The sequence below is a fragment of the Myzus persicae genome, unplaced genomic scaffold (assembly GCF_001856785.1).
Source record: "Myzus persicae strain clone G006 unplaced genomic scaffold, MPER_G0061.0, whole genome shotgun sequence".
NCBI classification, from domain to species: domain Eukaryota; kingdom Metazoa; phylum Arthropoda; class Insecta; order Hemiptera; family Aphididae; genus Myzus; species Myzus persicae.
Window position 1 is genome coordinate 13,854 of NW_019104101.1, and position 139,052 is coordinate 152,905.

Here is a 139,052-nt window from a genome sequence, read left to right on the forward strand (position 1 = left end):
CTTTTTTTGTGGGATTTTGGTATGTCTAATAATTGTTCAGATGAACGCTTTGAAGGTAACAATAATAAACCATTTTCTTTATTTATCATAGAATTCATTTTCGAATGAACACCATTTAATTAATAATTTTTACTACCATAATAGTAGGACTTTACACTCTGATTACTGTATTGTTTAAGCACCTTTATTAAATTTTTAAATTTTTTAAGATACTATATTTATATTAATGTTCCATTTCAGTTTATTAATAACATATTAAATAGTTAATACTAAATATTAACTATTTTAAATAGTTCCATTTCTAAGGCCAGAAGTAATGGCCATATTGTAATATAGATTACATGTGTTAAGAAAATTGCAATTGCTGTATATGCAAAATATGCGTCAAATTCTACTAGCAGTTAAGTATGGGTGCCTATATTATAAGATAAAAGATTTATTATACAATTTATATAATAATATATTAATATGTTATTATATTATATTATATGAAATAATGTAATGTATGTATTTATTATAATGGATGATACGATATGATAACAACTTTGTTTTTGATAATAACAAAATGATAACGACGGTGGTGGTCTAATCGACTGCGTATAGACAGACCCAATATTATCAATTATTTTATAATTCAATATTTAAACGCTTGGAGCGCCAATGCTCGGTTCTGCTAGTCGTTGTGATAACAAGAAAACTCTGAGAAACACTTTATTATGGGTCGTTGTGCAACCATACTATCTTTAATCGTGCTTATGAGCTATGCGAGAATTGGGATTATTTCTAACTTTTGGAGGTTGGCATGAGCCATTTATTTTTTTTCTTATCATGTTCGCTGTTATCAAAATCGGGAAATCTGTACCCGTCCCTTGAATTATATTATGAGGCGGAATCACGATGTAGATAATATCACAGAAGAAACTGTGATAATATATTATTATTTTCTACTACATCGTGGCCCGTGGGTGGGATATAAAAATTAGACACAATTTACAAGTTTAAAAAAAATATATTTACAATTTAAACATTTTAAACTTTAAAGTATATAATATACAAATAATATATTATAATATGTGTTATGTAAAAATGGTATTATAACAAAAAAAAGGTAAAACAATATATTATTTTTATGTTACTTATGATATTTTATTGATGAATCGCTTATGATACTGTTTATATCTTAAATACCGCCGCATTCCACAGATGGGTGTGTCAGCTAGACATTAAAATAGTTGCATTGATTAATGTTAAATATATAATAACGTCTAGACAAGTAATTAATATTTAATAGCATAACGTTTGAACATTTTTGGAAAATGTTTTTTTACTGTAACCCATCGGTGATAACCGATGTGGTGTTTATATCATCTCACGGTCGAATCGTTTTATTATTATTATAAAAACTACAAAGCAAGATAAAACTATCAACCAGCGCTGCGAGCGCCACTGCAAACCCTATCCCTGTGTGCAAAATATGTTCTCATAGATATTACATAGTAGTCACATTGAGACATGTGAAGTTAATAATTTTGCCTCGGAGACTTCTCGAAGACTAAAAATGAACCGTTTTGTATTTAAGTGTTTTTAAATATTATTTAAAAAATAGTAAAAATAATGCAAAAATAATCATTTAATTTGTCATTATAGTTACTAAGTATTTAATTATTTTGCATAAATAATAGATAAGGAGAAAAAAGAATATGCACTCAATGTCTAAAAGAAATATTTTATGGCACATTAAAAGTAAAGTAACTGAGCAGCCTCCGCCTGACTCAAAATATTTCTGAACTGTTTTTGCAGCCTCACATACTCAATGATTCGAATAATTCTCATCAAAACGTGTATACAGAAACAAATAGCATTGATAATATTTGGCAACCTTCTGTACAATTATTTGATATTTCCAGGATAACATTTAGTAGTGACAATAATATTAACGATAATGGTATTTGAAGTATAACGAATTTTGATCATTTTGATGATGTAGAGAAAACTTCCTTAGATTTAAATTAAATAAATGGATAATGGAATACCATGTATCCCATAACTGTGTGAATTCACTTTTATCAATATTGATATCAGAAGGCCCGAACTGCTGGAACTTTACTAAAAACACTAAAACCTAAGGACCATAGCATCACAAATTCACAAGTATACATCCAGGGTAATATATTCATTTTGGTGTTGAATTTATGATGTCTAAGCATTTATGATGCATCTTGATAGTTTTGATACAGACTTTATTATTTAAAATTGAGAATGAACGTTGATGGCTTACCTCTCACATCTAGTTCTAAATTAAGTCTTTGGCCCATACTTATTTCTTTTGTAAATATCCAACATTTATCACAAGTGGTTATTCCTGTTGGATTATATCATCGTGGTAGTATAAAAAACCTTCTTCAAGCCATGAATACTTAAATCAATATACAAGTGAAATGAAAAATATTTTATCATGTGGTATAACTATACATAATTAAGTATTAAGATTTAAGATTGGTCAAATTGTATGTGCCGCTCCTGCGAACGCCTTTATTTTAAATGTTAAAATTCATAATTCATACCACGGGGGTAATTCCTGCACTGTTGAAGGTGATTACATAAACAATCGTATGACATATTCGGATATGGATGCTCCTTTGGAAGATTCGCCTGTTGATATACCATTTGTAGTTGTATTAGAATATATGCATAATGTATATTTAGGAGTTATGAAAAAATTATTAAGTTTTTGGGTGAAAGGTAAAAAACCGGTACGGCTTTTGAACCCTGAAAGTATTTCCGAAGAATTATGTAACATCAAATCTTTTTTGGCGGTTGAATTCAATCGCTTACCAAAGTTATAAGACAAGTTTGTGTACTGGAAAGCTAGATTAGGTTAAGTTAGGTTCTTACTTACCAAACGGTTCATTTTTTTTCTCGTGATTGCCAAAGACTTCCATTTTTTAAACAGTTTTTGACTCTACTCTCAAATTCTAGTACACTCACTTTAAAAATCTTTAAGCAAACATCTGAAAAATAACATAAAGTAAGATTAAATTAATTATTTATTGGAAAAATAATAATTAATACAATTTGACTCTCCAATACGCATTTTTTTTTTAAACTAATGTATATGAGCTTATGAAAAATCTTGTGTTCAATTTCAATCTAAAATAACTTTAAAAATTGTAGCACAAAATGTTTTTTCTTTTCTGCGAATGTACATAGGTTAGCCCTTCATTGCATTTGCTGCATATCTGCTACAACAAATAAAATGTATGAAAACTAAGAAAAAAAAGTCAGTATCGGCATACCACTCGTATTATCATATTTTCACAAGCATACCTGCGTTTATTTTATATTGTGATGATGTTACCTTACAGCCTGCCAACCACCATAAATCAGCTGTTTAATATAACGTATATCGTAACATCAGAAAACTGTTGACAAGCATGTTTTTATCACACTAATTTTATTAGAAATATAATAAACAAGTTGAAATTTTTAAACAATTGCAATGATTATCAAGGGAAAATCTGGTCATTTAGATATGCTGAATATCTGCTACATATGTGTACAAGGTGTAATAAAAAAAATCATGCAGTGAAGGGTTAGGTTAGGTTAGCCTAGGTTAGGTACCTTCTCCTCATCTTTGATATCAGTAGTGGACTGGTTGGTCCTAACGGAGAGCAAGCATTGTGGTTAGAAGATTTTCAATCCACGAGATGGAGCTGAGACAGGTAAAGTCTCTGAGAGTGATCAGTGGTGTGTTGGCGTTAATGGTTTTAATCATTAATCGCGAGCCGTATAGGTTTAGTTGTTCGTCAAGTTCTGGGTTAGTCTCGGGTGTCTCTGGTGTAGTCCTGGTTGTAGAAGGAGGGAGCGGTCTTGTGCGGTCCATTTTCCTAAAGGGAATGTCCGTTCAGTGTGTGTGCTGTATCATCTCAATCTAAGGTATTCCTCCCTCCCCACGGGATCCGCCTTGACGTGGCGGGGAGGCTTGCGGGCTCTTAACTGAGTCTTACCAAGCGATCCCGGTCTTACTAAGACCAAACACAGAGTCTGACCTTAACTGGTTGGACAGGCCTTGTCCACCGGAAAGCGCGTGCAAACGGACATAGGTGAAGGCAACACTGATCTCAAATCCCCCTGCCAGCAGGGCTAAAATGGCAGGGAAAACTGTAAACGCAATTTGTATAGCAACACTAGAAATATTGTTACCACCCCAGGGGCCTCGGAACCTCAGAGGTCGTTGATAGTAGGTGGATCCGGGTTAAAAGCCGGATCCAATGAAGCGGGCCTGCTATCTTCGTCACCGTTCAACTGCGACAAACAGAAGGAGGGGGTGCCCAGCATGGCCCCTGAATCCTGCAAAAATGCAATTGCTGAGACAGTCGTGTCTTCGGGCACGCACCAGACCCAGGTCCCGAGTGATACAACAGGAGCAGCGGAAGCTGCGAGGTCTGCAACTAAGCAACTGGAGTCGAAGCTAATCACCCAAGAGGAAGGATTCGACCTCCTGTTCGAGAAAGCTTCACACCTGGAACACGTCTCCAAGAAGAGCCAAAGCCAAACAGTTAGCTCAGCCATCCGGGAAATACTTGATGTGATCAAAGGGCTCCATAAATGCCGAGCCGAAGTAACCACAGCGTTCAACTTGTCGGTGCAATGCGTTAGGGCGCTGACGACGAGTGACTCCGGCGTACTCGCCACCCGTAACACGGTCAAGACTTCCGAACGGTTCGTCGAAAAACCGTGTCCACCAAGGCTGGTCGTGTGGTCAGGGATGTAGCAACCAACACCGTTCCTCCCCTAGAAGAACCGAAGCAGCAGCAGCAGCAACAACAAAAGCAGCTGCAACAGCAACCAGGGCAATTTGGGCAACCCGGAACCCGAGGACGTCATGGCCGGTATTGCCCAGGCAGAAATCACTGGAATCACATCCGAAAATGTGATCATCCGAAAGAACTCCGCCGGGCGAGGCGAATACGTGGCGAGCCTCAACTTGCCGGTCCAGGACGCCATCACACTTTCTGAAAGGAAAAAGATCACCGTGGAGTGGACGAAGTGCAGGGTTAAGCTGCTTTACAGTAGGCAACTCACCTGCTTCCGCTATCAAGGCAAGGGTCACCTTGCTGTAGAATGCCAGTACCATGATAAAAGAACATGGTATGATGACATTTATGTGATACGCAATCGTGTGACGTAGGCATCGCGCCGTTCAGTTACGTTATCATCAATAACCGTTATCATTAATTTTTATTAGATGTTTTCATTTAGTATTCAATTTTATATTTCCGTATTAAAAATTACAATAGTAACGTTTATAACTACAGTTAACCATTAACTGTTGAGGAATATTAAGATTTTAGTGATACCTGTATTAAAATTTATATTTTTTATTTTCTTGTTGCCCCAATAAATTTGTTTGAGCCAAATAGTTCTTAGCTGTTCATATTTTGGGAAAGAATAGATATGCACCGAGGTATCCTTTAAAATTCATTTTTTTTTTTGTTGCTAACGGTTGTACAGCCATAATACACGCAAACAGGCATGACGAAGGAATAACTAATAAACTTGTAGCTTTACACAATAACTTATTCCGTGGTTATTAAGTTAAAAATCAAAAATATAGAAGATAATATTAAGATCTAAGTTTTTTTTATCATGATTAAGATAATAATTTAATAGTATATTAAATGATAGCAATTTACAATTTATTTTAGATAAATGATGATAAACTGTTTAAAATTAATACATTTGGGCGGGAATCTATTGACCAATCAAAACAACCGTGATTTGTGTGCGCAGTCCGTTAATTATTTGGAAAATATGTCATCATACCATGTTCTTTTATCATGGCCAGAACGAAGCCAAGCCGCGCTGCTGCTACAAGTGCAAAAAAGATGACCACCTGGTCAAGGATTGTACTCAACTCAGGCAGGCAGGCTACACCCACAGCCCTCCACATCCAGTCGTAAGGTGGCGGAAGAATCGTATGGAGCCGCATGATGGAGTTAAGCTTCATTCAGAGCAACCTCAACCATTGCTGTGCAGCACAAGACCTGATCTCGCAATACATGGTTGGGGAAAAATTAATATCGTGCTCTTAAGCGACCCTTACAGAGTGGCTATCGACTCAAACGTCTAGCTCACGGGCACAGGACAATGCAGGGCAGTCATCTACGTTGCGAGTAACGGCGTGACAATAAGCAATGTGCTGCGTGACACGGAGTTCGTCTCTGCAAGGCTTAATGGTGTGCAAGTATATTGCTGCCGGAGGTTGCGAGAATTTGGTGACATGCTCTACCGCCCGAGGGACAGCATAATGGCTACCCAATGAGATGCACCCGTCCTCATTACAGGGAACTTCAATGCCAGATCTGCTGCTTGGGGCGTTTAGGTGAACAACCAGAGATGCGATGAGCTTGGATCACTGTTTGAGTCCCTCAACCTTGTCATCCTGAATGAAGCCTCCACACCCACCTTCGCCAGAGGCGCTGGGTCGATCGTTGACGTCTCAGCAGCGACGGAATCCTTGGCTGGCCGCGCTCGCAATTGGAGGGTATTGGATTCAGTTTTCTATTACAGCGACCACCATATATCTGCTTCTCCTTAACCCACAATCAAACTGTCGACCCGGCGAACACCGATCCTGCCCCTCCCCCTGTCTTCTGCGGCTGGGATACTTCTGATGGCATCGACAGCGACACACTCCACACCGGCTTGCTGCTCGCCGAATGGCTCGATCAAGGCAACAACTACGAAGAGCAAGTCCCCGAGCTAAGATCAGTATCCTTGCGGTCAATGATCACGGCTGCATGCAATTTTTCCCTACCCGCCAGGTGAACCCTTAAACAGGGTAAGCCATCCGCACACTGGTGGAACAACGAGGTCAACCTCGTACGCTCGGAATGCATTAGGGCCAAACGCGGCATGGTTAGGATGGAGTCTCGCATTGCCCGCCTACGGCAACACGCGCGCGTCGACTTTGACGAAAACCGAGCTGGCAAGAACAGGAGATGCGTACCACGAAGCCAAAAGCTACTGAAAGCTGCGATCCTATGCAGCAAAAAGGCCTCTTGGAAAGAGCTGATCTCCCCGGTTGATAACGATTCCTTTGTGAAACCATTTAAACTTGAGTTGCGGAAGTTGAGGGATCCCGCTGCGACAACCACCATGGAATGGCAGACCCTGTACGGTAACCAGTGCTCTGTTTCCCTCCGTCACTGAAGCACCCCTGCCGCCTACCGACCGCACAGTACTATTCACTGAAGTAGAGGTCGACGCGGCCATCGCTAGTGCTAAGAACAAAAACAAAGCGCCCGGCTCTGACTGCATTACTGGCAAAATACTCGCTGCTGTCCACATGGCTGATACGCGGATCAAGGTAGGTCTATATAACGACTGCCTCCGCCATGGCATTTTTCCCTCGTAGTGGAAGACTTTCAAAATCGTGCTGCTGAGGAAAGGAAACAAGCCTGAAGGACAACCGTCCTCTTACCGCCCTCTCTGTCGGCTCAACGATGCTGGGAAGGTGCTTGAATTCCTCCTAGTACAAACATTCGAGGACCACATCATACTGAATGGTGGCCTATCGCCGAACCAGTTTTGGTTTAGGAAGAAGTTGTCCACCGATGATGCAGTTCCAGAACACAGTTGTCCAGGAGCTGAACGACGGGAACTTCTGTGTTGCGATCGGAATTGACATCAAGAATACGTTCAACTCCATTAAATGGCCTGATATCCTGTCGGCCCTCAAGAGATGGGACGTTCCACCATACTTATACAATTTCACTCTTATTTTTCGACTAAATCGGGCACGGTGTCTTGCGGCAACACACAGGGGGGAGACATTAATGTCGAAATAACAGAAGGTGTCCCACAGGGTTCAGTCATCGGTCCCCTTCTCTGGAACATCACCTTCGACACTGTCCTTAGGGAGGAACTACCACGCGGTGCTATGCGCCTGGGATTCGTGGACGACACCCTCATCGTTGTCTCGGCAAGGACGGTCGCTGAGTTGGAAGCCGCAGCAAAACGGGCACTGGCGCAGGTCAGCGAGCGGCCTCAGCATTGCTGTTGACAAGACAGAGGCGGTTTTATTCACGTACAAATACAAGTACGTCTTGCCGAAATTGCGAGTGGGCGGAAGCCCCATCCTTCTGTCATCAGAAATGCATTATCTGGGAATGACTATCAACAAGTCACTCCTCTTCAAAAGCCACATCCGGAAAGCCGCACCGAAGGTCGAAAAAATCGGCACTCAACTGTCAAGGATAATACCCAACGTTGGTGGCCCTCGCGAGGATAGACAGAGACTTCTGTCATCAGTCGTACATTCGGTGTTGCTGGATCCAGCTGGACCTATACCCTCGACGTCAAGTTGATGAATAGGACACAGCGCAAGATCCTCTTGCGATGTACCAGCGCCTATTGCACAGTGTCAGAGGTAGCATCCAATGTCCTCTCGTCGACTCCGCCCGCTGACCTCCTCGCTAGGGATCGTGAAGCCGAGTTTGACGTAAGACGGACGGGGCAAGATGGCCTACCTCGTAACGAGCTGAAGAGGCGGACCGTCGCTAAATGGCAGGCGAGATGGGACGGCGCTAGCCCCGAGAGTCCTTGACAATGGACAAGGAGGCCGATACCGAACCTGACTAAGTGGTGCGCCAGTGGCTTTGGTAGAGTAGACTTCCACCTATCCCAATTCCTCTCCGGGTACGGCTGCTTCCGCAAATACTTCTGCCGGATTGGAAAAGTCGTCCATCCAGTGTGTATTGACTGCCAGGACCCATTGGACAGCGCCGAGCACGCCTTTTTTAATTGCGATAGGTGGCGGTGAGCAAAAAGGGAGTCGTCGGTCAACTTCACACCTGATACCGCGACCGCTTCAATGCTGGTAATAAGTAAATAATAAACCTAACCTAACCCTCGGTAATAATAACTCAATTACCTAATTTCACCTTTATTAGTTATTATTATTCAGTACTTATAACCTAATAATTACCGATATTTGATGGTTTATATATTTTCAGTACCATAATTGTATATAACTTTTCATATAATATTGATATTAATGTTTTACCTGCGTGTTGTACCTGATTTTCACCACAACGAAATCGTGCTGACCATTAAATGCATCGTGTAAAAGGGAAGATAATAATAATAATATAATATATAATGGACCACACAATGTAGATATTGTTGTATAGAAGTCGACCACCATACCTACATCGATGGCAAGGCGAAGGTAAGTACCCATGCAGTGAGGCGATGCTATCGTCACGAAAACCGATCAGGAAAGACAAAATATTTTTAGAATTTCGACTGTTATAAAATACCTATAAGATAAATAATATTATTTTTATTAATTTTTTTTTTTTATTGTTAAAATGTTGATAACACAACTTTATGAAGATCTGAGTATAAAATAATATAGATCATCATATTCTGTAGTGGTTCTAGAAGTTGTAGTTGGACGAACGGTAGTAGTTGTTGTAGTGGTAGTTGGACGACTGGTAGTATAAGTTCTATTCCTCCTACTAAATCTGTAAATATAATAGCATAATATTCATCATTGAACTATGACAATTTAATTTTAATTTATATGATTATCGAAACAAACCGGGCAAGTCTCTTTGTTGTATAGACTGTGTCACTAGTACAACGAGTAAGCCACTATAATAGATAATTTTGAATTATACCTAACTTAATAGTTAATAACAAGAACTGTTAAGAATAAATCGTTACTATATGCATCAATATCTTTTGTCATCAAAATTTAACATGTTAAGCACGCTTTTGAGAAAATTAAAAATCCAAGTACCTACCTACGTTTAATAGTTTTTTTAATATTAAAATAAGAAAATCGTTGTATGAGGATTTGTTAAGTTCCGAGTGAATAACCAATGTTTAAATTTCAAAAATCGAATGATGTAGAGACATTCTAATTTAAATATTTTGTGGTTGTTTATATTATGTAATTTGTTTCAGAACTTTCACTAAAAACAAAATTTCAGTTTTTAATTAATTTTAAAAATATTATTTTTACCCTTTACGTGTTCCTGGACAGTTCGGTATTAAGAAATGTTCGCTGCATTCCTTCACACAGCATTGTCTTTGAAGACATCCGTGTTTTTCTTCTCTAATTTTGAATATTCCAACTTCAGTATCTGAAACAGATCACATAAACAATTACATTATAATTATCGATGTATAATAATAATGTTGTTTTTATTGATGGTCACTATAGTAAATAACACTTTCCCTCACTTGTTTGATTCCTTTGTTGTTTCTTTGACAGCTGGAATACGAGCATTCTCGATATATATACACAGATTTTTTTTATAGTCCTATCGAGCACTTCTCCACAAAATTTTTGTTTTGCTTCTAATACATTTATATCACCTTTTTAGAAGGTTTATTTTCATTAATACTTTAAAATTGTAGATATATAATGGAAACATACTATACTTTTTTCCATTTTCAAATAGTTTTATTCTGTAAGTATTCCAATCATCTAATGGTTCCATAGCCTCTTTTAGTACATCACTTGTAACATGTAATGTAGCAGTTGGCAACATACATTTTACTATTGCATTGCCATGTCCATCAACAGTTTTTAAAACCCAATTAGTTGGTATGACACTATACTCCTGACTGTCAGGAAATGTACCTATCGCTCAACGTTTTTTGCTAAGTATCTATGAAAATGTATGGAAAACGAATAATTATTAATTAATTATAAATATTAATGTGTGTACCAGGTACCTATCCATTTCTTTCCGTAGAGACGTGAAATAGGTTAAAATGAAAATAACCAGAATGAAAAAAGGTTTGTAAATTTATAGATAATTTATACCACTATTTAAATTAATGAATTTTCCATCAATATTAGAACCAATTTGCATTAACTACTTATTTCTAATATCCTCATTTTTTGGAAACCTATGTAAATGTACGTTAGGTTCGTTAGGTCGTAATTCCTTTTTACGAGAGCCGCTGTCACAATTCGGGAACACACACACAGGCATTTCGTGCAGTTTAGTTTTAAATTAATATTTATAATTTATTATAACTCAAAAGAAAATCAAGTTAATATACATTTCATAGGAAAATGGACAGGTAATTGAAAAAACACACTAAATAAGAATTAGAAAATATGTTTTTATTAAAATCACAGTCTACATATTTTGATATATCATTGTATCAATTACAAATTAAAATGTATAAGCTACCTAATCAAATAATATAAATTATATTTGTATGTGTATTGTATTATTAATTGATATAATATTGATCATATAAATACAAAAATCTAAGTATATTTAATATTTATTATTTATACATAATATATAAATTACATTTTTATAATACATATATGCCGTTATTAATAATATAGATACGAATATAAAAGTATAATAAATTATACATTTAACAATGTTATTGTAATAGAACAAATGTACAATACGATAATAAAAATTCACTCTTTTTATAATATCATTATATCTATTTTGTCATATTCTACAACTAGAGTGTACGTTTGTAGGGAAAATACAGGCCAATCAAATCAGTAGAATGGCTTACGTCACAGTTCCAGATGAAGTGCGGGAGGGGTGCACGTTCTCGTCCAATAATTGTTATGTTGATAGCATACCTATCTATTTTGTCATGAATAATGTTATGTTAGTTGATGATACATTTATATGTTATTTTTATGTGATCGAATCCTAATATAGCGGTAACATTTTGTAACTTAGAATGCGCAGTGGGATTGCACTAATTAGCATTTAAAAAAATATTTGTTCGATAATTTGAATGTATTTTTAAGTCATATTGTAGTCTGAGGATTTTTTTTCCGGAAAATTTAATTTGGACATAACCTTTTTTTGAACTCAAGTACAACTTTAAAATTTTGGATTAGGTGAGGATTATAGTTCGACTCAGTACCATTTACTTAAACTTATAGAAATATGGCAACATTTTACAAATATCTTAGTAAATAACATGTAGGTATAAATCATGTCAATAAAATGTACACAATTCCTTTCATTTTTAAGGGTGTGCGGATCATATTATATAATAATAAATACATATAGGTACCCTGCAGAGCTACTCCCTCGGTTTATTTATCTTGTCTCTTGTTAGATGGCTGTCCTAAACATCATAAATCAACAATGATATCGGACAAAAAAATCGTGTTTCCGGGTTTATATAATACAATATACAACAAAAGAAAATAATTCGATTATTGGTACCTCTAAGGGACGGTGGCAACAATCCGTAAAGGTATCTTTATTGATTTCGTTAAATTCCGAAAACTGATTCTCGTGGTATGTAACATTCCACATGACCCACATTATTACAATTTATTAACACGTCAATAGTGCAATAATTGAAATTTATCAGCCATGTAGACACGGATCTTTTCATATTATACCTAAATACAGATTTCATATTTGCTTATACGAGTAAAATTTACGATTATGTTATATAAAGGTGATGTTAAAAATATATTGTTATTAATTGCTGTAAAGGCTAATTTAATATGGGAAATAACACATTGATAACAATTATAAAATTATATTTATTTTGGTATAAAGGGTTTCAACTGAGAATTTCGACAAAATAATCCCAAATCGCCATAATTTGAAAATTGTTTTGTAGTTAGAAATTCAGAAAACAATTTTTTTCATGCTTATAAATAATACAGAATTTCTCATAATTGTTTCCAACTTTTTCAACGTAGAACTATGGTGTAAAAATAAGTAAATATACGTTGAATCGAATTAATAATAAAATATTTTAATACAGGTAATAAATGGATAAATACCTAATATGAATAATCATTAATCGCACAAATATGTGAGTAAAAAATCAGTTTAATACTTTTTGATAAGCTTTTTACAGGTGCCTTGTCATTTAATTTTAATTTGTTTTTTTTTGCCGATTTCATTTCAAGTTGGATATAAATCATTTGAGAAACAATATCCATGTTTTTCATAATAATTTATAGCATTATACAATATATTTACCTATTTTGCAACAAATTATAAAGCCTTGAAGGAGCTCTGCACAATATACACCATGATGAACCTTTAAAAATGAACAATATGATTACCTACTACCCGACCATTATGTATATTATAATGTTTTACAAAGTAGGACGCAATTCGTGTATAGTATATTTTTTACGTAAAAAATTTGAATGATACTTTATTTGTAGGTCTAACATAAAAAAATAATAATAATGTGTTTACAAAATCAATATGAAAAATGTTGACACTTAAATCCCCCTCCCATAATAACACTACTGCATCATTGGTGAGTGATGGCTACACAGGAGGTACACTTAATGAAACATACATCTACACACACCAAACATCAAAATCGATTTATCTTACTATTATCCTTCGTTTTACAATGTCAAGATGTGCATTCTGATATTAAATAATATTGGCGAAGTTTCATCGTTTGGCCGTCCTGATGTGCAATCGAATGCACCCTGCAGTCTTTACAAAAGTAATATTTATTGTTAACTAAAATATAGATATAACAATAAGATGAAATATAACTGCTTATAGGTGTACATAATTTCACGTTTTGCATTGAAAAAAAAATGAACAAATAAATATTGAACAATAAATTTAAGATATTCCTATTTGCATTTCGGTGAGTCTGGGAAAATGTAATATGAATTTAGTAGAATACAATTAAGAGAGGTGTGCTATTATGAGGCTGGTCAGAATGGATATAAACATCGATGCAGTAGTAGCCTACCAGCAACTGGTCACGTGATTATTACCCTACTGCTAAACATCAGTACCATGTAAGTACGGTGGCTTAGATTTGTTGCAGGCATTTCACCAAAACAGTGCATTTTGTAATCGCTGTAAGATGCTGGACCGAATTACGAGAATGAGTTGAATGAGCAGAAAATGACTGGTTGTTGCTTGCTCCTTGTTTATATAGTGATAAGTGATTGTGATCGTTTTATCCTCACTTAATTGTTGTTGAAGTTAAGTTAGAATTGGTTGGTTGTTCACATTTGCTACGTTAATCGTGCATCAACGTGCATTTGTATTTGTATTTTTTTTTTTTGCATTATTCGCACAAAGAGCGTGTTTTGTTAGGTCTTTTATTCCTGTGAAGTTGTCGTTATTTCCTCTTTGTATAATATATTATTGGTTAAGTGAATGTTGTATTGTTGAGCACATGTTGTAAGTTGTGCATTAGAATATACGTAATACTTAATACATATAAGGTGTGTATAATATCATACACGATTAATATGAGTAGGGGTGAAATGTTTGACATAATATTTGTTATTCATTTTGTAAATTTATCTGTATTACAATATAATAGTATATAGTATTATGTCCATGTGTGTACGTTGTTCGTGTACGGAATGTGTACTGATTTCGTTTTATAATTAAAGTGCAGGCGTTGTGTAGTCTCTTCTACGACGCATTGTTTCTTTATGTCCAAATATGGGCATAATTTTAGTGTGTGGACGGCTAAGGATTTTAATAGCTTGCTAGGAATGTTGATTGCCTAATATTATTTTATACTGCTTAATATATTTTAATTGCGTTTGATTTTTCACACCCAAATATGTTCGTATTTGGTATATTAATTTTATAAATTTATTGAAGGATGGAATATATTATTCATACATCACATGAATAAAATGTATAAATACAAATACTAACCGTATGCAAAACTGTAATTTTTCTTTATGCAAATACTTGAATTTCGACAACGATTTTAAGAACAGATCCATTGTTACATCCCGCAGAGTAACGGTACTGTTTTCACCCTTGCAGTCAACCACAACCTCGTTTGAAAGTAACACATAATACAATATCAACCCCCAAAGCTATATATGTGATATATTCATCGCTTCGCTCAGAATCTAAAAATCAAATGCACTCTTACTCATTAGGTATCGGTATAAGTAAATTGTACTCAACAGTCAACAATACGTCTAATTTAAAATTTTTTTAGTAAAGCCCATTTCATTAGTATTATCATATACGTAGTACATAATATTATAATATTAATTTAGTATTATGTAAATTTAAAATTATTATTTTGTCCAAAACGCACAGTTATCCATTTAAATGTATAGGAATAAAACTGTGCGACTACTATAACTGCACAGTTTTTTTCAGGCATCGCCTGAATTCGCACAGTCCAAAATTTTGAACTTTGCAGTCATACAATTTTCATTTACACATACAGTTAGTTTGCGAAAACTTGAGCTCATGCAGTCCGTTAGCGCAGTTTAACTGAACGTGTAAACCCACCTTCACCTGGGAAGACAAAGAAAAGGCTTGGGAAGAGATTGCTACTCAATATAATTATAACATTATATTGCTTATAATAATAATATGCTTACCCGAACACCAACTTAGTTGCGCCCCACTATCACCTAAGTCTTAAAAATATAGAGGACTAGCTGGGTGTGCAGTGGTGTAGTATCTCGAACCGTAGTGGTCGGGATCGCCGGGAAAATACTGTCGAACAACGTAAAGGTGCGTATCCACCAAAACGCACGGCCGCACGAACGGCTTCGTACGGTGTTCGGGCGTACGAACCCGTACGTTCAGAGCCATACTGTGACAATGTCTACACCTAATCGTACGAACATGTATACGTATGTCCCTCCTGTTCGCTTGATTTTCGCCAGTTAGCTCCGAACGCTTGAATAGAAACCGTGTTCACTTTTTTATTTTAACTATGAACAATAATTTAGTTAATGGAAGTCATGACTTTGATACTATGGCAGCTTGCGCTGGTTATATTATTATTCATTCTTTACTGAAAAAGAAAATTGAGAAGAAAAAAAGGAAAGCACCACGTTGGTGGATGACGTCTGCATTAAAAAGTAGGGAGATATACAGTGCAACCGATTTTCTACACGATTTGAATAAAGAAGACGGGGCAAATTTCAATAATTTTTGTAGAATGAGTTCAAGTACTTTTAACAATCTACTTGAAATGATCTCACCTAGTATTGAAAAACAGGATACCAATTACAGAAAAGCAATCCCAGCTAATGAAAGATTAGCTATAACTCTTCGATACTTAGCTACTGGAGACTCATACATAAGTCTGGCATACACATTTAAAGTGTCCAAACAATCAATTTCTAGAATTATACCTGAAGTTTGTTCTGCAATAATAGAAGTTCTCAAGGATTATGTCAAGGTTAGTAATTAATAATTATTATGTATTATAATTGTGTATAATAATAATAATATCAGTGTAAATGCATGAGGCATGACTTTATTACTAAATAACTCAAAGATAATATTAAAACAAATATTATAAATATTAAGGGAAAATAAACTTAACTTCCATACGAAAAAACATTATTAAATATGAAAAAATAAAAATAAAAATAAAATCAACTCGATAAATCCAAATAATAACATAATAATTATGTATAAATGTAAATTAAACGTATATAAGGAAAAACAATTTTTAATTAATCCATACTTGTATTCGGTAATGGTTGAAAAACTTCTGTATCACACAAAGAATTTTGTTCTGGAGGTATAAATACTGACTGAAGTTGTTGATTTGAAGTGTTTTCAACATTTGTGAATGGCATATTTTGGTATGAATATTGTGCTGGGATTTGTTGATAGGTGTGATTATTCTGGAGACTGTTATGAGGAAGGTAATTAGATGGCATTTGAGGATTTTGAAAGAAAAAAGGCTTAGTATGACCTGGCTGAGTATGAACAGAGTGAGTACTATAATGTTTCATTTCAGCATTGAAAATTAGATTCTGTATTTGATTTTCTAATATTGCCTTTTCATGTGGGGAAAATATTTTTAATTTGGTATCAATATATGTGGCAAATGGTGAATATTCATGATTTACGGCAGGTTTTTTTTCACTAATGGATTTCATGATCACAAAGGCCTCATTTATTTTAACGTCTGCATCATCTATGTCACATATACGTTTTTTTTTTGGAAATTTTTTTTCAACGGGTGGATTTTGTTTTGGTTCATTCTAGATATCATGCGTAATATTATGTTCTTCTATTGATACCGTCGTAACATCTAAATCATTTTCTGAAGAATACGAAGGTTCTTCAGTATTAATAGTATCATCAACCTAAAAGCATATATTATACAATGTATAACTACAGAATGACTCAACAAATGAAATAATTTTTATTCTAATCAATACTGATTTAATGTTTTTAAAGTATTTTATATAGACCCACGTGTGTTATAAGTACAGTATAATTTTTTTTTTTTTTTACTATTAAACATTTTAAATTAAATTACATTTTTTTTCGAATAATTCAAAAAAGTCAAATTGTAATTTTTAATTAAACAAATTTTGTCAAAATATGAACTTTAAATGGTTATAAAAAAAAACGTGCCTATGTATTTTTAATATATTTTTTTTTTATTAGATTTATTTGAGTTCTTACACTATAATTGATTATAATAACACATGTTTAAACTTAAAACAACAATATAATTTAAAAATATAGGTATTACATAAAATATGTACGTTTTCAGTTTTATAGTCGTATATAAACGTACCTACCTTCTACTTCTGATTCACAAACTCTTAAATTGTATATACTTACTTTTTCTTGGATTAATACATTTTATTGTGAAGTTTTTTTACATATTTATTTGAGTAAATACATTAAAAATTATATTGACATATTTTAAATAACATAGTATAATAATAATATTAAATATTAAAATATATAATATTAAAAATTCATAGTCACAATTTTTTTTAATAAGCATTGAAAGTTCGAATTTTAACAAAATACGTAAAAATCACGAAAATTAGCAATTTATTTTGAGTTAGAAATTCATAAAAATTTTTCTTTTTAAATCTAAGGTTTGAAAAATCTATACAAGATTCTTCATGAGTTTTTCTACATTTATCAAAAAAAAAATTCTACCAGAAAGTCAAATTAAATTTTTATGAGCATTTGAATTACAATATTAGATATTTACTCAATTTCTGTTGTACCAATATTCTTATTTTATTGTTATAAAAAAAACGAATAATTGTAGAAACTTGAAATTTACACCAAATATTTATTTCATCATTTCCTATGCTTGATAAAATTTTCAAAATATTCCAACAATTTTTAAGTTATTTATAGACGTTTGAAATTTTCCGTTTTTTTAGTTTTTTATTCTATAAATGTCAATAAAATTTTATTCGTTGTGTCAAAAAACTTGAAAATTTAATACAAAGTTCCCCATAAGTTAGTATAACAGCAGATAGAAAATATTAAAAATACATAGGCACGACTTTATTTTATAACCATTTAAACTTCAAATTTTTGCAAAATTTGTTGAATTGAAAATTTACAAATTCATTAGTTGTTAAAAATTTATAAAATGTTTAACTTTTATAGCTAAGGATTTAAAATTTGAAACAAGGTTCTACGTAACATAATGAATCTAATTTGATTAATTTGGAATTTATTTTATAGGTACCGAAATTTTTTTTTGAAATAATATATTTTATATTGTAAAATTTATCCAAGACTGAAAACTCGTCTCAGATCAGAAACGTTTTTCGTATACAATGATATTATATCATTGAATTCAAATTTAATACCATCCATTACAGTAACCCACTTGTAAATCACTGTACAGCAGAGCGACATCCACTTACTTACCTGCTTTTTTTATAAATGTACTTTAATTACTTATAGGTACCTTTAATCAATTTATTTTAGTCGCACTAAATAAATACCACGCGTGTATTTTAGATACTGCCCGTCGCCCGTCGGACGGTGTGATTTTATGACGTCACAAGTAAAACGAGACTTATTTAATATATACCTAAACATGGAACGAATATTGTCTGACAACTTTAAGACCACCAAAATTATTCTTTTTAAATGCACTATATTCTCACAATAAAAAAAAAAAAAAAAATCGATTTTTTTTAGTTGTGTAGTCCTTTAACTGTTAATTTTTACTTTTTATCATTTACTGCAGATTCCGCAATCTGAAGAAGAATGGCTAGCTGTTGCAAAAGGGTACGAAGAAAAATGGAATTTTCCACATTGTCTCGGTGCTATAGATGGGAAACATATACAATTACAAGCTCCCATAAACAGTGGAAGCGAATACTTCAACTATAAATCTACATTTAGTATTGTGTTGATGGCTGTCGTGGATGCTGATTATAATTTTTTATTTGCCGATGTTGGATGTCAAGGGAGAATTTCAGACGGCGGAGTTATTAAAAATACTGAGTTTTATAAATCGTTAGAAAATAAAACATTGATGATACCCGAACCAACATACGTGAAAAATGTGGAAAATAAAATACCATATGTTTTTGTAGCAGACGAGGCATTTCAACTAAAAGATAATATTATGAAACCTTTCAGTGGTGTTCAACAAAAAGGCTCTGTTCAGAGATCATTTAATTATCGGCTTTCGAGAGCCCGTAGAGTTGTGGAAAACGTTTTTGGAATCTTATCTTCAGTATTTAGGGTTTTACGAAAACCAATGTTGTTGGAACCTAATAACGCGGAAACAGTAGTCTTCGCATGTGTTTATTTACATAATTTTTTAAGAAAAAAAGAAATTACAAACAATGGTTTTACATATGATGAGGAAAAAGAAGGAAATATCAATGAAGGTACTTGGAGGCAAGATAATATCGATATGGGATCTTTTACATCATTACCAAGAGTCGGACGAAAACCCACAAGAACAGCTGAAGAAGTTAGACTCGAATTCGCCAAGTATTTTTTTTCAGAACGTTTACCGTGGCAAGATAATTATGAATAATTTTTTATTAAAAATATTAGATAGGTAGGTACCTATTGTTTGATGTTAAATAAAAATTACCAAGTCTCTTAATTCTGTACTATGAGGCATGAGTACAGATTATTCTTATAGTTGTTTAAACTTTTATAACTTTATTTTAAATATTTATCATGATATGTTAATTTAAAAAGTATAATAATTATTCTCTCTTGCTGTAAAATCGTAAAAAAAAAAAAAAAATTTATAAAAGTTAAGAATTTGTATTTAAAACTGTTAGGTATATTAAAGTTACAAAATTATAAATTCAAGGTTATTTTTCAAATACAAAAAAAAATCGCATAGTAAATAATATTTTAAAAAAGCGTAAAAAAAAATATTATAATGATTTTCTTTTATTATAATATGCAAACTAAAATGTATAATAATGTAAAACAATTAGGTATATACAATTATTTGATATGAAACAAACAATGCATCATGAGTTCAGTTTTTATTTAGATTTAGTGTGATACGCTAAAAAATAAGTGTTTTATTTTATAATGACCAATATAGGAACATAAAGCTTATTATTTTTTTTAAATAATTATTATTAAAAAATAATCACAATAGACATAATATGTATTATTATATTATAATGATATTCTGTTTAGATACTTACTATTTGATTTACATTCATCGTATCTTTTGTTTGCCTTGGCTTATATTTGTCGTTCAAGAATTGCATTTCATTGAAAGCAAACCATTTGGATTTATATAAATCATCTGTACCGGCACCTGAACGATGAGATGTATCTTGCCTTTGTCGTTCTCTACGATAAGACCCTTGAAGGCTTTCTATTTTTTTTTTAACATTGGTCACATCTGTGTTCATTTTTGTTGCAATTTCTTCCCAATCATCCATTTTTTTTTTACTATTTTTATAATTTTTGTCCAGCGGATCCCAGAGAATCCTTTTTTCTCTATACAACTGAATAAGTTGCAAAGATTTGCAATCTGGCCACTCCATGTATGCAAATACAATTAGATACAAATAATTTTATAAGTAATAAAATAAAACACACTTCACAGTTGACGCGTAATGTCGAAATGAACGCACGACAACATTTGATCGTATGGCGTCCCAACCAAAATCAAATTTCTTTTGATGTACCGCTACCAGAGCGAACAGGTCCGCACACGTACGAATAGCGTTCGTACGCAAACGGAACATGTCTCGACCAAGTCGTATGATCGTACGTTCGAACGTACGGAGCCGTTCGTGCGGCCGTGCGTTTTGGTGGATACGCACCTTAACGCGTATTGTGAAATTTGAGTATTTGTGTCTAAATGTGTACGAGAGTAGGGGTGTTTACAAATAACTGATTAAAATACAATGGTTACACTGTTGTTGGTAAGATGAATTGCTGCATAATATACGATAGAATAACAATTAATAGCACGGAATATAAAAACAGCAACAAAAAGGTATACAAATATTGTATCAAATCTGTGTCTTAACTACCCTCAGCTCCGTGGCACCCTTGGAAAATTTTATCTTGGAGCTTATTTTTGTTTTATTTTATAGGTATAATTTTTATATAAATGTCATAAATTATTACTCATAATATAACACTCTTACGCGTGTTAATCAAAATAAAGCTATATTTTTTAAATAATTGAGTCTTTATAGTTAATGAGTTATAATAGATTGTTAATATTATGTAGGTAAATCTTAATTTACAAAAAAAAAAACCGAAAAAGTACAATAGATCATTAAAATTAAAATTAAAATTTTATCTTTCTAGCCTTTGTTGCTGCGAAATGGTCTATAATATCATCATAGCTGTTTGAATTACTCCTTTAAATTTCAACTGATAATATTTCTAAATTTGTAAGGCGCTCCTATCCTAACATTGAGCAATGAGCTTCGATAATTTTTTATAATTTTTTATTTACTAAAACTTCTTTCGCAAGAAGCCACTGGAAAGTAAAAAATATTCTTAAGGCTAGGTATTTTTAGTTTTTATTATTTTTTTTTTTGTTTGGTTATATATCTAAAGACTAAAAGTAGTAAACCCTAATAAATAAACATCATCAAAGCGCAATCCAGTATGTAATGTTTGAACATGACACATTTACACTTATTTTTAATAAAACTAAATAACATATGAGAAAAAATGTTATAAAAAAAACCAATTTTAATTTAATTCAAATGCGCCCATGGCAAGTGCCCATGTCGCCAACCTCAAGTTACCGCACTGATAATAATAATAAATCACAGCCCTTATGGCTAGACAGGATAAATCGGTAATATTATGGCCCTTATTGCCAAATAGAATAAATATAATATAAATTTAGTTAGAGCTAAATGACTTAAAATGACTAAAAAATCAAGGTCGGTGCAGCGCAGACTGGCCAGCTGGTCCTATATTTCTATAATAATAAGAATAAGAATAATACACTACAATATTATGTTGAAATAAATAAAATATTATTGACAATTCGCGTCCACAATCTAATATGGCAAAATATTTGGAGATTTGCTTTCACAATTTGACTATTTTTGTGGCGATTAGCACATACATTAAAGAGAATATACTAACTGGCCCGTATGGCTAACAATTATAACAATATAATATTATATGATTAATTCTTCGTTCTATAAAAAAAAAAAAAAGTATAATAATTTTGACATACCTGTGCTTACGCGACAACGTACGGTCCAAGAAAAAACAAGGCAGCCGTGTTATTATTTTATTCTCGCAGCCGGTGAGGCGGAATGCGATATCGCGTTGATTATCTACATGATGTGTGTGTGTGTGTGTGTGTGTGTGTGTGTGTGACGTGACACCATGTTCCGCCGTGACAGATATTATACAATAATTACCTACGTTTGCGCTCCGGCAGAAACAATTATATTAACTTGGGCCGACAGTAAAATTCTACTAACTGATACTTAAAGTCAATTGAAAAACCGTGACTTAGTCAATACAATTTAATATAGTACCTAATACAATATAAAAACGTATTATTAATGAACCTTCGTCATTCCTACTTTTTAAATCAGCAAATGTTTCAATAATATCATCAACATATTTTAGTTGTTCAGTAATTTCTTTTTCTATAGATTTTATAGTAATTTGGTGAATTTTTCATAGATCAGATTGCTTCAAAGTTAGTTTTTTTATAATTTTCAGCTTTGAAAATCGAATTTTAATCATTAACTTGTTTAAAATACTGTACATTAATTTTAAGTCAAACTAATATAGTTAGATAAGAAGTAAAAATTTTAACAATTGAATGTATAAATATAAATGATACATTTCTTTTTTCATTGACCCATAATAAAAAAGCGAGGCCCGTCCAACTGTGGTGAAAGTTGCCCTAGGGACCATGCCCTAGGAACGGAACTGATTCAGACACCATTTAATATTAAAGAAATTAAATCTAATACAAATGCAATGTGATGATTAACTTTTTATTAGGTACATACTTTAAAATATTTACAAAAATGTTTTTGTCTATAGGTACATTTCTTAAACAATTTCAATCAAATAATATTCATATTATGTTGATGTAAGGTACACATATTTGTATATTATACTATAGTTAAAAACTCTAAAAAAATCATTAACCCTAATTAAAAACATTGCTGTTATTTTTTATACAAAACTATTTTTAATTTAAATGTTTTAGAAAAAAAAATCACTATCTGTTTTGCTACTGTGTTTTAACTATTATTATTAGATATTATAAATTCACGAAAAAAATCATCTTAAGCACTATTCTGAGATTTTTCAGTTGAGATGGCAGTTTCAGTTTGATTACAATTGATATACAGTATGTATATATAGTATGTGCAACTTTGGATTTATTCGTTGGGGGTGCTCGGCTTTCTTCCTAATAAGTGAAGGAACATAGACCCGTCGGGCCAATATCGTAACCCCTTGGGTAGTACTGGAAGATCATTTCGTCCCAAAAGAGCCGGAAAATTTTCACAAAGGCTTACATGAAATTCATCTCTTATTTCTGGCTTGCTAATCACCAATCGTATTACTCTAATCTTCATATCGTCATTGTCCGTCACTTTGTACAACTGTTGGCAGAATAGAAAAATACATAATATAGAAGAATGAAAATTAATTAACAATAACTAATATATATATATCAATATGAGTACACTTAAATCTACCCTCCAATCACAATCCACAATTGATGATAAAGTTTTGTTTTAGACCTGCAGATTTCACACTAAGATTAAAATTAATATACGACTATAAACGTGACATTAGTGTAAAGACGTCATAGACGAATGACAATCAGTGATACCACTGATAACTATAAAATAAATTTAATGATTTTTTTGGTTCAATATTTCTTTTTTAACGCCCAAGGATTGTAGATTGCTGTTTATTGATTATCAAACATTTTTAAATTAATATATTATACTTCATTATTAAGTATACAAAATATATATGATAATATGTGAATCATGCAACCGATAAATAGTATTTGGTGAATTTTATGTGCAGAATACAACAGGGAGACATGAAAAATGAAATAACTTATTTCCTAATCAATATATTTTTTTATATATAATATATTGATTAATGCGCTTCGCATATACCTTGTATACACTAAGGCCTAAATCATTTGACTAGGTATGCAAAAATATAAGTTAAATTAGCTAGTGTGCGTATAGTTAGCGTTTGCTGGTGATGGTACCTTTTGCCATGATTATAATTTTAGTGCGTTAGATCTATTTTAAGTATTTAATTATTACAATAAACTACTCCCTGAACATACAAATGTTTATATAATGATCTCAGTACACCAATAATAAGTATTAAACCACCACCAACCACCCAAGTAACAATGAAAAACCTATATAGATTGTGTGTAAGAATGATATTCAACCACGTGCCTCCCTCCTCACCGCCAGTCGAATAATCAAATTTGTTATACAAATTCGTCTACTGCAATAATATACAATATAAAATAACATATAAACAAAGTAAACTCACGGCACATCTGTAGGATTTTGTTGGGATTACATTTATTGAATTATTATCTGCAGCATATTCCAATAGTGATGTATACTGCCAGCCTTTTAGAATTTCGACTTTATTAGTCGGTTTATCTTTTGACAAACACTTGAAAATGAAGTGGTCCATTTCTAGCAGAGCATAATAACAGAACAAAATGTAATAAGTATGATGAATGTTTTTGTTAGGGAATAATAAACGATTGGACCTGGAGTACAGGCCCTGCTATTTTAGGCGCCCGTTGAAAATAATTTTTAATTTTTGTTAGTTATACAGATAACTAAATACTTATTTTAAATATTATAATATTTTACGATGTATGTAATTATTTATTTTGATATATAAATATATTATGCTTTGACTGATGAGGGTTAACCATTGATTACATACAAATTATCATCTATGGGACACCCGTATGGGTTGTAATTATTTTCGATTAGAATAATTAAATTTATATACTTAGGCCCTATGCTCGATGCAATACACTGCGTGATTTACACCGAATCATAATTCTCAGCTTTTAATAAATTATGCTAAATTTTATGATTGGATGTTTTGTATAAGGCTCTTAAAAACATTTAGTACAGGTGGCCAACATTTGATGGGTAGGGAGTGGGAAGTGATTATGAGAGGATTGTCGTAGATTATGCTATACTGGGAAGATAATAAGGAAACAACAATAGATACTATAATAACGTTTAACATTAAACAGGAAATAACGATTTGTACAACTGTATCTGTAATCAAAATTGACATAGGCGTTCGCAAGAAGAGGTGGGGACGGTGGGGTAGATAATGACCTCTCAAAAGTGTTAATTATTTGTCACCAAATTTGGTGTGTACCTATATATAAATTACTGAAAATTGTATAGTATCTTATGTATTGAATCGTGACTGTTAGAATAAATTATTTTTAATTATATACATATTATAACAATTATGCCCCTCCTTTTTATGTAATTTATATACAATATACATCAGTGAAATATAGTGAATTCACTATTCTGTGTATATGCGTATTAATAGTAGTTCTTTTGAAAACTATCATAATAGACGTAATCATCTGCACTGCTTGAAATTACATTAAGAGGTTATTAGTTTATTTTTTTTTCAGGAAGAATATTTAACTGTTTTCTACTGAAAATTCAGTAGATACAAGAAATACATAGACTTATATAATATTATTTTTTATTTTTTGGATTTGATCGTGGATTTGGCCATTAGCTGTTTGTAGGTTTAAATTTTATGGAACACGTATGTGTTTTCCAGAATTTTTAGTGGGCACCCCTAGGTTTCTGTCATGCCCAGGCGGGGGGCGGCGGCCTCTCTCTCCAGGCACCGTGACTGCCCGAAGAGCGATGCCGCCCGTGACCGAGATTCGAACCAGCGCTTTGGTCGACTCGGCCACTTCACCGCCCCCATAATATTATTATAATGTATGATATTCTCCTAGTTTTAGCAAGAGATAGCACTGTTACCACAGACGGAAATGTACGTTCCCCCTCCCCCCCCCACATTGTACATTTATGTTATAAAAATAATGATTAATGATACATACGATACGTGTGGTGACAATTTCCGTGAAAGTTCCCGGAGGTGCCTATCACGTAGTCTGGATCTTCCACCCACAAATGAAAGAGTGGATCAGAACTACTTAGGTTGTCGAATCCTAGGTAGGCGCATCCGTACATTTTTGTCTCAGTTTGTAAAGTCGCTAATTCGAATTTGTTCTCTTTTCCGAGTGGAGGACATAATAAGCCACGGAGACCACGCTTGACTGTAACACATAGGAAGACAAATAAAATAATGCATTATTATTATACTGTTTAAAGTATTAAAAATAATATTTATTTTAAATTATATTGTATGCAATGTATAATAAGTACTAAATTCCTTCTTATTTATTACTAAATAATAATTAGAACCAAATTAGTATTAGAATATTTTAAGAATAATTTTTTAATTTTACTACTGTTGTAAGTCCTGAGTTATTAGAGAATTTATTCTTATTGTTTGAATATGTAGGTTCGTGTTATATCTTTACTCTTATACCAAATGCATCATTACTGCAAAACGACAATAATTTTGATTAAACTGTATCATTATAAATGACATAGATTTTCATACACCAAGGCTTTTAAATTTAACTGTAGGTACACAGGTTTATAATATTGTTAAAATAAAATGTGGGAAGTACATTTTTGCTATTTACATGAATTTCATCAAAATGACATTGAGTGAATCATACAATTGATTATGTAATTAAACTCAACTTTGTTTTCAAATTACATGGTTAACAACTTATGTGGAACTTTGTATTACATTTTAAAGTTTTTTAATCAAGTAAAACATTATGTATCAATTGATTGAAAAATAAATTTAAAAACTTTAAAAATGTCTCTTGGCTATAAATAGCTAAAAAAGAGTCGATATATTATCGTATACAAATTGTATCATAGTCATAGATTAACATTTGGTAAAAATGTTCAAGTTTCTACAGTTATCAGTTTTTGAGTTGTACTCCAACTATATTTAGAATAATTATAATTAAAAAAATTATACTATTGCGTTCCTCTTCTTCTGGTGTAATCGAGTCGACTGAAACGAAGGAAATGACGGCAAGCAAGATTAATATTTTTGTTGTAAATTCCATGGTGTTGTGGATCTCTTGAGACAATTAGCTAAAGTGAACAGTAAGTAAAAATACCGGATGTAAACAGACAGAATAAACACAAACGATCGCGAGCAAGACTGTTACTGTATCGATCGATGACACACGACTGACGATAAATGCTCTGCATTCCAGTATATACGCCATGGCGGTGGCGGTGCCGGCGGCAGCCGTGGTGATTGTTACCACCACCAGTTAGGCGTGGAAGGTATTGTGGTATTATTCATATATGTTATATTGGTACACAAACTCAATACACCATACGTTGAGATCGAACAATACACGCCACTGATACGCGCATGCGCAAGAGTCATAAGAAATACAATAATAAGAAAAGGTAAATGATACTAAATCGGGTTCTACCCATAACAATATATTTTTTCTCCTCATTTTTCTTTAACTTTACGAGTTTACTACACTTAATGCCGGAAACTTTCGTATTTAATATAGTGTACTATACTGTATTGTAACAGTGGCTGTAACCCGATTGAGCTAGTCCTACCTTTTGCATGCAAAAAGCGCAAAACGATTGAGCTTCATGAAAAATAGATATTGTCATTCTAACAATTTTCCAGTATCTACACAATTTAAAAATATAATCGGATTGGTAAACTCCAAGTTGAAGTTTCAAGTTCGCGTTTCGAGCTGTACCTATTTACATTGTATTATAAACATTTGTCATTATTGTTTTCGTAAACCTACTTTTCCAATATGTAAGACATAAGCATAACATAAAGACATGCAATTTTCAAGATGAATTAGTATCAGCGTGTCACTCAAACTTTTAATTTCAACTTTGAGTGTACCACTCTGACTGTTAGAATTGCAGAACGGAGCGCAATCGAGTTCCATTTTTTGATGGTGAAAAGGTAAAATGGGCGTAAACTTGATGAGTTTTTTACATGCAAAAAGGTAGCATGGGTGCAATCGTGTTTCATCAGCATGTGGCACCAGTAAAAATATAATTTCTAAATAATTAGTTTTCAGGTAAGTTTCAAACATACAGTTAGTATTTGGTACAAATATTATAGTGTCAGAGGCTTAAATATTAATAATACATTTTAATATTTTATCTAAAATCAAACCGATCGATCTAGTACGATGTTGAGATATTTAGTATCTACAGCACTCCTGGTAGTTGTGAAACTCAGTAGTAATATAAGTGTATAACACGCGCTAGACGCTCTTTTTTTGGACTACACAAAACCGAATAGTGATATTTTGATCAACTTTGTGAGTTTTTACATATTATTAAGTCTAACACAACAAGTGGTTAAACCTTAAACACTGTACATTTAAGATAAATAAAACGTTAAAAAATATTGAAAGCAAAGCAACTGAAGGCGGGATGGTTCATTAGCCTCCAAAATAACAAAAGGTTAATTGCATTTTCCTCCAAACAATGGGGTTAAAATTATGTCCATTTCCTTGAATGTTGTTCAATTATTAAAAATATTTAACCGATATTTTTATAAAGAAAAACCAAATATATTTATACGGATCAGTATTGTGAGACAAATTTAAACAGATATTTAAGAGAAGCTCTCTACATAATTAGAAGCTACTAAAATGGGTTAAACTGATTATTAAAAATTCGTATTTTTTTTATTAACATGGAAATGTAAACTGCTACCTAAGTATATTATTAACATCTATAATGAAATAATGTAAAAATAATGCTAACGAAAGATTCAGAGCTCTCCGATGAATATATTTTGTGTACCTACATTAAATATATTTTTATTATTTTTTATTTGTAGTAGAAAAAATTTCTCTTATCATCTGCATTGAAGAAGGTTTCTAGTAGGAAATTGGATCTAGTTGGTAATCTAGAGGGGAGGAAAAGTATAAAAATATTGGTACTTTTAAAAATAATTTAGAAAACTAACAAATTCATTAAGGAATAACATGCAGTTTTACGCAGTGGTAAAGCCAGATTTTTGAAAAACCAAATTTAATAAGTTTGTTTTCATCAAATATTTTTAAGTTTACCCAAAGAGAATGGAAACTTATTACATAAAAACGAAAATAATTCTTAAAAATTAAAATTAAAATTATTTCAACTTAATTATTTTATAAAAAACTTAGAAATACGTATACGAGGTTTTTTTCTCGTAGACATTTCAAGTTTATTTATTTATGAAATGTAAATCTTGTCATTGATTAGATCACTGTAATGTATGGGTTAAACATGAATTCAATGATTCATAATTGCATACAAAAAACAAATCTTAGTGCAGTCGCCTAGTAATATGTCAGCCATATTACTAAGTATAATTAAAGTAATGTATATTTCTATTAGTAATACGACATTTGGAATTGATTTTTTTTGAATTTTAATTGAAATATCTTATATGAGTAATTTTGTCTACATTTGAACTTAAAATGTCTATAAGAAAATGGTGCTTATGTATTTTCTAGATTTTTTTGGTTTTGAAATAAACTAATTATGAGAAACTTTTCATTAAATTGTCAATCCTTTGTTAAAAAATATTAGAATTTTATAACTTTTAGAGATAAAATAATTTTATCAAATAGGTAACAATTTTCAATGTTATTGAATTATGGTGAATTTTGTCAAAATTTGAACTACAAATACGTGAATAACGATACAATTCAAAAGTCGGTGTCACATATCCACTGTCCATCTGTCCGCCACTAATGCCTTTAGGAATCCCAAGGTCGGAATTCCAACACAACGTACATCCGGAACAGTTTAGGCTGGCCACCTGCCCGCATTTATAACACATTCCTGTTTAGAAAGTAGAAACACGAAAAATGCATTAATAGTAAGACGATACGGTTTAATAATATAATTATTTATTAGGTACCTATATATTATTTCATAAACATTCGTAAGAGTCGCGTATCGTTGTATTCCAGTGTTCTGAACGTTCACCACGAAAAATAATTAGTTCACCTTCGGTCCTTAAAAAAGGAACTCGTTCATGTTTAAGTTTGTGTTTTTTTTAAATGAACGCGTTCACATTCACGTCAATTGAAAACATTAATACGTATTAATTAATATTATTAATTCGTTCACTATAGGTCATTCATTACAATTTTTAATTTGTTTATAATAGGAATTAAAATTAAAAAATATAATATATTAAATTATATAATCAAAATATTTAAAAAAAGTATTTATTAAATTGCAAATAAATTAAGCTTTCTTAAAATCATTTAATTTCATTAAAATATAAGCGTCGTTCACGTTCACGTTCAATTTAAAAAAAAATTAGTGACGTTCGCTTATCGTTCTCTCAATATGAACGTCCGTTTTGCGTTTGTGAACGACGTTCTTTTCAAACACTAGTGTATTCAGCAATAACTGATCTCAAAATAAATATTTTTTATCGGAAAAAAATGAATTTATAATATATTAGGACATTAGGTATTATAATCAATTTGATAATGGGATGAGTCTTAAATACCTATCTTAATAACCTAGTCTTAATACCTAATAAGAACATATATATTTTAATTTCATATAGATACGCATACATTTTGTATTTGTGACTAGCTGTGCTACAATAGAAAAACAGATAACACAATATCCCAATTTTAATTTTATTTACATCTCACGAGTCACACATTGAAGTAATCAAAATGTATGCTGCATATAACATGTTTAACATAAATCTTTTAATTTTAGTCACTACACTTCAACCTTATAAATTGTAATATTTTAAAACTGATATGTTTTAATAACATTGTACAGTAGACGCCGCTTATAAGACTCACTTTGGGACCAGCACAAAGTGAGTCTTATAACCGAATGAACCTTATAGGCGAAGTGGAAAAAAAAAATTAATTACGTATTTATAAATTTTATTTTATTACATATTTTGCTTTGATTTTATTAATACATACATTAAAATAATTAAACGTTAATACATAATATTACATATAAAAATTATTTTTGAAAAAAATTAAATTTAAATAATTAAACGTAAATACATATTACATATAAAAATTATTTTTGAAAAAAATTTGTAATTTTAGTTTGTTTTTTATTTTCTTCTAATATTCCGAAAATATACTGTTCGTATTCGTATTGTATATTAAAATTATTACCACGGTGATGGACAGCTCTCCTTATCACGTCTAAAGCCACCAGATAATCAGTACACTATAATAACGATAATCGTTGCGATAAATGTGAACTTTTATCTGCGATAAAAATTATTATACGTTATTAGGTACCAACAGAAACTAGAAATAATCAACACGAATATTATTTAATTTTTCAATACCAATTTATTTCTAAATTATAACCAAAAAAGTTTGTTTTCTACTATTTATTTTACGAAATTTGAGTCTTATAACCGAAGTGTTGAGTCTTATAACCGATTTTTTTTAATGTATTTGGACACGTCCGGACCGTTCCAGACGATTTTGAGTCTAATAAGCGACTGAACCTTATATCCGTGAGTCTTATAAGCGGCGTCTACTGTATTATAAATCATGCAATACAGTAGACGCCGCTTATAAGACTCACGGATATAAGGTTCAGTCGCTTATTAGACTCAAAATCGTCTGGAACGGTCCGGACGTGTCCAAATACATTAAAAAAAATCGGTTATAAGACTCAACACTTCGGTTATAAGACTCAAATTTCGTAAAATAAATAGTAGAAAACAAACTTTTTTGGTTATAATTTAGAAATAAATTGGTATTGAAAAATTAAATAATATTCGTGTTGATTATTTCTAGTTTCTGTTGGTACCTAATAACGTATAATAATTTTTATCGCAGATAAAAGTTCACATTTATCGCAACGATTATCGTTATTATAGTGTACTGATTATCTGGTGGCTTTAGACGTGATAAGGAGAGCTGTCCATCACCGTGGTAATAATTTTAATATACAATACGAATACGAACAGTATATTTTCGGAATATTAGAAGAAAATAAAAAACAAACTAAAATTACAAATTTTTTTCAAAAATAATTTTTATATGTAATATGTATTAACGTTTAATTATTTTAATGTATGTATTAATAAAATCAAAGCAAAATATGTAATAAAATAAAATTTATAAATACGTAATTAATTTTTTTTTTTCCACTTCGCCTAAAAGGTTCATTCGGTTATAAGACTCACTTTGTGCTGGTCCCAAAGTGAGTCTTATAAGCGGCGTCTACTGTACTATGAAACTGCAATACAATTTATATTTAAAAATAGTATTAGGTACCTACAATAATAATTATGATTCGATGGAAGGATTTCTACACCAATAATATGATGTTTTTTTCAAATATTTAATAACTACCTGGATAGATTGAAGAGTAGAGAAAGATAACAATACATTATAACAACGTATCACATTATTTATAGTCAGTGGTATCACATATTATATTATTATGTATATACGATGTTGATGTACCTAATCAAGTAACATAATATAATCATATTGGGTTCAATAATCTACACTGGTTACTTACAGGCACTGCTTGAAAGAAGTTATGCGTTTGTTGTACGGAAGGCGTAAGCACACATTACGTGAAAAGTTAGTTAAGTAATTGAATAATTAATTTGATAACGGTTTATAGCATTAAACATAAAGACAAACGGCTAGGTGCTTTAGTGTGTGCATGTGGCATTTGACTTGTTCTCAAGTACGATGTATTTACTACATTTATTTGTTATGCTGGAAATCGAATTTAAATATTCAAACGAATTTACGATATTTGGCGGTATTTGTGACATTTTGTTGTTGTTATAATTATTCATATGTCTTGTATTCTTTTTTTCTAAATTATAAGCCATAGCGTTTAACAATGGCATTATATTATTCATACTATTTTTATTTATTATAATATTTATTATACAATTATTATATTATTATGATTTATTATTCATACATTTTGTTACAATTAATGTGCTTATTGGTTTTTTTTTCTTTTGTTTCTAATTTTTAAACTATGGCGTTTAACAGTGACACTATTTCAGCACTAAAAATTTAATTTCCAATGAATGTTTAAACTTGAAGTGATAGTTAATTACCATTTTCAGTTCAGTGGGTAATACATTTATTTTTTCTGACTAGAAGGTGGTAAATTGGAAATCCCCACTACGCAGTTGTCGAAAAGGTTATTGTCCATAGCAAAATGAATATACATGAGCGTATCGATAACTTATATCTTATATCAAATACTTGCTGGTAGATGAGTTACTCCGATGATAATCTATATGAAACAGTTTGGTATATCTAGATCTGAGAACAGCAAGAGCAGTTTGAGCGGCAATAATGTCGCCCGCTATTAAATTATTAGTTCTTTTCCAGCCATTTCTACGGCCTTAGATTATTAGACACCAACTGGATTCTGTCCTAATGGCTAGAAGTCAGTAACGACGTAACATTTTATTCATAATTTGTTTTTTGTTAATTTTAGTTGTATTATATGTTATGTTGCTTCGATTTGTAAATATGTAATTATAAAAAAAAAATTTTTGGTTACAGTATGAACTACATAATATGATAAATCTTTTTTTCAATTTTCAGTTCTTAGCTATAAAAATTTAACATTTAATATATTTTGAAACACAAAATAATTTACAGACTTTTAAAAGTTACTGGTTTTTCGTTAAAATCTTTTTTTTTCCTGGTCGCACAGACGCTTTAAAAAACTTCTTAGAATTTTGTTAATAAGTATTGTAAACTAGTTTTATTTTTCCACTAGAAAATATTTAATAATCAAACCATTATTTTACTAAAATAAAATGTTTACAGACAGAAAAATAATTATATCGAGACCAACCATCGCCACCAGCTTGAGTTGGAAATTCAGTAGATTTATATCGTAATATAATGCAGGTATTGTAGTGCTGTATTCTTAAAAAATAATGTATTTATAATTATAATATAATTTAAAGCCTTCTTTTTAGTATGTTAAACTATTGTTCTTTCAACAAAATTGGATATTTAAATAAAATATAACGATTTTGGTTATTTTTTTGGAAGAATCCGATGTAAACAAAGTAAAATATAATGTATCTATCTTTACGGTCATTGTAATGAATATGTAACACGCCCATGGAATTAAAACGGTAACCAGAAGATAGGTTAATATGTTAATTAGTGAGAATGCATGGACATATAATATGACCCTGACCGATAAAATGCCGAGTCCGGTCCGTCCCGTCACCATTCCATCGTAGTGCCATTAGATTATAAGAATACTGTGCATATTTCAGGGGATGGGATATCAAATTACTATAGTTCATTGTGTTTTTACACAAAATACAATTTTATAGTTTCAAATTCCTATCTTTTGACTACCATCATGATTCCATGGGTGTGTCACCTATGCATTACAATAGTCCTAATTGTATGACAAGTACATTTAGGACGATGCTTTTGTATCTGGTGGACAAATCAACTGGGAGGTTAGACCAGTATGTAGACCAGATGTTAGATATATGATTTCGTAAAATTGGAATAAAATCGATACGAGGAAGTTAGGTGAGAGTTAGTTGGTACTAAGATTATAGAGCTCTGACCTTCGGAGAAAACTCGAATGGTCACTATACCCCATCTAGTCACTTTATCCTTCTTTGTCCTACTTGGAGCGCAAACAGGGGAAACCAGAAATCAAATTAAAATAATAGAATGTCACAGTTATACAATATTAATTGAAATGTAAGTCTCATAGGTACTATGTTTCGGTAATATACATGATTTGTATGAAGTTGTACTAGTGAAAGACTTAATCTACTAACTAATTTTCCTGTAAAGTACCCTACAATAAAATCAATTAGCTTAAAAACGAGATTTTCAAGCAAAATTGGTTTTCGACAAAACTTATTTTAGTTTTTGGTGAACCCAACTCTAAAAAAATTTCTTCAGATATATCGCACTCTTGGAGCAAGACAGACCGCCTCTTCTTTATTTTTGTAGTTTTGAGAAAAATCAAATTAAAATTTAAAATTTAACCCAAGAATGTAATTTTTATTTTATTTCAGTGAGTTAAACCTTTTATTTAACATTGTTATCTGTACTTTAAACAGGTGTAGATTAGAATATTAATATCTTTTTTTATAAGTAGAATTTAGCATTATGGCGGTTTTCAATTATATTTCATCATACTATACTGCCATATTTTGAAATAGTGCAGTATTACATTGCGGTTAAAAAACAATATCAGCCATAAGACCTAATATGGTAGTCTTGTTTTGGGATATTGATTGACAATTATGCCACATTTTGTTTGTGTCAGTTTAGCATGGTGTAAGGCTACGTAAAATAATGTTGATTTCCAACTTTATACACAGAAATGGTACAATAATTTTTTTACTCTAATGGTTTAGCACCCCACAGATATGACCAAAAAATCAGATACACACAAAATAATAATTATAATAATATCATGAATAATTAATATTCATGATGAACATCAGAAAATTGTATACTTTTAAAACAATGTATTATATTTTAATAATAATAAACAAATTAACTTATAACTTAAAAATCTTCATCATCAGTAGTTATAGGCATTGTATTTGTAGTTATGTTTAACTGCTTAAAAAAATAATGGTATGTATCTGGTATGAATTTAGCATCACACAAATTAATGAGATCTCTTTTTTTTCTTTAGATATACCTGGTGGCTGTTGATACAAAGGATTTAGTTCCAATTCAATACTTTTTTGTTTTGATGTTCTTGTTTTTCTTGAAACTATTATTTCCAAAAAATAATTTTGACCATAGGATGTTTTGTACTGAATTCTATCTGGTAAATCTTTAGACACTTTAATAATTTTGATGTCATTCCATGTAATTTTTTGTCCATTTGTATTTTTGTTAAAGTTGTTTCCAATACTCATACTCATCTTTTTAAAATCAAGAAAGTCTTTGTAAATTAACTCACTGACTTTAAAGGGTTTACCTGTTTTTTTAGCAGATTGAATAACTGTAGTCCATTGCTGAGGACTAAATATTGAACCACCTCTGAGTAATCTACTTTTCTGCTTTTCAATTACAGAATGAACATTATCCCCCTCATTCTGAGTGTGGCCAACAATGAGATATTTATGAGTTATAGAGGGTATGTTCAAATGTGTAACTGCATATAAATAAAGACTAATCATAAATTTATTTTTTTGTTGACCACAACAATTATCTGAGTAAAATATAGTGTGTTTGTTGGTACAATATTCAATTAAAAACTTATAAATACAGGTACTTATTTCATTTGCTCCCCTTTTGGCTTGATCTTCATTCCATAGGTAACAGTTGGCTTCAATTTCACCCATATTGTACACTGTTAAGTTGTAAGTGGCAAATTTTCTTGAACAATAAAAATTTAATACTTTGGCTGATGGCGTTGTTAAAACACTTTGAAGGTCATAACATGCTACTACGATACTATTTTTATTTTTTAATGCTAGCCCTTTATCATTATTTTTTTCAACTCTGGATAATTAAGTTTCTTGTTTATGCAATAACAAATTTTGTTCTAGTTCAACTTTTTCATTGTCATTACTGTTATTAAATTTTTCATATAATCCACACTGATCTTTTTTTGGGATAAAAAATCCAATATTAAATCTGGTATTGAAGATGTAAGAGTATGTAGAAAATTTACAAGATGATACTTTATTAGCTTTACATTTTGCATCAAACAATCTCCACATTTCTGCAATAGTTAGTGATCCGTCAATGAACTCCCTGGATGTTTGATTTCTCAAATAGTGTGATTCTATGCGTGCAAATGAATTAATGTGATCGCAAATTTGATTAATTATTTCTGGAACCTTTTTTTTTGTCTGCAAATGTAATGTTATATATATTATATTTATCAAATAACTGATAGTATTAATAATACAATTATTATAATTTAACAGTGACCTTTTATACATGTCTGTCCAATACCATATAAGTACACTGAGTTTTTATCAGTGTACTAGACACCTTATATTTTAAAATGCGTAAAACGGTTTTTGGTTCGTTGCTATTTAATTTTCTGGGCGAAGTAAAACCGTATAAAAAAAACTATTTAAGATATCGATTTATATTGAGCCCACAAATTGTGAACAATTTTATTTTTTTAAGTGATTATTGTGTATGCGGGATCAGTTGGTTCTCCGTTACCTAAAATGTACTTATACTAGTTATACTTACTACAATATTATTTAATGCTGTGTTGCGGTGGTAATAGATAATATTAACAGGAGTTAGAGCATAATAATATGTTGGTATGTAGGTATACTGTACACAAAAAATGTCAATAATATATAGATAGGTAGATACGAGCAATTGCAGGTATAGTAAAACTATACCCACCAACTTATGTTAATGCATATTATAATTAAGTCTTTTATATTATATTTACTAAAGTAATACTCTATGTCTCTGTAGACCTACTCTGCCTTGTAAGTAAACTTTAATAGAACATAAAGCATACTCACAATAGTTTATTTAAATTCATTATTTTTTAGTTAGAGTTGAGAACGATGTTGATTTAACTAAATTCGAGTAGTTGTTGGGAGATGCGCAGCATTGACCTAAATGTTTTGGGCCAAATGATTGTTCTTTTTTAACCCTTTATAGGGCAGAAGGTGCTAATAGTCCTATCACTTCCAAATTTTGTTTTTCATATAATGTTGATGTTTGTATTCTATATTGGCAAAAAAAAATTTTTTATCCATTGAGTTTTTGATTTACAGGGTGGTAAAATAATGATCGTCTAGGTCAGCGTTCAACACCTTATATGATCGTTGGTAAAATATTTTACCACTTCTTTAAAAATAAGAAAACAATTATTTTCAATGAATAATAATAGTATATTATAGTTCAAACAATGAAATCCTGTATAACAACACAAATAATCATTTTTACAAGGTAAACATTTAATAAAACAAATCAAAGTACAAACAAAAATTAGAAAACTTTTAACAATATACTAAAAAAAATAAAAAGAGACTGTTGTAGTAATAATTAACAATTAGTAAATTATTCTTTATTTATAAAAAATAAATAAATATACTTCATCAAATATAATAAGTAACAAATCAACAAATAAAATTAAACAAAAGGAATACTTTAGGAATAACAATAAAATATTATTAAGACAGAGTACAGTGGTTAGTGCTAACTTTTTGTTTATGTGTAAACTATATAAATCATTGGAAATGATAAATTAACATAAACTCATTATCAAATATGTTATTTCTGCAACTAATATTATTTCAATTTTTGTTTTTATGAATTTTAATCATCTTGGTTTAATAGATAAGTAAAATCAAAATCAAGTTACGAATTTAGTATTAACAGTTCAACAAGTAACAGTTTATAAATAACAATTCCTTTAAATATTACATAATTTACATTTAAATAAACGTTGTGGTTTTCTTATTAGTGTTTTTTGTGAATTTATTAATTTTTTATTATTATTTCATAATAATTACAGCAATTAGTGGTTAGTACTATTTTTTTTTCTAGAAAACTACATCTTAGTCTATTAGATACTTTAAATACATACATTGAAATTTCACAATAGTAAATATTCACCATCTATTCGAAGCTTTGCCCTTACATTACAGTTTTTCTCATCAAAGGCATATATGTTTGTCAGGAAACCATTAAAAAATGTACTACATCTACTTTCAAAACTTGGTATTCAGTAGTTGATGGTGACCCAGGATTTACAAGAGAAGCTTTTGTAGCTATTCAATCACCAATCACGTATGAAACAATCTCCTCAACCAATAATATGGAACATTTGTAATTATGAAATATCAATAAGATACCAAATATCCTATTTAAATAGTACATTATATGGACAGTTGTACTTGGATACTAATGCTGGGGAAGACAATGAAGATTTTGACAATGCACAAGAAGCAACAAATGCTTTGGTTTGCTTTGCAATTTGTGTTAACGGTCATTGGAAAGTACCTCTAGGCTATTTTTTGATACATAGCTTATGTGGGAATGAAAAAGCCGATCTTCTGACTAAGTGCATTGAACTTTTGTATGGAGCTGGTGTAATTTTCCATTCCATCACATTGGATGGAGCTCCTAGTTAATAATCCACGTGCACTTCACTGGGATCGGGATCAGATTTTGATTATAATCCTCCAAAATTTAAGGCGTGGTTTAATCATCCATCCCAATTAATTTTATTTATTTTTTATTTAGTCATTGATACACCTACTGGTAAAAGGTTTGTTGATGATATTAAAACACCTGACCTAGCTATCCCTAGGAGAGCTAAAAGAAATTTCAACGAGGCTCAGCTTCAGATTATGTACCAAAGAAATAAAATTAAAGTCCTGAATAAAACTGTAGCACGGCAAAAAAAATTATCATCTTTAGTAGCGCTTTTCAAGCATTTAAATTCAAAAAAACCTTCTCAGTGATACAGCTCATGATTGAGTGGCGTGGAAAAATGAAATATTTTATCAGGCAATTAATTTTTTGATTAACCTACCACCCACCCAGTGGCTTATCCAGGGGAAAAGTAAAATAAAAAGTAGAACATTCACCAAATCCCATCATTTGCAATATAGCTTTGGACGAAATGGCGATTCGGAATTAAGTTGTATTTTTAAATGGAACATTTTGTGGAGAAGTTGAGTTAGGGACTGGCGGTGAAAACATTACAGATAAAGTCGAAGAAGCTAGCAATGCTTTAGTTTTTTTAGCGCCTTGTATAAATTGACATTGGAAGATTCCATTAGGATACTTTATAATACATAGTCTTGCCGGAACCGAACGACAAACCTCTAAACAAAATGTTTAGAATTGTTTGCAGAAACAGGAGCAAAGTGTTATTCAATCACTTTTGATAGAGCTTCAACAAATATTTCCATGTGCAAAATAATGGGATCCAATTTCGATTATTATTCTGAAAATTTTAGGCTCTTTTTTAATTTCTTCCCAACTTCTAAGCTACAAAACATACCTGTCTATATTAATGGGATGGTTATCACATGCTTAAGCTAGTGCAAAATATATTAGGAGATCAAAAAAATAATAATGGTGATGGCCAATATATTAAATGGGACAACATGGTTATAGAATTACATGAAATTCATTAGAGTAAAGCATGCAGCTAAGCAAACATTGCATGCAGCAGACCAACTAAAAAATAAAATAAAATGAATGTTCGTTTGGCAGCTAAACTACAAACTCAAGTGTGAGCTCAGTTATTATTTTTTGAAGAGGTAGGTTTAATGAAAAATGTAAAACCGACTGCAGAATTTTGTCAATACATGAATTATGTTTTTGATTTATTAAACTGTCGAAACAAATTGTGCAAAGGAGATTATGATTTTACCCATAAATGAAGAAACTGTTTTTAAAGCTAAACAATTTCTTGAACAATTTAAATTGTATGTCGATTGTCTAAAGTTTGAACCATTACCAACCAATTTGGAAGGAGAGCTAATATTAAAAAGCCAAAGAAAACCTGGATTCACGTTAAAGTCTCATCATATGTCTAACAAACACAATAAATTTATTTTAAGTTTTAAAAAAAGAAAGAATGTCATTTTTACCGACTTATAAACTTAGCCAAGATCATATTAAGATATTTTTTAGCGCTATGAGAGCAGAGGTGGATATAACAACAACCCAAATTTGATGCAATTCAAATCTGCTTACAAGCGTTTGTTGGTTCGACATAAAATACAAGGTTCAGTGTATGCTAAATGCTCTCCACTTGATACTTCTAATATACTTTATGTTTAGTGCAAGCAAAAGGACGGACGCAGCCGCAGTTCACACTGAAATCGATGGAAATCGATGTTGAGAAGCACATTTTATATGATGAATTTGATCACGATTACAATTATTACCATATGCCTGAGCTAGAAGAAATGTGGTGGATGTCGAACAGTACACAAGCGGCTTCATTGTACGAAAGATCCAAAAAATTAATCTCTTTGTAAAACATATGATTCATTTCTAACAGTTGATAATGATAACCATCAATATTCTTCCAAGTTGTTTTGGCTAAAAAATAAGGGGAGATTAATAAACGTATCTTCCGTTGCTCTAAACATGTTTAGTGACAGCATATATAATTAGAGTATGTAATGAAGATTTATTGAGTTCTGACAAAATAATATTCAATTCAAGAGAAATAAAAGATCACATAACTATAACAAGATCCGTTAGATATCCACCGTAGCCATTTACTAAAATTAATAGTTGATTGTTACATTTCCCTGCGATTTCATCATTTCGCGAAATCGTATACTTTTGCAATTAGTGGTCTGAACATACTGCATGAGTATACAAAACAAATTTTATTTCATAACCAATAATTCTAATTGTTGATATTTTAATAATAATTTTGTTTTTATTTATTATTAATCATAATGATAATGATGAAAATAATAGAATGTGATCAAATAAATATTATAATATGACCAACGATTCACTGAGACACTAACTACCATTATTTAACAATTATATATTTTAAAAGTATTTTTAATAGTATAATAGGTATCTCCTATATTAATATTATAAATACTAATTAGTATAACAATTAAATAATATAAGCATTAACTATTAAATAAAAGCAAAGCAATCCGAATTCAGTCCCACCTTGAAGTTATTGCTGTCCTTATTGAACTGAGAAACCCTCAATGCATCTGTAATATTTATGTAGCTAACAGCAAAAACTAAATCATACAACTGCTGCCAAAACCTTTTATACTTTTAGGGGACTTCAATAAAACGTAGTGCCCCCGAAACCGATAACAGCCGCAGCATATAAAATGGATCCACAATTGCGAGAAGTACAATAGAAAAAACTGTTTGTAACAAAAGAAATCTGATCCAATATTAGGAGGACACTTTATTGATATGTGTTTGTCGTCGATGCTGCCAAAACAATTTGGAAAATTCCATTTCTTTATAACCGATCTCGGAGTTTTTCCAAGTTTCTTCCGTATGTTTAGGCACATATATGAGTTGTAAGACATTCCAAATTTCTGTACCGACTGCTTTCACTATTATGCCCACAGTTGTACGTCCGACACGAATTGATAAGAACCACATGAGGGCGAGTACCTAAAAAAAAATGACACTGAGAAATTTATATCAAAAAAAATCGGGAACTCACAGTTGCTGTACAGTAGGGGTGGAGTGAGCCTCGGTCATAGAGTACTATATATAGTCACTATATTGGATGTATTAAATTTGAATGCAATGATAAATATCATTAAACATACACGAAAAACGATTCTAAACTGAGATTATTTGTCAGTCTATGATATTTTATTTATTTAATATATATCTTAAACCGTTTTATGGCGAATCATTTAAAATAATAAAATAATGAAATTTTCATATTTTTATTATTGTAAAAATTTAAAATTTAGATGTCACCATCGTAAAATCAATATATTCATCACTCTATTCAGAATCTTAAATAATTATAAATTATATTGTTTTATGAACAGACGAAGTGCTAAAAAAAAATGGAAAAGCCTAAGAGACAACTATTTACGATACAAAAAAGAAATAAAAGGTACAACAGGACAAGTCACTGAAAAGTATCAAAATTGGCCGTGGCAAGTCAGTTACAATTTTTAAACAAAACTTAAGCTCCGAGACTAACGATTTCCAATACTACAACTAAAATTCCATTAGAGATACAGACACAAGAATTAACTTCTCCTCCACGTATAACTACTCCACAGGCATCAACATCATTTTTAGACGTCGAAGAATCGGATGAACCAGAATTAAACACGCTTACTGATTCAACATTACCAGCACAGAAAATAATCGAAACAAAAACGTAAAGAACCTAATCAAACCGGTTGGCGTAGACAAAGTTATTGATTATCTGCAGAATAAAAAGAAACATACATATGCTAGTGTCGACCACTTATTTCTCATTTATGCAGGAACCTTAAAAAGAATTTCAGAGAGGAATAAAATAAATGTTAAACTAGAACTTGCTAAATTATTCAATGACATGGAATTAAAAGAACTAGACGAACGTGGCCCTTCAACTACACTTTCCAAACATACTTCAATGAGCAATTATTCAACTGACTGATTTTCTTCAACCAAAATCAAAAGATTTTCAAAACGTGATGTCATCATCAGAAAACTATTCTACAGGGTATACTTATAATGAATATCATTACCAACACTTACAATAGTTACTAATATTAAGTATAATAAATAATAATTTAATTGATTAAAAATGTAATTTGTTTTTAATTAGTTATTTTTATTGCATACCTGAGGCAAATAAATTACAAGTCTTTCTGTTGCGGTCATTGGATGAATCCAGTTTGTAATTCTTTTTTTAATCCTTGGTAAAATAAGTTCGTACAATTCTTCAAAACTATCTTAGGACATCTAGAAGTACAAATAAAAATGGTCTTCATGTGACTCATGTTCATGACATAAACGGTGGTATTTGGGATCATTTTCTCTTTTTTTATCTATTTAATGAACCCAAATTCGCTTCCTTTTTTGTTGACTTTCAGCTATTGTATATAAAAGTAATAGTTCTTCTTCGTCTGAACTATTGTACAAATTTTTAATCTTTAATGTAAACTGTACCATCTATACCTTGCAAATGTACTAACAACACTGATACACTGCTATATCAACACACAACCTACCTATTTTAACATGACGCTTTGGTTTCTGTGTGACGTATGTAACGTCAGCGGTAGCGTAAATAACGCGAGGTGAATGACGCGCTCTGTCTTACAGAGCCTTAAACCAAAGAAAAATGGAGCAAATTCCTGTGAACAGTTTAAAACAATGAGTCTTCTGACACATACGTCAAAAATCCTAACAAAAATAATAAATCGGAGAATAGAAGGAAAAGCAGAACAGTACTTAAAACATGATTAATATGGATTTAGAAGGCAAAAAGATACACGAAAAGCAACTTTAAGACTGCGAATGTTAATTTAAAAACAGATAGATATAAATAGAGTTACATATTTAGCCTCATTGATCTGGAAAAGACCTCCGACAGTTGATTGGAATACAATGCTGCTCACATAACGAGAAATAGGTGTTGAATAACATTACCTAAGAGTTATTCAGTCTACAAAATCAAACAGTTTGCATGGAAAAAGAAGAAATTACTGCAAATATAAAAAAGTAGTCTGACAAGGGTATACGTTATCACCTCCACTATTTAACTGCTACATCGAAAAAGTTATAAATACAGTGAAAGCCAAGCTAACAAGACATATAGTACTATAATTTGCTTTTTCCAGTTCATCAATTTTGGAAAAATATTTCACCAGGAGAATCATGCAAGAGTGTTCCAATTATTGTGTTCACTATATACCTACCCTCAACATCTGGTTTAGTTAGTCACTGATTTTTTTTTTATTCACTGGTACCTAATTGAGTGATCAAAAATCAATAAGACAATAATAATTAATAGATACGTTCTAAAAACGAAATAATTTAAATTAATTAAATACTATCGACTTTCTTTTATTACATCTTCATTTACTACATGAATATTCATGTCTTCTTTTAGACAAAGTTTAAAAGGTTTAAAAAAAAAATCTATTGTACGTTTCATTTCAAATTTAATAAATTCAAATTAACAACAGTTAAAGTAAGTGAGTGTAAGTAAGTGTAAGTAATACTAGGCAAAATGGTACGAAAAGATGTTCATCGTCTCAAGGAAAGTTATTGGCCGATGACCAATTGTCCATGTACGGCATTTTTCTGCGGTGACCAATTGTCTGCATACCGTGTTATCATACAACAGTAAATGCTAGCGGCAGTAGTAGCAACCTATTGTTTCCCTCTCGAAATGAGTCTCACGATTAAACGGCCACAGGTTGCGCTGCGGTCGCCAAGTCGCTACTATAACCTGTGTACTTATTTTTCAGTACGGATACACTATTGTTTTATAGCGTTGGTTTCTCAAGCCTCGGCGACATTCCGACGACGTTTTGAAACGTAATTCATCGAACTTACATTCTCAATCCGACTAGGTACGACTATTGTTATCACGTGAATACGTGATTTTCATGGTCATGCCGTCGCCGCGTTCGTACACCTCGTCCGGCCTCGACGACGTGAACGACTATGATTTGGACGACCTAGGCTGCACTTTGGATATAGTACACGAGTGAGTGCCGAGTTTTTATTTTTGTTATGAACCACTGACCATTGAGTCATTCTCTATGTTAAGTGTGTTTAAATTTGATTTGATAAACTAAATTTTTGTTTTGTGGTAATTGAAATATAAGTTTGACACATGGGTAGGTCATTCTTTATAATCAAAATAATACTTCTTTGATTTTGACTTAATATACTACTACTTATATGGTAAATACTCAATATTTACTTAACTCTGTCTCAAGAGAATGATAAATGTACTGAATTATTTTCATGTATGCTGTGTTTTTACCACCAACAACCGGGTGTTAGCATGATCACTTGGTCCTTGATGTGTCAACCGCATCATTCGTGATGCGCATAATCTGATTTTTCTCTTTTGAGAAGTATATTTTAGACTGTATTTTCTATACTAGAATACCTTCTATGAATATTTTTAATGCTTTGCGACAATAGTTTTGGTTTTAATTCTGGCCTTTAAAATATTCAATTGTATTCTGAAACCAGTACTCTTTACCTTTTCATAAAAACATCAGTCAATAACATTGTTAATAACCACTAATTTATTTCTGTCAACCTATAATATTGAGTTTTAGACACAATCACACAGTATATTGTTCGATTGCCATCCAAACATTTATGTTCCAAATTATTATTTTGTGCAGCTGTAATTTTGTGCAGTTTTGTAATATTACTGTTGGTCAGCACTACCTATCCAAAACCAAATCATTGGCTACAGTGCACTATTATTTATCCGTGCCATCGCGCAAATTTGTACGATATAAATATTATGTAATAAATTATCTTACTCATTTTTGTTATATATTATTATGTAGTATTTACCTTGGTGTATATAAGTCAACTTGTTCTTGTGAGTTGTCTATTTAAAAAATGACTATATTGTGTTTTTTATTTTTTGTTTATTACCTAGAATTGACAAATTTCTCGAAGGACTTACATCTGATTGTGCCGATTTACCAGTAAACAATGATAAGCAAATTGATAACAATATAATTGATGAAATTCAAACATCCAATTTGGTAAGAATCATTAACCATATACATGAGTATATTCACATTAAAACAATTGAATATTTTTATGCCATCTATTAGTATTTTCATTACCATGTTAATCAATACTACCGCATGTAGATTATGTAAATATTTTTAGTATATTATCTTTGAGGTCTTTAAATTCTTAATCTTTTTATTCTTTGTTTACATTCATATCCAAGCATATACGTATACCTATTATCGGGATTGGTCAGTAAAGTCATCAATAGAATAAACAGAATAGGTATATTGATTGCAGTTATAAATGTTTATGTTACTGCCACAGTTGTAAATTAAGGAATAAACGTTAATAATGTTATTTTTATTTAAATTAGACTTTATAGTATGATATTGACTAGAAAATAACGTAAATATCATTTATTTTTAGGCACTGATATGTATTTAGCATTTCGTAGGGAGTGACAATAATTTCGGTCTTTCTTAGCCATAATCCACAAAAATGTTTATTGATCTTGATTGTAGAATTAGAAACTGACTTGTGTTGAAAAATCAATTTCTCTAATAGTTACTAACAATAACACACTTTCGGGTCCTGTAATATGTCAACAATCGTACAGTATTATATTCAGTACGCGATTATTAGATACATTTATATAGTATATAGTAGTTCTATAATAGAAATCCCGATAACAATATAACATTTGTTGTTCACTTTTTTACTGTAAATTATAATATTTATTGTATATTTACATTGCTTATAATATAGTGAATACCTAATGGTTAACTGTTTGTTTGTATACTGTGTAGTATAATTTTAAATTTCTTACACAATTTGAACATCTTGTTGATCAAAATTATTAAAATTGTCTACCAGTGATAGACATTAATTTAATTTTCTTGTCATAGTCATAAACATGTCAACAAAATATTGTTATGCATTGACAATATGGGCATCATCTTATTGTGGCCCAAAGTAACCTTTTTCATATCCTGATTGCGTCCAATACATATTTTGATATAAATATAATTATTGCATTCACAATTCAAACAATTGCCAATATTTGGCACGGTGATTTACAGTCCACTAGAGATAAAAGAAAAAGGCATATTATTTAATAGATACAACTGTATCGACAACTAATAAAAAAAATTATACAAATCAAAATTGAAAAATTAGAAACAAAGGAAATATGTAATTTTGAGTTATTTAAAATAAAAAGTTATAAAAATCTTCCTATGACACAATAATTTAACTTTTTTACTCTATTATTTATAGACTTGACTATTAAGTCATTTATATATTATTAATTTGTTTCATAAAAAATGATTTACCTACTATAAGTTATTATTATAATATAAAATTATTGTTGAGTATTTCAATATTACTGACAAACTTTTTTTATTGTAAAAATGTTTGCCTTTTTGAATATGACTAATTGTATGGTGCATTTTAATGAAAATATATATTTATACAACTTTATTTCTATTTTATAAATTATACATTATTTTGTGAACCAATGTTTGTTTGGATGCAATCGGGACATTTGTATTTGGTCAATAATGTATTTGGCCTTAAATTACATGATGATGGTAACAGACATTTTTGTTGTCAATACTGATTTAACACTATTTAGTTTTAATACACATTTTTAGATTTTAAAACACATTAAAAATCATAGTATTAAAAATTTTAATTAAACTACATTCAAAATTGAAGGCATTTATCAATTTAGCTTATTTTGCCTTGTAGAATCCTTATAAACTCATCTATTCTTATATTTAGCTTCTGTAGATAACAAAATTAAAGAATCAGTTATAGCTATTTACATTATAAATTGTATTAATTTATAGTTGTATTGTATTAGTGTATAAATGTATTTATTATTCTTATATAATCTTTTTTATATATAAAAATGGACCCTATTCCCCCCTTTGTCACGGCATCCCTTGAGGCGCCTTCACCAATTTCATTCATGTTTTTTTATTAATTAAAGAGGACACTGCAGAGTAGATTTTTAGGCATAAGTTTAGTCCTCTAAGGTTGCGGTTGTGGGAGAAATGTACGGTGGTGATGAAATGTCGTAATCTTTCTAGCAAAAAACTAAACTAGATAATATAATTTTTTGTAACATTCATTAGACATACCTAAAAATGATATTCCTAACACAATTTTTTTGACCAATGTCTGATAAAAGCTAGAGGATTCTAGATAATTTAAATATATCTATGAACTAGATATAACTTTGATACTTTAGAGTTAAATTATACACAAACATATGCACTTCGCTGGGTTTTCAATCTAAGTGCGGGAGATTGCCTACCTGATAATAAACTACTCACTTAATCATTAGTGAGTCTCACAGACAATGCTGGGAGTGGCATTAGATTAAAATATAATATAATTTACACTTAAAGAGACATTTATTGAATCACAAGTTTTTTTTCTTGGCAAGGCCAGAGTGGGCAGCTAGTATATATTTTATATATATTAGTGTTCCTTAGCTATGTGAGAAAAAAAAAACTATATTTTTGATCTCGCAACATAAATCAGTGTGTATTTGTATAAAAAATAAATTACCAGAAATTTTAGGTAAATCAAATAAGATTAATTTGTGCCGACTTGAACTTAATGCATTAGAAAAATATTTGTCATTTTTGATATTTCTTTAAATAGTTTGTAAGCAGTTTAGAAGATTATATTTTTATCTTGAGTTTTTTCAAGTAAATTAAATGTCTGTACATTTTTTGATTAATTCTTTGATTTATGAAATGTATAAGCTTAAAAATGTAAAATTAATAAATTAAATATGTGTACCTTTTTTACAATTGTATTACATTTTTTGATGTTCTTTCACATGTATACTGTAGTAAGATGAACTGTTTTTGCTTCTCATTGAATTTCAATGTTCCATTAAAATTGTCCATCAATTTCGCTGCCCTTTCTGCAATATCATTGACTTTGAATGAGTCAAGCACATTTTATGTGCTTATGAAATCTGTACTTGATTTCAAGGATTTCGGATCATTTTTTAAGAATTCATTGTCCATGGTCCATCAAGAAAATAGTTTTAAACTTCTCTCTGATATAGATCATCTACATTATAATTTAAACCTTCAAAAGTAGCTTGCGGAACATTACAGAACGCTGTTTTTTTTGTATCCATCTAAAGTTCCAGAAAATATGTATTATTAGGTACATATCAAAAATATCTATAATTTTTGAAAAATTTATCAAGTTCACTCTGGCACAGTTAACCTTATTTGGTTCACCTACAATTTCTAGGAATATATACATATTTTTTTTTTATATGATTTGTTACTGTTATATTATTTTTGTTGATTATTAGATTAGATTATAAAGTATTTTAGTTATTAATTACTATTTTTTATTTCAATTGAATAATATTTTCTTTCATATTGTTTAGAAATCTTGAAATCTAACTTGTTAAAAGTTTTTTAACTAAGTTTTTTAATAATATAAATTAAAAAATAAATAAATGTTTTGAAATATTTAAATATTTGTTTTTTTTTATTATTATTTAGGAAGTAGTTGATAACAGCAGAACTTCAACCAATCAGATTGATGTAGAATTTGTTGGGTAACACCTTTTTTGTTTCAATTATTATAAGATTTATTTTTGTACAATGTAAAAATGTTAAAATGTTAAAAAAATATAGTAAAGATTCAGCTGTGTTTCAACTCCTGGAAGACCACGAGAATTTTGGTGTATATGAGCACAATCCAAATGAATGTAACTGGAATGTTTTTTATAAAACACTCCCCCCTGTAAGTTATTTGTCTTAGAAAACAAAATTTTAATTTAAAAATAGCTGTAATATTATGATTTACTGTTTTCTAAACTTCTCATGTAAATAATGTATTCTTTTAGGGTGAACAAAAATTTGTCAAAGTAGAGCCAAAGACTGAAATTGTCAATGGTAATTATCAACTATTTTATATTTTGATAGTTTTTATTTGCAAAATGAATTACTATTATTTTTTTTTTTCAATTGGTTAAAGTACCTTAGTGGTTCTTATTAAATTAATAAGCTTTAGAAAAGCTTACAATTTTATTACAATTATTAGCAGCTATACAGTCATATTTTTATCTTATTTTCTACGCTTGGTAACTAAGAAAAATACATTTTCTTCTGATAAAGGAAATAAAAATGTTTCTAATGCTGGTTTCACATTTAACTATGTGTGGTTAAATTTTATCAAGTTTGAATGTTGCAACCAATTTATCTTGGTGATTTACAATGGTTGTGTTTTTACTTTTAGATTACTTCAACACAGACTCGGAAAATAAATTGGAAACTTTCTCTTTTAATCTTGATAATACTCAGGTAATAATTTATTAATACATATAGATGTTAGGTTAGATTGTGTACTAAAAGTAGATAGTAGCTTACTTAATAAATACAAGGGTGATGTATACACTACCCATGCAAATATATATTTTTTTTTTTTTTGGGGGGGGGGGGGGATACCTATATTTGTAAGACAATGTTTAAACCATCTTTTACATATTATAATAATAATAATATAAGATGTGACCAATGGCTTCCATTTTAATAAACTGAAAATATTATTTTATAGACCCTACCGTAAAGGAGTGGTAAAATGAGCTATAAACACCCTCCAGTTCTGATGAAGTTCATTGATATATCATTTATTGTGAATTTTTCAGTAGTTTCTGAGTTTTAATTCTAGGTAAATTAACATCATACATCTTATATTCATTTTTATACCGAAATGTTTAACCAAAAAAATGTAAATGCAATACTTTTATTAATTATGATAGTTATATAATATGTAGCCAATAGCAGCCCTATTAGTAGACAAAAAAAAATATTCTATTTCTATTTTCCAAATTTAAATTCTTACTTGAGCTACCTATAAGGATTGAAAAGTATACTGTTAACACCCTCCAAGTCCCTACAAATCTATTGATATAACTTTTGATTGGTCAAGCCATTCAAAAGTTACACTACAGCAACAGAATACACTCAAGACTAATATATAATGTATGTATAAGATTAATAAATCAACAACTTGATTAACCACAAATAATATTTTAGCCTATGGTAATGTGTCTTCAGAATTTTTGTTTTAACAATTCTACTCTCAATTCTTTAAAGAATTAAAAATACATTTTTTTAGTAAATAAAATGTATTTTCTCAATTCTTTAAAGAATTAAAAATACATTTTTTTAGTAAATAAAATGTATTTTATTATCAATCAATTGTATTCAAAATATGCCTATTAAGTTCTATAAAATGAATACTAAATTCCTCTTTGTAATAAGTGCTTTCATTTTCTTTAAGTACAATATTCATAATTATGAAATAATAATCATTTCAGATAATCCTTTTACAATGTTTTACAATTTAATTTATTATATTATACTGAATGTACACTTGCCGAACAAGTAGGATACATTAAAAGTAATTTCAAAATGTTGCACATTTTAGTATTTGTCACCCAAATGTTTCTAACTTAACTGTTAGTATGTTGTTTGTTTGCCTATTATCCTATTGTCGGCATACATAATTTAAAGTTGGTACCTATCATATGAATGTTATTACTAATAACTAGAGCTCAGATATAAATGCCCTTTCAAAAAATACATTTATGACCTAAAATTTAAAAAATGTCATAAAAAAATTCGGCAGAACTGACGCCGGATTTCTTCAGAAATTTTATTTAAAAATCTGATTGCTTATGTTATTTTAGTACAATGAATGTATTTATACATTATTATTTTATTTTATTTGACATACTACTAGAAGTAAGTTAAAAGTGACCTATACAAATTGTAAGTGCCCTAAAAATGTTTAAAAGTGTATATAAACACCAAGAACCTTCTGGAAATTCAACAAACATTTGTTGTTAGCATACTATTTATTTGAAACACATTTAGATCTTGGAATTCATCCTGTCAAGCATTCCATAATAAAAGATACAAATTCATTGAAATCTGAGCCTTACTTAAAAGTTAAATCTAAAGATTTGGATGCTCGTGCATTTTCATATCTTTTTCCTTGATTAATAAAAGCTGCAGAGTGGAATAGAAATTTTTTATGACCTATAGAAGATGAAATCAAAAATTTTATACTGCATATACTTGCATATTCCGATCCATTTTTCTTTCAAAGCATATTCATATTTTATTAGTGCATAATAATGCATACTTGGTGTTTTTAGATTTAACTTGACATTTAACATAGAATTATTGCCTATTTCAATTACTAATATAGAAATTTTATCTTTACTGATAAATATTATTGGAAGTTCATAATAGCTAATAAGTACTTTTGGGTACTTTAAGTTTTTTGGAGCATGAACATTAAATACTATAATTTATTATAAAATATTGTTAAAAATTAATTTTAATAAGCCATGTCCCACAATATTTTACCTCGAGTTACAGATGTACAATTTTATCACATAATAATATGTGTGTGGTAATTTTGACTAGGTTTGATAATCAAATTCAATGTTTACAAAGTTTGACTTTATTATTATTGTTACTTTTTTCATTTAAATAGTAGGTTCTCTCAACTTATCAATTTAATGAATAATAATAAGTTGTGTTATAAGATGATTACTTAAAACAGCTTTATGCAGTTGATTGTTATCACTCAGATTTATTAAATTTAATTTATGAATCAAATACTAATTTATAGTTTTAAAACATCAATAAAATATACTTATGATACTTCAAGAATCAAAAGAATTGTGAGCTTTGTATGTTTTCTGTGATTTCATATAATATCCTTTTTTTTATTCCCCACATTTACGTATTTTCACATAAATAAAATTGTGCCGAGTGCAATAAATATTATATATTGTAATTCTATGTATAGCCATACATGGTGATTTTTTTTAAAGACCTGAGATCTATAGTTTGTTGAAAGTATGATGTGCGAATGTATTCAACACTTGCTTTATTACATTTTTTTTTATACATGACTCAAATAATTTCGATACCTAGGCAATCATTATTCATTAAATACCTGCGTTTTGTTATAATTTAATTTAAAGCAGATATTTTATAATTCGTTATTTGTACATATGACATAATTTGTTGAAAAAGGTCCATAATATTTTTAAAAAGTATAACACTTGAATAAATTAATGTTATGTAAAGAGAAATGTATCGTTTTGAAACAATTACAAAAACAAATTGCAGAAAGAATGGTTTTTGTACATAATACATAATGTTGTGCGTTGTACTTTTAACTAAGTAGAATTCTCAGGTCTACAAAAAAAATATCCCTTGTATAATAATTGATTATAGTTCCTATTACATTCTTGAATGTATGTCAGTCTTGGTTAAGAAAAATAACTTTAACCATTATAAATAATCTGATCGTAATATTTCCATACATAATAATATGTACCGTTCAATTATAGTTATAATTAAAGACCAGACTTTGCATAAAATGCATGTTGCTATTTTCAACATCATATACATTCAGTCAATGAGTGTCTACAAATCATTGCTTGATTGATTAAATATCAAAATTGTATAGTGCGTATTTTTACATGTTTTGCATATTTTTTCATATTTTAACAAAAAAACTACAAATATACACCTAACAATCTAAAATGATGTTGAGCAAAAATATCAACAGATTATTGGTGCGTTTATATAATATTAATATCAAATATTTTACATCTCAAAGAATATTCGGATGCGAAAAATAGCCAATAGGTTAGGTTATTGTTTTTCCAATTAACATACTACATACAATTTTTAGTACTTTTTTCCTATTTATATCAGTATATCACTATTGTATCTACTATTTAATTTTAATAAAATATTTTTTACAATGTATGATAAAAAATTAAAGTACAACTTAATAAATTACATTATTGTATTACATATTTGTTATATTATACATCTTATTTTTTGTTTATGAACATTTTAATAAAACTAATAAATAATTATCACTGCAAAATTATAATCAAGAACAAAATATAATAAAAATTGAAATTTTATTTTGCTTGTATTGTATCTTTTTCTTGCACATTTTGACTTTTTTAGTGCATATTTTAAAATTTTAAATGCATATAAATCTGGTCTTTAGTTAAATTGTATTCAAATATTCATAACATTTCTTTTTATGAATGATTAATGCTTCATTTGTTTTTTTTTTTGTTTTATTATTTTTATTATTAGTTGGTCAATATGTAATAACACATAATCAACAAACATTTTGCATAAAGTAATCTTATATTACAATTGTATTGTTCTTTAAAAAATGATAAAGTTCAATATACATTTTTATTCACTTAAAATAGTTTTTATTTATTCATAAATATCATAAACGCCCATAAACTAAATCATTTCATATTTATAGGAAAAATCAATTTTCGAACAACATTCTTCTGAAGTTTTTTCAACTGGTAAAGTAGTTCTTAATTATTAATCTTGTTCTTAAACTACTAAATTTAAACTGATACTTTTAGGTGCTTCCACTAGTAGCATTTCATATGCAGATAATGAATTAGAAAACTTCTCTTTCACGTTGAAAGCTGATAATATCAAAGTAAGTTATAATTATGTACATTGAGTGATTTAAAATAAATAACATAATATCTAAGGGAGTACATAATAAGGTTTACAACTTAATCAATATTAATCATACATTCACTTTGTTAAATTTTATATTTTATGTATCCTAGTCAAATTATATGGACATGATTCTTTAGTTTTTGTGTTATTGTATATGGTTTCTAAACATGGTATATAGCGTGATTTTTTAAGCATGGTCGCCCCCATTTTTCTTTTTAATAATACATGTTTTATTCAAATTCTGATTATTAGATATTTTAAGTAGACCTTAGTACCATATTTTCAAATTACTGATATTTTTTGTACTACTTATGGAAGGAGTATCCTGAGGCTATACAAACTACTATTTTTCAAATGAGAACAACCTTTTTTACTAAACATTTTTTAGTGAATGATTTTTTAGAAAAATTTTATGTAGGTATCTAAATAAAAATTTCAATAAATGGTTTCTGAGTTTTTAAAATGTTTATAATAGGGATAATAATCCTTAAAAATAGTTTTATTTAAATAAAAACTATATGTAATGTTTGATTTAGTATTTTTACTTGTCTCATTTTAACAAATTATATTGGTATATATTATATATTTTTTTATTTACAGGAAACTCCAATTTTTGATCAACATTCTTCTGAAGCTTTTACAACTGGTAAAGTTATTCTTAATTATTATACTTGCTATTTAACTACTAAGTGTGAACTGATACTTTTAGGTGCGTCCACTAGTCATATTTCACATGCAGGTAATGAATTGGCAAACTTCTCTTACACATTAAAAGCTGACAATGTCAAAGTAAGTTATAATTATGTACATTTAGTAATTTAAAATAAATAATATAACATTTTAAAGGAGTATATAACAAGGATCACTTAAACATTCATTCCCCTTGTGTAATTTTATATCTTATGAAATCTACAGTCAATGTATAATAGATACACAATTATTTTATTTTAATGTACATTCTATACAATTTTTAATAACTATTCGCTAAAAGCATATTATTTAAAACTAATTTCCAATTAGAAGGCACAACACAAGCATAATTTTTCTTTTCTTTGTCTGTCTTGCATATGTGAAGAGTCCTTATTTATAAAACAACTCATAAGTATATTCTTCCTGCAAATTGAACATATAGTCTTAATATTTTTATTATTTTAGAAGTCAATTCATTTGTGCATTATTTGTTAGCAAACCTGACTACTTAATTGTTAAATTATAGCTGCAATGTATTCAAATATTCAGAACAATTCATTTTTCATAAATGATAGGAAGTGTGAATTGTATTTCTATGAGTTTTATTATTTTGAAATATTACTTGAATTAAAAAAAAAACCTGTGGTTGAGGAAAACTTATTTTATTTTTAAAAGTGTGAAAAGGTCCATTTGCATTTTTATTAACTTAAAATAATAACATCATTTTTTATTTACAGGAAAAACCAATTTTTGGGCAACATTCTTCTGAAGCTATTTCAACTGGTAAAATAATTTTTACTTATTTATCTTGCTCTTGGACTACTAAATTGAAACTGATGCTTTTAGGTGCTGATACTAATGACATTTCATACTCAGATAATGAATTGGAAAACTTCTCTTTCTCTTTAAAAACTGATAATATTAAAGTAAGTTATAAGTATGTGTATGTACATTTAATGACTTAAAATAAATAAAGCAGAATTTTAAAGAAGTACATGATATAGTTAACAACTTAATCACACATTCTCCATATTTAGTTTTATATTTAAGGAAATCTCAACTCAATGTATATTATTATTTTGTTTTGATACTAGTTTTTTTTTAATGTCTTAAACATTGTATACAATTTTGAATTTGACATTTCAATTTTTTGAGAAGTTATTTATGTTTAAAAATGCAAGATTTAAATAGTATGATACCTGATATTTTCTCCTCTTCGCTAAAATACATAAAATCTTTAATATTTGTATGAAACCATAATTTTAATCTATGAAGTTGGTATTGAAATGTAATTATATTATTCATAAAAATCGGTTAGTTAATGTATTTCAGGCTGTACAAATTGATCAATGCACTGTTAATCAAAATAATTCTGCTATTTATTAATTTATAATACTATAGAAATTTCAAAAAAGTTTATATTTATATGTATTCTTGTTTGATTGCCAATCAATCAATTAATTAAATTTTTTTTCAACAAATACCTAAATTGTTAATTTGTATACACAATGTGTCACTTATGAACAGTAATTCATAATATTAAGTAAATATAAGAATATTATAACTGTTATGTACATTATATCCAATGGTGTATTCAAAATGTTGGTGCTTCGATGACTTGCTCTTTATCCTTTAAAAATAATTCAGTGTACACTCAATTAACTATAAATTACATTCAAAACATTCCTAAAAATACAGTTATTTCATATTTATTTTTAAATTCTGAGCAAATTACAGAATTTTAGAATTATGTAGATTATATCTAAAAACAGACAATTTTTTACTTGAGAATTTAAATTTTTTTTAGTTGCTTTCAAATAATTGTTAATTAAATGACATTGCATAAAGGAAAATTTTTATCTTAAATCATAAAATCATCATCAATCTTAATTTGCCTCAGTGGCCCTCCTAACATTGTACATTTATTGTTGTATAATCTGACCATGAGTAAGAAGAAAAAATCTTTTTAAAAAAAAATGTCACAAACAAAAACATTTTTTTTTCCTTTAACATAATGTTATTAGCTAATTTTAGCCAACAGCTAATTTCGTATAATTTTAACCTCAAAACTAAAATCTAAATCTTAAATCTTATTTAATCAACAAAACATCTATACACAACTGTACTCGGAATACATATTAAGTTGCTATATCACGCTTGAGACAGACAAAAAAAACAAACGTTAGTTTTGTGGGGGTACTAAATAATAAAATTTTTTAGATTAGAAATTAAATGCAATTTTTTAAAGATAATTTATCTAGTATTAATATTAAAAGGTGGAAACTATTAAAAATGTAAATATCTTAGTTCTAACAATAACACCTCTATAACCTTATCTGTTCAGAATCAATAATTATTATGATGTTATTTTATGTTAATTATCATTTTTCATTAAATAATTATTGTTATGTTGTCTTTCTGTTATTTTATTTACTCACAACTAAACATATAATTTTAGAAGAATGCATTTAGAAAACCAAACCCATGGTACCGCAAAGATTCTACGCAAAGAAACAATGTTTTTCACCAAACATTTAAGAATCAATATCATGGAAATGGTTCATTAGTATCGTCTCTTAATAACAACAATAACTATAAGGTTGGTTTTAAAGTTTATTACAGTTTTTCATTAAATAATTATTGATATGTTGGCTTTCTGTTATTTTATTTACTTACATTTAACATACAATTTTAGAATGCATTCAGAAAGCCAAACTCATGGTACCGCAAAGATTCAACTCAAAGAAACAAAGATTTTCCACAAACATTTAAAAATCAGTATCAGGGAAAAAGTACATTACTATCTGCTCCTAATAATAATAGTTCAAAATATTTCCCACCAAGAAATAATAATTTACAAACTAATAGAGGTAATTCTAACAACTTCAAGAAAATGCCAAATGAAATACAAGGTATGTTTATCATTGTGTATTATTTATATTTTTATTTTAATTTATGTATTAGATAACTAGAACTTATGTACTTTTGTTAATATTAAAATTTTTTTTTGTCATATAATACTATGATTTAAATTAATTCTTGGTTTTAAAAATCAATTTCAGGAAATAACAATTTCGTACATAGTTCATCGTTCCCAAGGAATAACAATGAACAGATCAATTTTAAATTTGGAAAAAATAATTCTCAATTTATACCAAAATATATTGAAAACCCAAATTTAAATACTTCAAGACAATCGCATCTTCCACCTGTACCAATAATTAAACCTCATAGTATAGTCGGTGAAGTAAGTAAAATTATTTACAAATTAAACAAATAATCATTTAATTTTCCTATTTATTAAGTTTTATTAATTAATATATTAAATGAGCAGTTATTTGTAATGACAAATTTGGTATAGAAAATTATATTTATACATACAATTTAGATAATTATCTTTACATTAAAATAAATTAACAACTACCTTATGGCTCTAATTATTGACTAATAATTTTTATTTTAATATTATAAAATATAAGAATTATTAAAAGATTTAAATATGTTAATGGAAAGTTAGAAAAATTACCCTATATATTAAAAACTTAAGATGTGAGACAAAATTATTTCATAAAATCAAAATATGATGAGATCTAGTTAAACTATATTTTATTGATTTATGGACGTAATTGTTTCTCATTATCATGTATAACACTGCAATTTTTACAATGAACTTTAAGCTTTTGGTCGTCATTTTCCAAGTAATTATTTTGCAGGCAAAATTCTAGTCAGCTGTTTCTTACAGAATTGTCCATTGCATCCCATTGCCTTATTACATATACCTTTTTAGGATTTCATAAGCAGTTTTATTCTCTCATACTACATTAATAGTTGATAGCAGTCCTAGTAACTATTTGAATAGTTCTAAAAGTTAAAATATACTGATAAAAAATTATTTTTAATGTCTCATAAAAATGTGTATATTTTTTTTCATGTATTTCAATACAATTTTCTCATCCATGAACATAATAATTTATTTGATTTTAGTATTTGTGTCCTGTGTCTTTGGTTGGAACAACTATAAAATTTTTATCAAGAAAACTGGCAAATACAAGCATGCGAGAACAAATTATCATAGAATTAGCCTCACATGGTATCTTGGAGGCAAGTAATTTAAATTCATATAATATTTTAGTTCTTTTCAAAATGTATCGATTGTATAATTATTATGTTTTGGCTAAATCCAATTAAAAAATATCAAAAATATAAAATAATTTAATTAATATTGAAGAGGAAGCGCGCAATATTTGTTTTTTTCTCAGATCAACACGCAACTTAGATAAAACGCTTTCACTTAGTCGTTTTCATTTTTTTTATTTTTAAGTTACCCTCAAGTAAAATCACCCATTACACAATGATAGAGAATAATATTTTTGAAGGTATGACATATTGGTTTTATATTTTATTATTATTTTACTTTCAAGATAAAATTGTTTGTTGATTAATGATATTTATATTTTTCTGACTCAATTCTTAGTCTAACTTATATGACATACCCTCAAAAATGTTATTCTCTATCATTTTTTTATAGGTTTTTTTAATCTAACTTAATTAAAAATTTTTTTTAAAAACAATTCTGTTTGAATGCGGTTTTTTGTATTGTACATGGGCCAGAGAAAAAAACAAATAGTACATTCTCTTAATAATACCTAATTAAATATATCAACTCCATAAAATGATAATGAAAATGATATATATTTATCATAAAATTGCTATGTATGTTTAAGACTTGTTTTAGTTGTTGGAGGTATAAACAAAGGAACCTCAATTATCCGGGGTAATATTGGGGAGGTGGTTAGATATGAATAAATGAAATCCACGGTTAATCAAAACTATGTATGTACATACCTGCAATACACATAGTCATATTGTGATTGTTTAAAATTTCATCTATATGTTTGTTGATGGTGCACAGTAATGCTTGCTTAAGGGGCCCCGGCAGAAGGCGCTGTTTTCCGTCAGTCCCTAAACATTCCCTATACTAGTGCATGTAAAAACCATCATTTTTCAGTATCTAATTGAATGCGATGCTCTTTTGTTCAACGGATTACGATTGATTTCAGTAATTGTGAGATAATAAAAATATTATTGCTCTTTTCTGGGTTTAATCAATGATTAGAATATACAGAAGAGTATTCTTGATATTTCATTCTTCATATTTCAATTTTTGTTTTTCCTTCCAAACAATATTTGTGATAGACAATCATCAGTTTCTTTCTCCGTAGCATCTTTTTATGTATAACTTTGTCTTACACAATGTTTGCATTCAGGAATTCTTTAATATTATCTTTACTCAAATTGTAATCAGTATAACAATTTTACAAAGTTTAAGTACTAATAATTATTAAATAAAATAATAATGTAAACCAATGTACCTTATATTATTTGTACCTCAAACAATAGAAAAATTATCAATATTATGACCGTCAGGTGTCTTCGGCGACATTATCTGCCTGAACTTCTAATAAGTTCAATAATGTTACTCATGTGATTGACTGTTAGCTACACTATCAGCCTCAAACTCCAATAAGTGTGAAAATTTAACATGATATTACAAATAAATATTTAGTTAAATTACAAAAGTATAAACCAATAAGACTTTTCAGCCACACCATCAGTTTCAAATAATGGCAAGTGTTATAATTGTACACATAAATACAATAATATATTAAATATAATAATATAAAACAGTTAATCATTGCCATTATCATCTGAACCATTGTATTTATTCAAGTTATTGAATTTTGTTGTCAGAAAGAGAGATAGTAATGTAATAACAATTTATAATACGTTGGTTCTCTTATTTATTTTACAATAGGTAGTATTGTAATAGTCACCTTTGTTATACCTATGATAATATCATAATTAGTTGCCAGATTTAAATGCCTTTAAAACAATACAAATATGCTCCAAAAAATAGCCAAAAATGTCCTATAATTTTTTTTTTTATACATTCGTTATTTCTAAATAAAGGTTTTATTTCTAATAATTATTATTTCATTTAAAAAAAATTTGAAACATTAAAAAGTGACTTAATACATTATGATATTTGACATACATACCTCTAAGTGTTATTCATTCTAAACACACCAAAATAAAAATGAATGTTAAATTCGAAGTAACTCTATTTCACCTATTCAATTTGAGCATTACATTGAATAATAATAGTTGTTTAATATGTTTAAACACCAAAGATCTTTTTTTATCCAAAAGAATATTTTTGGACTTCGAAAAGCTCTTTTCGATGTTCATAGATGTAATAGGAGCGAATTTCATGTGATAAATATCATTTGTAGTTCTAGTACAAAACTTATGCTTCAAAAATTCAATAAAAGAAAAAAAATTGGAAATAACTACTTTTGAAGTATTGCTGAGTAGCGGTAATTTATAAATAAGAATGATTAAATGTTTTTTAATGTAATTAACATACTAAATAATGATTCCTTGTTTCAATAAAATTACTTATTTAATTTGTTGTGATATTTTTATTATTTCTAAAATATCCAATATTTATTATAACACTCACCATTAAATACTTATCTCTTAATAAATATAACAGTTGTCTGGAGAAATTTTAATCCACATTAATTTAAAAACTATTTTGTTAGTTCTTTTTAATTATTTCAATAAATAGATTGTACTGTTATTTTTTTCAGAACAATTGGTGGACACCAGATGATATGTTTTACGCAACATATACAGAAAGGAGTATTGCTCAACATGTATTTAAAATATATCCTCATAACTCAAAAAGTTCATATTAATACAAAGAGTTCTATTTAATTTATACATGTGTTATTTTTTAGTCCATTCATGCTTTACATAACTAGTAGAACTTTTATAGTAAATATTACATATATTCATAACACAAATAGAATAAGGATAATGTATCTTACATTCAATGTTACAATCCTTAACCCGAATTATAAATATTGCATATTTATTTTAAAAATATGGTACATAGATCATAATTAGCATAGTTAATAGTAGTATATTTAAAGCAATAATATAACAATTTCTACTACACCAAGTACTGTATGTTGTATGTCACTGTAACATTGAATTTTATGAGACAGTGGTTTTAAGATTTTAAATTAATAATAATATAATATTAATAATTTTAGTTGTAGATTTTTATTTTTGGTAGTTACAACTGATTAACCAGTCAAATATTCTTTGAATTACATAAATTAATTACTTTTCGGTCTTAATATTTTTTTAAACAATTATAATATATCTTTTAATTGTAAATGGGACTTGTTATAATAATAATAATAATAATAACAATAACAACAACATTATACAAATTAATGTATACAAAAATCTTATTATGTTTTTGATTCTCTCTTTAAAGGCTGGGCTTGTGCTAAAGAGAGAGAGAGTTCAGTACATTAAAATAAAGAACTGATAAATAAATTAAGATACAAATACAGTAATAACAGTAGGAAAGCAATAACGAGAAAACATAAAATAAAGTAAAAAATAAATAAATAAAACCAGTAAATTAAACAATTTATATAAGAAGATTAAACAATTTGTTGCTGTGAACCCAATATTTTGATGAAGACAATATTATATTAAAAAGTTATTAAATGAAAAAGAATTTACACGCATTTTAAACTGTTTAAAGGAATTAAACTTTTTTACATCTAATTCCATTTTTTACATAATTTAATACCAATATTAATGTGGGGCTATGTTAACCAAATGTAGTACACAAAACAGATCTAATATTATAATTAATTTTAGTCTTAGTATTATAATAAGGATTAATTTTTATAAATTCAAAATTTTGGTAGTACATATTATACAAAATATTTTTAATATAAATAGAATTCAGATTATTCATAGTTAAATCAGAATAAAGTAATCTAACCGGGTGTAGCCTAGGTTTCCCAAATATTATCCTTAAGAGGACGCTATACCCGAATGTGTTGTCTCCGTCTTACAAGAATGTAACACATCAAATTTTACATTCAGCAAACCATGTTTAGCTAAGTTAGCTTAAAAATTAGAATGAATTGACCGCTTATTAAAATTAAAGATAAGATTTATTGCGGAGGGTTAAATTGTACAAACAATTTACAGTTTTAAAATACACATAACTCTTTAAGGGTGTCGGTGCCGGTCATTTATTAAGGAGTAAAATTTAGGCAATTCTATTCACATGTTGTGTCGGCCTCGCGCGGAACGTGCATGTGTGTGAGTATGTAAATCGATATTAGTGTGAGTGAGCTATATTTAGCGTGAGATATTGGTGGTGCATTGGCCGTGCATTTGTGTGAGTGTATAAAAATATTATAAATCTATATTAGTTCGCACGTTATCGTTCCATGGAAATTCTATTAAGTTATTATTATTCATTTCTTATATCAATTATGAACTATAATGATCGTCAACCGGCATTCACAATTGATATCAAATTTTGTGTACTTAATTACGATTTGTATGTAAGTAGTTATTTTATTTTTTCACAAACAATTGAAGATATGGAAGGCAAGAAAAAGTATGCTAATAAAAAAAAAAATGTATCATCTTATAGAAAGATTAAAGGACGAAAAAAAAGACGGTAAGTAAATTATTTTGGTTATAATAAAGAGAACACAGAAACTGTACAGTGAATATTATTGTAAACAAATTAATTAATTAATTTTCACTTGAAATGTGATAATGTTCATGAAATTCTAATTATTTGTTTTATTAATATTTAGTGTTTTGGAAAAAGTTAACAATGTTTCATATGATGAAACACAAAATAAACCATGTTGTTCTAAAACATTAGCTGATGTACAATCAACAAGTACTATTTTTAGAGAAGAAAATAATATGTCTAATGGTTTTAATCAGTTGTACGTTTTTTTTTTTTTTTTAATCTATAAAATCATTATTTATTAAATCAAAATTTGTATTTCATTTGTGTATTATTGCGTTTAGCTATGATCAGTCATTTGGTATAGCAACTTCATCGAACAGTGATATTCCTAATGTTCCTGAACAGACGTGAGTTATTGTTTCGAGTAAAATTACCGTTGTACCTAATTTAAGGTTTCGTTTTTTTTTTAAATTTTAAAATCTTAAAAGTTATGAGGGAGACATTAAACTACAGGGCTATTTGTTGTCTCCGTCTTACAAGTGCGTAACACAGCAAAATAGCAAATTTACGGTCAGCAGATCACGTATAGCTTCATTAGCTTAAAAATTATAATGAATCGACCCATTATGAAACTTGATGCTAAGAACATTATCTATGTTTGTATAAAGGTTTTTTACGATAATTCAATGTTTCGCACTTGTAAGATGCAGAAAAAAAATATCCGTGTAGCGTCCTCATAACTTTTAAGATTTTAAAATTAAAAAAAAAAACTTTTTATCTGAAAAAAAAAAATAAAATCGTCTTATTGTAAATTTTAAATTTAAATTTTAGATTTAATATTGAAGGTCGTCGTATAGTTGATATTGATTATTTGTTTAAAAAAATTGGTCAAATCAATCATCAACCATATGGTTGTAATTTTAGTAATTTACTTTTGGTCGGAGAGCGAAAAACTGGATTTTTAAGTGAATTCTTGTTTACTTGTGAAATGTGTCACAAAAATGAGGTAATTGAATCTGAAAATCCAAGTTCGTCGTTAATGGACGTCAACACAGCAACAGTTACAGCAGTTGTGAATTCGGGACAAGGTTTTGGTCAGTTGGAAACTTTTTCTGCTATTATGAATATGCCAAATATGTGCAATAAGTTGTATCAGCAACTACACGAGAATGTTCATAAGTTTACTAGTAAAACAGCTTGGGAGGCAATGTCACTAGCAGCAGAAGAAGAGGCTAAACTTGCAGTGGAAAATGGTGATGTTAAAGAAGACGGAGTTCCTATGATTACTGTCATTGCAGATGGTGCGTGGTCAAAAAGAAGCTACAAGTCAAATTATAATGCTTTGTCTGGAGTTGTAAGTAACAATGATTAAGCTCATCAATGTATCTATAATAAGACCTTATAAATAAAAAATATTTCCAATAGGGATGTATTATTGGTGAAAAAACCAAAAAAGTTCTTTTTTTGGGAATCAGAAATAAGTATTGTTCAGTTTGTGTGAAAGCAGAGGCAACCTCCAGTGAACCCCCAACACATAAGTGTTACAAAAATTGGAAAGGAACATCAACGGCTATGGAGTCAGATATTATACTTGAGGGATTCAGACAAAGCATAAATATGCATAATTTAATTTACAATAAACTTATTGGGGATGGCGATAGTTCGGTCACAAAAAAATTAAGTATTGATCAACCGTACGGACCCAATTGTTTAATAAAAAAGATCGAGTGCAAAAACCACATTTTGAGAAATTATCTCAGAAAAATTAGTGACATGGCAGCCAAGCGAAAAAGTTCCAGTGGTAAGGTGGTACCAGGGTTTTTGAGAAACCTTTTAAAAGACAAGAAGCTTCGAATTAGGTAAGTTTTTAGCAAATTAATAAATATTTTCGTCATAAAAATTTTGTTTTTTTTTTTTTTAGGTATGGAATAACAAAAGCAATTGCACATTGGAAAAAAAATGGAAATTTAACCCACAATCAAAAGGCAAAATTTTTGAAAAAAGACATCGACAATGGGCCATATCATGTTTTTGGGTGTCACAACAATTGCGATCCGTATAAAAAAATATTGATTACTTTTAGTTTTACATATTTTATAAATAATCAAAATTATAATTGTTTAGATATTTTTGTAAACCTGGACCAAATAACATAAATCATGTGCCCGAGATGGAGAAGTGTGGTTTGTGGCAAGATATTTCTGCAGCTAAAAATTTAGTATCCTTCCATTCAGATAACCTGATTTATGATCTGACCAATAATTATGTTGAATCATACAATAGTGTTGTAGCTAAGTTTGTGGGTGGAAAAAGGATCAATTATTCATTGAGAGGTAATTCGATTTATTATATATTTGTATGTTTTTAATTATTTACAATATATATATATATATATATTAAATATTTACTCTCAATATACCAACCAATTTTGTAGGGTCGTACAATACTAGGTGCATGACAGCAGTATCGTCATTTAACTTTGGCCCTGAATATATACGAAGATTACATAAAACTGCTACAAAAGAAAGCCCTGGGAAATTCACTAAGCGTTTTATTTCCAAGTTGCAAAGGGCAAGAGAAATAAGGTCGAATACAAAGAAGAAGATAAACTTTAAACCATCAATCAAATTGTATGTTTCTAAATATTATGCTCAAATTATTTTTTATTTATACTGTAAAACCAATTTTTGTTTTGTTCTAGACCTCGGGGTAAAACTTTTAGTGGCGCTGATAAGGATTATGGGGATCTAGATGAATTAGGTTGTGCTGAACTTGATATTTCACAGGAAGAACTGGAGACCAAACGTTCAACTGTTTTAAATAGTCTAAAACTTAGTTCCCAAGAAATATTTCAGCTAGAAAGGAACACAATAGACCAGGTTTGAAATATTAATCATAATATTATATAATAATTATAACTGTGTCAATGTAATCCTCAGGGTAAATCTGATACTTGGCATACTGAACGAAAATATCGGCTGACTGCTTCTAACTTCGGTAAAGTATGTAAGCTTAGAAAAAGTACTCCTCGGACTAATACTGTCAAGTATATATTGTATGCAGAAGATTTTACATCGAGGACTCCAGCAATGACGTAAGATTTTAACGCAGTGTATCCACTGTGCAATATTACGATGCATTAATATAATTATGTAAATATATAATTGGATTTTAGTATTGTATATACCTAACTATATGCTTGTCTGAGATTAATAGACTCAAAAATATCCCCACCATTACCCCCCAAACCCGTGTTTTAGGAACTTTTAGTGCAAAAATAAAATTATTTATTGATTTAAAAAAAAAAAAAAACGGTATTATTTATTTCTTGTATTTTTATTGGTACTGGCAATACTAGGTCAGCTAATATTTTAAAGAATATGATTAATCAGTATTACATTTTGTTTTGTTTGCCAATAGATACGGAATACAATACGAACCAATGGCTAAGGAAGCATTTGAATCTTTATTCAATGTTCAAGTTTTACCAGCCGGTTTATTTGTAGACGAGCAATACAATTTTTTAGCTGGTTCTCCTGATGGTTTGGTGGGAGAAAATGAAATTATTGAAATAAAATGCCCACATAACAGTAAAGATATGACACCTCTACAAGGAGTTGTGGCTAAAAAAATTAAATTTTTAAATATTTGTAATAATGGTGATCTGCAGTTGAACAAAAACCATAATTATTACTACCAGATTCAGGGTCAATTAAGAGTAGCCAATAAATTATCCTGTTATTTTATAGTTTGGACTCCTAAAGGTAATGAAATAATGAACAACAATATTATATTATAAGTTATAACCAAATAAACTTCATATTTTGTAAACACGAACATTAAGATCTAAATACATTTGTGTATACAGATAGTACAATACATACAAATATATTTTAATTCAATATGTATGGTTTTTGTTTTTAGATATGTTTGTAGAAATAATAAAGCGTGAAGATGACTTCTGGATGAATAAAATGGAAAAGCAATTAATAGAATTTTATAATTGTCATCTATTGCAAGAAATTGTAGATCCTAAAATTTTAAGATAAATGAAAATTTTGTGAATAATTATTGTTTTATTATTGTTATTGTAATTAGACTTGTAGTATTGTCATGTCGTATTCGTTTATATTTCATGTTTTATTCACGTATTATTGACATAGGTACATGTATATTTTATACGGCAATATTATAAGTTATAACTGAGTAATGACAGCTATTATAATAAAATATGTGTAACTGATAAACGATAGCTGGTACCTACAACGCCGTGTCGTCAAAAACAAGTTATTTATAAATAATTTTAATAATATAATTAAATACTCTTATTTATTTCTACACGCAATATACCGGTTGTGTACGCCGCTGCCGAACGGTAGCGCAACGCACGCGCTGATAAAGATAAGTACGTACGCGCATGCACAAGTCAGTGCTAGATTTCGATGGCTATTGTCGAAGCACTATTTTGATGAATAAAAATGGTTTCACAGGAAAAACTCTCATGCCTTGTAGAAGTGTCGGATTTAGTTAATTTTTTTTTTATCTGAAAGATGAGAAGTTTCTACAGGTCGGATCAAAGCTTGATTTTTTATTTTACTTTGAATAGTAGTAGAAAAATACGTTTGAAAAAGGACAAATATTATGCATTTTTCAAATGCATATTCCTGTTTCTATAATTATAGTTTTTAAAATCGGACTTTGATCCGACCTACAAAATGTTCTCTACTTTAAGATAAAAAAAAAATTAACGAAATCCGACAATTCTACAGGTCGTGAGAGTTTTTCCTGTAAGACATGTTTTTATACTAAAAAACGCACCGGCACCGAAACCCTTAAAATTAAAATATAATAAAAAACCCATGAGAAGCCCTCCGTAATAAATCTTACCTTTAATTTTAATAAGCCGTCAATTCACTCTAACTTTTAAGCTAACTGAGCTAAACATGGTTTGCTGAATGTAAAATTTGATATGTTACGCTCTTGTAAGACGGAGATAACACACGCGAGTATGTCCTCTTAACAAGTTATTAATTGTAATATTAAGAGAATAAAGATGTGATTTATAAGCACACCCCCAAACACAAATTCCATAAGAAATTACAAATTGGGCAAGAGCGCTATAAATTCTAATATTTTTTAAGTTTAAAATCTTTTTTAATATTTTGAATTTATAAGATAATTTTCTCATTAAATTCGAGGCATAGTGTATAAGATCATTCCACTTAAGGTTATGCTTAAAAATGATGCCTAAGTATTTTAATTTGGAGACCTTTTCTAAAGTATAGCAATTAAAAATTTCTAAATTATTTATACATTTAGAATTATGAACGTTGATATTTCTCAATTGAATTATGGATTTTTTTATACTAAAACACATATATTTAAATTTTTTAATATTAAGTTCAAGAAAATTATTATCTAACCAAGGTTTGATATCATTAATACATTGATTCTCTAAGCTATAACCCATCAATATTTTTATGTTCAATTAAAACGAAACTATTATCAGCAAAGCATATAATATTTCCCGAAATGTTAAGGTTAACTATTCTGTTAATATATATTAGAAATAACATGGGTCCCAAGACTGTTCCTTAAGTGACTACTTGTGCTCTATTTGTAAGGAAATGTATAAATAAATCAAGACACCACTTATACCACAATATTCTAATTTTTTTCATCAAAATACTATGGTCAACAGAGTCAAAAGCTTTTTTTAAGACAAGAAACAAACTAATTGCCTTATTACCTTTGAAGACTAGAGTGAATATAATTAGAAGCTAATGACATCGCATCATTAGTTGACGATAGTTCCAAAGATTTGTCAGGTCTCCTTTTAAGCACTCGGGAAATACCCATTGCACATGCAATTGTTAAAGACACTCGCAACTTCAACCGCCCCTTTCAAGGTTTCTACTACTGCCTTCACTACCGTATCGGGTATACCATCTGGACCAGGCGCTTTTCCAGAAGGTTAGGCGTTGGTCAGCTCCACCATAAAGAATTTGAAAAAAATTCATTTTCGGCAGGTGTTTGGTGGTGAAGAGGGATTATGGTTAAGTCGGGCTTATGATTAAAATCTTAAAATTACAAATTAAATTGTTTAGCATTTATTTATAGATGATGCATGTTGGAAAATAATTTAGGCTTATATATGAAAATGTCAGGGAGTCACAACCTCCCCCCTAGTTTTGCCCCTGGTATTTATGATACAAAACCTCCCCAAAATTGTATTCTATGTTCCACACTGCCTGGAAGGATTTGTATATTCTTTTGATGAATTTCCTGTAACATAAAGTACAATTTAAATTTGATTGAAACAAAATAATACATTACTTCTTTCTCTTCTTTCCTGATTTCTAGGTTTAGTATAATTATTTATATAACTATATAGGGACCTATAACTTAAATTAATAGTACAATAAATATAATTACTTAATTAACCACAATTAACATTAATTCTAACTTGTGAAATATTAACTCAGTTTTAATATCACTTGAACTGGAACAGTTAAAAGCACTACAAAAATTCACCATTGTACCTATAAATTAGAACAGCCAGCATTGCCAATGGTACGATAATTATCGTATTTGTAAAATAATTTTGATAAATTATACGATGATTTTGATAATTTTTACCATGTACGATGTATAATTACTATCGTACACGAAATACGATAATTTTATAATTTTCGTTGGTTCTTGACTTTTTGTGGAAATTCAAATATTCAATATTATACCTATTAATACTTATATTATGTTATTTTCTTCTTTCTTGGGGGAATACCAAAGACAATAATAATACATATAGTTTATATTATTATTATTATTATTATTATCCCACAGATATATATAACTCACAGACATATTTTATCAAGTTATTAAACTATTTATAACTATTTGTTAAATAAGAGTTTATTATAAAGTCATTTTGTATATTACGACCAATTACGAGTCATTACTCATTAGTCATTGTTAGACGTTAGTCGTTACTTGGATCAGTCATATTTTTATTACAGTCTTATACTGTGTTATAGTGTTTTGTTCGTAAGTTCGTTGTTGTTTTATAGTGTGACTAGTGTGAGATATTTTCATGGATCATGAAAGTGATATTGGCCCGGCTTCCAGTCCAAGACATAATACACCGACCAAAACTAAACTAAAAAGAGGCAGCGAAGTTTCAAAAAAAAATAGGCCCAAACATCGACTTCAAAAATTTCGAAATGAATGATTAAAACATAAAGATTTTAAAGATTGGCTTGGCTTGCACCTGTTCCTCAAAACGAGTATATAGCGTTTTGCAAATTTTGTAAGGCACCTATGGTTGCGGAAATATCTGTATTAAGGACTCATCAAAATGGAAAAAAACATTCTCAATTACTAATGGGTATTAAAAGTAGACGACAAACATTATTGTCTAGTTTTAGAATACCAGCAGTTGAAACAGAAACAAACATCCAAAAAAAAAAAGATTTCTATAGCTGAAATTAAATAAACTGGCCGCATTTTTCGCAGAACACAATATTTCATTTTTAACAAGTGATCATTTGATTGATTTGTTGAAAGAAACATTTGATGATTCAGATACTGTCCAATGCTTAAATATGAAACATACTAAAACTACTGCAATCATTAAAAATGTTATTGGTGCTATACAAAAAATAGAATTGGCTAACAAACTAAAATCTTGCAAGTTTAGTATTATGACGGATGAATCAACTGATATTGGTACAATTAAAACATCATGTATAGTAGTCAGGTAATATTTCACAATTTCAATTTAATTTCAGTTTAATTTTTTTAAGACAATTACTTGTCTTAGGTTTTTTGATGAAGGTTCCAAAAAAATAGTGAGTACATTTTGGGAGCTAGGTACACAACGTTTTTGATAAATCAAATCCTAATTCAGCAAAATATTTGAAAAACGAATATATCCGTCGTCCACTCAGAATCTAATAAAAACGTACCCAATAATATAAATTCTATTTTTGTACCTGCCACATTTTGGCTTTCTTTCCGGACATAAATATTCACAAAATAATACCAGTTATATTGTGATACATTGGTATTCACTCAATATACCTATTTATAGTTATAATTTATAATGCTTTTATGATAAAGCCCATTCCCCATCGGCCGGCTCATATTTATTGTGCTAATGACGACTTTATGGTAAGATCATCAAATGTTTTAATAATGCGTAATTATTGTACAGTAATAATAATTTAATATACTAATCGTGTGGGCATACGTAAAATCGTAGGATACAACATGTATTATCATAGAATTTATGATAATATATTATTTATTTAAGTATTAATATATTAATATTGGTTAAAAAGGCATTATTATGTACACTTTCCAAAATATGTAAAACGCTAGTCCACTTTAAATTAGTATAGTACCAAGACATCGCTTAGAAGTAGTTCGAAAGTGCTTATCGACTTAAAAATGTTCCTATAGTTATTTGTTTTGTTTCTCTAATTGTTTCTTATTTTTTTGATTGCTTTGTTTTTATAAATAAATAATTCTAAGAATTGAATTAATTTTTTAATGGAATTCGTTAAAAAAATAGAAAGTTGATTCTTAAAAAAGATATCTATATAATTTGATATAACCAATATATTTTTTGCTCTTTCCGAATTAAAAAAACGTTATTATATTAACATTGATTACATTTTCTCATTTCATTGTAAAGTCAATATAAGAATGCAAAAAATGGTCTTACTGAAAGGTCTTTCCATTCCCGTTTTTCAATTCATAAATAAATTATAATTATCTCTTAATGTAAAATCATAGCGTAGGAAGGTTTATATTGTTTTAAAAAAGATAAATATATATTATATTAAGTTTGTCTGTGATAAGTTATATGCAAATTCTTACAACTTAATTTGAACTTTGTAGTCTAAACCCGTAAAGATTGGATAACGGTTGTAACTAAATCCATATGCATGTAATGATATACTTTTTTTTGTGTGTGTCTGTTTTCACGATTTGGAGTTCAATTTTATAACTCAGCACATTTTCTGGTAGGAAAGTGAATCTAGTTGCTATTTTTTTTCAGGGAAGAGAGGAGGTCAAAAGTACAAAATTCCCAATGTTTATCAAAAACTGAGATTTTTATTCAAAAGCAGTTTTCTAAAAAATTGATTTTGTTTTGTTGTAACTCTATTATATTAATATTGGCATAAACATAATTTATTTTAAATATCAGGACTGTTTTTAAGCTATTTCTATGTATGAGAAAATATTGATTTCTATAATTTGTTTTTATTAATTGTGAAACAAAAAATGTTATAAGAATTACGTAAGCATAGTATGTGACATCATGTTTAAAGACAAAAAAAAAATGTTTAAAGCAAAAATTATAATATTAAATAATGACCTTGATAATAATGAAAAAAAACCTTAAAGGTGAACCAAAAAACTATTAAATTAAGCTGTTAAATTGAACAATGCAGGTAACCGCCAACCGGTAGTTGTAGGTAAATCTACTTGTATGGAACTTTTCTTATTTGATCATTCACCTATAAATATTATATTGCATAAAATTAATATTTGAACATTGAAATTTTATATTTCTAAGTAGAGAATGCATCACAATTCCATAAAAAACACAATAATTCTTTGTTATTGGCCCAACAAAGCTAATAATTGAATGATGCAAGTACATTATTGTTTATCATCATTAAAACAAATCAGAGAATTCGATCTGCTGTGTGGAAAGTGTCTCGTGTACCTTGTCATTGACTACTTTAATAAGATATTATGATACATTTGATGAATAATAACTTAATTTGTTATTAAGTTATTATCGGTAGCTTAATATTACTTTGTCAACATTTCTTAACTACCTAATAATATAATAATTGTTTTGAAATATTTAAAAATTTGAAGATGTAATCTGTTTGTTGACGGAATATTTATTTTAATTTTTTTTCATTTAAAATTTAGATTCTAAGCGGAGATATTTACATAATTTATAATAATAGATTGATTTTACAACGATGCATTTTTTTATTTGTTTTTTTTTTTTTGTATCGAATTACTTCGATCTTCAACTATGAGAAGGTTTCTAAAAGATCACTTGATTCAGTTGGTATTTTTGTCAGAGGGAGTCAAAAATAAAAAAAAGTCCATATCATTTTTAAAATAATTAGGAAAAACAATCATTTTTACTCGAAACAGTTATCTTCAAAATCGATTTAAGTTTAAGAGACTAAAGTTTAAAATTTAAAATTTAACACACCTATTAAAGTAGGTAATAGATACGTTAAATTTGTTGGATAAGAACTTAATGACAAGAACCGTATATGAGGATAAATCGTTGTTCTTATACGAATGAATAATCGATGTTCAAAACAACTATTATACTTTTGGGTATTTAAGACTTGTTAACAAAATAATATTAAATTACCTGTATTAAAATTAAAACATGTAATAAGGTTGTGATAAGGTATACCTCATTTGGTTTATATGGCCAGGTATCAGGATTTCTTCCAATCATATATAAATATAATGAGCCATCGGGCCAAGTCCTTTGGCCCTCGGAGACATATGGAAGTTCTTTTTCTCCCAAAAGATTTGCAAGTCCTTCACATTGACTTACATCCAGTTTTTCTTCTCTTTCTTTGGAAATTGCAATGCGTATTATCCTTGTTCTGTCTTGCTTGTTGTCCTGCACATCGTACATCTGTGCGCAGAAAGAAAAACACAGATATAGAGAAAGAAAATTAATCAACCGTATCTTATAATAAAATAACTCGGCTTCGAACTGGTGCAGTTTTGTCTTCAGATCATTACCATTATTAATAACATAAATTGTAATTATTAATACTTATTACTTTTTTGTGTCCGTCTTACAAACGTACAACATGACAAACTGTACATTTACAATAATATATTTTACTCTGTAATTTTTAAAATTATAGTGAATATTACACCTTCTAAAATGTAAAGGCAAGAATATTATGTGGAGCATCTCGGAAGATTTTATTGATGTTATTATTTTTAAGTAAGTTATGACTAGAGCTAGAATTTTAATGACCCAAAAAAAATACAGCACAAAAATGAACTAAACATTTGCAAAAATGACCTAAAAATTCTAAAAAATGTCCAAAAAAGTACTCTGATGAGCGAAAAAAATTAATTTTAAAATAAATATGTATTTTTATTAATTATTAGTTTTTCATTTTTTATGTTACACAAAAAAGGTAAAAATTTGTTTTAAGAAGTAAATTAAAGAAATATATTAAAATTTAAGTTAACTTGTGAGTCTAATTAATAAATATAATTACTTTTCGATTCATACCCACTTTGCCGAATCCCAATTCGCCAACTACTCAGTTTGCCGACAAATATACCACTTTTAAAATATTTTTAATATTATTTTATTAATATAGTTTCATTTTCCCCATTTGCCGACAGGCAACAGTAATTTTATCGGCAACGGGTATAACAGCGATAATATTATTGTATGTTGTCGATATAAGTTCAAAGGTACTATTTTTATAAGGGTACTATAGATACTAATTGAGATTGCCTATACAACACATATAAAAAAAACTTAAGATAAACAAAAATTAGTTTAAATACACAAATTGAACGTAATATTTGTAAAAATTAACTAAAAAATTCAAAAAAATGCAAAAGTCACCAAAATCCTAGCTCTAGTTATGACCATTTTTAAATTGTACATTTTTTAAACATTTTAAAATAATAACAGGCAGTGTACATATTCATAGGTTTTAAATATAGAATTTCTAATGTATTTTCCGTTCAATATTTTTTATTTTTTAAACTATGATGGATAGTTGTTAATTGGTGTTAATTAACGATTGGACGTTATGTATAACATAGTATATTACACATATGTAATTGTTATACAAATATAATATATTATGTGATTCCCCAAACCCTTTAAATAGGGCGTGCTTAATTAATTTCTCTGTGCGAAATTACGAGTCGAGTTACATTGATTAGGCGGGCGGGGGAGGGGGGAGAGCGTGGCCACATATATTTTATCGTTTGCTAGCAGTATTAATTGGTATGATTATAATATTTTCACGCAAGGTCTATTATTTGTTTTTAATTATGATTTAAAATAACGTTAACATAGAATACTCACGGCACACCTGTAGAATACCCTTTTATCTAGGGATTTTTCATCAACTACAAGTTCCAGCAGTGAAATGAACTTAAATCCTTGGTCAGCTAATATTCTGTTGATAGGATTTTCCTTCGACAAGCACTCAAATATTAGGTGATCCATATCTGATAGAACATGACAACAGAACAAATACATACATATGGTTAATATTTTTGCTTAGAAAGTATTGTTATGACAATGGCATTTTGTCCACAAAAAAATACTCTATGAAAATAATGATCCTGTCCTGTAGAACCAACCAAATTTGATCTTTTTTTTTATACTAATAGAGAGTAATATTCTACAGACCGCATTGAACTCTGTTTTTCGATATTTAATTTTAAACTTTATTATGTCTTTAAAACTAAGACAGTTTTAAGCTTTTTAATACAAATTAATTTTTAAAATTATTTGAAATAAAATAAAAATTAGAGTTAAATGCTGCCTGTAATAAGTCTTCTTCTTTCTCATAAAAAAATATTTTCATAAGTTTGACAACTCAACAAGGAATGAGACACTCTTTTGTGAAGTCATTTGTGTTGATGAAATTACTGTATGGACACCACCCGAAAATTATTATAATTAAAGTGATAATGAAAATACAAAAAAAGATTTTCAAATTGTATTGAATTTGAAAATTCTGAATACCGACGCCCTTCCTTTCCCAACGTGTTGTAATAATAATGATTCGTTAAACATACTCCGAATGTCAATGCAATGGCTGTGTTCTATAGTTGACACTGGACGTTCTAACCACAAATGGAATAATGGTGATGCGCTTAGTAATTTGTTCCTTTCCATGTAAGCGCATCCGTACATCGGTGTCACTGTCTGTATAGTAGATACCTCGAATTTATCCCTTAGCCCAAACGGAGGACATAATAGCCCATTTAGACTATCGCGGCCTGAAACACACAAGAAGAAAATACTGCATTACATTATAAACGTATTTTTTTAATTTTTATTATTGAGTTGGGCTTCAACATCCTAGTCATTCGCCTGGGTTATTATGGTTATTCTAGTTATTCGGGTTATTTTCGTTAGGTTATTCGGGTAGGTTTATTTTACCATGGGGATTGTACGGTTGGTTAGAACACATGTATATGTGGCGAATATTTGTCACTAAAAACCCGGTGGTTACCCATCCAGACATCCGAAAAAACTAGTGATAACGGCCGGCTGATGCATGACCTGAGGCTACTAAAAGTATGTAATTTTGTTTGAACCAATACTATTCTTATTGTTTTTCAAAAGGGTTCAAAAGTTCACGCTCACGTTCATTGTCCTATAAAATGGACGCGTTTATAAGAAAAAAGAAGAACGCGTTCATTACACGTTCGGTGTTGCTAGAAAATCCCTAGATATCAAATATCATTAATATGGACATTATCTCCCAAGACTGTGTTCTGAAGTGATAAGAATGAGTGATAACTGATGAGAAAAAAATTCCAATATTAATAGGTGTCATTGATAATTAAATATTACTGTAGTGAGCCGCCACCACATGATTTCCCCCGGAGTTGGTAACATTGTTATATTGTTGGTCACCATGGTTTTCGGCGGTACGTCGACTATCGCGTCCGGCGGCCTGTCCCCTCTCGCCATCGCTCAACGGCATTGGCGACCTTCACGCACGAAAACCTCGTGACTACCGTCGCCGCCCGTATCCGTGGCTTTTTGTATATTATAATATTATATCATAAATATTTTAAATGTAAAATACAAAAGCTTAAAAATTAATAACCATCAAGTTCAATTAATACCCACAATATATTATATTATTATAAAACAATTATTAATACTATAGTTATTTTTTTCGTATATGGCAGGAGAATAAAATTGTGAAATAAAAGCGATCTCAGTAGTAATAATTACAAATTAAATTAAAATCGAATTAACAAAAAATATATATATTAGGATAAAATAAATATCTTAAACATTTGAATGATAAATTATGAAATTTATAAAATAATACATAATGCTCATTAGTCATTACTCACCATGATTGCGAATGCTTATATCTACTTCCATCATAACTTGTGATGTGAAATTTAAATAACGTGGGGCTGCCAACACAGGGTAGGTGATGGCCAACAAAAGGTTGGAATCGACCTAAAGAACGGACGGAATAAATAAACGTGATCAAGTCTGCTGCCGGTGAGAAAAAACGTTTGAGTTAATGGCAATAACACGGTTTAGCACAAGAATGACGAGCGCCGAGCGGTGCACCCTGAGTGTCTTTTTAGTAGCTAGCCACCTCGGTGTGGTGAAGGTGGGAGCGGTTTCCCATCACTGCTGTAACGTTGAAATCATAGGTGTATTGTACCAACATACACAAACTCGGGACGCTCTACATTGAACAAAAAATATTGAACGGAAAATTCATTAGCAATGTTGAGCAATACCTAGGTAAATTATCTAAATAAATTATCTAGATAAATAATGAACTATCTTTTATCTTATCTAGACAATAAATTTTATTGATTATCTGATGAATAATCTTAGATTGTTGATGAATGTTAATTTATAAATTAAAAATAATCAAACATAAATACAGTGTAGTAGTTAGACGGACAAAACATGTTCGTGACGTCTCAACGTTTGTGTTATCGTCTTATCGGTGCGACGCACAGTGGTTCAAAATGAAAGTTTGGCGCGTCAAAAATAAAAAAAAAAAAAGTTGTCTTATAAATATTTTTCTGATGATAAATTGGATGTCTACAAAATACTGATAACAAAAATAACTTTTTGAAATACCCATATCGAAATAACTGCAGATAAGAAATGCATTATCGAGAGTAAATATGTGAACGTTGTTCATTTATCGAGTAAACGCCGAAAAGAAAGTACGTATTATATTTTTCATAAATTGTTGTGTAATTTTTTTTGTTATATTTTTAAAAATTAATATGGACATGGAAATTGAAGGTAAGTTGTTCAAGTTTAAAAATTGCTACTGTTTTAATTATTTAATTGTATTGCAGTATTAAAACTATTGAATAATTGATGATTTCGTGAATTTAAAGAGCTAAGAATGGGAATTACCCAATTTTGCCTTTTTATAAGCTATTGTAGATTATAGTACAAGTTCTCAGCTTTCTAATCATGTATAATTTATCTGCCTTTAGCTGCCTTTGAGACTCTAGCAATTTTATTACCAAAGAAAATATGTTATTACTTTATCAGATAAGTACCTTGAAAATTAAAATATTAAGTATCATATTAAAATTGTATGTTCAACAAGTTAATATAAACGTGTGTGTATGTGTGTATAAGAATAAAAATAGCTTTAATTACATAAATTATACATTTCTGAAATAAAATTCTACAAATTCAATATAATATATTATTTCAGACAATGTTTGTGAAAAAAAATTGACGTTTAAGACACTGTTTTTGAAATTAAGAAATAATGGACCTTTGTCACCTCAAAAACATTGATTCTAGAAAATATTTATTGGATTTTATCATACAAAATTACGGTTTTAAGAATTGGGATACAAGTTATGTAGAAAAAATAGAAACAGAAATCTTGAATTTTTCACATTCTCTCAACAAAAAAATGGTCAGGTTGTAATCGAACTTGGAATATATTTATGAATAAATATAAAGAATGGTTGAAAGTATTTGATTTTGGTTGGTAGAAGCTTCAGTATATTTAAAGACTGCTTCGAAAACCCCAGGAAATTCAAACAATAGTCTAAGATTTTGTTTCATTGATAACAAATGTCCTTGAACTGGTACCATTATTTGTCGATCTATGCATGAAATATTTTTTTTTTCAATTGTATAACCTATCACTATTGTTTTGGGTTTAAAAAACAAATTATTATCCTCAAAAAATTTAAATCTCTGATATTCAGTTTTGAAATTGAAAAAAGGATTAGCCAAAGTATCAAATAAATAATCTATTTCATTTTTTTTCAGAAATACTGCACTCCTTTAAATGAGGCATAACCATGTTTTTTAAAAATGAAACAATACCACTAGAAAATAAATCTGATATTCCATCTACTATTTCCTGCATTAGAGTCTCAGTTACGGTAGGTTTTTTATATAAATTGATGATAAATTGTAAAACACTCTTAGTAATAATATTTTTATAAGATGTATTTAAATTGTTTAAGTTAAACATCACTGAACTATTTATTTGATTTTGCTCACATTCAGATAAATTATTATCAATGGTATCAGATGAATCTAATACAGAAGTACTATAATCAATGGTATCAGATGATTCTAATACAGAATTACTTAAATTATTAATTTCAACACAGGTGGTAGTTACTGGAGAAGTATGAAATTTCATTAAATGTTTCCTAAATTTATCAGACCCTCGAACATCTGTCATACACAAGTCTTGCCTACATGTATATACTGATTGGCTATTATAATGATGATATATTCTTAAATGCAAAATAAGTTGATTAATTGTAAGAATATTTAACGAACAAATGGAACATAAATACAAAGTGAAGTTTACTTAAATTCACTAAAATATATAAAATAATAGCATATAATAATATACATAAACTAATGCTATATAACTGTTTACTGCCTTGTCAATTTGATGTCAATGTAATAAATTAAGAATTCCCTATTCTTAAATAAAAAAAAATTATATATAAATTGAAATTTAAATGATTATGAATTGAGATTAGATGTAACAGAAGTGGTTATAGAAGTTGATTTATCATATTTTGTGAACAATTTAAATAAGTATTGTTGAATTACAAGCCAAGAGTCATAACATTCCGCAGGGTAAGCACAATTAAATACAAAATATGATTTAAAACAAATTTCAAGAGCTTTTAAAGGACAGTCGAAACACCATAACTTTTTATTTACCCTGATGTAAGAAGAATCGATGGAGCTTAAATCTTTTCCAACAAAGATTATATAAGGCTGTATTTTAGCTCCATATTGACTGTATATTGACTGTCTCTTATCAATATCTTCTTGAAGACCAGTCAGATTCTATTTAAATTAAACAATAAACACCAATATAAGTATAAATATATTCATGAACTTATTTTAAATGAGAAACTTACATTACAAAAATAAGCAAATGCAGAAGAAGATTCTAATTAATGAAGGCTTCCAACATTTATTTTTTCCATTATGTAAAATATTTTTCATTAATGTTTTGGTCGGAATCAAATAAGGTAATTTTTTAATTTTTTAATTTTTTTAATAAGTAATTTTATAACATTTGCTGTTTTTAAATCTTAAATAATAGTAATTAGAATAAAAATTAATACAATATAATATGCAAAAATATGGGTACCTACTACAGTACTACTAAATACCTACTAATACAGTAAAATAAATAATGGCCTTATTAAAATATTATAGAATATATATATAGAATTTTTAAAAGTGTAAAAGTTTTTAATATAATATTGTTTATTGGATGTACTTTATATTTAAAAAGACTAGTTGGACTTAGTTGAGTATAGCACATCACTGATTTATATCCAAAATTAAAAACACAAAATTAATCCCAAAATACAAATTTTGGACTTGAAAGCGTTTCTTGTGAACACAGGGAACTTTAATAACTTAACTTAAGGAGTTAAAAATGAGTTAACTTTCCTAAAATTAATACAAAAATAGTTATTCTTATTAGACTCACTTCCATTGAGTTCAGCTGAATCCAAATTTGACAATAGATTAATAGCATATTTATCCTTAATACTGCTTCTTCTTATTTTTAATAGTTTAGTTGAGAACACTTCCCAAAATTGTTTCAAAAAACAATTAAAATCTTTGAATAAATCATGTGATTCAGTATACCCAATACGATGGTCTTCAACAATCTGTCCAAAATAATAATTCGAATACATTAATATTACAACATATTGACATAGGACATAGCAATAACCATATTATGTTGATTGTTAATTTTAGGGAGACATTAATGTTAGTAGACCACTATATCTGACTAACCTAATATTAATGTTATTTAGATAAGACTCAAATATTATAGTTTTAAAAGCATTGAAAAATTTGTTTAGAAATAAACATTATAAGAATGTATTAAAACTAACATAAAAACATACCAATTCATAACCAATCGGACACTGAAGTGCAGGCCAAAATTCAAATAAGTCTGCCAAATATTTATTGCTGGAATTTAAAATTTCAATTTAAAATATATACTATTCATACGTAATAAAAATAAAATAATTTATTTGTATTAAATTATAAATACCAGAAAATGAAATATTTGTAGCTGTAAGTTGTAGGTTTTTTACCACTGAAGAAGAACTTATAGCACCAACTGTCCTTAAGCGCCTAGCTACATTCTTCCACCTTTCTATCAGTTTTCCCTTTGCATGGGTTTGAGTAGGTCCCTCTGACCTTGCTGGTATAAAGTAAACACTCTAAATTCAAACAAAAAATAAATAAAATCTATTTGTCTGAGGTAAAATTAATTGAATCTATAAGAAAGTATTGTGTATACTATTTATTACCTTATGCTCTTCGGGAAATACTTGCACAATCAAATCAGATATTTTACGAAAAAATAAATCATTACCTCTGTAATATTTCAAATTAGTATCAATTTAATTATTTTAAATATAATAAGTATCTATGTTTTATTCATACTTGCTATGATCCTGGAATAGGTGATTTATTAAGAGTTGCGTGAGTATATTCTGAGCTTCGTCAGATAAAAACCCATTATTTTTTTTAGCATCCGCAAGTACATATCTTCCGTCATTTGTTGTATGCAATCGTTCTAATATTGTCTATTATTATAATAGTTTAATTGTTAATATTTATTGTAATGCAATTTCATAAATCATTTATATTTTAACAAGTTCAATCAAATAAGTATCTAATTATTTTAATCAGTTTCATTCAATAAGTGTAGGTAAAAACAAATAACACTTAGTTGATTATTTTTTTGGTAAATATTTATAAATTAGGGTGCCAAAGTAGTTAGTTTATTTTTCAAAACAAAAATACACAAACAATTATGTTTTATTTCAGTTACATACACAACATTTTTTAATAATAGACAATATTAAAATTATTAAAATGTCAAGTGCAAAAAATTATGAAAAACATGATTTTTCACAGCTGACCATGCCATTTCAATGGGGTTTAATTCACATTGGTACGGAGGAAGACGTAAAACGTCTTTATTATACTGTTTCACATATTCGTCCATTACGTACATATCATGCAAATGTTTGATTCTGCGAACTACTGTCATGAGTTGAGATATGACCATAGGTTTGTTGATAACTTCTCCTTTATCCTGGAGCCATTTTATGATATCCGCCTTTTTGGTCCCACTGGTTACGGCTTTGTTGAGTTTCGCAGAATGGTATGGAGCATTGTCCATAACAATTACAGCGTTGTCCTTTAAACGTGGCAATTCACTTTCCAACCACTCAAGAAATACTTCACCATACATTTCATCATGGTAGTCTTTTGTGTTTTTCTACAATTCAAAACACACAAAACCACCTGGCACGAAACCGTCTTCATTCCCTATGTGGACAACAATCAATCGTTTACCTTTTCCGCTAGGGTTAGTAGGACCAGTCGAAAGGCCTTTGGAAAAAGCATCTCTCCGCGATATAACGGTTTTGTCGACCCATGTTCAACTAGTACAGTCTCCGGCATTTACCCATTTCTCGTCTATATAGTAAAAAGGGCGACCTTCTTCTCGGTATCTCTTTATAGTCTCCAGGTAATCACACAACGATTTCGTCCCTCTCAATCATGGCACTGTTACGACTGAGTTGTTGATATTTAAATCCCATTTGACGTAGAAGGGAGTATAAAGTGGTCATGGTGAATTGAGGCAATCCTTCTGTAGTATTTATACGACTCAAAATTTTATCCCATGTTGGAATTTGTTTTTCAAACCAAAATCCATGTATCGTTTTTCGTATTGCATTCTTATCGAAATCGTCGATTTTCGTGAATATGTATTCTTTATTTTTTTCCGATTAGGAGATGAAATTGTTTTAAAAAGTTCATATTGATATATGGTCGTCGATATTGTTCTTTGACCAATTCCTAGCTCATTGGACATTATTTTTCTTAGATCTTCTTTTTTCATGTTTGGTTGTCGTGCAATTTTAGTTCTGTAAGCATTTATTATGAGTTGTTTTAGATCTGATGAAATAAACTGAAAATAATAAGAATAGTTTTTTAACCAAATTACATTGCACAAACGATTAAACATAATAACAAAACATTTTGTTTTAAACTGGATTAAACCGGTTAAAAAATTTTTTTTTAAAAAACATGTTTTAATCGATTAGGTATACGCTTGAAAAATATTTTATATCGAATCTAATGTTGAATTATTTTAAATATCGGTTAAAAGCGTTAAAAAACAAAATCGATATCAAATTGAAAGATAAATCGGAAAAAAATGTTTTCAGTTTCAAGCGCTGCATTTAACTATTTATGTATAAAAAAACTTACTTTTCCTTTTGGGTTCTTTTTAACTGGCGATTTTACGTCCATTTTAATCAAAAATATAAATTCTAGTTGAATACTTAAGTATTAAAAAGTTGAAAAAAATGATGTGACTGGAAAGACGTATGCATTCGAGAACAAGTTCCGTGCGTTCTCTCGTTGAACAGAGTATACATTTGCCGTACCTTGGTCACTAATGGTGGCTAAAACACGCAACCCGGCGTCATGAACATTACGAATAACCTGTAAAATAATTAAATCATTTAATCAAGGAACATATCTATCATTAATAAAACTATTTACTTCTTTCAGCTGACGAACCAATTCGTCTTGTTTTGTTGCACCCTGACAAAAGTAATAGGCAATGGGCTGTTTATATTTTTTCCGTATACCACGAATCATGAAAACAAGAGCATGATCTGCAACATTTAGGCTCTTTAGCCAAAAATCCTTTTCCAGTATTAACAAAACCATCTATTTCGTCCGTGACAGAATTGTATGATAAACCACTCGATAGACACACTTCATCAAACAAAATCGTACAGTATTTAAAATGTTAGATTTGAATTGTTTGATTTTATTAAAGAAAGAAGATGACTAATAAATAATAAATCCTCACCATTCACTTGGTGTTAATTTTTTAACATTGTCTTTCAGGACGTCCATCATCAAAAGACAAATACCAGGGCCAACTGTCACACAACTCAATATATTATTTAATGTCCGTTTACTTGGCAAGACAAACAACTGAGACCTATAACATTTGGGACTCCTATTGTATAAAGAAAGGCTCGGCATTTTCTCATCCAGAGTAAATCCTTTATTTTTCATTTTTCTTTCAAGTAGCTGAAGTTTTGTGAAAAGTGAAGGTGCCGCAGTGAGTTTTATACAAATAAGTGTCAGCAAACTTTTCAGCAGCTTGCAAACGCGATTTAAAAAGATTTTTGTAACTTTTGGGACCCCAATATTTTTTCAAAACAGTTTTAGCAGCCGAATAGAGTTTCCTGCACTTAGGAGTTAATAAGCCTCATTTTTTTACACCAATGCCTTCAAGCAAATCTGGAGTAAAAAAAAACAATTCTTTTAGTATTGTACAATAACGTTAACACATGTATGTGTATACATATATATTTTATATTTAATTTGAAAAATCCAAATTATTAAAATTCTCAGGTGGTGCATTTGCTCCACTTGGCCCACCTCCGGACGTGTTTATATAATTACATATATTACTGTACATACCTAAGTTACTATAAATTGCTAGAATTTAAAAATTAAACTATTTAAAAAGCATGTTGAATAATAAATTTAAACAGTGTCTTTTTAAAAGATATATAGGATAATATAAAATGCTTCTAACAATACACTTTATACAAATATGAATTACTTACCTTTGGATTTACAGCCATGCACTACACACTTCGATGCGTTCTGCGATGACATCATAAACAATGTATAATATAATATATAATAATAAAAATTAAAGACCGACAACCAAAGACAAGTATAATATAATATAATGTAGAGTTCACAGTAGCGATGTATAAAAAAAAAGGTGGACGAGAACATGTGAGAAATGTATAGATAAGTATAATATGACAATAAGATAATAGAGACTTGAGCGCCTAACGGCAAACAGTGACGACTGCCACCGCGACATACTGCGCTAATGGTGGTTGTACAATGAAACTATACTTTACAAAACTGTCCGATAGAGTTGAACCAACCTGTTTGTAACAAAGGAGTGTGCAAAGAAATTGAGCCTGACAGTTCATCAGTCAGACATGCATGTATAAGGATTGGACAAACAAGCACTACATCGATGTCTACGACTTCAGTCAAACTGCATTCTCGAATTGGAGATTTCAACACAAGAATTGATTTATTTGTATTGCCAGTCATAACCAGCAATCTCCCTTCATATCAACTTAATACTACAACATTAAAAATTCCTAGTCATGTAAAAAGAGCACTAACAGATCCTCAATTCAATCAACCGGGCCAAATTTTTATGTAGATGACTTCATCAGTGGTGCTGACAGTGTAGAAGAAGGAGTACAGTTGTTTGCAAATGTATCAGCAGCATTGCAAGGAGCAGGAATACCACTAAGAAAATGGTGCTCAAACTCAAAAACATTATAATCACAAATACCGCATTCTCAGTTAGATCCAACGTTTATACTAAGGCTGAATGAAGAAGAAACCATCAGCACTCTGGGTCGCTGAAGGACTTGATAACCATTTTCAAATATTTTATTGTATATATATCCGATAAGGAAATCAATGCGACCCGAGAAATCGAAGGACGGATCAGCAAACTGTAGATTAGCATAGGTTGGCCTCATTAAAGTACTCAAGACTGCTGAAGGCATGAGACCTGTGATTTTCTATAGTATAAATTACTGAACTTTCTGTTTGTAGAATAGGACTTTGAGATAGGCCCACAACAGTTGCATCGGTGTGACGTCTGTTGAGGCCGAGCATAGTTACGCTTATATGCGTAATAGCTGAGATTTGAGATCCAGAATCCATTAGTGGCCGAACAGGTGTCTATTGTCCAAATCTATCATGTACACGAATCAAGGCCGTGTTCAAGTTAGTAGTATCGACCAAACCAACAAACGCAGTTGAAGCTTGTTTTATGGACGAAGTCAAAGGATTTGGTTGGTTTTTCAATAGTGAATCTGTCATTTAAATCTATAGCCATTGATAACTGTCAAATCGCTTTTACATAAGATTCTTTGCCCTCCGATAAATATTTGGCCCATTAAACACTTTCCAACGAGTAACAAATTTTAAAACATGGGCAATATCAAACCGAATGAAACAAGACGGTAATTTATAGCTTTCAGATTTATTAAAAATAATCATATATCTTTGTATGTGTATCTAGCTCCCTTCACTGCAACCAGCAAAATGTTGCTGATGTTGCAAATGTCATGCAAACCGCGTTTATTAGTGCCATATAAAAATCTATGACAATTTCTTTAGGTGGTAGATTTCTACCATTTCTTTGCCACTCTAAGAGTTAATAAGCTATTGCATTGGTATTATATGCCTCTGACAACATTTGTGCTACTGAAATTTGACCTTCGGATTCATTTGGAAATAAGAAAAATATACCTAGATAATCCGGAGGGCCGATCAATTTTCTTTACATTACCAGTTTCATCTATTGTAATCTTATCAACTCGTTCATTCTTAACAAATGCATTATATACTCTTAGTTGATCCGGAATCCAATAATGTGTAAAAAAAAGGTTGCATACCAATATTTTTTATTATCATTGGATAAACCAAGGATCACAGTTTTGCATAGCATTCAACGATAAAACCATGTTTGAATCAATGCAACTTTCACAATGTTTTTCACTTATAGCTTTTCTGGTAGTTGCTAATCGAAGAAGTAAAGGACTTTGTGCATCAAATAAATCTTTAGATAATTGGTTTGCTAATATTGCTTTTTATTATTGAAAAAATAATCAAAATATGGAGAAAACTTATGAAGTCGTGTCCATAGTGCTTTTGGGTGTATATTCCAATTATTGTTTTCAATCAAAGTTTTCCATAAATAACTTGATGGCACTATTAATTTATTATTTATAATAATTTTATCTTTATAATCTTTCAAAACAGAAGAAATTTCATCATTTGAAACTATGGGTTTCCTACCTCGTTTCATTTTGTATAATACATATATAATGAATAATAATATAATATGCATTTCTCTTACTAACTGTTTCTAAATTATTCGAGAAATGCGTATAAACAAGATTGATGTCTCTTCTAGTATACCGTATATTTTTTTCACCAAACAATTTGGTTTTTGCTGTAACGTGTCTACTATAGATCCCTCAATTAAATCTTCTCATATTATTCATAGCAATTTAGATAAAAAAATAAAATTGTTTAGCATTTTTCTTGACTTTAAAAAAGCTTTGACTCCATTGACTCCATAAGAGGAGCATGGCTCTTTATTTAATCAAAATGTTTATTTCTGAAAGACTTCAGCACACTAGACTAAATGGTCATTTTAGTAATATCAATACAAATTGTTTTTCAGTTCCTAAGTACAGTACTTGGCCCATTACTATTTATTATTTATATAAATGGAATAATTCATATTTCGCATTATATTCCTTTATGGAAAAGTAAGTAACTAGCTTGTATTCAGCTCCTATTATTCTAGTAGGCCCTAAATTTTCAAAGTACAATCCATTTTGTTGTTCGTATTTTGTATATGTATAATAATCCGATGAATTTATTTCATTGGCACCAATAAGTCCACCCATCATCACCAATCTAAAATTAAAAATTATATCTATATTAACCTGCTGTGAGTGTGGAGGTCTATATGGTCTACTATCATATAATATTTTATTCAATTCTTTTTCGTTTACATTTTTTGTTTCCTCAGATATGTTGAACATGCTAACTATTGCTCTTCCGTGATTAACAGTAGATACTGTATTATTACAAAACACGTTCTCCGTAATTTCTTGTTTATGAATGTATATGTTTTTACCTTCGACTACTGGGTCTAGCACTTTTATTTGTACTACTGTTTCAGATCGTGGGTGTAATGAAAGATTTATAGAACTGGTTTCTACGTGAGTAGGGGCGTGTAAAAACGTTTCGGCGTTTTTAATTATTATCTTGTTATTCGAAATGTCTACTATCGCTTTGTTTTTTAATAGAAACTCGTGACCTAATATGCCATCTCTTGGTATAGGGAATTGTGTTCCTACTATGTTAAATTCTGTATCTATAATATTATTATTTAATTCTATGGGTATTTTTATTTTTCCTATTGTTTGAATGGGTTCCTTATGTATACCACGTAATTTAATTTTCTGTGTTTCATTTACTTTTAGTTCTCCGCGTAAACAATTTATTTTGAGTATATTAACTTGGCTACCCGTATCTATTAGTAAGCTTAATTCATTTGTTTTACTAGCGGCTGATTTACATGTTATATGGTTATTATTTATTACTGCGTCGATGTGGAAACATCGTGCATCTCCTCTGCGATTATCTGGTTTATCGAACGGGTACCGCGTTCCTCGTTCGATACGTTCGCGTTTCCCGAATTACCATTTCTACTTTCATCGTTACGTTTTTTATAGCAATTATGTATATTATGACCTATCTTATTACAGTATGAGCACATTATTGCTTGCGAAGAATTATAATTTGTGGGTGGCCTAGTAAAATTATTTCCATTAGGTGGATGGTTGTTATTACGATTATTTGGATTATTTTGTCTTACGTTATTTCTACATTGCGAAGCATAATGATTACCATTACAATGATAGCATTTTATAACCGGTCTATTAATGTTATTTGGTTGCGAATAATTATTTGGTCGCGGACCATTTGTCCTTGTAAAATTATTAGAGTTGTTACTATTATAGTTCCTTGTGTTACCGGTTCGCATATTATTCGTTCGCTGATAATTAATATTATTATTGCGTGGGGAATTATTATAGTTTCTTTCATTGTCATTTCTATACTTATAATTTTCCCTCTCGGAATTATATTCAGCTTCCTCGGCTTTGGCTAACTGTTTTGCTATTTCAAGAGTTTTTGGACATTGTGATTTTACTATCGTTCTAATCGGATTTATTAAGCCCTTAATAAAAATTGCTAATGTTTGTTCTTTTAACGTTTCGTGTATTATTCTCGCTTCCGAATCTATTTTATTAAGTGTACTTGCAGTACATAGTTTATAATATAATTTTTCTACTCTATGACAGTACTCATTTACATCTTCACCATTGCGCATTTTAATCGAATTTAGTTGTATTTGTAAGCTAGATGCAGTTGTTAGATCCTCAAACGCGTCTGTTAAATAACTTTTAATAAATGTCCACTTGGTCACATTTTTATATCGTATCATTTCTAACGCTCTACCAGTTAATCTGGTAGTAATATATTTCACTAACGTTGGTGCACATTTTTCTTCGACTAGACTCACTGCCATGTCACATGCATTAATAAATGGATATATGTCATCCTCGCCTGTGCATAAAGGTATTAATTTAAATGCGTCCTCTAATTTTATAGTAACCATTTTTTTATTTCGTAACTTTTTATCAAATAATAACTCTGTGTGTTCAAAACTATCAGTAACTTTACTGCGTGTAGTTCTACCTGACTTATTATCTAAGCTACTACTTCTAGTTAAAATAGGTTTCTCTTTTTTAGTTTTTACTTTATTTTTATCTGGACTGTCGAAATTTATTAACCTATGTGTAACGTTTAATATTTCTTTTTCAAGATTAGATTTATCTTTTTCTGTGTTATACGATGGATTATCTAATTCCAAAGGAGATGTATCTTTTCCTTTATTGTCCATAAAATGCCTTTAATATTCATTCAATACACCCTTCATTACTTCAATTAATAATTCTCAATATATATATACCCTTTAATAATATTCAATAATAATTCTCATAATAATCTCAATATACTTCAATAATAATTCTCAATAATAAACCTCATAATAATAATCTCATAATAACAATAACTCTCAATAGTTAAATCTCAATAATAATCACAATAATATTCTTCAATAATAATAACCTCAATAGGCTTCAATAATAAACTCAATAGTTTCAATAATAATCTCAATGACTTCAATAATAATCTCAATAGTTTCAATAATAATCCTCAATATAATAACTTCAATAATAATCTTCAATAACTTCAATAATAATCCTCAATATAATAACTTCAATAATAATCTTCAATAACTTCAATAATAATCCTCAATATAATAACTTCAATAATAATCTTCAATAACTTCAATAATAATCCTCAATATAATAACTTCAATAATAATCTTCAATAACTTCAATAATAATCCTCAATATAATAACTTCAATAATAATCTTCAATAACTTCAATAATTATATAATAATAATCTCAATAATAATCTTCAATATAATAACTTCAATGGGTTTTAATAATTGACTGAATGGGCTTTTATATATGTTCTACTCTAACACCTACACTACTATTATACTTGATTACCTTAAATAAATTCCATACGCCTCTATTGTACATACGTCTATGTAACAATATTTAATAAAATATTCACTTACAATAAAGCGGTATTTGCTGATGATGCCATGATCCTTTTGAAATCGCTGCACTTGTTTTGCTTGGAACCTTCCTTCGGAGTTGCTGATGAAGAAGAGTGATCAATTCCTCTTGTCAACGATGGACCTTTGATGGTTTTGCCTCCTTGAAAATCCTAAACCGACTGCGCCAGAAATGTTGTGTGCGTAATCTCAAAGGCTCCAAAAGCCGTAAGCTTTAGAGACAAATCAACAAGTACCAAATTGAACTATAGAATTATGTTTATTCAGCAGAAAATATAGTAATAGTACAATAGCGTGTGCGCGTGTGACGAGAAGTTGCTCAGGTCTCCGTGGCTATGATACATCTGCCCAGGCTGTCCCACGGGCTCCCTTATAAGTGGTGGCGGCTCCTTTGATGTAGCGGCACGTGCAGTTTGTATGTGTTCGTGTTTTCGGTTGTTGTTGCCAATTCTTAGATTAGCGATTAGCGATTCTTAGAATTGCGAATCGTGTCCACGATTTCTAGTCATGTACCTGTCCAGTGTTTTATTACATGGATAGGTGCAGATAGTACATATTCATCATTATAATATTTAATTAATATTTAATCATTATAATATTTTAATTACATATACGGAGTTCAAGACCGTAATAACATTAAGGTCAATATATTCTATATTAATTATAGCGAATAGGGTGCCTAGAGCGTCAAGGCCCGCAACAGTATTAAATATAAATCGTATAAATAAAATGTTGCTCCTCATATTTTTCTTTTCCTCGCCGCGACATCACCTATCACTTATCAGCTATTCTATTTATGTTGCGAAGTGGGAATTTCCAACAAAACAAGCGCAGCCGAACTCTACTCGGCGAACAGACTCAACAGAGTATAATAATGAATTATTATTATTATATATATTTTATATTATTTTCATAAGAAATAGCAAAATATTAGATAAAAATACACGGCCATTTGGAATATTGATGTAAATGCAATGTGTTCAGTCGTTCTGTGTTCACCAATTACAGAATACAGATTACGCTATACGGGCTATTATTGTACAAAAGTGACCAAATATCATTCCATTTTATTTATATAATAATATACTGAGCAAACTTGTATTTGTTAGTATGTGTTTTTTCGATCGTTGCACATGTCCTCGTCATTTTGGTTTACAATTATTACTTATTTTTTGGTAAAGTGTTTTTGTTTTTTTTTTACAAACTAATAAGTATGAGTTCCTTTATTAAATGTGACTGTGGAAAATTAAGTAATTCAATGAATATTCATAATTGGAATAAACACATTAATTCGTGTAAAATACGAAAATCGAAGAGAACCACTTCTGATATTAAATCATTTTTTATTGGAGTCGAAAAAAATTAAATTAAATTGGAACAACAAATTAAAAAAGAAGAACATGGTAAGTAATTTATTTATAAATACATTATATACATTATTTTTAAGTCATAAAAGAGGTAACGTTTGGTTTAAATGGAATAGGTACAATATCAGTCATATATTACTTTAATAATTATGTACCAAAAATATCGAACATCGTTTCGCCAAGTTTAGTTTATAATCATTCCCAGTTTTTTGACAGAGGATATTTTAGTTGGAAATACCAATCAATTAGAGTGCATAATTTATTTGGTAATAGTGTTATAGTATTTAATGCATACCTATATATTCTGATATTTAATATTGTATTTTTTACAAAACTCTTTAAATTTTTAATTTTAATCAAATATAACGTATTTTATTACTTAACTAACGAAATACAATTTTAAAAAATTGGTTTTTACAATTTTTGCACATAGACAGAAATTGTAGATTTTGATAATTTTATGTTTTAAAACTGGTAAATAGTTATGTAAAGGTATTTCAATGATTTATTAATATTTTAAAATTAAAATTTATATGTTACAGGATAAGGGTATAATATATTTCATTAAAAACTATTTAATATTATAATTTATATAGATTATAGACATAATATTTATTTTTATATAAATGCATTAATACATTTTATATTTTTATCTGAATACCATTCAGAAACATGTAAATAATATTTTGTTCTACTAATTTCATATTTGAATTAATCTCTTTAAAATATTAAATACATACAATAACTATACCTAAAGACAAAATACCTAATGTTATAGCGTTAACAGTCAGAAGTGCTAAAGTATATTTTAGGGGATAAAATAAATTGAAATATAGTAGATGATATTGTTTTAGGTGTAAATGGTGATGATTGGCCCAGTTTTGAAAATTCTAATGCAGAAAATAGTATACCGGCAAATTATGATGGCAAGGAAAAAGAGTCTGTAGATATTAACTCAGAAAAGAATAAATCTCCAGAAGATGCAGTTGAATCAGTGGCATCTTTGCCATATGGTAATATAAAATATTAAATACTGAAGTCAGAAATTAATTCAATTATTTTTTAGCTATTCAATTTCCAAATGATCCAGCTTTCATATCCAATATTACAATGTCTCCAGAATTATTTGCTCAAGTAGCTTTGCAACCACCTTGTCAACCAGCACCGTTCGATCTAAAAAATCATAAGTTTCCAACAAAAAAACAAGGTAAATACACTCGTTCATTTCATGAAGGGCATTATTTAAAAAAAATTGCATCTGGCCAATTTGTTAAAAGAAATTGGGTGTCATATTCACCTACAGCTGATAGAGTATACTGTATAGTATGCAAATTATTTGGAACCACAGAATGCAAAAGCTACAAATTAGCTAAATCTGGTTATGATAATTGGAAGCATTTGGCATATGTATTTAAAAAGCACGAAGCTACTCCTGACCATTTACAAGCTGAAATAAGACGGGCAATGTACATAAACAATCAAAGAGTTGATCTTCAATCATTTCAAGGATTAAATTCTAAAGTTGCTGAAAACCGAGAGATTGTGAAAGAAATTATTAAAACATTGTTATTCTTGTCAGGACAAAATATGGCATTCAGAGGACATAATGAAAGTAAATCATCAAAAAATCAAGGCAATTTCTTAGAATTAATTAAATTACTATCAACAAATAATCCTTTATTATCATCTCATTTATTGAAGATTGGAAATGTAAAGGGGAAGAATCGGTTGACGTTTTAATCAAATGTTAGTCAAAATAAAATACTTAAGGTCTTAGGTGAAATGGTTCGCGGTCAAATCCTACAAAAAATCAAAACATCTGGGTATATTCATTCATAATAGATACAACTACTGATGTTGCAAACCTTGAACAATTTTCTTTATTTGTGCGGTTTTTGAATGAAGATAGAGATGTTGAAGAAAGATTGGTAGCTATGAAGGTAGTTTCTGATGTATCAGGACTTGGGATGTTTAATTTGTTATGTGATATTTGTCAACATTTTGAAATAGATTGGGTAAATAATTTATGTGCACAGTCTTATGATGGCGCAGCTAGTATGCAAGGTTGCTATTCTAGTGTAAAGACATTGGTCCAAGAAAAAAATCCAAGAGCCATTTATGTTTGGTGCTTTGCTCACGTACTTAATCTTGTTGTAGTTGATAGATGCGATAAAAATATTGTGACTAGAATTTTTTTTGCTAATTTACAATCACTGGTATCTTTTATGAGAGCTCGAAAACGTACAGCATTATTTATAGAAGCTCAGAAAAAATATTACCCCAATGAAAGAATTTGTAAAATTAAAAACTTTTCAAATACTCGTTGGACATCCCATCACCAAGTATTACGTGTTATTTGTACTAAATATAAAGCTGTTATGAAGACATTAAAAGATTTGTCACTTTCACATGATCGAGAAACTTCTTCCACTGCTAAAAATTTACAAACAGTTATGTCTTCTTTTATGTTTGTAACTAATTTACTATTAATGAAAAATATATTTGAGTATACAACTCCATTATCTATTTACTTACAGTCGTCAAGTATAGATTTTATTCAAGCTCTAACAATAGTAGACAACTGTGCCAAAAGCCTGTCTGATATGAGAGAAGATCATCTAGCAGATAGATTATTAGATGACGCAAGACAATTTGCTGAAGATAATGGATTAAAACAGAGATGTTTTCCAAATAAACGAAAGATAATAAAAAAGGTGATGGATGGTGAAAATAAAGGAAATGAGACAATATTCTTGAGTCCAAATAAAAGATATAAAGTTGAAGTATATAACACAGTTTTGGATCAAATTGTATCATCAATAACATCCAGATTTGAAGGGGCTAGAAAAATTTTAGCAGATCTATCATTTTTTTCATATGAACGACTAATATCAATAAATGAAGGATGTTCTATACCTGAAGATTGTTTTATTTATCTTAAGACTTGGATACAAACTATACAAATTGATGAATTAAAAATGGAATACATTACATTTGCTAAATGTTTTATGGAACTCAAAAACGGTATTAACATTAAAAAGTTACATAAAGAATCAGGTTCAGACAATGAAAACGATGACGATGAACTTAATGATTCTAGCAGTGATACTGAAACTGAAAGTAACACAGATACACAACAAATTACTGCTTTAGATATTATTAAATTATTAAATTCGTATAATTTAATATCTGCACTTCCAAATTTATATACAGCATATAAATATGCATGCACAATACCAGCAACATCAGCTTCGTGTGAACGGTCTTTTTCTAAATTAAAGTTAATTATAACTAGATTAAGATCTACAATGAAACAAAATTTACTGGAACCTATAATGTTACTATCATGTGAAAGAAATATTGATATAAACGAGGATGAAGCTGTTAACAACTATGCAAATAGTTCACAAATATTAAAAGAGGCATTGTTATTTAAATAAAAACAAATGGATTGTATAATATATTATTTTGAGGTATAAAATAAGAAAATGTACTATTATAACTTAACTATATTATAAATTATTTATTTTATATTAAGTACATATGACATATTGGAATAAAAATAAATAAAAATGTATGATGAAATTGCAAGTCATTAAGTCCTAAATCTGCTACCTACTTAAAATATAAGTTTATTTAAATCGAAGGGTAAATAATATATTAATTTACCTTTATGACATTTGTCATTCAACTGCAGTATACTATTCCAGAATTCTTATTTACTATTATTATTGTTATTATTATTATTATTATTATTGTTATAATTATTTAGAATTGGTTAATAATAAAAATAAAAATAATAACTTTTTTAGAGGTTTACCAAAAAAATGTATTCGCCCCTACTTTAAAATCTTGTCGCCACGCCACAGCGAGAGATCCCGTATTAGATATTATTTTAAAACTTAATAAGAAGGTATTAATAGAATAATTTAATTACCAATAGCTAATAATATTGATACTCTAATAATATTGTACTGTACTATCTGTACTACGGTCGAAATTTATACCATTCAAGTTATTCAACTATTGTGTTCGGTGTTCAGACTTAAGTTTGCTCAGATTAGTTTAGTCGTTTACCTAATTATTGTCAAATGTTAAAATGTTAAATATTTATATTTTATACTAATATACCTACTTATAGTTTTAAGTTTTATTTATATTAGTTTATTATTTATTTAATTTTGGGGATAAACTACATATTGAGGTATTAAGAATAATTATGGGTAGAACAATTTCTAACCCAGAACAAAAAATGTACTTCAAATTTAATATTAGTACAAATGAATGTGTCTGCCAAATTCCCAATGTAATAACCCTATTCGGACAGGAAGTCACTCTGGTAACTTAAAAAATCATGTGAAAGTTTTTCACAAAGATGAATATCTTTTACTTTTAAAAGAAAAAGAGAGATTAACAGGATCAAAATTAAAAAGATATGGTTGCTTCAATTCCACAGTTTCAAAAGTAAGTACATTATAACATTTAAATATTTCATACATTTTATCTAGGTAAGTATAGGTACTAAACTACTGTTTATGTAACTACCTAATATTATGTTCTTTTTTTAAATTGAAATAATTGACCCTTTAATTTTAGTTTATATTTTATTTAGATACATAAGTACCTATCTTTATTAATCTACCTTTTACCTAATACAATATACAAATTATATACCTAATATTATAATACAAATAAAATATGAATACAATATTATACTATTTCAACTTTATAATTTTAAACATTTTAATCACACAAGTTTTAAATGAAATGAAACTACTGTTAAAAAGCTAATATTTGAAAGCATTTTCATATACTTAGGTACTTATATAGTTATATCTAATGTATGTTCTTACTTTTTTAATGAAATAATAATAGCATAAAAGATAATATGTAGGACATGTAGGTAGCTTTAAGTCAAAACTACAAATATTTTTTTTGAGCAGTGTCTAAAATATGTATGTGGAGTTGAGTTGTCTACCAGAGAGCGGGTCGGTTCCTGATACAGCTAAGGTGGTGGGTGGAAGCTAAGCGTCAGTGTTGTTTTGACGTGCGAGTGTTCCGTTTGTCGTTAGTTGATTATATTATGTATTTTTGTATTTTGTCATTTGTACATCAATAAAAAGGTAATCCGTTACTAGTGTGCTGTTGATTATTTAAGTGTACATTTTTGGTGCCCAATCCCACATTTTTGGGGGCCTGTCCGGGATACGCTCCGATTTTTATACTTTAATAATCGCATGGTTGTGTTTTTGTACGTGATTCGAGTTTGAACCTAACCTCACATTTTTATCAAGTTTGGTTACGCAGATTATACCGCGGGTATATTGTTGATATCATAGTGTGATAATTGATAATAGTGTTTACTAAAATGTTGTGATAATGCCGCGACCGCGAAAGAATGTGCGAGCGAGTCAAAGGCTTGAAGAAAGTGTTGGCGATCGTGTTGATGATCGTTTTCCGAATGGGCGTAGTGTTAGCGTTACATTCGCAGATGTACAGGACTCATTACGTCCATTCACCGGGGACGATAGTGGAAGTATTGTGAAATGGGTAGAGGATTTTGAAGATTTGGCAGATTTGTGTTCTTGGTCCGAACTACATAAGTTTTTATATGGCAAGCGACTGCTTCAGGGCACGGCCCTTGATTTTGTGCGAGGCGAAAGTGGTTTACGATCGTGGTCCGAGTTACGCGACAGGTTGCTAAATGAATTCCGTTGTCGGCTCAGTACGGCCGATGTTCATCGACAGTTAACGTCTCGTCGGAAATGTGCCGGTGAAACACTGTTACAATACTTATATAAAATGCGGGAAATAGCAGCGCACGGCGATATTGAAGACGAATCGGTCATCGACTAAGTGATTTGTGGTGTCCCCGACACTTCGGCGGACAAAAATGTATTATATGGAGAGGCAACGTTGGGTGAGTTCAAGAAAAAAATTGAATTATACGAGCGGATTAGGAGCCGATCTCAAGCGGGAAATGTACCTCGGGTGACTGCTGATGGTAAACCAAAGCCGACAATCGCGGCAGGAGGCTCATCGGGGGAGGGAGTAACTAGGTGTTTCAATTGTGGTGATCGTGGACACCAGTCTCGAGAGTGTCCTGATGTTAACAAGGGACCAAAATGTTTCTCATGTCGCGCTTTTGGACATAAATCGTTCGAGTGTCCAAGTAAGAGTGACGCAGTGCCGAACGTGTATCAGGTCGACTATGGCAGTAACAACGATCGTATAGTGAAACCAGTGGTGATTTCTGGCTGCAAAGTATTGGCTCTGATTGATACGGGATGTGATATTAACATTTGTCGGCACTCGATTGGGTTGAAATTAGTGAATGCCACCAGCAAGAGGTGTGAACTACGACTAAGAGGACCAGCAGGCGCAAACTTTTTTACAGAACAGATATTGGACGCGGAGCTGCACATTGATGGTCGAACATACCCCATCACCGTGTATACCGTGAGTGACGACAGTATAGGACATGATGTGATCATAGGTCGACCGTTGTTCCAGACCAGTGCCGAGCTAAGGGTGGGACCGAAAGCTCTGGAGGTTGTTGATGCTCGTGAGGTGCGACAGATGATGGCCATTGATGTTGGAGTGCCGGAACTGGACGTAGGCGAAAGAGAGTTCTTGCCAATGATTAAAAAAATAGTCAGTAACTATGTGCCTGAAAGTCGGGTAACGGTACCTATGAAGACAGTTATTATTTTAAGCGACGAAGTTCCTGTGTATCAGAGGCCCAGGCGGTTAGCGCCGCGTGAAAAAGTTGCTGTGGATCGACAGGTGGAAGAGTGGCTGAGTGAAGGTATTATTCGACACAGCTGTTCTGATTATGCCAGCCCAGTGGTCCTGGTAGCCAAAAAAGATGGGACATTACGATTGTGCATCGATTATCGGGCTCTTAATAAAAAAATCGTACGTGACCGTTATCCACTGCCGCTCATCGACGAGCAGGTTGATCAGTTGCGCGATGCGGTTATATTTTCGACGTTAGATTTACGTAATGGATTTTTTCACGTACCGATGGACGAGAACAGTATAAAATACACATCGTTTGTGACGCCCAGTGGACAATATGAGTTTCTGCGAACGCCGTTTGGACTGTGCATATCACCGCCAGTTTTCCAACGGTATGTAAACTTTGTATTCCGCGACATGATCAAAGCCGGTTACCTGTTAGCATATATGGATGACCTTGTTGTGGTGGCGGCTAACGTAGATGAAGGCATTGCACGCCTGGAAGCTGTGATGGGGATCGCCGCTGAATATGGTCTTGACATTAAGTGGTCGAAGTGTCAATTTCTTAAGCGCGCTATTGATTACCTCGGTTACCGTATTCAGTATAACGCTGTCAGTCCCTCCGAGGTTAACATTTTAGCTGTGCGTCACTTCCCTATACCTAAGACTGTCAAAGCGGTGCAAAGCTTCTTAGGGCTCACCGGTTATTTCAGACGGTTCATACCCGGTTACGCCCATGTGGCACGACCGCTGAGTGATCTGTTGAAACAAGATGTGGTATTCCAAATTGGTGTTGAACAGGAAGCAGCCTTTGTAGAGCTGAAACGCCGTCTTACAGAAGCCCCTGTGTTGCGAATCTACAGTCCTGAAGCTGAGGCAACTGAGTTACACACCGATGCGAGTCAATGGGGATTTGGGGCGGTGCTACTGCAGAAGGATAGCAATGATGGTAAGTTGCATCCAGTGTGCTACATGAGTAGAAAAACCACTAAGGCACAGCGTAACTACCATAGTTATGAACTAGAGGTACTGGCGATCGTGGAAGCGTTGAAAAAGTTTAGAGTGTACTTATTGGGTCTACATTTCAAAATCGTAACAGATTGCGCTGCGTTTACGAAAACCTTAGAAAAAAAAGATTTAGCAACCAGAGTGGCCAGGTGGGCATTACTGGTCTCAGAGTACGATTATACCATAGAACATAGGTCCGGTTCAAAGATGCCCCATGTGGATTCTTTGAGTCGTTACCCAGTGTGCATGACCATCCAGAGAAGTGAGTTCCTGTTACGGTTGGTAGCCGCACAACAAGGTGACCCTGACATTCGGACTATCATGAATGCACCAGTGGCTGGGAAACATGTAATTAAAGGTGGCATACTACACGAAGTATGTGATGGTAATGACTTGCCAGTAATTCCCAAGAACATGCAGACTGAGGTGATTAGGAATGCCCATAACATCGGCCATTTTGGAGTCACAAAAACCGAATTGTTAGTACGGCGTGAATATTCGATTGATGGGTTAAAGGAGAAAATTGAGTCGGTAATTAAAAACTGCGTTCCATGTATCTTAATGAATAGAAAGCAAGGCAGGCAGGAAGGTTTTCTCTACCCTATTGATAAGGGAGACGCACCGCTGATGACCTGGCACATTGACTTTTTGGGACCAATGGAAGCGACATCAAAAGGATATAAGCATATATTTGCTGTAATAGATGGGTTCTCAAAATTTTGTTGGCTGTTCCCTACAAAGAGTACTACAGCGTCGGAAGTAATTGATCGTTTGGCACTGTTGGAGGTGACGTTTGGTAACCCTGAACGTATTGTGTCTGATCGTGGAACAGCGTTCACATCGCATAGTTTCGAACAATATTGCAAAGACCGAAATATTAGGCACATATTAATTACCACTGGCATGCCCCGTGGAAACGGACAGGTTGAACGACTCAATGCCATCATTATTAATGTATTGACCAACCAGGAAAATGGTATCGACAAGCGGGAAAAGTGCAGATGGCAATTAACGGCTCAGTGCAGAGGTCTATAGGCATGACTCCATTCAAGCTGACTTTTGGTGTGGAAATGCGTCATGCTGATTTTGTGCCACTGAAGGAAGCTATAGAGAAAGAATACATAAACTGGTATGAAAGTCAACGAGAAGAGGACCATCAGCGGGCCAAAGACCAAATTGCTAAGGCTCAAGAGGAGCAACGCAAGACCTTCAACAAGCGTAGGAAGGAATCTGTGCCATATCGTCTAGGTGATTTGGTAGCAATCCGTAGAACACAGTTCCTGCCGATGTCTAAGCTCGCAAGAAAATATCTGGGACCCTATCGTATTGTCAGCCGAAAGGGCCCAAACCGTTTTGAAGTATGGAAAGTAGGCGACGGTGAAGGACCAAACAAGACATCCACTGGGACTGACTTCATGAAGCCATGGTGTCCAACAATCAACCCTGCGGAAGAAGATGCAGCCGAGGCGGATGCTGTTCAGTCTGGGGAAGATGTGGAGTTGAGTTGTCTACCAGAGAGCGGGTCGGTTCCTGATACAGCTAAGGTGGTGGGTGGAAGCTAAGCGTCAGTGTTGTTTTGACGTGCGAGTGTTCCGTTTGTCGTTAGTTGATTATATTATGTATTTTTGTATTTTGTCATTTGTACATCAATAAAAAGGTAATCCGTTACTAGTGTGCTGTTGATTATTTAAGTGTACATTTTTGGTGCCCAATCCCACATGTATATTATAATTTTAGTCAATAGGGACTTAATTTAAAATTTGATAATTGGTCAGATAAAACAAGATTTTTACGACCATATTATAAACTGAAAATGTTGGCGTTGAAAACATTTTGTAGAGGTCCATATTTCATAGCCCCAATTAAACACGGTTTGACTTAAGGCATCTGCTTATTTTATTTTTTTACCAATTTTAGAAACAAAAGGTTGGACCACTTGATAATATGATTATTGTCACAAAAAGACACTATCAAATGTATCACTAAGCAAACAAAAATTAATTGAAGCTTGTGTACAACTAGTGACAATTAATGGAAGACCTTTTACACTTATGGAAGATAGTGGATTTAAAATGATTATTGACCCTTTATTAGATGCAATAGGTGGAGGTAAGCATTATTTTTTTTTTATTTAAATTTTAAACAAGAACTATATAATCTGTAAAGCTTTTTTACAATAAGCATAAGTGATGTAGGCTAAGTATGTAAAATAAGATAATATGAAAAAAATTAAAATAATTTGTTTTCTTTTAATTTTTTAATTTTAAGTCATTTGAATATTAAATTGTGCATATATTTATACTTTTAAACTTATAAATAACTTAATTATGACCTATAATGGCCAAAAATGCTGAATTAAAAAGGTTGGGCATCAATCCCATAATGGTTAGATCCTACAGGACCAATTGACTCCAATCCATTGATTTCAAAAGTTCTAGGAATATTATGGTCATTTTGTGGTGGAGGACAATACATAAAAATGCCTATTAACATACACACATTTTATGTTACTGTTATTAGTCTTATTAGTGATTTTACAAGAACAATTTTTTATTTGTAGCCTTATACCTTGGTTTTTCTCATATTTTTTAATATAATTGTGTAGTACTAGTACAACTGTTGCTTGTACTATAGCAACTACTGTTTTTTCTCCTACTATAATTGGACGACGAAAGATTCGCCATTTGGCAGCCATAATACCAAATGTGTTCTCAATACATCTGCGAGCCCGGCTTAACCTACAATTATAGTTTTAACTTAGTTATTTATATTTTAAATAGTTAGTTGGGTTATATACCTATAATTAAAAATTGCTTTGTCGACTGGTAAATTTCCTTTAGCTCGGCCAGGATAAGGTCGCATAACATTTGGCAGTAACATAAAGGCTTCATCTGCCACTAAATAGTAAGGTATTGGTCCAACTGCGCTATCGATTGGCGCGGGGTTTGGAAATTTAATATCATTATTAATAATTTTTTTACCCAAAGTACTTTGCCTAAATACACCTCCATCACTATTACGACCTGGTGCACCAATGTCAACTAATAAATAGTTGTAATTGGCATCACAAACAGCAAGAAGCACTATACTATGAGAACCTTTATAGTTGTAGTACACGGACCCAGTATTTGCAAATGCCTTTAAAATATGCGTATATTTTTAATATATAAGATTATTATTATTTAAGTGATATTATTATTTAGATAAGCACCTGGTGTACAACGTGTTTTCCATCCATAGCGGCTATACAATTAGGCATGTTCCAATTATTATGAAATTCATTTGCAATTTGTATCCAACCTTGTGTACTTGGGGTAAATAAAACTTAAATTATTGAAAATAAATATAATTTAAATTGTTAAAGATGTAAGGTTATATACATGTCTATGGTCTAACTAAAAAAAAAAAAATTGATCTTAAGTTGAATTTCGAAATTGTTCTATAAAATGATGACAACCTAAATTTCATGACTGTTCAACCAATAATATGAAAACATCATTTTTTTAATGGAATATTTATAGTTTATTGTTTTATAAAATAGAATTCACTTTTATTTTCAAGACTTTCCATATTGCTAAACAACATTCTCTAACAATAATTGATACTGTTGATTCTCCTATTCAGAAAGCATACATAATACTTGACATGCTATCACCACTAGCCAAATATCTATGCATAATTAATTATTTTATTATAAACTTTTTGAACATTAAAGTTATTTTACTGAAAGTAATATATTTACAGTGATAATTTATATCTATACAATAATATATACAAGGTGATTTTATAAGCATGCTCGCTCAATTTTTAAGCTTTTTTTTATACATTCAAATTCTGATTTCAAATTTGAGAGAGTAGTTTTTGAGCTATATAACTCTATGTATTAAGGATAATATGTCTATGGACTATGGCAATGGGTTATGTAGATTTGGTGGCTTAGATGATTTGAACATTGATCTATCAATCAGGCACGTAGCCAGTAAATAAATAATTTGCAGTAAAAAAGGAGGTTCTCAAATAGGTATTTGTATTGACACAGGACACTCTTTAATATATAGTGCAAAAAATGTCAGGAATTTTAAAATATGATCTTTAGGTACTACCTTATGGTACTCTACTACCAATACTTAAAAATTCTAAAAATCAGAATTTGAATAAATGTAATATTAAGGGAATAATAGGAGTGAGCATGTATAAGAAATCACAATGTATATGAGGCAATTACCTTATAGTTGCAGACAAAATTTCGCCTGGAGACAAAACATCAGGTCGTGTTGGAATTCGGTACACTAATGGACCAACCATACTAAGTAAATCTTCAAAATTGGAAGAACTCATTCTCATATAATTATAAAACTTAGCAGAGTTGTTGAGTTTATATTCTTCAACTAACAAAGTGTGGTGACCCAAGTTCCTTCCTTCTTGAAAAATTGGCCGTACATACCATTTCTTTTCGGAATTTCTATTGAATTAAATTTATTTTATATTTAATAAAATTTAATAAGTAGGCAGAAAAGTTAATAAAGAATAGTTATTAAAATATACACTTGCCTCTTTACCAGTTGTAGTCTCATTGCACAAATTATTATCACTTTTCTTCTCCACAAGGCTTTTTCATATTCATAATTCCTATTCAGTATAATACAATTTAGTATTTACAACTGAACAGTTGAGCTAAATTGTACTACTAATAGTATTCACTGTTCAAATGTTGAACTGTATAATGTTCTACTGTAGAGTGTAGACTATTAATTATTATAGTGCATTATCTAAGTTAAAAGTTTAGTAACTTATTACAAATGCAATAGATAATCTATAGTATTTGCTTATTATATTTAATTATATTTAATAATTATTATAATTTTAAATATAAATAACTGATCGTGATAACAATAAACCAACTACCAGTTACCACTTAACATTATGTTCACCCCAAAAATTAAAGTTTATAATTTTGAGAAATCACAGATTTTTTTCCGGAAATCACGGTTCACGGATCACGGAGCATTATGAATCCACCTTTAGTGCACGAAGGCGCCAGGTGAACAATGCCGGTATGACGCGAAACGTATACGCACGCTTGGGTTTTGATTTTTCCGGCAGTGTTCCGAAAGGAGTCGGTATGACCATAGATAAAAGAATACATAGATAAGCAACTACTCTAATAAACTAGGCACGTGAGAATGCGCAACCGGTGGCATTCTTCAGAACTAATCTTCGGGCGGCGTCTTGCCGCAATAGCATTACTATTTTTTAATATTTTATATTTTTGTAAGAACTGTTAAACTAATTTGTAATTAGTAATAACTTATAAGTAGAGGTCGGATTTTTATGATTTTACATATTTGTTTCTAGTTTATGCAGTTAAATGGGAGTGAGAAATCTTTACGAATCATGAAACACAGAATTCACAGGAAAAAATTTATTTTGCATAAAAAAGCATATTTTAGAGGTTAGAGAATATTTAACACGTTAGAGAATATTTGGGAATATTTTTGTGATACCCAGCATATAATGAACATATTTCACGCATATCAGCATTTGATAAATACAATGTTCACTAAATGATTTATTTCCGGATTTTAATAAAAATTAATCTCCAGGTATTCCTTATCGATTGCGAAAGCACAACGGTTATTTCGTTAGCTGTCACGACTATACATCGAACAATATAAAGTAATTAATTGTTATTGTAAAATTAATTTAATTAAATATTTTTAAAACCAAATTAATAAAAAATTAATTTAAACTGTTTTTTTTTTTATATCAAAAGAATATTTTGCATATTTAAGGACATAAAACATCATATACCTGGTATTTTAAAGGAATATTAAGAGAATATATTGCTTATTTTATGTGACATACAAACATCATATTTTAAGGATTTTAAAAGAATATAAATCCGACCTCTACTTATAAGCTTAATGTACTATATAGCTGTAGATCAAAAGAATAAAACCATTTTACAATTGATTTCACATTTAAATTTATTAATTTTTAATTTTTTTTTTTTGTTGTAGAACATAAAATATATAATTATTAATTACAATTATTACAACATAAATAATGCATAATACATATACATATTATTTTATTTACATAAATTATACATTATATCATAATCTAAAAAACGTGATGACACACGACAAAAAAAAACATACATCATTGTAAAATCAATACATTCATCACTTCATTCAGAATCAGTTATAAAAATAAATACATATATACATATTATATACATAATCTCAAATGGTTATTTACAAAGTTACAAAAATAAATACATATATACATAATCTCAAATCATTATTTAATAGTTTTAGCTTTGTATCTTTTTGAGTGAGTGATATAATATAAAGAAACCATAATTTTAACTTTATCAGTATATTTGTGTGTATCTAATCCTCTTAATATACAGTTTATATTTTTAAAGTTTGTAAAAAGAAACATATTTATGGTTTTTTTAATTATAATTTCCTTAATACTATCATATTTACATTCAAAGTTAAATGTGGTATTCATTTCTATTATTAAAAAAAATTGTTTGGCAATATTGTGTTTATAAAATATTTCAGTAATAGAATTTGAACAAAAAATAAGAATTTCTTTAACAAAATTAAACAGTTTTATGGATGGATTAAATAATCCTTGTTTAATATTATTATATTGTCTTATATTAATAAGTGGATTAGTAATAACTTCACTCCGTAATTCTATTTTACAATTGTCACACTGCAGTATTTGCATTAGATTTTTCCTAACTAAAAATCCAGCTACATAGCTCACAGTCATATCATTAATATCATTTTTTTTATGCAAATCTATCACACTACTCACATCAAAGAAATTAATTTCCACATTTATTTCACTAACTGTACTAGTAAGGAAATATTTTAAATTACTTAATGTATCTATTTTATTCTGTTGGCAATTAGGGTCTTTTGATTTGATAGATGACAAATTATTGAGAAGTAATGTTTTGAAAGAACTAACAAAGTGAAAGCAATCTGGATTAATATTTCGACCAGAAAGTTGTCGGAATTGACCAAACAAGCATTCAAGGGGGTCTTGATTTATATTACGAGGTATTAGATACTTGAAATTATTGTATTTATTTAAATCAGTCCACAAATACTTAAATGCTTTTAAGGTAACTACCCAATTTTTAACACATGGCGGTTTTGTAGCAATACCTTTTTTGTTTACAAACTCCATGGATTTAAATACCTCGATTGCCTCGTTCCAAAATGATATATGTTTAGAGTTGACTGTGACTGCTGAACGTAGAGATTTTCCATTCGCTAGACGAACAGAATTACCATTCACTGAATCAAATATCATGTCCATGAACAAAGCAAAGTTTGATGTACCAATGGCATTTCGGCCCAAGTTTATGTTGTCAGGTGCTGAAGAATAAATTATGATGGAAATATTAAAATGAGTAAATAAAAAAAAATTTTTTAATTTTAATAATAAAAGAAAATATTTACCCATATCACACATTAATCTCATAGTTGATGCGACTTTGTGACTGAAAATTTGAGATGCCAAAGAAACTTTAATTTTTTTCATTTTGTTATGGTATACATGAGCTTCAGTAATTTTTGGCAAATTCCGTATCTCTAAATCTTCATATGTCTTGTCGATTTCATATGTGTTGACAAAATAATCCCATTTGGCCATCTGTCGCTCACCGCGCCATGTGAAGGTAACATTTTTGGTCAATAAATTGTTACGAATAGATTTCAATAGATGAGGGGGATCATAGAAATGTAGTAATTGGTGTTCTTTTGTGAAATAACCTTCATACATTTCCAAATTCGGTTTTAAACGCTTTTGATTTTGAGTTTCCATCATTAAAAGATTAATAGCTGCCACATTGGTAGTATATACCCTGGTCTGAGACAGTGGTCACAATATTTAAACCTGTACTCAGTACACCCAGCACAACTTCTTCAATACATTTTTTAAGTTCTAGGGTTTTTATTGTACCCTTAACAAAATAAAAACATATGGGTTGTTTAAACTTTCTTTTGATACCCCGAATCATGAATGTCAAAACATGATCAGCAAATGACGGTTGTCTAAAAAATCCATAATCTTCTAAGCCAAAAACACAATCTTTGTGTTTGTCATAATGTAAACCAGCTTCTAAGGCCATTTCATCAAAGATTATAGTGCAATATCGATCCATTGGATTCAAAAGTTCAACAATTGTCTTCAAGTGTTCAATAATGTGAGCATTTATTCCGGGACCAAATGGAACTTTATGCAATAAACTGAATAAACCCATAATTGTTTTCACTGATGGCAGAGCAAATAATGTGGACAAATACTTATAACCCTTAGGACTTTGCTTATAAATGGATAATGCCAGAATTTTATCATCATCTGAGTACCGTCTGCCATGAATTTTTTTTTCTGATTTTTTAACTGGGACATAATGAAACTGTAAGTAGTTGAATTTACTTTGTCAACTATCTGACTGAAATTTTCCTCTTTCATAAATCGATCAGCTAGTTTTACTCGGTGTTTGAAGTTATTGATTTTTGATCGATTTTTAAAAAGTTGATTTTTCAGTTTTATGCTCGCTTTATATAACTGTTTGCAGTTTGGGATCATTTTATTTGGTTTTATGGTCTGTTGTTGTAGGAATGACATGCGTTTCCCTAAGCAAAATAAAACATTATGTGTTAGTAAGGGAACGCCAAAAATAATAGACAAAATGATTTTTCCATTTTAATTAAAAATACCTAATATGAAATCAATAATATCAAAAGTTCAAGCTCAAGTATCCCATTAACATGTGAATAACTAGTTAAATTGTACATTTTTAAAATTTAATTTATGTATTTTTTCATATTTAAATGTATAGTATTGTTTTAAAATAATGTATTATAAATTAATTAAATTTTTAAGTATAAATTAATCAAAATCGCATACCATATAAATACTTTTTCAGTTTATAAATCAAATTTTGATGAATAAAACAACATTTTATTTTTAAAGGTAGTTGCAGTACATAAAAATAAAAATGGGAGGTCGCGATCCAAAAAAGGTTAAAAACCACTGCCATATTATACCTAATTATAATTAACACTCTTGAACTTACTTTTATTTTTTTTAGGTGTAGATAATACGCTTAATTGAGTTAGATCACTGAACTCTATACATGGAAGGCGCATTGTATACAATTCATGTATTGAAAAGTGTCCCTATATCGGGGGCCGCCATTTTGATTCCGTTAGTGTTTCACTCCAAGAAAAACATGAAGAAAAAAATTAAATTATCTATGATTATAATATTGACAAGATATAAAGATAAAACAATATGGTTTACCATGCCAAATTTTGTCAAGAGGAATGAGGATGAGGACATGACTACACGAGGTATTCAGGTAAACTACAACTCCATAGTCCATAAAACTTATAAGACTGAACATTGGAGAATAAGTGTTCGACAATCAACATTGTACGTTTTACTCATTTTTATTTGCTTACTTCAAACATTTTGGAATATAGCCAATCGTGTAAGTATTTTCCGCTTATTCTTGGTGATCATTTCACAGATTATTTGCTTAACTTCATGAAAGTTTCTAATTCTGATGAAACACAGTGATATGGTTTTAATTAATATTGTGATGTGATTTTCTTCAGAATCAAAGACATGAGAATCAAGTTCTTTGAACAAGCGTTTGTCAATTAGGCGACTCAATACTGCTATAGCAATATTTTGTGCAAAATTGTGTTGACTAAATTTCATTATGTCACATTTCAATCGCCGGTATAGGAGTTCTGTCATTTGGCAGATAGTAATGACATCACTAGCTGGTGTTATCAAGCCTCCGCGATTTTTCTGCAGAATTAGATTAATGCGGTTGTCTTGTAAGTTACCTTTATATAGTGCTGCCATGCACTCATGGCACTTGATTAGTTTTCTTACCTAAAATGTTATGATTCAAATATTAGATAATTTTGAAATATGAAAAATTGAAAAATAGTTTACCATTCGAACAACATATCCTGCAGTTAAAGCGATTGCATTTTCAGAAAATTCTGAAAGGACAAAATAATTTGGTGGCATTTCCAATCCAATGTCTAACAAATCTTTTTGCAGTTCTTTTTCTAGGTCAATATCAAAATGCCCAACCAGTTCCACATACTTCTGTTTGTAGATGCGCCATCGCTTGTAATTCCCATTACTTGAACTCCAGCATTCTCAAGCAATAATATTGATTTTATTACAATTTTGGCCAAATCTACACCTAAAAATAATGCACTTAAAAAAAATAGGTGATTGCTAAAATTTTTTTCTTAAATATAAACCTTTTATTGAACCATTTGAAGCAAAAACTGCTATTGGCATATGAACGTTATCTGCTAAACTCTGAATCATAAGCACTAACCCATGGTTAGCCTTCTTATTATCTTTAGTCTCAAAGCCTTCACCAAAATCTTCTAGTCCGAGATAAGTTAGTGTTCTAGTATTAACACTTATGCTCTCCCTAAGGAATATTTCGTCAAACACTAATATTACCTTTCTTTGATGATCAGTTTTATTAAAAAAATTTTTCTTGAGTAATCCAAAAAACTCATCATCAAAACCACAACCAACTTCAATTGCCAATAAGTGATTTCTCAGTGTATTTACACAAGGCAATGGCAAGATCTTCTGTTCGAACAAAAATTTATAACCACAAGGAGATCTATGAAACAAATTTACAAATTTAAAAAAAATTATCTACAAAACTTAATTTCTCAAGATACCTTATTTGAAATAGCAAACATAGCAACATCCAGTTTTCACTATAACATCGGTTTTTGGGGTTTTTTACTTTGGCAGCAGCAATTATTTCCTTAATTAATTCACATTGTTCATTTGATAAATTTAAACTCTCAAAAATTTCATATAACTTTGTGACCCCAATTGTGCTCATTTCATGTTTTACTTTATTTAACTTATCTTCTAGTTGAGTGATTTTTCTACTAGCCCGAAAATGTCTTTTTTTAACAATTGCTTTAGCCTTTTGAATTGTTTGTACAATTTTTTTTTTATTTGGTGAAAAATAAACTGGTGTTTTCTTCTTTTTTAAGTTTTGTACACTTTCTCTGAATAGAAAAGGTCAAACGCTTACACCATGAACATACATTACTGAAATAAAACAAATTGTAAATATATTTAGCTGTTAAAGCTGAACTACTTTTGTATTAATTTATTTTAAAAGTAATTTGATTATACTTGTCAGCTTCTTTGACGATTGTTAAGCAATTACTATGTCGCCATTCGCCACTGGACTTCACATACTGAGCACCAAATGATGCTTTAATGTTAGCATTTTGATTTGAAATCACAGCTCCTTGGCAACATTTTACTATACTAACTTTATCTAAAAGTATTTGAAATGTATTTAAAGTATTATTTTCTTCAAATGTATCATCAATTTCTAATGGTGATATTTGTTTTCCATTTAAGAGCAACATTATTTTAGAGTCTAGAAATATAAAACAGAATACAATACAATTGAGTAGGTAATCATTTAATTAAAATTACTTTGAAATATCTAAACCTATTTACAGACCATTTGATATAAACAGTTGTTTTTCAATGTATCTTGTTAGATCTGATTTTAAAGGACTTAATGAGTGAAAACATGTCATGTATTCATTTTTCAAAATTTCAATATTAAAAAACCAATTGTTTGGTAAATTAACAGAAGATATGTTATGAAATAATTCTTGGAATAATGATTTGTGATTATTAATGACTTCAATCTGGAGAAAAATTTAGTACATACCTTATTTTATTTTAAAATTATCTTTTATTAAATTTAAATTTGGCTCGTTTTATATTATTTTCACCATGCTTGAATCTGGCCTACCTTTTGTCTCTTTGGCAATTGTATTGGCAAATCAGTATAATACGGATCATCCAATATTATATAAACAAGACACCAAACATGCTAAATTAAATAATACAAGGTAGGTACTACTATTAGTTATTACATTACAAATTAACAAACCTCTACTTTATCACTTTCCATTTTTTCTAAAGGATGAAGAAATGGTAATGCCCCTTTTTTTAGTTGCCATCGATTTAGGCAAACCTAAGAAGTAGAAAGTAATATTAACCATATCAATTTTCTATTAAACTGATTATATTATAGGCTTAAACATATTCTATATTGATATTTGAATAGGTATTTAAATTAGATAGTCGTTGTATCCAGGCACGTAGCTAAAGGGTGGCCTGAGGTGGCCCGGCCACCCAAAATATTTACAGGCCACCCTGATGGCCACCCCATTACATTTAAATATTATTCAAATACCCAAGGCTCAAATAATTGGGTTAAAAATTAAATATATTTTAAAATTTCTATTATCATATTTGTTATTTTTACATAATTGTCTTTCCGAACATAGTGCGACAATAGTGGTCAGATTACCAGGATATCAAAATTCAGAATAGAAATCGTTCATACATACCCGTCGTATTCGTCGTAACGACGACAATAATGCATCTACATGTATATTAATTATTATTATAAAGTCGCAAGAACTCGCATGTATTCCTATTCCAGTAAATCGGCATTTCCAATCGCGGCATGACTTGTCTTGTTAGTGGGTACCTTATAATCTATAAATATAAATTTAATCGCCGAGGTCTAATTCTATATCAAATAATAATAAAGTATATGTGATATACTGATATATAGTATTTTATTACAACGGCGATCAGCGAATGAGTATGTGACCCGCATAATATTATTATTCACTTTTAATTTAAACATGTAATGTTGAAAAGTAACAATAATATTGTGTCTCTANCATAAAAAAACATGAAGTAATATGTAAGTATTTATTTATTTATTATCTAAGTATTTATATCAAAATATTTTACATTTCATATTTATGGTAAATAGTTAAAATAAAAAATAATTCTGAATTTAAATATCTTTTTTTCTGGATTTCATTGTGGCAAATTGATGAATCAGTTCTTCCCACTTCATGTTTTTCACCAAATCTGATTCAATGCACAATATCGACAAGTTTGACATTTTTTCATGTATAAGAGATGATCGCAAATAATTTTTTACACGTTTTAATACAGAAAAAGATCTTTCACCACTTGCATTTGAAGAAGGAAGAGTACAAATAATTCTTAAAATAATCTCTATATTTGGAAACGATGTTTCTAAAGAAGATGTAATTAATGTTTTATGTAATGCAGCAAATGATAATTTACATTCTGTGGGAAAATCATTAACAATGCTCTTGAATTGTATTAATTCTTCTTCAAAATCTGTTTCTATATCTAAATGATACAGTTCAACAAGATTTTTACCTTGTATTCGAATACTTTCCAATGTCTCATTTTCTAAGTTTAATAGAAATCCAAATCTATTATTGATTTCAATATAAACTTCCATTCTTTTATTTAATTGAAAAACAATTGTTTCAATTATCACTAAAAAAGTTTCAATTTTCATTTTTTCATTTCCGGTGAAATTAATTTCATCTGAGCTCAAATCATCGATATGAAACGTTGAAAATTGGTAATGTGATTTGCAATGAATGGGTCAAACTTAGAAATTAATTCTAGGCATCCTAAATAATTACCATTATGTTTTGAACCAAACGTTTGATCATCTCCCCTAAAAGCGAGCCCTCTTTCTGATAGAAATGAAATTGTAGCCACTATACGATGCAACACATTTTTCCAATAGCTCATTTGAGATTGTATTTCTTCTTGTAAAGCGTGATCAATAACGTCTTTATTTTTAGTTTTTCTCAAAAACCATTTACGGACATTTGTATTATGAGCTACACTTTTCTCATGTTCATTGACTAGATGATGACATTTTTGACAATTTGTAAACCCAAAATTAGGATCACTGAAGGCGTGTTTATTAGAACCAAAAATTAAACATTGAAAACAATAAAGCGCATTTTTAGATTTTGAATAGAGAAGCCAATTCCTTTTTTTGCGTTCGCCATTAAGAAGACACCTTTCAAATATGTCATATGGAAGTTTTCTAATATTTTTTCCGCATAAACGTTTTGTACTTTTAAAGTCAATATCAATCAAATTAACAAAAGGCGGATTTTTTAACAAATAGTCAATTGTATCAGAATCTAAATTCCATTCTGCTGGATCTGACCCAGGAAATTGTTTTGATACGGATACATTTTTTGAAGAGCTGGTAATAAGTTCTAAGTTAGGAGACGGAATTTCATTGTTTTTTTGTTCATCAAAATTATTAGTTTCAGCTAATGAATCAATAATAGATAGACTACTAGAATTAAGTTCGTTATTGTTGAGTTTTTCTACAACTTCGTCGTTTTGAACACTTGAATATGAATCCTAAAACCAAAGAATAAAACTGTGACGTCGAACAACAAAATTGAATTCAATAAAACCAAAATTAAAAAAAAAATATTCAATTGTATCACAAAATATATCATTACTATCTAATGGAAATAATGGAATATTAAAAAAAATGTTCTAAATAAATTCGAACGTAACAACCAAAGATGGTTTATAATTTGTATAAAATAAAATACCAACATGATTTTACGTAACGTCAAGTTATGTACTTACTAAAATCCTACTTATCGGTTACAGTGTAATACAAAGACATATTTTATGTAATATTTCAAAAATTTACCTTTTTAAAAAAACTATCTAATTTTGCCGTTTTTGCAATAACTTTTTCTTCTTTCAACTTTTTTTCTAATGCTATTTTTTGATATTTCGAACCACTCAGTCTTATTCTTTTCATTATTACTAGTACTACTTCGACACTTCGTAACTATACAACTGACTGACAAATCACATTAATAAAATATTAGTTTAAAACTTTAAAGATTTGAACTCGTCAACTGCGCATGAAACACTACACGTCTACACAACTAAAGCGACTGCAGATATTGAGATTTGATATTAAACACAAATTGTAGATATTCGATCAAAAATACAATTATATAATATTTAATCAATGCTTATACCTATATAAGTTATAGCCGATAGGCTACTTCTATGAATTATTGTAATCGAAATCGATAAGACATCGTATATACGTTACTTAACGTCAACATGCGGGTTCCGTTCTAATGTATGTGTTATCTTATCTACCGTACGATATTCGAATCCAATTTTCAATACTTAATTTAAGAATTAGGATAGTCGACGAATGACAATAATTATTGTAACGACAATTATTCACATTTGATTCCATTATAAGTAGAATTCAAAATTGAGAAATAAAAATAATTTAGCATCATTTTCAATTTTAATTTACAAATTATTTTTAAAAATATCCATAGTAAAAAAATATTTTAACATATTGTAATTTATTATTTATTAGACTGGTAGTGCAAATTTTGCCGCCCCTCAAAATTTGCCGCCTGGAGCAAATGCTCCATTTGCACCTAGTATAATGCGGCCCTGCTGATATATAGTATTTTATTACAACAGCGATCAGCGAATGAGTATGTGACCCGCATAATATTATTATTCACTTTTAATTTAAACATGTAATGTTGAAAAGTAACAATAATATTGTGTCTCTAATTCTGTACTATTTTTATCTTTACCTAGCAATACAGTTATTATTCAGTTGACGTTTGAAGACTTGTGGTTGTGGTTGTCGCGAATTTTGATCCATGTACACTGTACAGTGTATTAATTTAATAACTAATATAATACAATTATATCTACGCATAGTTATTTATTTTAAATTGTACGTAATTTTAAATTTTTTGCCATGAAAAGACAAATAACAATGCAAAATTATTTTTCTGCTAAGAAACTTAACAACGAGAACATAATTGTGGATTCTTCAGACATTATTCAAGGACAAGATGATATAACCAACAATCCAGGTAATAATTATGACACTACTAGTAGTACGGATAGTTATAGCAATAGCGATTCAGAATCAAATATCGGCGATTTAATTAAAGAACCGGAGCCGAATACCAAAATTAGTGTTGCTAGTGTTTTAAAAAAATTTCCGGGACCTTCAGATATTTCTCAAAATTTGAACAATGAACCTACACAACCAAATTTAACATTTTATCCAAAAACTAAGTATGGTGATCGTTGGCGTCATTTTTCAAAACAATGGTTCAAATCATTTGCTTGGCTCGAATATAGTATTTTAGAAGACGCTGTCTATTGTTTTCCATGTAAAATGTTTTCAAAGCACTTTGACAATCAAACAACATTTATCAGTTTAGGATTTAAAAATTGGAAAAAGGCGACTTTCAGTGATAGTGGTTTAAAAAAACATGATAAAAGTCAAGACAATAAAAATTGTTATGTAATGTGGGTGTCTTATAAAAACATGAAAACCAAAAATATTACATCTGTTTCTGTTCAAATTAATGAGGGTCATTTGAAACTTATAAAAGAAAATAGAAAATACATTAAACGCATTGCTAGCGTTTTATTATATACCGGAACACAGTGTATAGCACAACGTGGTGATGACGAAAGCGTAAAAAGCTTAAACCGTGGTAATTTTTTGGAACTTCTTAATTTAATAGATGAACAGTGTGAAGTTGTAGGCCGAGATGTTCCCCAAAATGCCAAATATACCAGTCATCAAATCCAAAATGAAATGATCAGTATTTTCAATCAAATAATTTTGGAAAAAATTAGCTTTGAACTACAAAGTTGTAATTATTTTGCTCTTATAGTTGACGAAACGAAAGATATAAGTAAGACAGAACAGTTATCAGTTGTAGTACGCTATTATATTCAAGGTTCAATACATGAAAGGTTCATGGGCTTTAAACCTGCTAAACAATTAAATGCGTCTTCCTTATTAAATTATATAAAAGAAATACAACAAAAATGTTCAGTAGATCTAAAAAAATGTGTGGCACAAACTTACGACGGAGCAGCAGTAATGAGTGGTAGATTAAATGGTGTTCAAAAATTATTTCGTGACGAAGTTCCGCAAGCAATATATGTGCATTGTTATAACCATAAACTAAATTTAGTTATTGCCGACATATGTAAAAATATTAGTGATGTAAAATTATTTTTTGATTTGGTTGAAGAGATATATGTTTTTGTATCAGGTTCGGCAGTTCATTCGCTTTTTATTGACATTCAAAAAAAAATTAACTTACATTCAGTTGTAGAATTGAAAAAAATCTGTCTAACCAGATGAACTGCACAAGTTTTTGCAACTTTGAGTCTTAAAAAAGTTCTAAGTCCATTATTAATTTTACTCCATAAATTAATTAGAGATAAAGGAGATCGTTCAGTTACCGCTAAAGGTCTTTTACATCAAATAGATTATATATTTGTATTAAATTTGGTAGTATTTTCTAACATACTAACTATGTTCAAAAAAGTTAGTGATTTTTTACAAGGCGTTATTGCCGAAATGGCAGAAAGTATGGTATTAATGAATTCGTTAATTATGACGCTTAAAAATATGAGAAATGATTCAAATGATCGTCTTAACGAATGTGATGGACCAATAAATTATATATGTTTTGAAAAAATGTACGAAGAAGCTTTATATATTTGTAGAGAAAATAATATACCATTACCCAGTGAACAAATCCAAAATATAAGAAAAAAGCGTGTTCCTCAAAAGTTTAAATCATTTTTTATTGATGAAAACATATCATTAGAAAATGAACAACCTCAATCAAAAAATGATTTTCGTACAAAATTATTTTTGCCAATTTTAGACAAAATTATTAACGAGTTAGAAAATCGATTTTCCATTAATTCCAGTATTTTGTATGCTATTGATTATCTACATCCAAAAAATGCCAAATTTCTGAGCTATGATGACCTAAAACCTTTAGCCCAACATTATAAATTGGATACAGAATTACTAAAATCAGAACTTAAAATAATACCAAACACAATAAAAATTTACCAAAAAGAAAATCAAATAAAAATCACAAATTTGATGAATTTTGTTGATTTATTGGAAAAATATAAAATTGTTTTTAATGAAACATACAAGATGGTTATAATCTCTATTACAATTCCGGTATCAAGTGCAGGGTGCGAAAGGACTTTTTCTTGCCTAAGGAGACTTAAAACATATATGCGAAATAAAATAACGGATGAACGCCTATCAAATTTATCTATGATGAGCATCGAAAAGAAGATAGCAAAATCTCTGGACTTGGAAGAAGTTGTAGATAAATTTGCTATAAATCATAATAATCGAAAAATTATTTTAGTATAGACTATTTTTTTAAATTGTATTTATTTTAACATACATTTTATGTATACATTTATTATTCATATAGGTACATTATAATCATTATATAATATTAAGATAAAAATTATCTAATTTATTTGTTTATCAAATTTAGTTCTTTTTGTACCTAATTACACTAATTATTATATTCAGAAATTACAATTTTATTATATTATAAACAATAATGTGTCTAATGTGGGGGGAAGTAAAACTGTTGGCCACTCAAGAAAAATATTGGCCATAACTGTGCCACCCTAATTATTTAATCCTAGCTACGTGCCTGGTTGTATCTCCGCTGGGAGGCCTCTACAGTAAGTTTAATCTGCCTTTTTTTTCTTTTTCTTTTTTTAAACAATATTTACCATCAATTGTTCTTATTGTTCTCTTTTTTGTAGCAAATTGAATAAACTTATGAACCAAAATAAAAAATTTTAATTAGATATAATAGCTTACTGTATATGGGTTTATTCCTTCACCTGACGTCCATGTATTATTTAAATCATCTTTATAAAAATGATTTGAACAAACTCGATTTGATTTTTTAAATAATACGCCTAAAGCTACTTCCCATTTCTTTTTTTTCTTCTTCGTCCTTAGGTATTCCAAATGTTACTTTGGAAATTTCATGCGGTATTTTTATACAACAAGACATTTTGTTCTTTAGTCTATACTCTATAGACTTAAAGTGTCTTAAAGTAGACAAGTCATAAGTACTAATGTGTTAATCTTTTATCTATGAGTTAATTACGATTAATGATACATCATGTATCTTTAATCGTGGTTTTAAATTATTAATGTATAAAAGTAAGTAGTAATTATAGTACTAAGGTATTTAGGTATATATAAATACTTAGTTTTCATAATTAAGAAATTTATGTGATTAAAATAAGTTTAAGAGACCACTAGATAGTGCTACTAGTCAGTACATTTTCAATCGCGCTTTTCGAGCCGTGTTATACAGTCTCGATGTGTAACCAGTATATCTTTAATCGTGGTTGCCACCTAGAGTTAGACCACGGACTATGATTAACAGGACTGGAAACGAATCTTAATCATTTGATACAGATCAGTTACGGAAAGTCAATGAGCGATTGTAGCGCTATCTATTAGTTTTATATTACAAAATTAAGTAAGTCACTGAATACAGTAAAAAGACAAATACAAAATAATATAATGAATAAGATCTAAAATATCAAATATAACATAAAATTTGATTTTAAAAAAATCAACAGGTAAGTAAATAATTTTATTCAAAATCTGATTATAATTAATATCGCACTTATTTCTTAAAAAATATGTTTAATATTAACCTATAGATACTTAATTATTTTTCAACTTATTTAAGTTTATTAATGGTTATAAACTTTACATAGTACCTATAACTTATTAGTGGACATCTTATATTTATTGTATTATGCTAAATGAATAAACTAATGTACATATAATATAAAATGTTTTAAATTATAAAGTACAAAAATTAATAATGAATAAAAACAAAACATTTTTAAAACTATAATAGTATAGGTAATGTAGTAATTATTTAACTTACGATGTAGTTAATTTACTTAATTTTTTTTTTTACAAATGTTTTTTGTTGTTGTCGATTTTGCATAGCACAATACTGCCGCATTCGCATCCTTACGTAATAAATACTTATAGTTCTTACAATTTCTGAAGAGTGAATATCANTCTAATTACACTAATTATTATATTCAGAAATTACAATTTTATTATATTATAAACAATAATGTGTCTAATGTGGGGGGAAGTAAAACTGTTGGCCACTCAAGAAAAATATTGGCCATAACTGTGCCACCCTAATTATTTAATCCTAGCTACGTGCCTGGACACCACTGTCTAGTGTAAACACTGTCATTCAATCAAAGTTACACTGATCCGTAGTTCACGGACGTGGCTACTTTGATAAGTGTAAAGCGGCCTTTAGTTATTGAACTATAATTGGTATCACACATTAGTGTATACCACTGTTGTAAATCCAGACTTATCATTTTTTTAGTAAAATTACATTGTAGTATTATAATAACAGAAATCATTTTATTAACCATAAATCCGACTGTTACACTTTTCTTGCTAAAAGGTCTGATATCGAATACTGAATTTGAAACAACAACTGGTATCAAACGTGTTCTTTTTGATATGGACGATTTCTGCTGAGTATTTCTTAAAACGTATAAAAATAAATATAACAACTTAACAAAACATGAATCACGGATGTCATTAACGCTTATATGATCGTTACAACACATATTTGAAAACTGAGGTTATAACTTGATCAAGTTCTGTTATATTATATTAATCTGATTATATTAAAATGAATATAAAAAACTGATGTGAAAGTGAAATCAAATGAAATCAGAAATAACGTGTAGAGCCCCCCCCCCCCCGGGTTAATATACTTACCTGATCCGTTGAGCTTGTAAATTACATTTTAAACCTAGTATATTAAATTAAAACATGACGTGTTATTTCACTAGACAACAAGTTCACAAGGTACAAAATGAAATACTAACATATTTAAGTCTATAAATTCAATATTTATTTCGTAATGCGTGCACAAAATTTTTAAATATAATTAATGCATGTAAACTAACAAGTGGTATCATATGATTTAGACTGATTACAATCACAAACATGACTTGCTTTTACATATTCATTTTTTACATTTTGTTAAGAACCCCTGGTCATATTAGTTAGTATATAATATAGTTAGCGTATAATAATATTGTACAGCGGCGACTGTCTGGAAGGATTGCTGTGACAGCAATTCCAGGCAAGCGCTGGCTATAGACACGGCTCGTATAACAAGCCGTGGTAGTTGGATTTTAGAGTAGTAAGACTGTAAGACAGAACATTGTGATTCTCTCCACAACATTTTTACTGTCAGATCATTTTTAACATATTATATTAATTCATTAAATTTATTGTAAGTTTTCTTTTCAAATTTAAATATAGAAAGTAATGATTAGTTCGGAAGTGTTTGTTATTTATTTGTGCGCGGACATCTCAGGATCGTCCGTAACATTTTGGTGGCAGCGGTGGGATACGCTGATTACCAGTATCTCGTTACTACAGACAATAATCAGACTAGACTTTAAGAAGTATATTGAAAGAAAAGTAAAACGAACAATCAGAAAAAGTGGATCCATCTGAAAACAGAACATTATACACAAATCGCGTAAGGTAACATTCAATAATATAAGATATTATAATTGTATAATATTTTATAAGGAGGCGTACATTGACATATATAGTATACACATCTATATGGTGTGTATATATACATGCATACTGTTGCATGTGAACGTGTCTCCATAAAAGCACGATCAGCAAATTCCCGGTGTGGCATAATACGTACATACGTAAAAAAAAAAATATATATATATTGACGGGCAACCGCCGTGGAAGTGATGCTGGCGTACGTGCTGCCGCCGCCGTCGTAGTTGTGACGTCAGTGTCGTTGCCGCCGACGTTTGAAAAGTGACAACAACATAGCTGCTACGATAATACGTTTATCAGAGCCGCCGTCGTTGTTTATAAACATGATAGCGCCGCCGTAACGATAGAGCATCAAAATATTACGATATATTTACGTAATCTAATCACGGAAGCGAAACCCAATAATTAAAACTAGTTATTGGTCCCCGCGCCAGCAGTTTCGGGCGTAGAACATCGTTCCGAAGCAGTTAAGGTGTCGAAGAGGAAATTCGACGTGTTATTGTTCCGAGATCGACTCGACGTGGTATACCAGAGCACTCAGAACCATACGCAGTCGGACACCGAACATTTCATTTCATTACATTTCAAAAAATTGTGGTAGTCGTGAGTATTTATCAATAAGTTATTAGCTCTGTTCATAATTAAATATTTCTTTTTTTTTTTTTTACAAACATAGGATAGTTATTATATACTGTATATTACGTAAGCCTATGGTAGGGAAGACATTTTTTTTTTGTGAACACCTGCTTCTCAGTGTTTTATTATACATATTTATTTTTATGTTTTTCTTCTCTCTCCTCACGTTATTAGAATAAACCTTTTATTAAGGTTTCAAGCCCATTTAAATGAGCACAAATTCGGGGAAGGATTCGACCACCAAGGAGGCAGGTACGTCCAATTCTGACACCCCTACCCTTACACCAAGGGTAAGTTTGCCTGTAAGGTGCTAAAATCCCGACAATCCCGATTCCGAGCGTCAAGTACACGAACTTTCCGTCGTCCGTCTATTAATTAGGGAAGCGGATTTGACTGCAGCAACAAATAATCTGTTAGCTAAAATTAATGAAGAAATTAGTGAAATAGATAAAAGTTTAATTCACGTCGCCCAAGATACCAATTCAACAGAAAATTCAGAAAATTCTCAAAATCCACAACATATCAAAATAAAAAAACAACGGACCAATCAAGAAAAACTTTTAGACTGGTCTGCAGACGACCCAGTCGAACCGACCGACCAAGGAATTAAGTTATTTTTAGATCAAGAGCCATTCAAAATAATGGAGGACCAAAACCAACCAACCGTGAGTGGTGCATCTGGACCGCAGTTGACTACTAGACTAACAGGGAAAGCAAGGCAGGTAACAAAGTTTAAAACATTCAAGGCATAGGAAGAATTACGGGAAACACTTAAAACCAGTCTTGAACCCCAGCAAACCACACAACATTTATTTTTGGAATTGTACGCCATAAAACAAAAAAATGGTGAAGATATTCTGACCTACTCGATGAGAGTAGAAGCCTTACAAAACCTTATCATCGAACAGGAGACTGCAGATTTTTCGACAGAAATTTCTCAGGCGATGGAAATTTCTATTAAGAGACAGGTAATTCAAGTCTTTATGGAAGGCTTGGGGAACCTGAAAGACTACATCAATGCCAGAAACCCTCTTACTCTAGATAAGGCCATACAAGCCACCAGAGAGGAAGAGCGGATTAGGATGTCATCTGAAGAAGCGAAGAAACTTTATAAAGGGAACTCGATGACAACAAAAAAGGAGAATGGTTCATGCAACATTTGCGGCAAACCAGGATATTGGGCCCGCGATTGTAGATCGAACAAAAGTAATAATACAAATCAATCAAAAAATTTGAGTGCACCACGTGGAACCTACAAAGCCATAGTGAACACGATCACGTTTAAGTAATGTAAAAAACCGGGGCATACAAAAGATGTATGCCAGAAATTAAAGTATGTTACCGGAAAAAGAAACGAAGCAGCAAAAGCTGAGACTTCGGAAAACCAAAATCAACCGGTCGCTTCCGGCGGACGTCCGATAGGAAGCATACAAAGCGCCGTCATCTTTACATTAAAGTCAAATTTAACAGATAATACTTTTACATGCAGAACCTCTCAGACAATTATCCCAATGCTAAATTTTTACTGGATTCAGGAAGTGACCTTAATCTAATCAAAATTGGTTCACTTTTGGATCAAGTAATGGTCTATGAAGATACTGTTTACTATTTAAAGGGCATCAACGAACAGTTAGTACCAACCTTAGGACGAACAACTATAAGTATTCAAATTGGAGAACGTATGATGCAAGCAGAATTTCAAGTAGTACATTCTAAGTTTCCCATAACACAAGATGGAATTTTAGGAAAACCCTTCATAATAGGGAACCATACAATTATTAATTATCAAACTAATGAGTTAATAGTACCCGATACCAGTGACATGAAAATCCAAGCTCGTACAGAAACTTTAATCGCTATACCTGTCACGGAATATCAAGAAGGTGAAACACTTTTAATCCCAGCTCAAAAGATTGCAGAGTCTATCATATGTAGCAATACGGTCAACCAAGTACACCAGAATCAAATATTAGTAGCGGTCATTAATCCCACGGAATCTTCAGTGGAACTTACTCAAGCACAAACGAAATCCATATCTATTTATAAGTTTGATGAAGTTAATGTTTATACAACACAGAACCTCCCAGAAACTTCCAGTGAAAAAAACCGGTTAGAAGCCCTAAGAGAGAAACTAAATTTGGGTCATCTAAACCAAGAAGAAAGAGAATCTCTTATGCCAATATGTGAGGAATACTCAAATATCTTCCAATTAGATGGAGATAAACTAACTTGCACCGACCAGATTTATCATGAAATTAAAACAAGTGAAGCCGCACAACCGATTAATGTACGTCCATATCGGTTGCCTTTTAAGCACAGACAAGAAATCGATAGACAAATCCAGAAACTTGAAGAAGACAATATTATTGCTCCAAGCAAAAGCCCTTGGAATGCGCCATTACTCGTAGTTCCGAAGAAGCCCGATGAAAACGGTGTAGTGAAATATCGTGTGTGCGTGGATTTCAGAAAATTAAACCAAATATCAACAGGAGACGCTTACCCTTTACCGAATATCACGGAAATCTTGGACCAATTAGGAAAGTCGAGGTACTTTTCTACGTTGGACTTGGCCCAAGGTTATCATCAAGTCAAAATGTACCCAGACCATTGCCATAAAACCACCTTACCTTCTCTGCGGACAAAGGTCATTTTGAATTTTTAAAAGTTCCATTCGGGTTGAAGGGAGCTCCGGCCACATTTCAACGTCTGATGAATTCCGTATTAACGGGATTGAATGGGATCAAAGCATTTGTGTATTTGGACAACATCATAATCTATGCCCTTAACCTTGAAGACCATTCAAGGAAATTAAAAGAAGTATTTGACAGATTAAAAGAATCAAACCTCAAACTCCAACCATTCAAGTGTTCATTCCTGCGAAAAGAAGTGAACTATTTAGGTCATGTCATAACCGACAAGGGAGTAAGGCCAAACCCACAGTATATTGATTGCGTAGTAAAATTTCCAACGCCAACGAATGCTAAGGAAACCAACTCATTTTTGGGACTGTCCGGTTATTACCGACGTTTCGTTCCAAATTATGGGCCAATTTGCAAAACCGCTTACGTCATTATTGAAAAAGGATGTTCCATTTTATTGGTCAGACATTTGCCAAGAAGCGTTTGACAAATTAAAAGCTATTCTTACAAAAGAACCTCTCCTAAAATACCCTGATTTTGAACAACCATTTAACCTCACATGCGATGCAAGCAACTTTGCAATTGGCTGCATATTATCTCAAGGACCAATAGGGAATGATCCACCAATAGCTTATGCATCGCGTACTCTTAACAAAGCAGAGCAAAATTATAATAAAACAGAGAAAGAACTTTGTGCCATAGTATGGGGAGTAAAACAATACCGACCGTACTTATATGGGCAGAAATTCAACATTATAACAGACCATCGAGCGTTAAGCTGGATTTTCAACGGAAAGGACCCCGGGTCCCGGCTAATCCGATGGAGGTTGTAATTGGAGGAATACGAGTATAAAATCCATTATAAGCCAGGTGCTAACAACACCAACGTGGACGCATTAAGTCGAATCAGAACTGTCACGACTAGATCCAAAACTAAGTCAGAACTTTTAAGACTAGAAGATGTCAATGTCTACAAATTATTTCGACAAAATAGAAAACACAGAATCACCTGGAATCTCAAACCCTTTAGAACCTCTAAGCAATTCAGAACCTTCAGATGATTTCCAACTTTTTCTCAATGCCGAAGCTAAACCTACTACCAATGTAATTGAGCTAACAGGAAATATTTTCGATTCAGAACATACTACATCAATTGCACAATGCGTTTCCACCGATTTCAATATGTCTCGAGGTATCGCTCTTCAAATGATACGGAAATTCGGACATGTAAACAAATCGCGACAGGAACAAAAATCAGTTACTGAAGTAGCTGTAATTCAGTTAGAACAACGAACAATATTTTATTTAATAACGAAAGAGCATCAATGGCAAAAGTCAACATAAAAATCAATCTATATTTGTTTACAGAAGCTCAAAGAATTGTGTATGGAATTAAAAATAACCAATCTCGCGTGTCCAAGAATTGGAAGTGAATCAGACGGACTACAATGTTAGATTATCCAAAACATGCTTCGAAATACCTTTAGGAATTCGAACATCAAAGTCTGTGTTTACACCAGAGTGGAGTTAACAGAAGATCAGAAAATACAGAAAATAAGAGAATTACATGAAAACCCTCTAGGAGGACATCATGGATTAACCAGAACGTTCAATAAGTTGTATGAAGAACATAATTGGAAGGGAATGAGAAAACAAATCAAACAATTCATAAGACATTGTCCGGATTGCCAAAAGAATAAAACAGCAACAAGAACACCAAAAGAACCTATGGTGATTACCAGTACAGCTACCAGAGCCTTCGAAAAGATATTCCTAGATGTCGTAGGACCATTACCCCGTACACATAGTGGGAATTCTTTCATTTTAACGTTACAGGACGAACACACTAAATTCGCATGGGCTTCCCCCATGGAGAATCATGAAGCAAATACGGTAGCACAACATTTTGTGACTAAATTCGTATGCTTACACGGAATACCGCAAAGTCTAGTGACAGAATGTGGTACGGAGTTCTTAAGCAACGTTTTTAAAGAGGTGTGTAAACTCCTCAAAATCTGGTAGACGTCGACTACACATTATCACCCTCAGAGCAATGGCAGTCTAGAAAGAAGTCATCGCTCTTTAGCAGAATATTTACGAAAATTTATCGGAAAGGATCAACTAAACTGGGATACTAGAATCCCGTATGCGATGTTTTGCCACAACTCTACTGTTCATTCAGCTACGAAATTCCAGCCATATCATTTGGTTTATGGAAATTCTGTAAAAATCCCCACATCTCTCACTAACGAACCAGAACATCAATACAATTATAATGACTATCAATATGAAGTCAAAAGACAAATGCAAGAAGCTCAGGCTTTGGATAGAAGCAATTTCACCACATTCAACATATTATCAATAATTCATCTTCGATATTAGGCTTTATTACAAGAAACTGTAAAGACTTCAATAACCATAACACATTAAAAATTCTATTTATGTCCTTAGTTAGATCTAAGCTTGAATATAATTCAACAGTTTGGTCTCCTTATTTAAACACGCAAATTCAATGCATTGAGAATGTCCAAAATCGCTTTCTCCGTTTTATGTCCTATAAATGTAATATTATACGTGTACCTCACTCATCTTATCAACCTTTGTTGAACACATTTAACATCCAGAGCTTAGCAAACAGAAGAAAGGTAAATGATCTATTATTTTTGTTCAAACTACTTAACGGGTTTTTCTACTGTCCGGAGCTATTAAGTTTTTTAAATTTTTCTGTTCCTCAAGTCAGAACTAGATCATCAATCATAACTACTTTTTATATAAATAATCACAAAACTAATTATGCGTTATCCGCTCCTATAAATAGAATGATGGCTNGAAGCAAAGAGTAAGTCAAAAGAACAGTACGACAGAAAAGCGAAACATCAATGTTTTGAAGTAGGACAGAAAGTTTTACTGCAAGAAAAAGCCCCAAAAAATAAACTGGCCCCGAAGTGGTTGGGTCCGTATGAAATTTTAGATATAAACCCCACAAATAAGAATGTAACCATAAAAAAAAGTAACAAGAAAAACCAGACCGTTCATCAGAATTTACTGAAGTTATTTCAAGAAAAATGAAACCAGAAAATTAATTTGTTCTAGGGACTCACTATGGCGTTCTTTGGAATTTTCAAGAAAAATACATCAATTCCGAAAATTATAATCCTGATAATGTGGATATGGGATAGTACATCAGAAGCTTAAGAAAATTATAACAACTACCTTCCCCGACCACAAAGGACTCTATTATGAATCTCATGAATCTCATGGAATGATCAAAACTTCTCACACTACATGGAACTTGGTAACGTATGTGGACATTAAAGTCTTAACCACAACTTATGATAAGTTGATGACCCAGTATATTGAAATGGAGACAATTTGTAAGCAAATGATAACAAACTTTTGTAATACAGAAATAGAAAACATTTGTAATCAATTTCTACACCAATTTTCTACTACAACCCGACCATATTTGTATGAAATCCAAATAAATCGTCGTAACGTAATGTTATCGATAGAGCATAACTCAAATAATGAAATTCGAAATCGCCGAGGATTGGGAGGCACCTTCAAACGCCTGATCAACGTTTTGTATGGTGCATACTCAAAAATCGACACTGAATTCATATTTAAACAAATCTTGGAATTAACTTTACAAAATTCAAAATATTAATTGAGTCAAAGAAAAAATAAGAGTTGTACAAGCAGAAATATTGGACGCGAACCATACTTTGCAAGAAATCACAGAGTATCATCAGAAACTTGAAAATAACTTACGGTATTTACAAGGACTGACTAAGGAAAGTATCGTTAATATTAACAGATTAGAATTCAAAAATAAGCTGTTAGAACAAGCATTTTTATTCGAGGCAACTCTAAATCACTATGCTTACGAAACACAGAATCTTATTGCCATTATAAATGCAGCACTAGATGGCAAAATCCACACAAGCGTAATTACCCCCAGAAAATTGATACAAGAATTAACAGAAATTAAAATCAAATTACCCATGGGAAATAGCCTCCCTATAGAACTAATACATGAGTCCATGCCAAATCTTTTCAAAATCTCTGAAAAACGATTTTTGTGCAAGACGAGTACTTAATAATCTCTATTGAGATACCCTTAGTTGCAAGTAAAGTATTTAATGTGTATCGACTCATTCCATTACCAATTCTATAATCTACCAATACAGTAATTTTAATCGAACCAGAAGTTGAATATTTGGTAATTAATAATGATAACGAGGAATTTTTCACTATAGCAGGGAAATAGTGGGAAGCATGTGTAAATTTAGGAACCTATAAATTTTGTAAAGGTGGTCAAACATTTGACCACCGCTCGAGATCAAACCTTTGTGAAGTAGCACTTTTAGCATATCAGGCAATCCCAGAAACTTGTAAAATAAAATTGGTAATATTAACTACACCCATTTGGGATAAGTTAATGGAGTCTAATGCATGGTTATTTTATACTCAACCAACGTTAGTGACTATCAAGTGTGTGGAACTCCCACAAATAGTAACATTAGAGATCTCAAGCGTAGGAAGGTTGACTACCTCCCAGGATTGTGAAATCCATACAGATTATTCCATTATATTTCCGACAAGTAGATCTAATAGAAGTATCTATACAGATTTAATCCCGGAAAATAAAAAACATAAATTATTATTATCAGAAAATCTTAAAAATATAATTCCACAGAACCTAAAAGACATAAGTATCATACACGATTTCAATTCTTTATCCAAAAGGTTAGTAGAAATAAGTAAATTACAAAAGGTAACAAAAGACCCTTTAATAATATTTCAAATGGAATTTCATATGGTTCTTGTGTATATCTTAATAATAACTGTAATATCTGTAGCTAATGGATTAGCTATTAAGTTTAGAAATAGAATAATTAGAATGTATTCTCCGGATATACCGAATATTTTAACATTGAATAATCAATAAGTAGACATTACAAGCATAAAATTTAGTTGTTAACACATATTGTACGGAACATTCGGAACCATTAGGTCCCTAAGTTCCATTTAAGTTGGGGGGTGTTAAGAACCCCTGGTAATATTAGTTAGTATATAATATAGTTAGAGTATAATAATATTGTACAACGGCGACTGTCTGAAAGGATTGCTGTGACAGCAATACCAGGCAAGCGCTGGCTATAGACACGTCTCCTAACAAGCCGTGGCAGTTGGATTTTAGAGTAGTAAGACAGAACATTGTGATTCTCTCCAGAACATTTTTATTGTCAGATTATTTTTAACATATTATATTAATTCATTAAATTTATTGTAAGTTTTCTTTTCAAATTTAAATATAGAAAGTAATAATTAGTTAGGAAGTGTTTGTTATTTATTTGTGAGCGGACATCTCAGGATCGTCCGTAACAATTTTCTATAAATTCATTTCCCTTACATAGTAAAACAAATATACATTTAGGATTCCATTTTGCATGTTCAACCCACGGTATATCATCATTTGTCCATTTTTGTAAAACAAATCCACAGAAAAAACATTCAACTATATCTCCTACTCCTGTATATCTGAAACCAGATTCAGATAATGTATATTTATTTTGACACGAAGTGGATGGAAAAGAATTATATGATTTTAATCTTGATAAAAATGTTGTAGAGTCTGAATATATTGGATACGAATTATTTCACACCAAATAAACTAAAGATGGAAAATCGATTGAAAATTTCTGTAAATTCATGGTTTTTGATAAAACTGAAAATATTTAATCGTAAAAATCAATAAGATAATTTGTCGGAAAAATGAAAAATAAAACACAACTTGATTGATCAACGGTTCATTAAAAATTAACTAAATATTTTAAATTAATTATGTATTATTTAACATCATGTTTGGCAATTAGTAATGTAACTGGTTAAACATATACATTTTTGTTTTGAAATTACAGGGAGATTGGATGCACTGTAAGGGGAATTTGTTCCCTGATTTTTTTCATCTCCCTGTAAAAATGGCGCCAAACTCCCCAAACACATACTACTGAGGTTCTAAGTGTTATATATAACAGTATAGTAGTAAAGGAAATAAAGGAATAACTTAATTAGATAAGTTAACTTATGTAATTACGTTTGAGAATAAAACCATTTGAAGTTTTTAAAACTTGTTCAAAAATTTACATTGTGCACACTATACGTAGTTGAGACGTTGGAAAAAGAAGACTTTAATCAATTACCAGCTCAAAAGAAATTTGAGTTTATAATTTCCCAGCGAACAGTAGCGTGGATAAATTTATTAAATAAACCGGAAAGAGTGGTTTTTTTTAAATTTTGTAATATACATAGTGAAATTACATTGACAATTGGAGAGTTAAGGAATCTCGCAAAATTAGCAATAAAATATTTTTTTGAAACGACTAAGACCCTGAAGACAGCTTAAACGAAACAGATTTAACTTTCACAGACCATAATTTACCAAATAGTGATCAAATTGTGTTGACCGTAACGTCCGTAACTGTTGTTGAAGACGATTCTAATAAAAAAAAAACTGAACCAGAAACTATAGATACCGTTAGTATTAAACCTCAACTCCAAAATCTTCTTTGCGAATTACAAACGTCAAATCAGGTCAACAAAAAGTCAAATAACAATACGTCCAGTACTAAACATAATCAAAGTTTAGGAGTCTATAAAAGCACAGAACTAGTACATAAAAAGGGGAATAACGATTTTACAGCAGATTTTATACATTTAAAAGTAGAAACCCAAAATAATATTTCGGGTGAACAGATCAACACTATATAAAAATGGCGTTTAACCATAAACCCGATATTTTCTCAGGAAAAGAAAACGAGGATTTAGATAAATTCATAAAAAAATTTGAACTAATAACTGTAGTGAACGAGTGGGAAGACAAAGACAAAGTAATTATTCTACAATTATATCTTAAAGACTCAGCAGAAGATTTTTTTGAACAATTGAAATCAAAAAACGAAAATATTACATGGAATGAAGTCAAAAGTGAATTAATAACAGAATTTACATTAGTAGGAAATAAACATTTACTAATGGCAAAATTGCAAAACCTGTAACTAGAAAAAGGAGAAACATATAAAGAATTTATAATTAAAATAATAGGAATATGTTATAAAATAAACAAGAATATGACCGAAGAAGAAATATGTGAACTCATATTAAAAGGAGTACCCAAAGAAACTTTTCAGTTAATAAGGTTAGCAGATAATACATCGATCGCAAGCATTAAAAAAACTCTAGAGAAACTCGAAGTAACAAATCTATTGAGATCGAAAGATAAAGTAAATGGAGAAGTAGAGAAATTGACTAGAGAAATGGAGGTTTTAAAAAATCATATAAGTCAAATTAAGATTGGACAAACTCATAATAACATTCCTAATAGTAACAATAATTATCAAAACGGAAGGCAAACTAGCTATAACAATGGATTCAGCTTTTAAGGTACGGTCTCCAAGGCGCGACATGTCGTCAATATCTGTTTTTATAGAAATCGTATTATCTGGTCAGCAAGACGCGACAGGTCGCGACGTGTCAACTTGTGGCGACAATACTACTCATGGAGCAGTAGGCAGCGACACATCAAGATGACACAATGTCGAAATTAGTTTTTTTGCCATCTGAAGACAAAAATTTTAGTTGATGAAGTACAAAATAACCCAATGTTATATGATATGAAACTCCCAGAATACAGAAATATTATAATGAAAGATAAAATATGGAAAGATGTAGCCACAAAAATTGGAAAATCTAGTAAATAAAATTATATATTACATATTATAATTAATAAATAGTAAATACAATACTTAAATAACTTTTTTATTGAACCAAATATAAATATAATGATTCTTAAATCAAATTTGATTTTATAGCAGATGCTACTAAAAAACGTTGGAAAAACATTAGGGATTCGTACTCGCGTAATAAACGAAAACCTGGGACTGGATCGGCAGCATCAAAAAAAAAAAAAATGGTCACCGGCTACACATCTCACTTTTTTGGACGAAGTTGAATGTGAAAGAGAGTATGTATTAAAATTAAAATTACCTTTATTTTTGTTGCAAAAAAGGGCAACAAGTACCGCTTTGCTGTATAGTAGGTTATTAGTGGGTCAATGTAATTTATTTTCTATAAATATTTTTAGCGGATAGAAAATCGTAATATAAACATTTTTTAAAAATGTGATGTATCTATTGTATCTACGTTAATTTTTTTTAGAGCTACACCAAACACCAAAATAGATTTTATGGGAAACCAATTTTGCGTAAAATTTGTATTTTACTGTAGTACATACAAAATAATTATAATAAAAACATTTTAATCTTTACGTGATTTTAATATTTTTAATATTATTTGAATATAATAATATAATAGAATACATTTTTTTTTTTTTATTGAATAACTATAAATAATTTTCATTACATTTAAAAATTTTAGAAATTAATACATTTCTTACATTTTTAGCTCAATTTGTAACGCGACACTGGAACAAAATACAGATGTTTCTCTCGATAAAGAAAGAGATGATACACCATGTGAAGCAACTAATGACTTACAGGCTGAAGGTTTTACTAGGATTTTCTAAATCAAAAAGTGTTGCTGATCTGTTGACAAATAATTCAAAAGAAAGATATTCTATTATTCAACAAATTATGGATCAAAATAAAGAAATTTTGGATAAAAAGGAAGACAATATGGATGAATTGGATTTATTTTTTAAAAGTATGGCTGCAACAGCTAAAAAATTACCTACCAAAGGAAAACTCGAAGCTAAAAGAAAAATAATTTCATTGATAACAGAACTAGAAGAAAAGTATTTGGTATACGAGCAACCTACAAATCCAAATACTGTTCACCAAATGCTAATGTTCATGTACCACATATTGCTCAACAACCTTTTCAAACATTAGATTCTATTCAACTTTTCCCATCAGGTAGTACGTACTCTACATCTTCAGATTCACAGTTTTCTATGTTTAATTATGATGACCCGCTTGCATTACATCCGTCTAACCTAACCGTTATTTATGAATTTAAATTATACTTGCGCACTCGAACAGATTTGAAACTGAACTAAAAATATGACTGTTGACTAGCCAAAAACAATAATTTTACTGCCGCGACATGTCGCGGTCGCGTTTAGTAGATCACATTCGACGCGGCGACCGATTACGAACATCAGTCGCCGCGACGTGTCGCGCCTTGGAGACCGTACCTTTATAATAGAAATCAACACTGCCAACCACTTATATTTAATAATCCAAATGAATATTATCAAAATAATCCAAGACCAAACTTTCATCCGAATTACAATTATTCCACAAATAGTAACCAGATGACAAACACCCAATTCCCTAGACCAAACTTTTATCAAAATTGTAATTATAATAATACACATAATAACCAATTAGCCAACACACCACGCCCTACACAAATTAATCAGGGAACAACACCCCATAATAATTATACTTAACAAGTTAACTGCCTTTACATTTTTGAGAATACCTCTTTAATAGCTTTGTGAGTTAATTTTAATACTCACCTAATCAGGTCAACCACGCTATAATCAAAACAACGAGTTTGGTCATAAATGTTTTTGGTTTTATTTTAATAAAAATAGATGTTTATCTTATCATATGATGTTTACGGTATTCTGAATCGATTGTGCTTAAAATAGATAGAATTTTAGGTGAGAGTTAAATTTGATGCTCATAGCCAATAAGTGTATTTTCACAATATTTTTGTAGTTATCAAACTGTTATAATACAATAAAATCTAATATTAGCATGGTAACGGATTCATTTTATGTTTAGGATTCCCAAAATGTTGTGCGATAAAAGTACAACAATAAACGATTATGGGTATTATAAAACCGATAATATTCAGAAAATAAAATATATTACTAGTTAATGTTAGTTTGTTGTTCATTACACGTCGTTCGTTCAAGATAAATGTTTTGATATAATATTCTCTTATATTTCACAAATTTTCAATTACACAATTTTTTATAATGGACGATTTTGAAATTGAAAATATTTTAACAAACATGTCAGATGATGATGTTTACTCCACAGACGAATTTTCTGAGTTTGACGACACAGACGCCGACGAAGATTACTTTCCTGAGGTAATAACCACTTTTTAAATTAATTATTTATTAAATACATATTAATTAGTAGTTACCACTACAATTTTGAAGTATTAATAATTATTTTTTTTATGCATTCTTAATTATAATTTATTTATTTATACATAGGGTATTGAACATCTACAAAATAATAGTGAGTCAGAAGCAAGTATAACAGATGAAATTGCTATTATAAGTCGTCAACAGATTCAATCTGATCAGGTAAGCTCACCTGATGCGTCTATAAATATTCAACAAACAAATCAGAACGTAGCAATTTGGGGAACTATAAATACCACAGTTAATTATTCAAATTTCACTTATAATTCTACAAAATAAACTGTAGGTATTAACCCGGATATTTATGAAACCATGTATGGTGGAAGCCCTTGGGAATTTCTTTCACTTTTTTTGGATACTGAAGTATTCAATCTCATTGTTACTGAAACTAATAGATATGCTGGTCAATTACTTAGTACTCCACTTCGTCGTCATTCGCGTCTTAATGCTTGGAAAGAAACAAATACTTCTGAAATTAAACAATTTTTAGGTATTATAATGTGGATGGGACTAGAACACCTCCCAACAATTCAGAACTATTGGGCTAAAAAAGGGATTTACTCCTCAAAAATTTCAAAGTATATGAAAATTAAGAGATTTGAATTATTACTCCGAACATTTCATGTTAGTAACAACCATGAATGTCCTCCTGGAGATAGACTTTTTAAAGTTCGAGGATTGGTTGATCTTTAAGTTTCCAAATATAAACGTGCATATATACCTGAAGAATCGCTATGCATTGACGAATCTGTTATACCATTTATTGGACGCCTTTCTTTTCGACAATATTTAAAAAATAAACGTCATAGGTATGGTGTTAAAATATTCAAATTATGTGTACATGATGGGTTTACAGTTGACTTTCGAATATATGCAGGTGTGGCACGGACCCTTACTGCCGACCCAGAGGTCGTCGACCGATCCGGCTACACTTAAAATAATACAATAATTGAATGTCACTGTTCTATAAGTTCCCTAATATGACTGACCCAAAACAATTGCGCTAGGCACTCAAACGCAGATCAGTGAAAAGTACGGACACCTTAGGTTACATAAATATAAAAATCAATAATAAATAATAAATACAAATTGTATGTTATTATGACGTGCCAGAAACACGATAATTATTGTTATACGACGACAAAATTATAATAACAACAACATCGAGCTTATAAAAATATGGGCGCCCAGACAACTTAAATAATAATTGTATAATTTAACACTGTGCAAATAAAGCTATGCTAACTAATACATGTTGGTAAACAACAGATCATTGATACTGACAAATTGATAATGATATAATCACCGGTCCCCTTTCTATAAGAAGTGCTGCCACTCGACGTTTTCTCGCGGCCCGCTGGTCCACGCGACGCTGCGTAATTGGCCCACGGGAAATTCCACGGCAGCTCACCAACCCTCGGCAAACACCAGCAATCCGCGGTCGGCGACGGAACCACCAAACATCCGAGCTCTGACCCAAAAGTGGTAGAACAGACGACAAGATCAATCCAATATACGACACACACGTCACCGATACTCCGCGTGACACGAAAGCGACAGCCGTAATAATATTAACCATGGACGGTGAACTGTCGCAGCAAGAGCATGAGCATGCGACAACAAAACGAACCACGAGTGATCGACGGGAGAATGGACGGACTAATAATTATTACCACACGGAATAAAAGCGCCACGGCCGATGAGCAAGTCGGCACACTCACGAGCCACAATATTACTCGGGCGCCAATCTGTCGTGCAATACCTTGCCAAATCGGCGGCTTGTGCCGTTGCAACGGACAGACGAGTACTGGTCGAAATTATATTTGTCAAGTTCCCGGTGATAGATATGGAACAGGCGGGGCGGGGGGAATCGAACATTCTAGATGCCGGATCGACGATAATGACCATTGACCAGCAACAATAAATAGCCGATAACGTCTCGGCGATTCATTACGTCGATTAATATAATACTATATATATCCGACATCCTCCCCCTAGTAAGACGATCCCGTCTTACTACCCGACATTACTCGGTAGACGAGGACGAACCGCTGGAACTGGAAACATGATGTGGTGGGCATTGGACTCGCGATTAGCTTCAGACGGAAACCGGGTTATACATTAATATTTTTTTTTTACATTACAGAATGAGCTATACAAAATATAATAATACATAAAATATAAAGATAAAATAAAAAAATAATGAATGAAAAAATTCAAATTGGAATATAATGCAAATGCCAAGGCTTAAAAATATACAATATGACGCCCTTAATTTTTTACGGCAGTTTTCTAAAGTGCACCGTCCTCCATGACCCATGAATACAGTGCCACGCGGCAACAAAATTACATATAAAGAAATGACAACGGAAGATATCTAAGGAAGAGTTATAAGTTTAACCACTTTTACTACTGGACGAGTGACGATGCCTGTCTCAGTTCGGAGCCGGACAACTCGGACGACCTGGTCGGAGCCGGGTAGCGTATTTTGCAAATGTGGGTACACTCAGAACCGGGTTGCTCTGATTGGCCCATTTGAATTCCCGCTTTTTTCTTATCACTTTATTTCAAATATCACTTTATAACTATCAAATATCAAATCGTGATAATATATAATGTGTTCTAATATATAATTTAAATATAAATCTAAATATAATTTTTTTATATTTTTTTATAATTTTTTTTATTATGTACAAAAAAGTATTCATCATACAAATAATATAATTTATTATATTATTATATTCTTTACATACATTTGGCATACATTACATTATTTTCATTGTTTACTAATTATTATGGTAAATACATATTTTTATTTTTTATTTGTATTGGCTACAGCTGACTATTCGTATTTATATTGCATTAAT

At 30.2% G+C, this 139,052-nt stretch overlaps 9 protein-coding genes and 2 pseudogenes across 9 annotated transcripts; 7 read left to right on the plus strand and 4 right to left on the minus strand.

The window, feature by feature from the left end:
* Positions 1 to 15,726: 15,726 nt before the first annotated feature.
* Positions 15,727 to 19,797, plus strand: LOC111038757 (protein ALP1-like). The gene is made up of 2 exons (XM_022321985.1): positions 15,727 to 16,197; positions 18,994 to 19,797. Exons 1-2 carry the CDS (start codon positions 15,727 to 15,729, stop codon positions 19,795 to 19,797), a joined length of 1,275 nt encoding a protein of 424 aa, XP_022177677.1.
* LOC111038770 lies at positions 16,478 to 16,909 on the minus strand. The gene is made up of 2 exons (XM_022321994.1): positions 16,880 to 16,909; positions 16,478 to 16,807 (listed from the first exon to the last, which is right to left on the minus strand). The coding sequence occupies exons 1-2, from the start codon at positions 16,907 to 16,909 to the stop codon at positions 16,478 to 16,480; spliced, it is 360 nt and encodes a 119-aa protein (XP_022177686.1).
* A 3,684-nt stretch (positions 19,798 to 23,481) lies between the features above and the next one.
* On the minus strand, positions 23,482 to 27,739 carry LOC111038767. Its single transcript, XM_022321992.1, has 4 exons — positions 27,363 to 27,739; positions 26,359 to 26,577; positions 24,780 to 24,931; positions 23,482 to 23,851 (listed from the first exon to the last, which is right to left on the minus strand). The coding sequence occupies exons 1-4, from the start codon at positions 27,451 to 27,453 to the stop codon at positions 23,627 to 23,629; spliced, it is 687 nt and encodes a 228-aa protein (XP_022177684.1). The 5' UTR covers positions 27,454 to 27,739; the 3' UTR covers positions 23,482 to 23,626.
* A 12,841-nt stretch (positions 27,740 to 40,580) lies between these two features.
* Positions 40,581 to 43,498, plus strand: LOC111038759 (annotated as a pseudogene).
* A 1,791-nt stretch (positions 43,499 to 45,289) lies between these two features.
* On the plus strand, positions 45,290 to 62,621 carry LOC111038769 (putative uncharacterized protein DDB_G0282133). The gene is made up of 17 exons (XM_022321993.1): positions 45,290 to 45,562; positions 46,484 to 46,592; positions 50,109 to 50,164; positions 50,244 to 50,352; positions 50,456 to 50,504; positions 50,848 to 50,912; positions 54,937 to 54,982; positions 55,046 to 55,125; positions 55,752 to 55,797; positions 55,861 to 55,940; positions 56,579 to 56,624; positions 56,688 to 56,767; positions 58,300 to 58,440; positions 58,537 to 58,753; positions 58,904 to 59,088; positions 59,826 to 59,942; positions 62,495 to 62,621. The coding sequence occupies exons 1-17, from the start codon at positions 45,462 to 45,464 to the stop codon at positions 62,600 to 62,602; spliced, it is 1,635 nt and encodes a 544-aa protein (XP_022177685.1). The 5' UTR covers positions 45,290 to 45,461; the 3' UTR covers positions 62,603 to 62,621.
* A 1,706-nt stretch (positions 62,622 to 64,327) lies between these two features.
* Positions 64,328 to 68,537, plus strand: LOC111038760. The gene is made up of 12 exons (XM_022321986.1): positions 64,328 to 64,407; positions 64,550 to 64,687; positions 64,773 to 64,838; positions 65,263 to 65,785; positions 65,857 to 66,290; positions 66,353 to 66,487; positions 66,556 to 66,764; positions 66,866 to 67,061; positions 67,133 to 67,310; positions 67,371 to 67,525; positions 67,852 to 68,195; positions 68,356 to 68,537. Exons 1-12 carry the CDS (start codon positions 64,328 to 64,330, stop codon positions 68,478 to 68,480), a joined length of 2,583 nt encoding a protein of 860 aa, XP_022177678.1. The 3' UTR covers positions 68,481 to 68,537.
* A 3,214-nt stretch (positions 68,538 to 71,751) lies between these two features.
* LOC111038761 lies at positions 71,752 to 72,320 on the plus strand. Its single transcript, XM_022321987.1, has 3 exons — positions 71,752 to 71,818; positions 71,947 to 72,190; positions 72,254 to 72,320. The coding sequence occupies exons 1-3, from the start codon at positions 71,752 to 71,754 to the stop codon at positions 72,318 to 72,320; spliced, it is 378 nt and encodes a 125-aa protein (XP_022177679.1).
* Positions 72,321 to 73,822: 1,502 nt separating this feature from the next.
* LOC111038765 lies at positions 73,823 to 78,920 on the minus strand. Its single transcript, XM_022321991.1, has 5 exons — positions 78,580 to 78,920; positions 77,281 to 77,484; positions 76,559 to 76,704; positions 74,894 to 75,124; positions 73,823 to 73,958 (listed from the first exon to the last, which is right to left on the minus strand). Exons 1-5 carry the CDS (start codon positions 78,611 to 78,613, stop codon positions 73,923 to 73,925), a joined length of 651 nt encoding a protein of 216 aa, XP_022177683.1. The 5' UTR covers positions 78,614 to 78,920; the 3' UTR covers positions 73,823 to 73,922.
* Positions 78,921 to 81,223: 2,303 nt separating this feature from the next.
* On the minus strand, positions 81,224 to 85,075 carry LOC111038762 (annotated as a pseudogene).
* An 8,271-nt stretch (positions 85,076 to 93,346) lies between these two features.
* On the plus strand, positions 93,347 to 96,940 carry LOC111038763 (zinc finger MYM-type protein 1-like). Its single transcript, XM_022321989.1, has 7 exons — positions 93,347 to 93,383; positions 94,355 to 94,513; positions 94,567 to 95,112; positions 95,202 to 95,246; positions 95,343 to 95,440; positions 95,537 to 95,971; positions 96,038 to 96,940. The coding sequence occupies exons 1-7, from the start codon at positions 93,347 to 93,349 to the stop codon at positions 96,938 to 96,940; spliced, it is 2,223 nt and encodes a 740-aa protein (XP_022177681.1).
* Positions 96,941 to 132,772: 35,832 nt separating this feature from the next.
* LOC111038764 lies at positions 132,773 to 133,441 on the plus strand. Its single transcript, XM_022321990.1, has 2 exons — positions 132,773 to 132,986; positions 133,062 to 133,441. The coding sequence occupies exons 1-2, from the start codon at positions 132,773 to 132,775 to the stop codon at positions 133,439 to 133,441; spliced, it is 594 nt and encodes a 197-aa protein (XP_022177682.1).
* The last annotated feature ends 5,611 nt before the right edge of the window (positions 133,442 to 139,052 follow it).

Excerpts from the sequence above, each read along its gene's own strand:
- LOC111038760 (XM_022321986.1), top strand. The coding sequence starts at position 64,328 with ATGGAAGGCAAGAAAAAGTATGCTAATAAAAAAAAAAATGTATCATCT. Across the intron at positions 66,291-66,352 it reads GACAAGAAGCTTCGAATTAG|GTATGGAATAACAAAAGCAA; the intron begins GTAAGTTTTTAG and ends TTTTTTTTTTAG. Across the intron at positions 66,488-66,555 it reads TGTCACAACAATTGCGATCC|ATATTTTTGTAAACCTGGAC; the intron begins GTATAAAAAAAT and ends ATAATTGTTTAG.
- LOC111038757 (XM_022321985.1), top strand. The coding sequence starts at position 15,727 with ATGAACAATAATTTAGTTAATGGAAGTCATGACTTTGATACTATGGCA. Across the intron at positions 16,198-18,993 it reads TTCTCAAGGATTATGTCAAG|ATTCCGCAATCTGAAGAAGA; the intron begins GTTAGTAATTAA and ends CATTTACTGCAG.
- LOC111038769 (XM_022321993.1), top strand. The coding sequence starts at position 45,462 with ATGGTCATGCCGTCGCCGCGTTCGTACACCTCGTCCGGCCTCGACGAC. Across the intron at positions 46,593-50,108 it reads AAATTCAAACATCCAATTTG|GAAGTAGTTGATAACAGCAG; the intron begins GTAAGAATCATT and ends ATTATTATTTAG. Across the intron at positions 59,089-59,825 it reads CTCATAGTATAGTCGGTGAA|TATTTGTGTCCTGTGTCTTT; the intron begins GTAAGTAAAATT and ends ATTTGATTTTAG.
- LOC111038763 (XM_022321989.1), top strand. The coding sequence starts at position 93,347 with ATGAGTTCCTTTATTAAATGTGACTGTGGAAAATTAA. Across the intron at positions 93,384-94,354 it reads ATGTGACTGTGGAAAATTAA|GTGTAAATGGTGATGATTGG; the intron begins GTAATTCAATGA and ends ATATTGTTTTAG. Across the intron at positions 94,514-94,566 it reads AGTGGCATCTTTGCCATATG|CTATTCAATTTCCAAATGAT; the intron begins GTAATATAAAAT and ends ATTATTTTTTAG.
- LOC111038770 (XM_022321994.1), bottom strand. The coding sequence starts at position 16,909 with ATGAAATCCATTAGTGAAAAAAAACCTGCC. Across the intron at positions 16,808-16,879 it reads TTAGTGAAAAAAAACCTGCC|GCAATATTAGAAAATCAAAT; the intron begins GTAAATCATGAA and ends CCACATGAAAAG.
- LOC111038767 (XM_022321992.1), bottom strand. The coding sequence starts at position 27,453 with ATGGAATTTACAACAAAAATATTAATCTTGCTTGCCGTCATTTCCTTC. Across the intron at positions 24,932-26,358 it reads AAATTGTCACCACACGTATC|AAATGGACCACTTCATTTTC; the intron begins GTATGTATCATT and ends ATGCTCTGCTAG. Across the intron at positions 23,852-24,779 it reads CAAAATCCTACAGATGTGCC|TTGTACAAAGTGACGGACAA; the intron begins GTGAGTTTACTT and ends TTCTGCCAACAG.
- LOC111038761 (XM_022321987.1), top strand. The coding sequence starts at position 71,752 with ATGGTTGCGGAAATATCTGTATTAAGGACTCATCAAAATGGAAAAAAA. Across the intron at positions 71,819-71,946 it reads ACATTCTCAATTACTAATGG|AACACAATATTTCATTTTTA; the intron begins GTATTAAAAGTA and ends CATTTTTCGCAG. Across the intron at positions 72,191-72,253 it reads ACATCATGTATAGTAGTCAG|GTTTTTTGATGAAGGTTCCA; the intron begins GTAATATTTCAC and ends TACTTGTCTTAG.
- LOC111038765 (XM_022321991.1), bottom strand. The coding sequence starts at position 78,613 with ATGATGGAAGTAGATATAAGCATTCGCAATCATG. Across the intron at positions 77,485-78,579 it reads TATAAGCATTCGCAATCATG|GCCGCGATAGTCTAAATGGG; the intron begins GTGAGTAATGAC and ends TGTGTGTTTCAG. Across the intron at positions 73,959-74,893 it reads GGCCATATAAACCAAATGAG|GTGAATGATCAAATAAGAAA; the intron begins GTATACCTTATC and ends TAATATTTATAG.
- LOC111038764 (XM_022321990.1), top strand. The coding sequence starts at position 132,773 with ATGGCGTTTAACCATAAACCCGATATTTTCTCAGGAAAAGAAAACGAG. Across the intron at positions 132,987-133,061 it reads TACATGGAATGAAGTCAAAA|AAAAAGGAGAAACATATAAA; the intron begins GTGAATTAATAA and ends ACCTGTAACTAG.